Source organism: Lepisosteus oculatus, chromosome 5, assembly GCF_040954835.1.
Source record: "Lepisosteus oculatus isolate fLepOcu1 chromosome 5, fLepOcu1.hap2, whole genome shotgun sequence".
Lineage (NCBI taxonomy): Eukaryota > Metazoa > Chordata > Actinopteri > Semionotiformes > Lepisosteidae > Lepisosteus > Lepisosteus oculatus.
This window is the reverse complement of record NC_090700.1, coordinates 33,046,419-33,147,374: the sequence shown is the minus strand read 5'-3', so window position 1 is coordinate 33,147,374 and position 100,956 is coordinate 33,046,419. Positions and strand designations below refer to the sequence as shown.

General features: G+C 36.8%; 1 protein-coding gene across 2 annotated transcripts; it reads right to left on the bottom strand.

The window, feature by feature from the left end:
* Positions 1-18,823: 18,823 nt before the first annotated feature.
* ngfb (nerve growth factor b (beta polypeptide)) lies at positions 18,824-59,620 on the bottom strand. 2 transcript variants are annotated; one of them, XM_015342140.2, is made up of 3 exons: positions 59,461-59,620; positions 23,574-23,697; positions 18,824-19,845 (listed from the first exon to the last, which is right to left on the bottom strand). In XM_015342140.2, the coding sequence occupies exon 3, from the start codon at positions 19,832-19,834 to the stop codon at positions 19,133-19,135; it is 702 nt and encodes a 233-aa protein (XP_015197626.1). In that variant the 5' UTR covers positions 19,835-19,845; positions 23,574-23,697; positions 59,461-59,620; the 3' UTR covers positions 18,824-19,132. The 2 variants fall into 2 exon arrangements, with proteins under 2 accessions (XP_015197626.1, XP_015197627.1); XM_015342141.2 differs by lacking the exon at positions 23,574-23,697.
* Positions 59,621-100,956: the final 41,336 nt, after the last annotated feature.

The window sequence follows — 100,956 nt, the reverse complement described above, 5'->3', positions numbered from 1 at the left end:
CTCCTGTGATTGGCATGTTTCAATGCCTCACTGCACAAGCTGTATTGCTGGTCAGAGGGCTTTAAACAAATTGACAACTTTTTGTGAAAGTAAATAAGCTATGACTATAGTATTCTCATTCCAGAAAATGTTGCGTTTCTTTTTCTGTCAGTATAAATGCAAACAAATTCTTGTGAACCACCTACTTACAGTATGTAGGATTTGGCTTGATTATGCCTGCAGATTCATATTGTTGTTTTTTGAGGCGTCATTTTGTGTTTTCTACACACAAAACCTTTTTTTTTTTACAGGATTAATGGGAAATATTGGCATGCTTATTTTTCAGAAAGGAAAGACTGAGCTGATGGTCAGGATCTGAATTAAACAAACCACAGTTTATATGCAAAATAATGGTTTTCATATGCAAACCTACATTTGGTCAACCACACTAGCACAAATGATTCAAATGCAAAAAGAATGATTCATATGGAAAAAAGGATGATCAGTAAAGAATCAGACTGCAGAATGTGCAGCGAAGAGCAACATGTGCAGAAACCTTGTGCCCCTTCACTTGCAAAAGGTTTCTTTTCACGTGAAAAGCAGAGGGGGAAACCCTGATGTCTTTTTTTCTCTTAAAAGAATAATTGATATATTAAAATGTATAACTTTGCCATCTTTTCTGATGCATTCTTAATCTTGGCTAAATGCCATGTGTTACTATAAATCAGGATGCCAGCTGAAACTTATAAACTGTGTGGCTACTTAGGGACAGAAAGATCAGTAATACACAAAATCAATTCTAGACATTAAGATTATGGTTAGAAGGCTATTAGACTGGGCCCTGAGCAGATTGGTTTTGATGGGCGGAATTTGGTCTAGAAATCCTTAATAACTTGCTAAGCTGAAAATACTTAATGGAAAATGTAATACAAATCATGGTATAATCGCTATTTTTCTGTTGGACAGAGGAGAGTGCCATCTGGTGGATTGACAGAATTCTTACAGTTCTTGTTTTATCACAGATCTGTTTGTTGCCTTCTGGATCTTAATTAAAATACACTGCAGGATCATATGAATGCAAGCACTTTCAGTGACTAGGTGTGGAGAGTACTACCATTGAGAGATGGCTGTATAGTTCTTATGGCTATCAATAATAAAATGTAGATGTGTATTTCACATTGTACATTGTCTGTTCTATGGTCATATTACAATAGGTTTTTGTATTACTGTAGCAAAGAATTCTTTAGATCGATGTTATGTCCACAGTAGGAGACTAAATGACCGCTGATGCCGAAAAATCATCACCATCCCACTAAACATTCAGATCTCAACTTGGGTGTCGCTGATTAATGTGGTGAATTTGCTTGCATTCTATGCTTTATATTTTGCTCTTTGGTTTGTAGCTGTTAGATGCTGATTTCATGACTTCCTATGATTTCCTATCCATGCCAACTGGATTTTAAAATTGTATCTGTTCAAACTTCAGGCTTTTCTCCTTTTATCTTCTTGGAACTGCCTTGCACTGTTTCTTTGAGGTGGTTCCACCTATCCACTATCCACTAGATAAGGTAAAGATGTTTTTACCTTATCTAGTTCCCCCTAAGTGGGACCTGTTTAATTAGCTCGAGTTTTAAAATAATCGAGTAGATCTCACATCATGTAAATGAAGCTGAACTTAAATGGTGTATTAAAATGTTTATTGAAACACCTTGTACTTTGGATGTTTGGTGTGGAAGGTCACGGGTTAACGTTTAATCCACACCTTTCTCTGTTCTTCTGCATATTATTGAGTTTACATTTAATGGCAACGTCAGCTCAAAGATTTGGTTCAAAACACCAAATGGAGACGGGCGTGCCGACAAGCGGACCCTTCTGTTGCGGGATTAATGCTAGGATGAGAGAGATTCAGCCCAACCTTGAGACAAAAGACAGCTACTTCTGTCCCGGTTTTATCTGATCATACACAGGTCTTCAGTTTTTTAAAATCAGTCCCATGTATTGCAGACCTCTAAGAAACCATGTCCTCTGTTGACATTCTGTGGTGGCAAACTGAACTCCATAGACTGATTTGATGACATTTGTCACATTTTAATCTTTTCGGAGAATTCTACAGTATTCCACAGAACGTTGCCTTCACCCTGTTTTACCTTATGTCTCACTAAAGATGTTATGCACTTTTTAAAAATAGACAAAGAAGAAATTCCTCGCAAAGGTTCCGTCAATAAATTTCAGCACAGGAGACAAGTTTATGTTTCACACTGGCTGCCAGCACTGCCATGTGGTTAGGTATGATGAGCTGTTTCTGGGAGAAGTAAATGATACAGTACTTCTTTGTGTTTGATTATGGCTTAGCTGAATTCACTGAATTAGCTGTGATTTATATTTGTATTTGGCCTGCAGGGGTCCAGAGATTTGGGTGGGTGACAGATGTAAGGCAAAAGAATAAGAGGGTGGGTACCAAGATAAGGTTTCGAGTTAGAGGGTGAAACAAAACAGAAAAGAAAATGTTCAAATAAGTTGAAAACAAAACGGTACAAGTACTAGTGGAGCTGGTTGTGAAGTGAGGGGGTAAAAGCGTTGTAGCATATGACAACTCAACTCCTCCACACAAAACACAGACACACACAGATAGTCTCATATACACAAAGTCATGCATGTACAGTATACATACACACTTGTACATGTAAACACATTGGAACAGACAGGTCAGAATGAAATTAAAAATCAGTTTTAATTTAGCTCCATTTGGCTGCATGAAACATACTGTAAGCCATTTACTCTGTTTATAATTGCGGTTATGTTTTTAGAATAATTGCAATATTTTGGACATAAAAGAATTATCAACAAAACTGAGTGCATGAAGAATTGTGTGTTTGTGATAGGTAAGGAATTGTATATAATCAGGAAATACTTTAAATAAGTGTTCAAAAGAATGCCTATTTCTCCACTTAATATCTAAAGATTAGAGACATTTGAAATAGGACACATTTATATGTGATTCATTAAAAGGAGGCATTGCACTATAAATATTGTTTTTCCTGCTTTTAAGCTTAGAATTGACCTACGTTGTTCCTAGCTTTGATGCTGATACAAGTTCTTATTCTAAATTTAAGTTAAAAAAATCAGCAGATGCTGGTAATAAACAAAAAAAAAACATTTAAAGAGATCTGGTAATTTGCAAACCATCATGACTAAAATCTCTGAAAATTGCAGAGTACTGGAAAGGTAATAATACAATACAAATATGCATAAAAGAAGATCATTCTGATGTTATAGAATATTTAGTTTGATGTGCATATCATATAAGCTAAGGGTGTCCATATATTTGAACAATTATTACCCTCACCTAGAGATGGAAAGTCCTTGATTTTTTGAAGATGTAAAAAAGTTTTGATATATTTAGTTTTGTGTATCGTGATTTTGTAGCTGGATTTTCAGAAGCACTTTTATAAAGTCTTTCATGAGAGTGTTATTCTTAAATGTAAAGGTGTGAGAATTATTTGTGCTCCATAAAGGATTCAAAGCTGACTTCAGTTCAGGACATGGTGAGGAGTCTTAAGTGGAGCAATATGGGGATACCCGAAAGGTGTTGCATGCTAGAGACAGGCACATGACATATCAGAAGGAAGACTTTGAACTGGAGGAGTCAGTGTACAGTATAAATAAGTTGTAGGAGTTTACATAGACTCATCATTCTCTTTAATTCAACTGTATGACAAAACATGAAAAAATGTTTGAATATGTTGTTAAATATATACTGATAATGCAGACTTTGAAATGAAGGTAGTCAAAATATAATAATAAAATGCATTATGTAGTGGTTTGTGTTTAGTCACCACGCACCAAGAAAGATAATGGATTTTTTAATGAAAGTTCGGGAGGAATGAAGGCAGCCGCGCTCATTCGACACAGCTGTCGCAATTCTCACTAATCCTGACGTAAGCAACCGGTCTCCATAAATATCAAACATCACCCTCTCCTCTTCCTTGTTCGTTTTCTGCATCCCTCCTCCACCCCCTCTCCACCTTTGCAGCTACCCAATTGGTCGCATGGGGGTCCTATCCTCCCCGTCCAACGGCCGGGAGGTTGGCCCTCAGCCAAGCGGATTATGCCAAATCTCCACATCACAATAAACAATTCTAATTTCTCCCAAGCTTTCGGCTGCTGTCATTCCTGGTGAATTGCTACTTAAGGGGCTTTGCAAAGGAGAGCACCTAGACTTCCCAACCTGAAAGTAAAATCCTTAGGCTTAGGTTGATTTCTTTTTTCAGTGTGAAACAAATATCTTTCATTCTCAATAATACTATCTATTATTTGGTACATGCAGATCTAATATCTCCATGTAAGAAAGCATCATTGTAAGTATCCAGGTTGGTGCCTGTCATTAAGCCCCTGGAAGTTTCATGCTGATGTTTGATACAGAAATATTCAGAAGCATTAATATTGTGTTTTAAACTACTCTGCCTCTTCTAGTTCACATGGGCTGCTGCTCCTTTCCTGCATTTGGTCTTACGTTCTTCTGGCACATTACAACACTGCTCTGGGAAATGCAATTGTAACTGTCAAATGATAGAGCACTTTCAGTTCCTTTTTTCTTTGTCCTCAGAGAACCTTATACTTTATGTGTACTGAAGATAAGGAGCCCCCCTCTGAACGCAAGATGTAGGAAGGTAGGTCCTTTTTCAGGCCATAAAGACCCATGGGGAATGGGCCACCATTTTTCTTGACCATCCAGCACTAGAAGTGATCAGCATCACACTCCAACCAGCCTATTACCCCCGGAAGGATTAACCACCAGTTCTTATTTGGAAAGCAGACTGAGTGGACCTGGGAGCCATCTGGAAGGAATTAGAGCAAGCTACATCACTTGCCCCTACCTGGGATTGAACCCAGGACCTCCCACTTAGGAGCTAGACACCCTTGCTGTTTGAGCTACCGTGGCTCCAAACACAAAATGTAGCTTCTTAAAATTAATTGAACATATCATCATTATGTTTATGCAGAACTATGTCACAGGTATCTAATGGAAGATTTTACTACAGAATATATTTTTGTAAATCTGCAATCACGCTACTATAATTTTTGTCTTGCAGTCATAAAATAATTAAAGTAATTTAATGTTAGTTGATATGCTATTATCTCCAGCTGCTGTCATTTGACAGCAGGCTTGACAGCATGTCTCATTTCACATTTCAAATGAGTACTTTCTCAAGTATGATCTGTTCCATCTTGCTTTTTGTCTGTCTTTGCAATATCGTTCTGGTTCAACAGTCAGTTGTCAGTTTCCTTACCAAGAAAAAGCATTTCACAGTTCTTCATCCTTACATTCATTACATGCTTCTTTGGTGTTAATACATTTTTTACATTCACACTCATGAATTTTCATTAATGTAGAATTATTTCGATATTCACACATTAATTGCCAGATACTGTATTTTCATTGGTATGTTTTTGTGTTTGCTCCAGTTTCCTCCCAGAATCCAAAGACAATACTGGTTGGTTTATTGGCTTCTGGGAGAACTGGACCTAGCTGTGAGTGAGTTTGTGTTTGCCCTACAAAAGACTGGTGTCCTGTCCAGAGCCTATTCTGCCTTGTGCCTATTGCTTGCTGGGATAGGCTCAGGCTCCTTCATGTTCCTGATTTAGTAGAAGCGGTTAGAAAATGGATTGATGTTTTTGTATTATTGTATTGTACTACCTGCAACATTTCTACAATTATGTTCCATTCTGATGTATATTTTATTAATATCTGTTATTACTTCAAGGTTGTGCACAACTAAGATGCTTATTGTCTACAAAAACAAAAAAAAGCCAAAATGGTAAAGCGGCCAAATTCAGAAAGCCATTCTATTTCCATTACTTCACCATTACAAGACTTTCTTTTCTGGACAGTCCACTCAAAGCGCTTAACATGTAATGGGGATTCCCCTCCACCACCACCAATGTGCAGCCCCACCTGGATGATGCGACAGCCAGAACGCTTACCATACACCAGCTATCACTGGGAAGAAGAACAGAGTAATGGAGCCAATTCATAGATGGGGATTATTAGGAGACCATGACTGGTAAAGGCCAATGGGAAATTTGGCCAGGATGTCGGGGTTACACCCATACTCTTTTCGAGAGACTCCCTGAGATTTTTAATGACCACTTGTTTCAAACCTTTACCTTGTACTCTATGTCCTTAGATTGTCTGAGCTACCAGGAAGTGAATTATTGTTGGTCACCTATCATTCACCATTACACGACTTACTGGTGGCAACAGGTTGTAGCTCATCCCCAGAGGCTTCTGGGTACTGCAATTTTGCAAGATATGCCACCATCCTTCCACTTATATACAGTATATATGAAATCTAATGTAAAACAGCTCACAAATTAGGAACTATTAAGTAGTCTGTAGTTGCACAATAGATATACTGGGACAGAATTAAGTAAATATTTTATTGGATACAAAAACTGAAACACGATAGCAATTGCAAAATGAGTATCAGTCTTCTAGATTGCTTTCAATTAAAAGAAGTAATCGTAGTCATACAATTTTATTATAGAGACATTGCAAAGTTCTTAGTTCTGTGAAATTAAAACTGCTGTTGTATTGGAAGAACACATTTTAATGAAACTAATGAGCCATTGTAAATAAACAATATCTCAAGCACAAAACAATAACACTGTACCAACTGTGTTTCTCTCACACATCTCTTTTTCTGTCACTGTAATAGTAGGTTTTGTCATTTGACTTTTTCATTTTATCTTGATGTCTGGTTCAGTTAGGCAGAGACACTGTCAAACCTTGAACATTACTGTATATGTGGACATATTTATTCTATTGCTGGACTGGACTTTATTCTATTCTATTGCTGGACTAAGTGATTTAATTTAGGACCCACAAACAGAACATGAACAATACATCATACTGTATGTCTGAGGTTTTGATTTTCTGGTCTAGACTTTATCTTGCAAATTACATCCCCTGTTTTATCTGGCAGCAAGTCAGGTTGCTAGGTTACTCCTGTTCAGTTGCTAAGTAACCTCTCTGCCATGATGTGGGTGGGAAAATCTTAACTCCCTCCATTCACTAGACCCCACATTGGACCTTCATGAATGGAAGACCTGCATATGCCCAGGTAATCTAAGTTTTCTAAGTAGAACCTAAGTAGAAATAAATAAAAAAAAACATAACTGGTTATATCGATAATTGATGGACAGTTTTGTGCTATCAGAGGTGAAACTTTAAATTCTGATCTGACCTTTTGATGCGTTTTTCATGTGCTCCAGAGGAGACTGATTCCATCAAATGACATTGCCACTAATGCTGCTCGTCTTTACAAAATGTAGTCAATAGGCATAATTTAGGGCTTCTCCACTGTGTCATTATAACCCACTAATACTGGAGGTAACGAAATGGTCAAGTTGTAATTTAGATAGATGGATTAAAAGCTCCTTGTATATTTTTTTTCTTACAATCTACACAATTGCATAGTAGACCCATTACTTTTAATACTGCCTCTTGTTCTGAAGTTCTCACAACGCAATCGATCAGTCTTCATTGCACCGAGGAGTTTAAATATTTAATGGATTTAATGGATCCATTAGCAGTGAGGGCTATAATGGATGCAGACTGGTAGGGGTAAACAGATAAATTCCAATATAAAAATTGGCATTGTGCCCAGGTGAGAAAGTTTGTGATACAGAGACACTGGGACTGGAAGGGCTGTGTGGCTGTACAGGGGGTGCTTCTTTAAAAAAATTAAATGCTTGGTCTCAACAGGAGACTTTGGTCTTGATGACAGGAAACTCGGTATCCAGTACACATAAGAAAAAACACCTCCTGTATCATGTTTTCTCTCTCAAATTAAATCAAATCAAAGTTTATTTATCAAATGCACAACAATACAGCATGCAACAGTAGTTGCTGGCAATGAAATGTCTGTTCCGCGAGTTCATGAAAATCACAACAATCACAGAAATCATAAAAATCACAAAAACACAAAAATCACAAAATTGAGGTTATGAAAATAAGGTTACATAATAATAGATGTAATAGTAATTGAATAAAACTCAATATGAGTAGAACTGCTATGTTTCCGTGGTGTATGCAATATATACAGGTAGTCTGGTTATGCTGAATACAGTGAAAACTGTGTGTCCATGTAGCCATTACAGGTGATTTGCTAAAGGAGCTGCAGGTTGGCTATTTAGCAATCTTATTGCCTGGAGGTAGAAGCTGTTCCGTAGTCTGTTGGACTTGGACTGAATGCTTTGGTACCATTTACCGGATGGTAGGAGGGAAAACAGTTTGTGACTGGCTACTCATTGTAATACAATTAATGAAATATGTAATGTGTACGGTACAAAAGTGACTAAAGAAATTGTTTGTGGGAGTGTAGTGCATGCCATTGTCTGAGTTGTTCTCTCGGTACCAGTCTGTTTACAGTTATCTCTCTATAATTAAGTTACTGTACATCTAATTTTGCCTAAGGTGCTCTGGTTTCCTCCCATATTTTAAAGAGTAGTTAATTGGATTCTGGGAAAATTGGCATTTGTGTCTGTGTGTGTCATGCAATGGACTGGTGTCTCATCCAGGGAGTATCCCGCCTTGCACCTGTTGCTTGCTGGGATAGACTCTGGCTCCTCCACAACCCTGTTTTGGATAAAGTGGTTGAAAATGGATGGATGGGTTTCACTTTTTGAACATGAAAATATAAAGCTACATGTGTAAGAGGAATGGTTTCAAATATTTCCTAGAATTCATACTTACTTTAATAGTTTATTAGTAGGATTAATTAAGAATGAATTCATTTATCCTGCTTTTAGGGATGCAGTTAAAACAAATATTGTAGTATCTGACTATGCAAAATTTAACATTTATGGTTTTAATTTCCATTCTGTGGAACCTAACAAAACTCAGTCATATGGTTAGCAGTTCAACGTTGCTTCTATTGGAAGAATATATTCACAGTCATCATTACCTGCATTGTGTCATTTCCTAATTGGATTCAGTGTTGAAAGAAAAATAAAACAATGTGTTGTCTGAAAATCAATCCTTGATTTTTTGTTTTTCAAACGAATACTTAAAGCTTCTAAGAACATCATGCATATGCAACCAACAGAATCATGTTTACAAATCGAAGGTGAGTGCTCTACATGAAGGAAATCATATTTACCTTGTAAAAACACAAATAGGGCATGCAGAAAATTGCTTTTGTTTTCCTATCTGAAACATAATATATAGATGGCAAAAGCATTTTACTGCTCAAACATCAATAGTAGTTAGCATTCTACTAGAAATAATGGGAGCCCAATCTGATTATGAAGAAAATGCTTGTGACCTCAGTTTGCCACGGTAGTGCTGAGTGAGTCACTCATTAGAGAACATGCTCTAATTAAGTTGCTTCTGTAACTCCCAAGGCACAGCTCTTTCTGTTGAGGTTCAGGATAATATTTCAAAAACCAAACCTGTGCCAGTGCTATGGCACTGGTGCATATGCAACACTATATCACTATTTCTAATTCCAGGAATTGTACATTTTCAAAAAAATCTGTGTTAAGATGGAAGTACTAAGTAAAATTTAGCTCTTTGAAATTTATGTTCTTCTTATGTTGTTTATTTGCTACCATGCACTACTTTTGTCTATTCATTCTTTGGGAATGGATGATGTTTGGTGTCTTCGTTAGAACCAAGAACTTAGAACTTTGTTGTCCACTGGTTGCACCAATTTCTTATTAGTTATGAGTAGCCAGACTTTTTTTCTTTAATGTTAGTCTTAGTCAGTCTGAGGCTGTATTGTAGACTTAATATGTTTGGCTGAGAAATAGCACTTTGGTCTGGTGTACCTTAACAGAGATATTGGCATACAGACACAGACAAATGCATTCACTAATGTTTCCACCTGTTCTGGTTTTTAAAGGACATTTCTCTTTCTAAGACAGTTGTCCCAGGAAATCTGTAATTCTATCCCATATCACATCAGGTGTCATTTTTTAGCATTCAATTTACAAGCATGTAAAATGCAATCATCCCTATTTGGGATCTTCTGCTCTCTTAGACAAAACTGCATACAATGATATGTGAGACTCAATTCTTTAAACTGGACTCACAACAATGGTGGTAACAAAGATAAATCCAAGGCTTTAAAAGTATTGTTTTTTGTCAGTTGCATTTATAATGAAGCAGTTAATAATGGGCGTTTGCCTTTACAATATATCTTCCTAATTCTGCCGTTGTAAGATTTTAGTGGTAAAACACCTGTAGAAGACGATATATACTGTAAGCAGAATTTAAGTAAGGAAGCTACTGGTAAAAATATATAGAATGCAAATTTGGGGGTTTTGGAATAGTTGTTGAAAAGTGCAGCTGCATCTGACGCAGTAGACAAAGTTTTCATTTCTTCACACCTCAGATGTAAGAGGGGTCCAGGGTAGCTGCCTCTAGGCAGGTTAGATCAAATTGTTTCCTTTTTTTGTTAGGTTTGCAATGTCATTTTAAAAGTTTAAAAAGAACAAAAAGCGGTATTTATTAACAATAGTTTAAAGTTAGACGAAGTCAGACAAAAACAAAAATAAATTCTTATTTTACATTTAAATAGGGATCTTAAACACTTCACGTCTTTCTGCAAAGAAATCACGCAAGACAGAGATAACACTTCAGTTCTGCTCTGATGCCTCTCTGTTCTTCATCCACTTTTTAAATTCAATCATAGACAGCCCTGACACACAAATATAATTCAAACCTTGTTAAAAGCTAATTATCCACCAGAAAACATTTTTTTACATAGAGAATTTAATGCAGAAAAGAGAGTGACAGGCAGTACAACCAGAGACACTGGCAACTTTTATGTCTAGGCCTGATACTGAAATGTAATTACAAAAGAAATTATGATGGGCTAATGGGGGTGTATGGCCTGTTCTTGATTTTTAATCAACATTTTTTTTTATTTTGAAGGGGTTCAAAACCTCGCAAAATAGTGGCAGGTGTGTAGAAGCATAAGGGACCTACGCTGAAAAATAGTATTAACAGTGTGCAATGTGTTGTTCCGATTACATCACCAGCCTTTTGTGAAAGAATCTATGTTTTTTCATGAAAGGTAGTGGGCCACACATAGTGTCCATATGACACCACTGAAATAAAGGGGGCAGAACTAGTTACAGTATGTAATAGTTTAACTATTACAGCTAAGCCTCTTATCCCTACAAGTTGTCTAATTATTACTAATCTTAAGTTCTTTTGAGAAGATGCCTGGGATTTTTAGGTGACACATCTAGTTTATATCATGTAGCATTCTAAATTAGGCTGTAACTATTCAAAATATATGACATTTGTTAATTAAAAATGCAGTAAATGAGTAATGGAACCAGTAGCTGTTTTAATGCTGGTAATGCTTCATTTTTTATATATCAGAAAATATACATATATTATTTGCAAACAAAACACAAAAACAAAAAAGCTGTCCCTAATTTCACAAAATTCCCCTCATACAATCTCACCATCGATACAGGGGCAGCCTGAAGCAGAGGAGATACATTAACTCTCAGGAATATGGGTAATCTTCGTCTTTTTTTACTGCAGTTGTTGTAGAGACAGCAGAGACAGTTTGACTGGCTTGCACTCTCCAGGCTTCAATTGCAGAATATAATACCCTGAAAAATGCCTCCAAACCTGTCATTTTACAACACATTGGAGTTACCACAGCATAATAGCTACTGTACATAACACAATGTTTCTGCAGTTTATATACATTACTTGTTTACCTGTATTTGTGCTAAAGCTGTATTTCATGAGTCTGAGTCATGAGGGCCATATTTGGTAATATTCTAGCTTCTCTGACCTGACTCCTGACTGTTTCTGGCCAATGTTTTGACATTCTGGAAACACATTAATACTGTACATCCAGTTTCAAATTAAGGATGGACAATAATCAGTTCTAACAGAAGCCTCGTACAATACAACCTGGACAGTGCCAGTAGAAGCATAAAACTCCTCAAACTAACATCAAAACCCAAGCAAAATATGAGAATATTCTTAAACTATTGTTTTTAATATCGTTAGAACTGTTTGATATAATGATTATGTACAGTATGTGATTATGTTATGTATCATGAACCTGTTTTCCTCTTTACTGCTCTTTACAATCTAATTGCATGGATCAACAGAATTGCAGTCTGTGCAGTCAAGAAATCTACACTTGTTATGACTATGTGTATTTATGACTGTGTATAAGTGTGTATTCTGAGCACAAGAGGGCAGCCTTTAACTGCAGCAAAAACAACTGCAGTTAACATAAGGGCTTCAATCAATCAGTACCTTGTCTTTCTCATTTTTAGTTTTCTATGTGTTAAAAAGTCTTAAACCTTGAAAATTATTGTTTCCTATGTTTTTTATACTTCATTCATCTGCTGCTCCATTCAACTTATGACTCTGACCAAGATGCAACTACACAAATTATTAACACTTTGTTTTGGACTTTGCTGTGCACACCACTTATAGTAGAATTTTTTTAAGTTACTTAACATCAATATGCATTACATTACTTGAATTCTTTGTACAGCTGGCTGTCATTGGGAGAATTTAAATCTATACTTTTTTCACACAGGGCTTTGTGTGTCTTGAATATGAACAATCCGGCCATGTTTCTGAGATTTCCTGTGATTCTTCAAGAAGATGTCTACATCATACCCTGAGATCTATTTGTTCCTACCAACCAAATTACCCTTTTCTCCTTATTGTCATGTATGTTAATTATTACTCCTATGATTATAATGGATATACAGTAGGCATGAAAACTATAATTATATTACTTTTTAGATAACACGTTAAATCCATCTTCAGTTTTTATGCACATCTGCATTTTATATCTGCTAAATCTGCATTTAAAAACATGTTCAAATATGGAATTTTGTCCAAAATATGGAGTTATATAATTTTCTTGAGCACTACAGTACAATATGTACAGTATATAAAAATCAAATAGACTGATATAACAATGTTTAAAGGTTTGCATGCCTTTGATAGTTTACTATCATCAAAAGAATTGGTTAATACAATATAATTTGATTGATTGAGCTTTTTCACAGCTCTTGATTCTTATTAACATGAGCAAGATTCAGCTGTAGCTGAATATTCATGTAGCACAAATTATTTCTTTATTGATATTTCTTGCAGATTGTCTAAGACTACAGTCCAGGACTGCAAATACGGGAATCAGACTGCCCTCTTTATGGGACCAGTAGTTCTCTTATCTGTCCCTTATTTTGAAAGAGCATGTCAGACCTGTCCATTGGGTTCTCTTCTGAGGGCAGGCAGTAGATACTGTATCTAGGAGCTTGTTGTGCTAGCAGAATTAAAGTTCTGTTGAAACAAGCACATTCAATTGCCTTTGGGAATTTTTATTCTCTTACATACTGACACGTACGCTCCGGGAATTCAGAAGCACATTGTCACATGGCATAAAAGAGCTGCCCTACTTTTTTCCACACAGCTTTGAAAAAAGAAAATAATTCCATGCTCCTTTATCCTTTGTTTCTGCCTTGAATACCACCTCCTTTGATGCCTTTGTCAAACTAACACAGTCCTTTTTTTAATTGTGAAATCTAATTAAAAATAATAGGCTTCTCCTCCTGCATATTCCTGATTCTAGCCTCATGACAATACTAAAAAGAAAAGGAACTAATTATGCTCTAGACAGATACATCCCAACTAAATCTGCAGGAAATTCCAGGCTTTTAACAAACGTCCAAGAAATACACAAAAATGTTGCCCAGGAAATACGGTTCAATAACTAAGTAAGGCTGAATAGTGTGTTCTCTATTACTGCTTTTCTAATACAAAGTCTATTAGCAGGGATTTATCAATAGAGTGAATGATGACCCCCAAAAATGATTGCTTTTACTGTGTGAATACCCTACTAACAGCCAAACAATAGTGCTGTTATAGTCTTAGGTTTATTAGACCATACTTAATTACTTAAGATCTTTAATTCATATATTCAACAACCTTAATTTCCCATGCAATAATTTTGATAGTGATTTAATTGTTTAGCACCCATAAAAACAAAATAGAACTTACGTATAGCTAAGTTGTATTTTGTTAATTGCTGTTTTACATAAATATTAAAATGCTATATTTATTATTAAGATGTAGCATCTGATAATAAAATATCATATATTTTTTTCATTTTAAATAGAGACAAAATGCTCCATGTTTAGCTGGGAAGTATATAAAATGCTGCCATCTTAAAAACATCTATACAGCCCTTTCCCAAGGGAATTTGTCTAAGAATATACTGTATACAGTATATTTAGCATCAAAATAACTAATAATTTAGGAATGCAACAAATTCAAAAAGGTGTAATTAAAAAAATGACTAAATCTATTTTTATTGTACTGACATTGGATTGAATAGATAAGGCAAATTCCTTATCCTAATTAACACTTGTCATAAACATATTGCATTTGATAAGCAGCCGGTCTGCTGTGAAAGTCACAGTTTAGAAAGGATGTGCAGCGACTGTGAGAACCAATACAAGCTGAACATCTGTGATATGCTTTGCATCAGGCTACAGATACTACATTGTGGAATATTGTCTTTTTTCTCTCTTAGAGCCTGGACAAGCATAGGTCTATATTTACTGGTCTCTGAGTCCATAATGCCACATGTCATCCTAGCTCATCCAACAAATGTTCAGTGAAGCTCAAGTCCAGCAAACAGGATATCTATAGAATACCTGCCACAGTCTGATCTCACAAGAAAGTTTGATTACGTGAGCAGTATGAGGATGTAAAATGTTATAACATAATTAGCCCTCAGGAAAGGCAGCAAGTGAGGGCCCCTGACTTCATCACTGTAGTGCAAGGCGTCAATCACTGGAGGTGGAGATTTGAAGCAGCTAGACACACCTGCCTAGACTATCATACTGTACATGGACATCTTTATTGACTGGGCTGTCAATGAAGAAGTCCATGCAACAGTTAGAGTATCATTCTGCATGTCTCTACCATACAGGCTTATGTCCTTCAGGGTGGTCTATACTAGTGCCTGGCAAAGAGGTGCTCACCCAGTTGTGTGTTACCACAGCAAGTCCTTTTTCCAGTCATGTAACAACATAGCTCAAACTTGAATTGAAGATGTCTGGACTATAGGGTTCAGTGTGTGCAACTGTTAAGCTCAGTGATTGAGCCTCTTAGGACATTTTCTCCAAGTATTCTTACAATGTTTCCATAATCCCTTTTATTAAGAGCATGTGTAAAGCATGTCAGTGTGTTTCAGACCTAAATCTGCAGACTTTGATCAGCAAAGTAAGCTTGCAAATAAGTATTTCAAAACCAAGACAGACTGTAGCATGTTTTAGGCATGTACAAGCAGCTGAAGTGAAATAACAAAGTTACAGTAAGCCAGTAAGCTGTCAGCAGAGTGAAGATCAAACTTTGGAAAGCTTCAAGCTTAGAGCAGGATAAATAAACAGTCTGAAACAAAGAGAAAGTTTTAACAAGTATCCTGGTTCCCGAAAAATGTTAAATACTTGCCCTAACAAAGATGAAGCTAGGAGCATAGTGCTTTTAGACCATTTTTATGATTATTATTGATTGCCGGCCTACCCCAGTACAAACACACTGACAGCCTCTTGATGCTCAGGGGTCAAAATTAGAACAGATTGCTCACAATCTTGATAAAAAATAGTGACTTAAACAAAAGCATTACATAGCTACTGTACATTGCATCATAGAGATTTAAGTATGAACTCTAAGTATTATTTTTCATTATTGCAATAATAGTTCATTTGTTTTGTTTTAGCATGCTCTGGGGCATGATCTCAGGGTATTCTTCCAGCCTCTCCCATCTTTCCCCACATAAACCTCCTTTTTCGACTTTGAATTATTTTCATTACAGCATTTTGCATTGCTTTTCATCACCTTAGATGGAAGTGACCTTACAGGGTACTTTTAGTTGCAAGTGCAGCTCAAGATATTTTGTGCCTCACTTTCCTGATCTTTTTCTTCTCTGCTCCATTGAATTTTGGGGAAGTAGATGGGAGGAGGTGGCAGGTGAAGAAAGAGGGACTAGGTACCATGTGAAAACACAAGGACTCTTTTCCATGGTTACCGCTACAAATGTGTTTTCTAGACTTTTCTTCTCCTTTTACTCTTTAAACAATCACACATTGTTCTTTTGAAAAATAATAAAGATAAACTAAGGCACATGATTCTAATTAGGAAGGAGGGATTAGAAGTATTTTTTTTAATTTAATATTTAAGTATTTTGAAGAATATGTATAGCCAGAGTTCTCAATTGTATACAGACTTACTACTGTGTGTTTGCATACTGTATTTATGTTTACAGTAGTTCTCAGGAAGGACGTTCATGTTTGTTTTACCCTGATAACTGCACATGGATTTTCAGGTGAGAACACTCTTTGACAACATGTTGCAGTGTGTTACGAATCACTGGTGCCCATCCTTCTCCTTTCAAAGAATCCTGATTAAACCTAACCACCATAAAGGCCCTATTAACCTTTTTCACTTAACTGTGTAAAATGAAACATTTCAATTCATACCTCTGCTGGAAGGGTGTTGTGTTATGCCTTATATTAGAAGGAATCTAAGGAATGAGTGAAACAAGTGGTAGCTGTCTAAATTGCGCAAATAAGTGTCCCTTTTTTCTCCTTTAAATACCAGGTTCATACCTTAAAGCTATCATAACCAGGTTTAAGAGAAAGCTCTATACTCTAAACCTTATAAAATCTCAATGTGTCATGTCTTTCATTTTTAAACATACTGCATCTTTAACATTTGATATTTTCTAAGTTCTTTTGAGATGTGCTGTAGAAATACCTTGGAAAACATGTTACTATTAATTAGTTGAAGATTTTTTTTACACATTTCTCAATGTCAGAAGTCAAATTTGTACCATACTATGCACATTTGACCACATTGGAACAAGTAAAAGTTAATTCCATGCCAAATCAAAGAAAGGAGAAACACTATGTTTCGGTTGCTGAGCCTATTTCAGGTGTGAGAGAGAGAGTCTAAGATGGAGATAAGTTCCAATACAGGTGAGTAAAGGGCAGAGCAGGCGAGAAATACTGTAGCAAGCACAGGCAGACAGGCAGAGGGATCAGGGATCAGGGATAGAGGTGTGAAAAGCTAAAATCTGAAAATGAAAATGGAGAGGATTTTAAAAAAGAAACCAGTCAGTTGTTGAGAGAAGGAGGGAATATGATCCATATTTCAGGATATTATTGGTCTCTGTTTTAGTTGATTTTCTTGAATAGGAATCCTGAAATCCCTGTAAAAGGATTTTTAAAAAGAAAGGTCAGTATAATCTTGGCCAGGAGAGGTGAAATGGAGAACTATCGGCTTAGAGCCTTCTTCACTGCTCTAACAAGTTCCCTGACATGGTAAGCAAATCTTAAAATATGGATTTCTGGTGTCTTTCACAAGTCACCTTGGAGCTCAATGTTCTGGTCTGCACATCAAGGGAAGTGTGGATCATGTATTTATCCTAATATGTTCCCTATCTAATGGTAAGTTAAATGAACCATGAAATCATTTTTACTTGTAATAATAATTGTATTTTGCTTATGAGCAAAACTAATGCTACAGGCAGATTCAAAGATTCAATGACAGGATCTTCTTGTCAAAGCAGAAATGAGCACACCTGTCAGATATTCACCATATACTGTATGAATAGCCTGACCACAGCTGACATACCAAATAAAACACTCGCAGACGTTGTCTCATCGTTGAAATATGTGCAGGACAGGTTGACATAAAACACTTTCTCTGTTCTAATCCGCTGCTTGTCACATAAAAACACTTGGTGAAACATTTGCCTTTCTGCTTTTAGGTTGTTTCTGTCTTCTCTCTGTTCTTTTAATCATTTATTTTATTAAATTATATAATTAACTCTTTATCAGTTGTGCCCATTTTTAACCTTGATAATAAATTGAGCATTTCCTGGTATGTTATAACTCTTGATCAAACCAGATGGAGGAACAATAATACAAAAGAGCCCAACTTTTTGAGACCTGAAGATGCCAGTACGAGTAAGCCTAGCGAAAGTGTTGAAAAGAGCTCACCAAGACCAGACTGAGCAGTACTGTATGTGATCTGATATCTCCCCACATACTGTACCTCCTGCTCATCCTGCACACAACACAGAATGTGCAGATCTCATATCGGTCTTATCAGTTTCCTTCATGTTCATGGAAGACAATTATCCTTGTTGACAAGAGATGAGCGGGGTATAATAGACTAGCTTGTTTCATTTCTTGTTCTCACAGTCCTTGCTACCTTCTGTGCATGACAATATCATGAAGAATGGTAACATATGTGTGGTTCAGAATGTGTGTTTGCGAAATGGTATATGCAATCGTGATGTGTGTTTGTGCAAACAGCACGCAGGGCTGATGATAGTTCATGTGCAAACAGCATGCAAGGCTGATGACGCAACAAGATCAAGAGAGGCTAAATGTACTGTCAGAAGTGCTACAACTTAAAAAAAAACCTCTTATGAACCATCTGTGAACTACACACCAGCACATCACCGAGCGATGAAAACTGCCAGGAAGCATTGGTGAAAAATCCAGTTCTGGTTAACTGTGCATAATTACCCAGTGACAGGATCATCACATTGGGTAGGACCACCATTACGACTGCTTCTGTATTGTAGTAACTGTGGTTTCCATTACATTCAGGCAACCTATAAAGGCACACAGACTCTTCTAAAGTCATCAGTCATGGTAAAGCAAATCTGTTTAATTCCTTTTGTTGGCTGAATATCAAAGAATTACCCTTCTGACAAACTGTCAAGGGCTCTGCGGCTGTTTGAGGAAAGACAGGGGCACGGTAGGCATGTATAGAAGTGTTTAATAAATAACAACAACAACAGCAACAAAAAGCTCCTTTCTGTTCGTTTTGGTAATTTTTTGTTTTTTTGACCATATAAACTATAAATATAACATGCAGTCCTCATAACTTAAAACAACTTAACATAATAATTTACAGAGTGAGGTAGGGCAGGGAGTGGAAGAGGGAGCAGCTGAGGGCGGAGAGGGGGTTGGAGGGTCAGTTTGTTGGAGTTAAGGTTGTTGTCGCTGTTTGGGTGGGGTGAGAGAAGGCAGGGGGAGGCCTCAGTGGGAGTAGGCAGTCAAGTCAGGGTCAGTGTCTCCAGGACTTCCGGCTGAGCACGCACACGCAGGCTGTGTTGATGCGGATGTACCGCCAGGCCACCAGTTTCTTGTCCACAGTCAGTGCCCTCACAAAGGTGTGGGTGTTGGTGCAGTAGGAGTTCCAGCGGCGGCTGTCGATACCTAGGCAGCCTGAGGAACCTGAGTCATTGCCAGCACAAGTGGTCTCGAAAAAGTACTGCTTCTTAACCACATTGTTGATATTGAACTCTGCTAACACACTCACTTCCTGCCCCTTGATATCCGTGGCTTTTGTCTTGTTGCCCACCCAAGTGCTAATACTCTTGCACACTGAGTACTCCCCACGACGCAGGGCCTGACTGTCAGGATTAGCACGCCGTCTGACCCTTGACCCAGGTCCCTCGAGTGTCCCATGCACCCCATTGGCCTCGACGTCCTCTTCTCCCACTTCTTCATCTGGTGGCAGGTAACTGAAAAGCACCCTGGATGATCGGTAATGGCGTTTGCTGAAGAGTTTAGGGTCCACTGTGGTGATAGAGTCTGGGATGTTGGGGTTGCGGTGCTGGCTGGAGGAGAAGGCGCTCGGCTCCTGTTGCATCTCTGATTGCTTGGCATTGTGCTGAGTTGTATCCCCGGCATGGGCATCCCCTCCCATGTTCGCCACAGCCTGGACGCTGATCAGAAAAAGCAGGACCAGCGTCGACGACCTCATGGGCACCCGTCCTGCCAACACAGGCAAGAAGATCATTTAGGTGTTTCATACATTACAGATGGTTGTGAATGGCATGGCACTAGCAAATAGGTTTCAAAAGAAAATATGGCAAAGGACATCACGTGATAAGCTCTGTTAAAAGGAAAATGATCACATTGGAAAAGGAAAGTCATGTAATTTTTACTTACAGTATTAATATTAATAATCCTGTAAACACTAGCTTTTTTACTGCTTACTTTTGCAGTGTGTAATTGTTTTAAAGAAGAGAAATCTGTTTTGAGGCCCTGACTCTCCATGGTTCTTAAAAGTTTCTCAAAAAGAGTAGGGGTTTTACCCTAGTCTCCTTGCCAAAATTTCCAAATGGCTTTTACCAATCATGGCCTCCTAATAATCCCCATCTATGAAGTAGCTTCATTAGTCTGTTCTCCTCCCCACTGATAACTAATAATTATCCTCTAATGGCCATACCACTGAACTAATGCATTCAGTATGGATCGGTTGCTATCATTTCATATCATATTCATATCAGATTATTGACTAAACTTTCAAGCTCTCATATTATGTCTAAGTCTGTTACTTTGATGTGAAACATTGTAAATGATATTTTAGGGGTAATACCATGTTACTGAGGAGGTTCATCAGTTAAATAACCTTTAATACTACAGATTTGAGAGTCGACATCTACAGTGTTGAAGTTTTCAACAGAAAATGTCACTCTGTAGGATTAAGGCTGATAATTACAGAAATCCTAGACTCATCTCTATTGTTTCCCCCTGTGAGAAACACACTCTTGTGTGAGGCAGTGCATTGTAAGAGATAGAGCTGTCGATCAAAAGCATAAATTAAATGGCTACTCAAAGTCAGATCAGTAGTACTATGAAATGTATTGAAATCACGCAGAAAGGACACATACAAATGTGGCAATTTATTTTAGGAAAATGAGGATAAAGGTGGAGGTTATTTTCAGACCCCACACTGTGGTCAAAACAAGTTTCTAGTTAGTGACTTTATGAAAGTCACTAATGTAGGTAAAACTACCCTGGGAGTAAGAGCCTGAAGCAATGAAATGTAGCCTGGAAGATTTGTTAATCCCCTATCTAGGGGAACATGAAGAAACTTGCTGATTTGGGCTAGCTTGCTAGCTAGCAATGGCAGTTCACACATAAGACACATCCCTTAAATACCATATTTACATCTTCTGGCTGCCTAAGTGCAATGGCGTTCCGGTCATGTGGCCATAAATTAATGCAAGAAAAAAAAAGAAGTAATTTGGCAATGGTTTGCACTGGGACACAAAATGAACGTTTACAGTATGGAATGTTCATGCTGAAGCACAAACAAAAAAAGTTCTAATGACAATAATTTGTTCATCTGTATGGAATGAGGATATTTTTCACAGTTTCTTAATGCCAACGCATTGGCGGCAACATTTGTTGATATATTGTATGTTATGTCTCCATGGTAGAGTTTCCTGTATTTTAAATAAAACTAATTTAACGAATATGTTTGTCAGGTGTGTTTATGTTGAAAATATGCAATGCATTAATTAGACCATGGTTTGAGTGCTGCATAGAGTTCTAGTCACCACTTTACAAAAGACAACTGGGAAAAGTCCAAAAAACACCAATAAGACCCATTCTAGAGTTAAAGGAGGTACAGTATAAGGTAAAATGAGTTATAAAAAGAGGCAGAAAGAATTTAATCATTGTAGTGTCAGTACAAGCAATCTGAGAAGGAGTCTAATGTAGATCTTCAAATACTTTAAAAATGAATAAAGCAGTTCCCAGACTGAGCAAAATATGGGGATATAAGTGGAAACGTCTGAAAAGCAGATTCACACCAATATTAAAAAATTCTTTTTTACATAGAAAGGCATTTATGTGTGGAATGCACAACCGTAGATGTAGAAGAAGGCCGAGACGCTGGGAATTTTCAAGTCTAGGCTTGATACTGTGATGGTTATGTGGGAAAATGACAAGCTGATGGGCTGACGGGCTTGTTCTCATCATCATCCTTTCCTAATCTCTTACATTCTACTGAGGCTGCCAACATGCACCCTAAAACAATCCCATGGGACCAATGAAGGAACACATGCCCTTGAGCTATTCCCCTGCTTGTACCATAATCCTATTGAGAACACAGCTGCTGCAGTGAAGTGTAAGAGGAGGCAAAATCAACCACTCAGACAAATATATCCTACACATCAGCCCCTTCATCCACTTTTAGGATAACTTACAGTACATATCTTTGCATGGATCATTGTATTATCCAACCTGTGCTATTAATTGTTTTTGGAACATGTAAAGGTTCATTCCATGAAAGGAAATGATAAAGATAAAGGAAAGAAACAAAAGACACTTGACCAATATCTTGAACTTCAACAAAAAACTTGAACTTTATTGAATTGCAATATGGATTGCATTTGAATCTGAGATTCTATGAACTCACTATTTTAACAGCTGTTCTGATGTCTTAGAGAGTCTCAGCTGAGCACAGGCTGGAGGTTTTTTTTAATACAATGCAATTAAACAACATATACTGTGGGCTCTCTCTTCATTTTTAATCCCAGTCTCCCCAGTAATTGCAGTACAGGCAGGTACAGGCATCATTGCCTGATCGTGGCTTTAAAATATGTAATTGTAAAATATGGATGTTTTGAAAGAAAACACACAAGTCATCATTGCACATACAAATGTCTAATTTAAAGCCAATTGTTTTATTTCTTCTTGTACTTTGCTATGCTGGGTCAATTTTTATAATAGAATGGACATGTACTTGGCGTTGGTAACATTAAAATCCAGTTCTTTATAAAATGTCATTTTTGTAACAAAAGATAGCACTAAAAAGTAAAATAATATTTTTATTGACAAAGCATATGCCAGTGAAGCCTTTGGCAAAAAGGTGTCATGTAACAAGGCTTGTTAGCTTAAGTGAGCAGATTAAAGACAATCAAAAAAAGATTAAAAACAATCAAGAAAGTAACAAGGTCTTCTGTAATTACCCCGTTCTCATTTTAAATGCAAAATAAATGGTATTTAAATGCTATTTAATTTTATTTGTGTAATTTAGATAAAAAGCAAACACCATTGTATTCTTTATGTACAAATAAGGTTGTGTTCGTATATAAAGCTTTAAATGTCACCTTCTGTGTCTAATATTCTTTTACTTTTAGTGAATATAAGAGATATTTTCAGCCCTTTATTTAACCAGATTTGTCCCCTGGTCACATGTATTGCATTATTGTTGCAGAGAAAACAAAGCAATGAAAGAAAAACTGGAACAAACTATAAAGTATATAGAATGCCAGAAAGTAATATTTCTTGTGTGTTTTCTAGCTGAAAACACTCTTCACATATACTGTACAAAGAATTTATGCTTTCACCGCAGTCTGCAGTTCACTAGGGTCACTTGAACAAGAAGAGCGAGTGAAATGAAGTTGAAGGCTTCTACAAAAGCGAAAGTGTTTCTGTTGAAAGTCCTTATGTTTTTACATACAGTGCCTTGGAAAAGTATTCAGGCCCTTGCCCAATTCTTTCTCATTTTACTGAATTATAAACCCTACATTGAAATTTAGTTATCTGTGATATTTTTATTTCTAAGCACTGAAATTCAAAATTAATTATTTTAATTTGACTTGTTTTATGTTAGAAAATATTCTTTAAAAATGAAAAACTGAAATATGTTGTTTGTATAAGTTTCATTTAAAACTGCAACCCATGATGATAAAGTTGCCTCTCACCTGTGCACTGTCTGCAGGTGAACTGTGGCCCGTTGGGCTCCTAGAGTGAGCATCCAGGGCAGGCAAGACCCCAGCTGCCTGCCATCCGGACTGCTCTCACCTCACTGTTGCCCTCTGCTGTCACCTGTGGAACAATAGAAATGTCACTGACAGCAGGGCTTGGGCCACACCGCAATCCTGATGCACGAGAGAGCTGCACACACAGACACCCTCCTACTAATATAAATGCAGCTAAAATAATACCAATATACAGCATATAAGAAGGGAATGGACTGACACCACTAATTGTAGACCTATGATCTTAAAGAGCGTATATGGTAAAGTATTTTATTGGTAATTTTAGACTTACATCTGCTCAATAGCGTGTTATTATCGGGGATAGTCAGTATGGTTCCTGTTTCTGAATTTATTTGAAGAAGCCAACAAAAATGTACTGTAGGTCAATATAAGGTAATTTAGATAGTATTCAGAAGTGGGCATGTACAGTAAATGGGCAATTAAATTGAATCTTACTACTGTAACATTTTACAGGTCAGACACAATTGTGACATTGGAGGCACAGGAAAAAGAAGAATGCGATGGGAAAAGACTCTCAGTAATTGGGGAATCTACAGAAGCAAGAAAAAAAGCAAATAAAGTACATGAGGCAACAGATTATGCTTAAACTGTTTAATGTATTGAACACCTGTGACTTGTTCATTTTCTTCCCCTACATTTTTAATTTAACAACATTCTTTTGATGCAAATGCATACAGTAGTTAGGTCTGGCACTTATTTCTTTGTTCATTACTGTATTATAGTGTATATCACTAGTACAGATAACAAAAGTTTATGTTTTCAAAAAAGGATGTTTGCTTTACTGTTATTTACTGTATTTTATTTATTTGATGTGTCTATGAGAATATTTTTGCTGTAACCCATTTATTTTTTGGTTTAGTCTTGATTTAGGACTAACATTAAACATCATGTCTGTTCTAGGCTGCAGCAAGGTTGACAACAGAGTGCCCTAGGTTGTTAAAGAACACAAAATACAGAGGTCTATCCAGACAGCTCCCACAACACTGCTTCAACTTGTGGTGGATGGTCAAGGCCGCAGGTCCAGGACACCCTGAACATAGGCACTGTAGACATACCAGTCACATCACCTTCAATCAATAACAATAATGCCAAGCTACACCCAAAAATAGAGGAATAATCATTGCCGGAGACAAATGTGAATCTTGAAACACTCCAACTGAATCTTGAAATCAAATGTTTTCTCTGGCATCTTACCTAAACCAAGCTGTTCAAACAAATACAAACTGTCAGCACAACATATGGCTGAGAACACAATGTTCAGAAGAAGGCCACTGGAAATCCCTCAACAGCAAAGGCTATCTACAGTAAGAGGACATGATTGACTGAACAAGAAGGGAACCAGTCAGCTAAAGGTAAGGATCCACAAAGGAATTCTAAAATATTTAAACCAGAATGGAAGAGGAAGAGGCTTAAGAAACAATTAATCATTAAAATGAGAACCTCACCAATAAATCAAAGTCAGGAAAGGAGTATAAAATTATTAAGTGAATCAATAAATAATAGTATAAGGTGAAAGAAAAAGGTTTATAAACCATGTTCAAAAACAAGATCCACTCAAGATCCACTCAAGAATACAAAAGTATTATGGGTGGTAAGCATGGTTAAAAAGGATCTTAGAGAGAGATAGAAAGGTCAAACATAGATATTTGAAGTAATAGAATATTAAAAAACAAAATTAAAAGATGAAGTATCTCATAGGTAAAGACCATAAATTGTAAAATTATAATACACTCAGCTTATAAATGAAATAATAGACATAGGCTCAGTTTTAGGAAAGACAAAACTCTATATTAAATAATATTAACATAGACAAAGAAGACATATTACAGATACTAGAAGCACTTAAGATAGACCTCCATGGCTTGAAGTATTCAGTCAAAATGTAAGGAACAAATTGTTTTTCATAGTCAATTAACAAAACTCCCAGAGATACCCGCCACCTGAAAAAATTATGAACCACGTTATCTTACTTTTATCATGTGTAAGGTTATAGAAACAATACTGTAAATGGAACTAAACCATCATATCAGTATTAGGATTATTCTATTTGAGCATTCAATAAAAGAGGATGAGGGAGGAGAGGAGTGTGTGTAACAGTATCTATTTAATTGCATTGTATTAATTTTATATAACATGTTATATGACATAAATAACTTGTGTATATGTTTAACATATACCTGTATGCTTTATATAACAATATATTTTGTTTTACCACAGAGATATAAGACCAGATCTACATACAAAGCACTCAGCTTCCCAATCTTCTATACCTCTTTGAAAACACAGGAATTTTAGTTCTTTAGTTCTGCAGTGAATTGGGACTTTTATTTTGGATTTGTGTTCAGGGATAGCCAAATAAAATATCAAATAAAGATCTCTTGATGAAACGAAATTGTTCAGAGTATGGGATCAGATAAGACTGAAATAAGTGCCTTAGCTGAGCCAGGGGTGGAGGCTATGAAAAAATATTTTGGACGAATTCTGAATGGGGCAGAGAGCTAGACTAGTCCACGACTATAATCAAAACACATTTTCTCTTTGAAATGATCAACACTCTCTTAATCACAAGAACCATTTCACATTGAAAACCTCTGGCAGAAAAAATAAGGGGAAAATCACAGACTGCAATTTAAGGACCAGCAAAGAAGACACGTCTGGGAAAAAAGGAACACAATACGATTCTAAGATATAGTCAACAAGGATTTTGAATTAGTAGGACTTGCTTAACAAACATGTTAGCACTTTGAGATCTTCGAACAGGCAACAGCAGCAATGGCTACAAATAGATTATATTGTAATGAATACGCCCCTGCACATAACAAGGAATTTGGTCCCTGGGCTGAGGAAGGTCTTCTTTAGCTCAGCCAGCAAGACCCATCTTGAGTGATGCTGGAGACCCAGGTTCACACCCATGTAATGGAGGGACGAACTGGGGTGGGAGTGGTGAGGGCACATGCCTGAGAACCAAAATCTGTTACATTGGTGTTAGCAGTAGGATGGGATTGCCCTTCGCTGAGGATGGCGAATTGAGCAGGGGAGAGTGTAACGAATACGCCCCTGTGCATAACAGGGATCTTGGCCACCTGGCCTGAGGAAGGTCTTCTTCAGCTCAGCTGGCAAAACCCCTGTTGAGTGACGCCGGAGACCCGGGTTCAAGCCCATGTGGTGGAGAGATGAACTGGGGAGGAGCAGCAAGGGCACAAGCTGTAGGACCTGAATCTGTTACAATATAATATAGTAGATTTTGATTTTTAGAAAAGTTTTTCTAAAGTTCCTCTCAAATGATTAACTGTCAAATTGAAGCAGTAGCTATTCAAGGTAATGCACATACTTGGAATACGGTACAAGACAGAGATTATACAGGGGCTAGGATAGCTTAAAACTAATAAATCGGCTGATGCTAAAGAAATGAGGGATGTTATTGGTGGATTCATATAAGGAAAAATAAGATATTTAAATTTTCACTCAGACTGGAATGCTAAATGCCATGCTCTCATTTCTGTTCGCGCTAATTCACAACTTCTTCTTCAGACTTGAAGATTGCTCAAATCTTCGTACAATTAAATAAAGCTCCCCATTTTCCCCACTTAAACCTCTAGGGGAGACGTAGCTAAGTTAAACTGAGAGTAAGAAAGTTAAAATGATTTTGAAAACCCTACCTGGACATATTTCCATTTTTCTCACTTTTTTCATACTTAACATTGTAGACAGCAGCAGAGAGCAGAGAGTTCATTCATTATGTGATGAATTCAAAATAAATCAATCTCTACTTCACAAAATACATCCTGAAATGTATTTATTATAGTCATCCTGCTATTAAATGAAAACAAGACAGTGGTCATGACAGGCAGGTCTGACAGAGGTTTGTCAATGTATGTTTGAAGTAAAATTAAAACTTTAACTTTATTATTAATGCGAGACCGTAGAATTTAACTCCAAAGTCTTTTCCCTAACTCTTTCCAGTAAGCCGTGGTCCACCAGGACCTATAGCAAAAGAACAGAAGAATTTGAGTTTTATAGAACATTCAGGTTTCAGGTTCCATGAAGCTGACAAACTACAGATGAAGCACTCAATACAAAGAGCTTCAGAATTCCAGTGTTTACAGGAAGCTTATACATTCTGAAGAGGCAAAAAAAATATTCGAAGAGCTCTAAAATTAAACAAAAAGACGCACAGGGGAGCTTATGAAGAGAAATCACCACTGTAAAGAGACAGATATAGAACAGATAGTCAAGTTTGAAACGAAGGAAAATGTGTGTGTTGGAGTTGGGGGGGGGTGGGGGGGGGGGGCGGGGGGTATGTTATTAAATCACTTGGAGATATCAATGTATTTTACCGCCAGGTCCCTGACTTTTGTCAGAGACTCATGGGAGAGCATGTAGGCAGCAGGCCAGCTTGACAGAGCTGGAAAGCCTGTCAGTGAGGCCATTGTAATGGGAGATTAAATAACTGAAACACCAAAAAGCTTAATTGTTTTTGAATAAACAATAAGGCTCAAATGCCCACTTCCAAACAAATATTGGGAGTCCAAACAGCCTTAGGTTTTAAAGCAGTTGTTTTGAATTTAAAAAATACAGATGCTCCAGAAAGTACTGTTCCTTAATATTAAACTATATAAACAATGTATTAATTATAGTCTATTATGACAGCTGGATTAAATACTTGTAATTAGACCAAGTTTCTTTCACTACAGTTTCCTAGTTCCTTGTTGACCATTCTTTTATGAAGCATTCTTAAAGCTTGTTGACTTTATTGTAGTAGAAAGGCTCTTCTAGTTGGCAGAAAACAACAGCCCTGGACCACTGAGTAGTTTCATTGTGTAATTAGCTCTAGGAGATTACTTTATAATAATTACTTTATAATTTAAAACTTATTTAAAAAACAGAGTCATAAGAACAAAGCAGTAACTTTCAACTTAATGGAGGTTGGAAAGCAATAACTCTGCAGCTGCAACCAAAGAATGCTTAATCTATATTGTAAATAGAAGATAATTTGCAATTTATCTTAGATCTAATGACCCTCACTGTAGCCTTTATCACAAGAGACATGACAGAAGATTCTTAATTACACAGTATATCACGTTTCGAGGACATTCCATTTCTCTGAATATCTGCTTTTATTAATTGATGCCATTTAAAACCTTTTCCACTTCTTATCATTTGCTTTCATCATATACTTTCTTATCATATTTGCTTTCTGAAGGCTCCGTTTATCAAATCATTCCAACCAGAACGCTGAAAAAATTCTGATGGCACTTTTGTTTTGCTATTAAGCTTCTTATCTATATACAACTCTACAGATATACTGCATGTTAGAGCCTTGATCTGTTTTTAGGTTTATAAATCCTGACCCAGAACTTATTTCTGTATATGGTTTTGTGCTGTGTTACACTCTGTTATCAGCATGTGGATTCTAGGGGTGTAATACTATTACATCATGGTGTTGACGATTTCTCCGTGGAACTGCATTCCAGTTATCTCCTGGAACAGCTTGTAAATTGCACAAAGCACAGATATTTTTCCACAATATGTTTAATTTGAGAAAACGTGGTAACACTGTGTATGAAGGGACATCTTACAGGAAATAATGATACTATTTATGGAACTTCAGCTTCTCTGTGGATACGAGGAGACACACTTGCAAGGAGTTGATGAAGTGTGAAGTGAAAGATAATCCATCCATCTAGTTTGTATCCAATTCAGTGTCAAGGGACAGCATAGCAGGGAAATCATAGTACCTGGAGTAAACTCACACAAACAAAGGGAGAGCATATGAACTCCACACAGAGAGTACCCCAGGACCAGAATTGAACCCAGGGCAACAGTACTCTGAGGCAGCAAAGCTAACCACTGTGCCATATAAATGTGCACATATAAAGCCTACATCAGTGCAAGCAAATACACTCAGAGAAGTCACAAACTCCTCCAAGCATCAGCTGGAAGTTAGAGAAAGTTGTTCTATTACAGCTTAATAGCCCTTCATTACAAATACATCCTATTAAATAATATAGCGTTTAAAACAATTCTAAACGGAAAAAAAACAGCCTTCAATGTTGACATTTATTACTGATTAACCTTTTTAATCAAAAGGAACATTTTTAAAAATTGTATTAATTAAAGTTTTTAGTCTTAGAAATCATTATATTTCTTAACCTTACACCCTGTTTCACAATCTCACCATCACAACCCTCTACACAGTGGTTGATGCCATCACTTCAGGGACTGCAATTATAAAAGTAGTCAAAGACATTGCCCGAAGGTTAGTATGGATAATATTGTTTTTTTTTCCCTCTGTCTTCATGCTGTTAATGAAGGCTTTAAAATCTTTTTTACAGCTCATTTCATTTGAGGCCAATTCCAAACCAACACATCTCTTCAAACTAATAAAGTATAATTACCTTTTTAAGCAATATGATTAGAAATGAATAAGTAATAATCAACTACATAAGACATGCACGATTCAAAGCAAGGAGAGGAGGTGTTTATTGACTTAGAATTGCATCAGCTCCTGAGGAGGTCAGTTGTCTTTATTTACATACCTGAGAGATGAGTCTGTTCCTTTTGTTAATCCACCAGCAGAAGTAAATTGTAAAGTGCTTAATCATTAAAGGATATGTCTGATTTGTTTCTAGTTTAAATAAGCACTCTTAAATTGATTATGTGCAAGGGTGTGTATTTCTCTACCTTTCCATCCCAGTTTACAATTCATCTTAGTCTGGAATGAGACAGGGACTTGTTTCATGGCCATTAATACACTTGGGATTATCATCAAACGTATTCTTCAAAACCTCTGCTGCATTTCCATTTTCCTACAGGTTTCATCTGCTCCAGAGAACTAGTTCTGAACTCTGAAGATGATTTTCTGAAGATGATTTATTATAAGTTGATAAATACTTAGTTGTCTATGTTTATTACTGAATGTGACTGTGAAATAAAGACATTTTCTAATTTGATTCTGATATAAATTGGTACTTTTACTTTTTTCTATAGAATGTTTGACTTCAGTGAATTTATATCCTGGAATGTTATCTTCTTAAAATATGAATATCAAAACAGGCTCCTCGACCCCTGATGTTTTAATGCAGTTATTTTTATAACAATACCTCCCTAACATCTATCCATTCATTTTCTAACTGATCCAATTCAGCGTCTTGGGGGATCCGAAGCCTATCCATGCAAAGGGAAGCCTTCCTACCCCTTATGTGTTCATACTCTGTGATCACTCTGACTTTATCTCTTGGTCCTCTAGGGGGTCTGAATGACAGGACATGTACCATTGGTCTCATTGATGTCCTTCATTATGCACATTAATCCATGTTTGGAAAAATCCTGGAATTGAACTAGATCTAGAACACAGACACACAAATGCTAGGAAGAGTTGCATGATATTATTAGGATTATAGGAGAAATGTTTTAAGAATATTCTCATAACATTGGATGTGTGCATGGCAATAGTGAACAGTTTCATGCTTTTTATCCCCCTTAACTTTCACCTTAACTTTCATAGCTCTTCCCTGACCTGGCAATATCTTTATTAAGTAAATTGAGGGATTCTGTGTTAGTTCAATGTTGTGCCTTAGCTTAAAAAATGTTAGAATGAACTAGCTTGTGTTTTTGAGTTTTTTTTAAAGGCAGTAGTTCTTAGAGCCTTTTGTTTATTACCATGCAACTGTCAAGCAAGGGCTCCTTACACAGAGCCTACAAAAAAGCCCACAGTTTTCAAACTTGGAAATATACAAAGTCTGGTTTAATTCTGGGCTTTCTGAACTTTTCAGAGTTTTTTAATTGAGATGCACACATTCAAAGTCAATAGCCCCAAAACATCATGCTGCCATATTTTGATTTTTTCACATATGCATATTGCACATATTCTGTAACATATTACTCACAGTTATATTTTAGATTACAATTAAAAAAATGTCCATTGAGTTGGACATGCAAGCATTATTAAGCATTATTAAACATTATCTCCCATTGAAAGAGAAAGGGTTGCTTATTATCATTTTTTAATTTTAATTAATAGATAATTATTAATTATGGTAGCTAATAGAAAGTCAAGTTGAGCAGACATGCATGGAAATAACAATCACATCAAAATGAAGGTTTTGTCCTTCCATTTGCTCTACAGACTTAATGGAGGAATATCTCTGTGATCTGTGCCCCTAGTTCATGTCCTAGTGTTTATCTACTACTCCAAACACACCTTTTCTCATCAGAAACATATCCAAGAACAATGAAATGATGTCGCAAGCAAAGCTTTGAGAGTACACTTACTGTTACTCCATCTAATGTTTATGTTAAATCTCAGGGTGTCTGTGTATTATAAGAATGTAAGGAAGTCTACAAATGAGAGGAAGATGCTCAGCACATTTAGCCTGTTTGGTAGTTAATAGTTCATATTAATTATGCTGAATGTCCTCTTCATCCTGATTAATTAACTACGAAACAGGCTAAAGCGCTGGATATACTCTTGATATTCCATTCTTCTGATGAGATGAGGATCCAATCCAGTCATTTCTTAAAAGAAAAAGGGTATCGGCATTAACAACACAGCTAGCTAACTTGTTCCATACTCCTTGTATAATGTCTGTGTAATGTAGGGGTCCATGTGTTTTTTCCATTCTCCTTATTTCTATGTGACTTTGATTTTGTCTAAATTCACACTGCATTCTCAGTTGATCTCTTTTTCTTTATGAGACCTCCATTCTGGAACTCTTTCCTTTATTTGGTGGTGTGTTGTGCCATGAGGCACTGGCACAGGTGATGGGAATGAAAGATGAAGTCAACAATAGTTTGCTTGAGAACACACTAGAATCACAGACCACTTCTCTATATTAAGCTAATAGCAAGATAATATTTCCTGAAGACAAATTATGATAACAGAAGATATACACTTATACAGTATGCAATCCAAGATGATAGATGGGACACAATTGGTATACTGGTTATAGCATCTTTCTTAAGGTGTGAGAAATATCCCTCCCCATATAGCAAAATGTCTTGTCCATCATTGTAGGAGGAAATTATGCAAATTCCTAAAACTGACCATAATGTGCCTTGTGAAAGGCACATAGAAACACAGATCTCTTTTTGAATAAACTAGATGAATGCATTTCATACCTGAAACAATAACATCTTACAGTATATGAATTTGGTTTCTGAAATGAAACACAAAAGTTAAATTAAAAAAAAAAGGTTAATCTTTTTTTTTATTTTGGATTTCCTCCAGGCAATGCCTAGGGCCAAAATATTTCTCACAATACACAGGAATCATGGCCAGAAGAGGGCAACATAGTCTGTATGTTCATTTTCATGAGGAAGATTGGCTGATGAAGGGTATTGATGTAATGAGTAAGGTGCTCTCCATGCATATTGCCTAAAACCCTTTTTGCCCTTTCAGAATTCCTTCAAATAATTGAATTCATGTTAAAGATTAGCATGCAGTACCATGAATATAATGATTTTTTGATTTTGCCCAAAGTATTTTTTTCATTACAGTGAATATTATTTTAGAAAAAAAAACATATGTTTTTTGTAACAAGAACACCTGTATTATATTGAGCAAACGTGTTTTATTCTGTTGAGACTTTTTTTCCGTTATCTGGGTTGATCAATAGAGGTTTAAAAGTTATGGTTACTGGTAAAGGTTACAGGCCAGCAGTGTACATACAGTATATGGCCAATGTTGAAAGCAATACAAGCTATATATCAAGCAAAGCATTTTTACACCAGGTGACAAATGTCATGTCATGCAGTCAGGTTGCCTTCAGGTTGTCTAGACATGACATTGATTCATCACTAAAGAAGACTTGGCTCCAATGCTGGAGAGTCCACCTGAGGTCACCCCACTCTCAATCTATTCAGTCATTGAGTATCGGTCAGCTCTGGCCTGCACGCAGCGAATATTTAGCCACCCTCACAATGATCCAATGATTGTGGATATGGAGATTGTGATCTATCGTTGATAGACTGGATTTGGCTGTAACATCCTGCCAGGATAAAAACTGCAAGGCTGGGAACACATCAGACAGTAACACTGTGTGCTGACTAAGCCAGTGTATGAATGACCTAGTTTTCCACTAATTTTCTTTTGATAAGCTTGGCATATTGCTTCAGTTCTGTAGATTTCTTTCTTGATTTTCACCAGAATTAAGTCCTCACCTTGTGCCCAATCAGCTCTCTCTCTAATGAGTGCATTGAATGCTTATATAACAGTCACTTGATTGGATCAAGGTAAATCATGAATAACCAACAAATAAGAATAATGATAACATATTAAATCAATAGCAATATTTCTAAAACGGAGTGATAAGCCTCTTTGAACGTTCAATATTTTTTTTTCTCGACAGTTGTGATGCTGCAGCATACAGGAAAATTGCAAAAAAATGAGAACAGGTTTGGAAATTACACATATTGTGTCAAAATCAAGCACATCAGTTCCCTGGCTTCAGAGATTTAATTTAATCATTTCACTGTATTACAGACACATGCGGAAGTATTCAAATGTTTGTGTTGCATATGGGACATATATATACACACACATGCTTGATTAATACTGTCTGAGTCAAGGGGACCAATATTTATATAAAATTCAAAACAGTCTGTCCTGTTAACGCTAGAACTATGCAGCATATGTGAAGTAGAAGATAGGCAACATAAACACTGCATGTTATAAGCATGAGAAAGTACAATACATTCTTGGGCCATAGAAACCTATGATTGACACTTAAAACTTAAAACTTGCTTAACTTGCTTAAAAGAAACATTTAAGTAAAGGTGCAGTGGTATTATTCAAAATACTGGAGCCATGACTACACTGTCCTGTGCCTAAGTTCACATTATTAAAACCACCTTTTAAAGCAGGAGTGCTTTAACCTTACAGTTATACGAGAAGCTTAACTTCTTTTTTTCTTTTTTCTTTCTTAGGCCCTGGTGTAAAGTCCTTGTTCTCCAGGTGGCTTTTCACTGGTGGCTCCAGTTTCCTTCCATTTTTTTACAGAGATGTTGGCTAGATTAATTGGGGTCTCTTATTTGTTTTAATGTCCCTTTCTTTGTAGTGTGTCTGCCCTGAGATGCACTATCACCCCGTGCACGGTGTAGTCTTTCCTTATGCCCAATTCAGGCTCCCTTTTGCCTCGGTTCCAAGGTATTCCTGGTAACAGATGGATGGATATTGTATTGTCCTGATGGTCAAAGCATTGTCCTTGTCTACAGAGCTAACTTAGGAAAGGGAATTCCTGTAGACATGGGTACAGTATGTATCAAAATTCCGAACTCATTTAATTTCAAGCACTTTAAACCAACTTCCTTCGAAACGGCAGCCTCTCACTGTAATCACTGGGCTTCAAGGCTTCAATGCATGTTATGGAGCACACCGTTTTTGCATTTTGCAGAAATTGAAGATCATTAAGTTTCTTTCTCAAAAATAAGTACTTCAGCTATATTTGTAGTTTCATTAATAATTGCTCAGAACAAGCACATAGACCTTTTGTCCTGGGAAATGATGGAATGGGGTAGGCATGTGGTTACTGATCCTAGAAACATTTTTAAAAGCGCTAGAAAAAGCTTTTTTCAGAGGGATAAAACAATGTTTACATTTACAGCAAAACTGATGTTTGACCTGGAGCAACTGATGGCAGCTAAAACTCTTTTCATTCCTTTCAGGCAGTAAAGATTAATTTAAGTCATTTGTAAACAATATATTACATTCTCCTTTAAACAATAAAAGTGGAATTACTGTATAACAAATGTTAAAATAGCAATTCAGGAAGAAGGTTAGATCCGAATCTTACACTTGGGAATTCCTTTCAGGTATCTCTATCGCATCCTCCCCACCTCCCTATTTCCATTCTTGAAACAGCTCCCTAGCTCAATCCTAACAATAGTGAGGGGGGATTGGGCAACGTATCCAGCCTCAGGTTTGTTCCATTCCAAGCCATGCCAAATACTTACACACATTCATGTTTCTCTCTCATTCATTAGAAACTACTGTAATAATAATAATAATAATAATAATAATAATAATAATAATAACAATAGTTCTTAGAAATGTAGAAAAGTACATTCCTTTAGGGAATGTACAGTGATTGCTTCAGAGAAAATCAAAATATTCAAGTTTTGTTACTGTGACATAAAAGATGACCACAACAATTTAGTGCTATGAGGACAACCCCTGGCTTACTGTGCTACAGACCATTTAGTGTTTATGTGAACTCAGAGGAAATCCACATCGGCAGAACATGGCCAGAACATATAAACTCCATGCAGATACTGTATCACCCCAGGAATTGAGTCCAGGTTCTTATAACAGCAAGGAGTGGGACATCCTGTCTTCACCACCACTCACTTGAATATAGAACTCCAAAGTCTATGTCTGCCTGTCTCTTTCTTTCTCACGCTGGTAAATGCTGAGCTGAGTAAGTCAGTCTCATCCCCATAGTCATCCACTATAGTTTGGTCTAATGCCACTTTCCCATGTGTCTGTTATTCTAGGGATTTAAAAGACACATTTTTTTCTCATTGTTCATTTTTTACATTGAGTTGTTAAGATACAAGCAAGCCTCATTTCCCACTGTCTTATTTTTCTTATCTTCACTTCTTTTAATAGTGTGTTCTATTGCTTCAACTCTTCCTCTCCATGTTATTGTTTAAAACTGAGAGACCTTCCTTTCTTCCAGTACTTTTTTTCTGAAGACTTCTCTATTGAGTGTTATCTTTGTACTCTGCCTGTTTCCACTGCGATTTTTCTAGTTCCTGCTGTTTTACTTTTAGGCTTTCCACAGTTGTAGAATGACAACACAGAACACGAAGGAGAAGAACAAGGAGGGGAGTCAAGTCAAGTATGTGTGCCTTATTTCCATTTGCAATCACCACTATTGTCTGGCCTGTTTGCTGCTTTTCACTTACTGTACACTACATTTGATGTCTCTGCACACCCTTCCTCTGTGTCGTGTCCACTCCTCCCTTGCTCATAGACCTGCTTGAGCATTTTATATTGTCAGCTCTTTGTGACAGTCTGATATATGTTATTGTCCTCAGTATTCAGGCCACTGATATACTCCCAAAAACCCCAACAAATACTTAATAACAATAACATGTCTGTCTGTCAATTCATTATGTTAATTGTGCAACTTTTCAACATTGTGTGCACAGGGCACATCACGTAACATGCCAGCCACCAGCTTCACACCAAAGTTAGCTCCTTATAGGTTTCTTGATCTCAGTGCTGCCTTTGACACTGTTGACCATAACATCTTGCTTTCTCGTCTCGAGACTGTGTTTGGAGTCTCTGACACTGCCCTCAAATGGTTTAAGTCTTACCTCACTGATCGCTGTCACTTTGTCTCTCTCAATGGGTACAGGTCTGAAATTGGTCTTGTCAAGTCTGGTGTCCCTCAGGGCTCAATACTGGGCCCCTTGCTCTTCAGCATTTACATGTTCCCACTTGGTCAGCTTTTAAGATCACATGGCCTCAGCTTTCATTTTTACGCTGACGATACTCAAATATACATCCATACCAAACCCGACACTGATGTGGCTGTCTCTATTCTATCTAATTGCATCTCTGACATAAAAATTTGGATGACTCAAAACTTCCTTCATCTTAACTGTGACAAGACTGAAGTCATGCTTATTGGTACCCCCCATCAACTTCGTAAAGCCAGTCCTGTAACCCTGTCTGTAGATGGCTCTGTACTTGAGCTCCAATCAAAATTGAAAAACCTTGGGGTTATATTCGATTCTGGCTTAACATTCGACCCACATGTACAGCATACTGTCAAAACATCTTTTTTTCACCTTAGAAATATCGCAAGACTACGCCCTATGCTATCATTAACTGTGGCTGAAAAGCTGATCAACATATTTGTATTCTCTCGAATTGACTACTGCAATGCTCTGCTCCCTGGGGTATCTAAATCTACTCTGAACAAGCTGCAGTATGTCCAAAATTCAGCAGCCAGAATCCTGACCAGATCTAGTGCAAGTGTTCACATTACTCCTATCCTGGAGTCCTTGCACTGGCTTCCGGTCAAATTCCGCGTAGACTTTAAAATCCTCATGCTCACCTACAAGGCTTTACATGGCTTGGCACCTCAATACCTGTCTGAACTTTTATCGCCCTACTCCCCACCTCGCAACCTCCGCTCTTCAAATTCTGCCCTCCTTACTGTCCCCCAAGCCCGTCTACATTGTATGGGCGACAGGGCCTTCTCCTGCTATGCCCCCAAGCTCTGGAACTCCTTGCCCAAGGATATTAGAGAGTCACCTTCTCTAAACTCCTTCAAATCCAGACTCAAAACCCTCCTTTTCAGAAAAGCCTTTACTTAACTGCTTCCATTCTTCACCCCTCTGCTCTTCTTAATACCATCTTCCACGGTCTCCTCTATTGTTATTGGTGTATTGTTGTAATTATAATTGTGTCCTGTCTTGTGAAATTTTCTTATTTATTGTTGTAGTCTTCTTATTTATTGTTATTGTCATCCTGTAAAGCGCTTTGAGAAGCCACCTTTAAAGGCGCTATATAAAATAAAGTTTATTATTATTATTATTATTACCCTGCACTGGTCTCTCAAATATGCCCCCACCTATGGAGAGTTGTGGGCCTGCTCTTTGCTCTTTGCATCGCCAACACCACACAACATTTTCCCAGTCAGAGTTGGACCCCAGTCCTGTAGCTATGTGACCACTGGAATCACAGCAGAGGGTGACTCACCTGAATCTATTGCAATGGTAGCTTTCCATCTTAATAAGATCACTAAGGAGATTGCAAGACAGCAGAAGGCTTTGATACTTCTATTAGAACACCAGTGCTGGAGGCTTCACAACCTCTTTCTTTGGAGAAGGACTGTAATAACACTTAGCCCTTTCTTGGGAGGTCTGTGTGGAGGTCTTTGAAGTCCTATAGTGCTGTCTCTGACATGAGCCCATTCCTGATGTGCTCCATCTCCTCTTCCAGCCCAAGGACATCTGAGTATTGACAGAAAGACATTTGTGCTAAGATTTCTTTTTCTTTGTTTGAAAGGGACGAAAGAAATTGGGCTTACTGGTTTTCCAGCTGTGGATGTTGTGGTCGCATAGTTTTGGTCTCAAACCACTACCCCCCTGTCTGTTATTCAGGGAATTCAAAAGAGGCCTTTTGATTCTCCTTGTTCACTTTAACAACTCTTCTGATGCCTCCCTCCTTAGAAGGCCTGTCTAAGGATTGTGTTTGTCTTGCCGAGTTCTTCCTGAAGAAGACCTTTGTTGCTGGAGCACCAACTATTAAGGCATTAAAACCATGAGTCTACTTCATACATCCTTGCATTCTATGATTCATGAACACCATATAATTACCAACAGAACTCAGATTAAAAAAACAGTTCTAATTCATATGTGCTTGCAATTGAAAAACATCTCTAAGTTTTGGAACTGGTACCGAAAATTCACTCAACAAGACTACTGAACTGGGACTGCCAAATTCTGAAGGACAGTATTGTCAGTGTAACCTTATTCAGTGTTGACCAATCCTTTAGACCGGACTTGCGCTTCAGGAAACACAATACAGTTTGTAGTACTTGCAATACTTGCTATATACAGTACTTGTCACGGATGTCGGAAAGGACAAACCGTAGGATGGTGGGAGAGCATAAGAGACATTATGTGTAGCGGCAAGACGGGGGTTAGCCCGGGCTCAGCTGTTCAGGAAATGCCGAATAGAAACCTATGCCCTCAGGTAGCGGACGTGGGGCGACCTGGTGCTAGGCAGGTTTCAGGACATTCGAACGTCAATGCTGAGCGAAGGCAAATGAAAGACCCGGAAATATATAGCCCCAGAGAGAGAGACACCGGAAGGACAGCAAAGAACCGGAAACAAGAGACAGGACAGAGTAGGAGTGCCCTCAGGCTGTAGAGGGCGTGACAATACTGATTCCCAGTGTTGCTCCGTCATCCCAACCCATCTGGAAACCCAGACATCCTCTCACCTCCGACATAGCATGTTGCCTATTAGCAGCTTTGCATCCTGTCCACCTAAGTGTTGAAGAACATCCATTCTGTCTATGCACTGAAATTCAATCTGATGCCATGTCCCTTTATGGAGGCTGTGGTCATGATACCTCACATTCTGTGAAAATAGGACAACTGGACAAACACTCTCTCTTCTCCAATACATGTCAATGCTTCAGCAGACACAAGATATCATCAGCAAAACATCTATGTCTTATATATAACGTTGTTATATACTGTAGGCATGGGATCCTTAATTGTTGGCATTCCATGAGAGAGCAAGCCTTCTTTTTTACAGGTTAGTCATGAAATAAACAGATCCTTCTGGCTATAAATACATTCATTTTAAAATAATTTGTTAACGGTATCAAAAGACCCAGTAAATGCAAATCGATACATTTTCAAGGAGGTTGGGCTGAAGAGGCTTGCTTGGAAAAAAAAGCACATGGAAACATGTAGGGTCTTGGCAAAGACACGTGTCTGTAGAAAAGTTTGAAAAATTGCTAGAAACGTTGGGCAGCTGTTGCAGCTGAACCGGAATAGGTTGAGGTTGGCATGGTGAGAACACTTGTGAGAAATCAGCACTTTCGGTTTCCTTTTTCAAATCAGCTAGGGTTTCCTGGCTTACTGAAATCGTGGAAGTGTTTGGTTTTCTTCCAGCAGACAGAGGAGCCACAGAGAGTAACACAGTAGAGTGAGATTGTGTCTGATGCAACTAATTGACAAATGCAAAAATGAAATGTGTAAGCAAAAAATTTGATATTTAGATAAAGTTTGGCAAACGTGAGCATGATTACATTAGGTTTTCCCCTGAACTATTTTTAGAAGATCCATCAATATTAAGAAATAAAACTATAATTATTGGTTTGGATAATTTTCTTTAACATTGGATGGCAAAGGTTTTCCCACAGGATTTTTGCCTATAATAGTATAGTTCACAAGCATGTGGTGTGATAGCACACTGAGCCGGACGTATGGGCGAAGTCATGTCATGGGCCATATTTCTACGAGAAATCTTCCACAAGAGGAAGAGCTGTGGGCTCAACATATCCATACAAAGAAAGGGCATAGACTGTGACCCACTTATTTTGGGTCTCCCTGCCCTCCAGATGGAAATATCCAAATTGATTGTTTGGTTAATGGCTACACTTGTTTCAGTAAACCAGGATTAAAGGAATAACAGTTTCCTCAGTTCCTTTCAGTGGAAATATAGATAACATACATACTGTATCTGACACAAAGGTGATGTTGATAACGTGGTCATGTTAATGAGGCCTTATTGATACTTGAACCTTGCCACACAGCTATAGCAAATGCTAAAGCAAATGTTTTATTTTAGAGAAAAACATTTATGAAAGGTATTTTGTTGTACAATTGTTCTTTAAATATCTGTAACTAATATAAGAATGTAACTGTAAATGGTATTATAAAGTAGACCATCCAAAGAAATGTGACACACACAATAATGAAGTAGGCACGCTACAGTTATGTGTTACAGATGTGGTGCTTAGTCACATTTAAACACCAGCAGGAATATAGTTAATCAGAAGAAATCCCCACAGAGGAAGCTGAAGGACCTTTTGAGCAATTTTTGGCAGCAGTTGGTCATTAATCTTGGGTAATTTATGACGTGAAAGAAAAAGGCATTCCTGTGAATAAATGCTACCAAAAGATTAGAAAAGGCACTTGGGATTTTAAGTCTTTTATTGTTGCAATGCATTTTGCTTTCTTTACATGACATTTGTTTTCAGCCTCCTGCTCCTGACCATTTGCAGTTCAACCTAATCACCAGCTGGCCAAACAGAGCCCTAGACTCTCTGAGACATTGGAGATCAGGCCACTTACTTCATTCAGAGCTGCCTTCCTTCATTTTTACTATTTAAACTGATACAGTACAACACTGTGCTGCTCCTTTTTGTACTAATCTTTTGCTAAAGGATTTCAACCGCAATGTACTCTGTACCCCTCTCAAAATGAGGATTTCTTTCCACAGCTCATGAATTACACAATTTGAACTCAGGATAGGAATACGTATGCTTTAGGACTCAGCAATCATGTGGTCTTGGTATACTTTTTTAGGTGTTGTTTTCTTTCATGGTCTTACAGTCAACTGAAGCCTTGAGGTGCTTGCTTTTATTTAAGGATGTTCTAACCTTATGAAGAAAATATATATTTTTTAAAATTATTTGGAGAAAAAGAAAAGAAGTACTCATATTTCTTTTTCTCCAAATAATTTTTCAGCTTTTACCCATAAGCTTTAAATGTATACCTCCTGAATGTTTTTTTTTTAATAGTTTGAGAGTTTCTGTAGAAAAAGAATTAGTTAATACTCCATAAAAGCACATAAATAAGTGTCAAGCTAGAGCTATAACTTTTGTAAATTCTGTTCATGCCCCATACATATCACGTATAAACATGGAAAATGGATGTGAAATTTCAAAAACACTATAAACATTTATCCTCATAAATTTTAGCATAGGCAGTTTTATTAGAAGCCAATGACAGTGTTTATTATTTCTGAGCATCATGTCACCTTTTATTGGAAAATCCTGGCAGTGCAGGGAATTCTGGGAAAATGGCTAGGACAGTTTTTTTATTGAATAGATCCAAAGACATAAATAAAAAAAAAAAACTTTTAGCCTTTGTACTTCTCTATTCATGACAGCCATCCTAAAGTATTTATGGAAGTGTTCTTTATTTCTTTCTTGTAACATTATTGGGATCAGCTGTAAAATATACAGGGTTAGATATTGGGAAATGGTGGTTTGAACTACAGTCCAGTAAGCCTTATGATTAATTAAACCATATATAGCTGACTGCCACATGTACCTGTCATGATCGCAACCCCTCGTCTTAAGGGCGCTCCAGCCCTCCCTTGTTTGTTTCAACTCCCACACCTGTTCCCTGTTCCAGCCCCTTTTCAGTTCCCCCTTAAAGCCAGATGCTGACACTAATCCGGGCTCTGCATTGGTTTCCGCACCAAGCGAGTCCGGGACTTGGATGTGCCTGGCCCCATTAAGGTTTTAGTTTCTGTTCCTGCTCCCCTCGCCGGTCCCGACCCGGTTCTGGTTTTAATTGTCTGTCATGGATGGAACGCCTGGCTTTGGACTTTTGCCCTGTTTTGGATTTCCCTTGTTGACTCCTCTCTGGATTGTTTGCCTCGGCCACACCTCCCCCAACCACCAGCACTCCATGGACACGCCTCCCTGTTTTCATTCCCGTCTCCTGCCTTTTTCCCCGTGATTTCTTCACTTTCCCTGGATAGTGTCATCTGCATTGGGTACGAAAAGAATTCTCCCCTGACCGTACCGGCATCACAATTTTGTCCAGAATCAATCGGCAGCTTTACAAACTCTTCATCATATCAATAGTCAAACTATCTCCATTTGTTTGAAAAGTAATCTACTGACTTCATAGCAGGTGAAGGCTATGAAGGCTGGCTATTCTCCTGATTTTGACCAAATCTAGTCCAATTTATCTCTTTTTTATTATTTTGTAAAGATAGAACTGCTTTTCCATTATTACTTTCTGAAACACGTTTGTCTTGCCACTTTTTCAAGCTCGGAAATCCCCCAGAAAGGCTGACCATATAGTACCTTTCATTACTGCCTGTCATAATTTAACAGTATGGAAAAGTGAAGAATTGCCTGGTACTTGGAAAAAGATATGTGTTTCATTTACGCTTACTCAGTCTTGAGCTACTTAGTTTTTAAATTGCAGTGTTTGTTTGAAAGGAATAGAAATACCATTCTGATTTCACAGTGGTTCTGTTCCAAGTTGTGTAGACTAATGGACACATGCACTACTGGTACACCAAAAGAATACCAGGCTATAAGATTCTTTAAATAACGTCCATTGCACTACCACAAATTAAAATAAGCACAGCAGAGTTTAGGATATTTATATTAACTCTCATTGTGCCATTTTGGTCATTCTGGTCATTTACCATCCCTTCATAACATTTGACAGAAGAAAATGAACCTCATATTTCTCATTTACTCCTGTATTTATTCATGCACACATTACAACAGATGTTCAAATTTATAATACATCCTACAACACTATACACAAGTGTCTTTGGTGCTTCTAGATGTTTGACATTGGATATATTCTAAGATAAGATACTAAGCCTTTTTGGTGGAGTACATCATGGTTGTATGATAACAGAGATGACTAATCTTCCTGGATGCAAATAAACTCCATTTAGGGTATTCATCTGCCCTTTTCTATCATTTCATATTGCATTACCAATTCACCCTTTCTTGCTATCAGATGTTAAATTACTGTGCCCTTTTAAAATGTCTCCCATTGGCCTTCAGGATCATTGACTCAAAACATGTATTCAGAGCTAAAACTGCCTAGTAATCTTTCAGAGACAAGTATGAGATCGTCTGTGACTCCAAACCTTTAGTCTTAAGCCACAGCCACAGGAGGATCAGGGAAATACTGAAGCAGGGATGTGGAAGAAAATGGGAAGCAGCGTTTTTAGGCTATTTCTATTCTTCCTAGATTGACAGAGGACTTAATGCGATCTGCACATGGTCACGCCCAGGAAGAAATGGCAATCCTAACCCTAACCTTAAACTTATTCTGGCACATCAAGGGCCACACACATGGACACTTTATAGACACCAATTAACCTATCCAGCATGTCTTTGCGAGGTGGCACAAAACTGGAGAATACAGGGAAAATATGCAAATTCAATACAGAAGGCATCCCAAGCCAGATCTGTGAGGCAGCGGTCCTATCCACTCCCTATCCGCTGTCCATGATTTAATATTTTACTTATTCAAAATAAATATATAAAAAACATATTCTGTCTCTTTTAGAGCTTCCATACATGATCGGCTAAGTAACTCAGATTTCCCATAACGGCCATACCCCCTAGAATATTCATTATAAGAAAAAATAATAAGAAAAAAATCCCCCAGATTATTAATTAATCACCCCAAGTATTTGGTGATTATTTATCAAGACATTGTATTATAAAAAGCTGACACCCTAAATGCTCTGATCATAATTAAGCAACATATTTATAAACTGAACTTTTTTCATGTGAGCACTGTGCACAAGTAAAGTCTGGAAAGTGTGGAATTTAAAGTAATCTGTGATACTCTATAAGACATCTGTCCCAATGGTTGCAGGAGGCAGAAGACTTCCCTGAACCTCAAGGGACTGTCATGTCATGTAACATGCAATGAAACAGCAGAAGATTTTTTCTTTTTCTTATGAGAGAATTTTGTGAAGATTGCACAAAATCATCATTTTAAAATCATGATTATGGCCTTTCATTGTATCCAGATTTATTTAGCATATCTTTATTTATTCAATAAATTAATTCCTCCCTGACAGTCTTTTTTATGTACAAAACAAACAGTTGGATTTTGTGGTGAACATACAGTATGTAGGCTAAATGCTCCCACGAAAAGTACTAGCCATTTGGATTTGCTGCAAGAAGACATATACTGTAGCTATTGCCATTACACAAGTCTCATTTGAAGCAACAAGATTTTTGAAGATTTGCTTACAGATTTCTGTTCTGTTCTATAGGAGCTACAGTATGATTTTTTTGTATACTTCCTGATAAATCTGATAATCCTTGTGTGAACTTTGATGACATTACCGCACTCCTACAGAATGAGCTTTCAAGATTCAATTCTTCTGCTGTGACAACCTGCAATTAGTTACGGTACAAATGATAAGCTTGAAAGGTCACAATATTAGTGTAATGTTTTCTGTCTAGGTGTGTAATCAAACTGGTTTCATTTGATTTGTGAGTAAATGAATCTGCTTTGTAAGACCCTAAAGTTATTTGCTGAATTTCAAGCCACAACACATAAAGTAACATGACAAATCAAGCATGAACATCAAGGAGGTTTCTATGATAAATCAGGGAAAAAGAGAAAAGGAAAAGTTCGTAAAAAACTTTTTAAAATTGTGGATCATTAAGAAATGGAATGTGAGTCGTACCATCCAGACACTACCCAGATCTAGGCCATTCTTAAGTAAGGTATGCCACTGTGAAGGCGACTATGACTTTAAAAGATCTACAAAGCATTTGTTGTATAACCTGGTGCCTACCCACAGATGTCTTGTATGTTTGAGCAGTGAGAAAGAAACCATTATTGAAAAGGTTGCAACAAAGCATGTAAATGATACTGCAGATGTGGCAGGAGGTTTTGTGGTTACACAAGACACAAGACAGGGCCTTTTTTTCTACATGCAAAGTGGTATGTTTTTCATTGCTGCTGATCAAAAATACGTACTGTACAGTACCTTTGTGTATGGTAAAGTCCATCATTAAAAAGTGACACTACACAAATCAGGCTGCCATTCCAATTGAGCTATATGAGCAAGTGGCAAGAAAGAAGCCATTACTTAAAAAAAGTTTACAACAAATCATGTAAATGATACTGCAGACATGTGGCAGAAGGTTTTGTGGTCGGACAAGCCAGCAATTTAAATTTTTTGGGCTAAATGCAGTGTTATTTTTGGTGCAGGACCAAAATTGTGCTACAGGGATGTTTTTCATCAGTATAGACTGGGAAGATAGCTGCAATTGAGAGGAAAATTGATGGTGTAAAATATCGAAGAATCCTAGAGGAAACCTACTTTAGTCAAATAACACTCTAAAACCTAGACAAAATTTCAGATTTCAGCAGGCAATGACCTGAAGCCAAAGCCACACTAAAGTGGTGGATTTCAGTGTCTCATGACCTTGAGTAAAGTAAATGGGCAAAAATGATACCACGCCATTGTGCAAAATGATGGGACCTATCCAAGGAGACTCAGAGCAGTAATTGCTGTCAAAAAAGTTTCCACCAAGGAGGCTTAATACTTTTACAATTAGTAAATTCATTTCAGAACATTTTATCCTCATATTTGTTTTATTTTACAACTTCATTCCCATATAAGTGTTCAGTTTGATCATCACAGCTTTAAATAAAAAGCTGATTTTAATGTATACTGTATATATGTATAATTTGTAATTCTTCAAAATGTGACAAAATTGGTAGGGGATGAAAACGTTTGCAAGGCACCTTACTGCTCTGGTCTGCAATGCATGCTTATAATGTCCCCTGGGGGATATCTGTTTGACTTAAGCAGTAAATCAAAGGGATTAGCTTCCTCTATTTATATTTTTTATTGCACTAAATACTTACAGTACATATTACATATAAGCATCATGCAAACATGTATCAGTCTGGACCTGACACAATTTCACTTGCCCAAACAAAACCTGAGCAAACACATTTTTTTCATATCTCATACTTGCACTGTTATTTAATGCAAAGTGTGATAAATAGAATCCATTATTTGTTATTCAGAAACAAAAATCAAATGAACCAGACAACAGAGAAGCCAAACTGAACCTGCTTTAAAGAAATGGAAATTGAGAAAATATAACAGCTGTGTTAGTGAACCTGTGAAAAACCAGTACCTCCAGTTGTAATATGTGAGAAATGTCTGACAACAAGGCAAAGAGACAGCAGCTTGCAGAATATTCAAGAAACCTGATGACTTTGAAAAATCAGTGAAAAGAAGAGAGACTTCTTGCTAAACAAAAGGCTGGCAAAACTAGGTTAATGAGGAAAAAACACTCAAAAGATGCTACAATTTTACTAATCACAAACACAAAAAGCAACATACAGCTGCAGCACATTTATTGATAGCAGGGCAAATGATGTCTGCCATAAAGTCATAAACAGAAGAACGTACTGTAATGTAACAGTATCAGATGATACAGTTCAAAGCAGATTGGTAATAGAGCTGCTTGATGGATATATTAGTTAAAAAAAGATCCAATATCTGCAGTAATAGAAGAATTTTAGCTTTGCAATCCACTACTGATGTACTGTATACTGTACAACAACAATGATACTTTAAGTGAATGGGTAATTTGCGATGAGCCGCCACCTGGACTGGAGCAATGTTACGGTATGTGCTCATTGAATGGCGTGGTATTGACAGGGAAACACAATGGGATTGCAAAAAAAAATTACAGGTGTAACACTTTTTGCAAATGCCATGTTTTGCAAGCTGCACAGAGTAAACACTAATCATGAAAACATTCTAGACATCCAGATATGGATGGTACACGATGAGACCATAAAAATGGTAAAAAAAAACACCTATTATACATGTATTTTATTGTCAAAGTATACAAAAGAATCAGTGTAGTTGACAGTGATTCATTTTTTAATTTTTATTTCCTTGATCAATTCAAATGAACTACTTGTAGAATATTTTTGTCTATTCAGATTAACTAGAAGCATATTATGGTTGTTTCCATCAGGTAGAGAAAATGATTTAAAAATCTCAGAAAGGTTACAAGTGAGAGGTTGTTACTTTCATCCAGCCATTTCTTGAAAAATCTGTTAAGATAACAACATATTTGAGCAGTTTAAGACTCCTGCTAATGTAATAGAATAGAATGTGCTTCCGATTTTCACTTCTAAAAGCTCTTCACTATTATTCTATTTCCCTGGGACCTTATTCATTGCTGATCTGAACTTATATTAAATGTGTGCTCTCCTCATAAATCTCCTGTTAATCTGTCTTTAGAAGCTTTTACAGTACCTGTATGTGTGTAACATGTAATGTGTGTTATAATCTACAAATTAATCTACTAATCTTTATTGCTTCCTTTAAAGATAAGTAATGGCCCTTCCACAATGTGGTTACCAGAACGGTGTTCTGCATTCTACACGAGGTTTGACTAGTAAAAGGAAAAATATAATAAAATTCTGTCTTGGACTGCCCTTTTGGAAATTATATAGACACTCCATGACAGAAGGGATGTTGTGGTATCAACTGATAACTAGTAGAGGAAAACCATTAAATGACACAGCAGTAAAGTTTTCTCTAAGGGCTGTCACACAAAAGTGTTTATTTTGTCAGCTCCTTCTTTTATTTAACAATGATTATCTGAGAGTTATTTTCACTGATGAACAAGGTATACAGATTAAGATGACACACTACACTTGATGTGTGAGTAAATGATAACATATAATTATGATGTAGAATGTAATTCTTTCATGTGGTTTGAAAACAATGTCTGTTTTGCTTGCATTCATATCTGAAAGATCAGCAGCAGAAATTGTGTGTTTCTCTACAGTCTGCAATAAAAGAGAGTAATGATTGTGCACACAGTGAAGATAAGAACACTTTTTCCCTTTAACCTGAACATTAAATAAAGTAGTGTTTCAAGTAGTAGAGGGTGTTGACCTGACCGAATCTGTTGAACATTCCCATCTGAGTAATGTACATCAGCTGTATCGGAGTTGTTTTTCTGTCTTTTGCTGTCTTTGTGCTGTGATCATTTCCACTAGTCTGGCATATTAAAGAATGGTTACAGAAGTCTCTGGAGGGAATAAGCTGAAAGGCATCTAGATGAGTCCAGGATGAAACAAACAATTACCTTTCAAGTTGGTCCGACAGAACAGTACAGCAGCAATGTGCTCACTTGCAGTGTTGAGAGCTGAATGTTAGCGCCATTGACACTGGATAATTATGCCACAGCCACAATCTGAGCATTGCAAAGAACAAGTTTTAAATGCATTGTGCCAAATTGCCCCCCAAAAATGAAATTGGCATAGCATTTCACTCGTTAGAGGTGTGTAAGCCAGGTAAGCCATCCATTTTTTTTCTGCTTTAAATTATATATCTAAATTATCCACATTTACCACAAAGTTTTAGTGCTGCTACCTCACAGCTCTTAGGTCCTGAGTTTGAATCCAGATTGGGATGACTTAATGTGCAGGACATGCACATGCCCTTCCTTTGTCTGCCTGAGTTTTCTATGGGCGCACATAAAGACATTAGCTGGTGTCTATAAGTGTCCCCTAGGTACTATTGCCTAACACACCAGGATAGGATTCAGGTTCTGTCTATCTTTACCAGGAATAAGTGGCTTGCTCATAGTGGGTGGACAGATGTTATTCAGGTGTCACACTCTGTAAAGGACACCATTGCATTAGTATTAAACTTTTCTAATATGTAAAGGAAAAACATTATTAAAAAAACAGTAAATAATACTATGAGAGAGTGTAGCAAACAAGCAACACTGTGTTTTGCACAATTCCACCATTTACTCCACTGCGATATCTAAAATGTTAAATGAAACTACTGTAGGGTAGTCATTTCTAATTGGATCTTAGTTTAAAAGTTCACATTTCCAAAACTGATCTTCTTTGTACCTCTACTCTCTTCTGTCTTAGAAACTCATCTCAAGAAGCCAAAGATACTGTAATCAGAGGCGTTTGTACTGGAACTTAAAGTGAGTGATCTTCTCATGGATTTACACATCTCTTGCTGCACCTTAGCTCTAACATTGGACACTTTGAACGCTGACCAATATGTTACATTTTAGTTCCTCTATAAATACTTCTTCTTAGGTTTCAGTATTAATGCATAATTTGTTTTTTTCATAAGCAGTACATTTCATGGAACTTTTATTGTGCTTATGCCCAGATATTAACAATTCATGTTGTAATTGTAACGTTCATTACAATGTATTTTTACAATGTATCCAAGAAGTAGGAAAAAAATAATATTTTTTTATAATTTAACAGATAATAGTTTAAAATGTGTTTTATAATGATCCTGCATAAAGTCATTCAGATTGTAACTTGCAGTTCAAAGATAAACCTTAAAAGATAAAACTTATTTTTTTCCATTTTAAGTGCCCCCCCAGTTTCTTTGAGACTGCCCATCTGTCTTTTGATGGTAAGGCTTAGAGAGTACTCAGGACCCATACTGTTACATACTGTTAGTGTTACAGTATCTAGACACCTTTTTGAGCTGAAGGGAGAAAGTAGGCAGCTACCTTGCCACATGATGTTCCACTCTTGCAGGAGCAGTCAGCCCTGTTTCAGTTGACCAACCCTGAGAACAGCAGTGCATTTCAGGCCCATTGAGTGTAGCAAACTAATATGTAGCCCTCCCACACACCCTTCGTTACATCCTAAGATGGATTTTGTCAAGCATCCATAGGTCACTCGACCCACATACTAGCCCAATCTGTCTCTACTGAGACCTCTCCCTCCTTCCAGGCTGGAGTATAGATGCAGACTGAAACCCTGATATCATGTTTTGGTGTTTTTATAATCCTCTTCATTAACCCATAGGAGTGGTTAATTCCACATAGAGCCTATGCAATCAGCTCCATTGCCTTATTTGGAATTCCATCCCTTCTGAGTGATAATTACTCAGTCAGACCAGCAATGTCTCTTTCTGTAGGTTTTTACAATTAAAGGTAAGCTCTCTCAAAAATGCCTTTCTCACTACCTCACAAGGCTACACTTTTTATAATTCATTTGTAAGAGATGTTGTGTCCTGCAATTCACTAGTGAAGTGAAAAGAATGAATAAAATAATAAGACCTATACAACTTCAAATCAGAATGAAATTTAAATTAACATATTAGTTTAATGAAAGTGAATCCATACTTTGCATCATTAAGTTACATCCACCAAAAAGACCGATTTAACTTCATGCATCAGATGCAAAAAACAAAATGTAACTTTCAAATTAAAAAAAGGAATAATCAGGACATCTTCAGGGTAATCAGTTTTGTGAAAAGGTGTATGTAGAACAATTTATTTAACCCAGAAAGTTTCAAGTAGGTTTCTTTAAAAATATTTATTTTGTAACCTGTGTTCTCCTTCATATAATATCTGGATTCATTTTGTGTGTAGATTATAGTATCTGTTGCTCCAGTATTGAATTTTATTCAGTTTCTCTCTTTCATAACTACTTGGCACCAACCCATTATCCCACAGAGTGTAATAGAGCTATTCAGCTTTCATAGCAAGTGGCAGAACGCTGTCTCTGAGTCATGGAGAGGTTAGATGTGGTGTTATACAAAAGAGCGTGCTCTTGTTAGAGCTAATCATTTCCTTTGGCAATGAAAGACTGCTGAATGACTTGAATCAGCATCAAGTGCCACGCTCAGCTGCTCATGTAGGACTGGGTGTTTACTTGCAGATGAAGGAGTAATTGAATGTTACTCACACTTATCTAGTGCCTTTCATCACACTAAGTTCTGCAAGAGCTTTTCAGAAGGACGCTCCAGTCATGGTCATACTGTAGGTCACAAGTCAAGATCACACAAACACTGTGAGCCCTTACAGATTACACAGAAGCCTAATGATGGGAACAATAAAAAAAAAGGTAATTCTTTTCCAGGAAACCCCTGAAGCCTTTTCATATCTTTGTGTTTTTATTTTTGACATCTTTACAAAAGCACTGTTTGCGGCTTGTACATTGTAATGCTATGTAGTGCCTGTACTGTGTTTACTTAAGAGTTTATGCTTACAGTATGTCTCATACTCATGTTGTGTTTTTCCTTGTTTAATTGTGAAATGGTTACCCAAAACCGATTAATCAATTATATCATATATTTTTTTCTTCTAACAAATTGGATCTTGCCAATACCCTGCCTTCATACCTCATACAGTCCTTTGCAAAAGTAATCTACATTTTACATCAGTAGTGCATCCTGAAAGTTGTGTAGACAGTACAAAAGATAGAGAAGAACAAAGTATGTTATTGACAAGAAGTACCCGACAATGTGTCAATTAGATCTAATTGATTAATTGATTAACAGAATGGATGACCAATTACAGCAATTTGTATAGCCTGTTCTTGCATAGTTTACTGTGAGTTGTGATCAGATTTTTGAAAGTTTTGAAAGTTATAAACAATATATATATTAAAGATGAAATATAAATATTTCTTACACAAGAAGTTAATTTATTTTTAATAACTCAACTATTCATAAAAAACAATTATTAACAGTGCCTAACTAATCTTAACATCATGACATTGTTAATTTACACATATTAGTTTTTAAAAAATCTAAGAGAAACTTTTATCAGTAGATGTGTATGGGTTTGTTCTTAACTTAATGGAAATGCATCAATGTTCATTGTGTTCAATGTGTCTCCCATTCCTGATTTAAAGACCAAGACCAAATTACAGGGTTAATTTCTATGTAGAGTTTTTTTAAGTATTAAACATTTTGTTTTGTTATATTGTGTTGAAATCATTGCTTAAATATTAACCCCAATATGAGAATAAATTTAATTTTCGTGACCCATCACACATTTGTTTCTATGAAAGAATGCATTGTGCACAGAATAAAGAAGGTCGTACTGTAATATACAATTTGAGTCCAGCATTAATGAAGTGTCCTAATGTTCATCTGCTTTAGTAAGAGACGTACTGTACACCCTTATAGAGACAAATGGATAAGGATCGATTTTGTTTACAGTATAAGATCATGTATTAAGATTCATGATAAACACATCATCCTTTAAGTCACCTTAGATTTTGACATCATGAACAGTATATGAATATGTATATATATATACATCAGAAAATGACGTGAAACCTTCAGAAACGTCGTTCCCACCAACGTTTAGCGTTTCTGAAATTAAAAATAAACAACGCAGGCACTTCATGTTTCTAAAATTTAAGATGGAAAAAAGAAAGGAAAAGTTAGCTTGTGTGTGCATTATAAAAAAATTATAGAATTTAAGAAACATTAAAAATAACTTGGAATATACAGATAAACACGGTTATGGATGTTGTTATGGATGATTACAGTATACAGTAGGTTGCTCTTATACTTGTGTCATAGTATTTTTAAATTTAACATATTGCTCCTTATTCTACAGTATGTAATGCATTTACTTAAAACACTTTTATGTGCCTTTCAGAGACCAGATGAGAATGTTGTGTGATTTTTTTTATCATGATATTTTATGATTATGATATTTACAAGCTTGAAGAGAGGTCTGTGCATGCAAACACTTCCTGTTACATTTACTGTAGAAAACAGATAATCTTTTCACAGGTGCAGCTCAGAATGTCCAGGGAATCTGACACAGACTTAATCCACACCAAAACCTAAGGGCTGACAATGAATAACAAGATGATAATGCATAGACATATACCATAAGCATGGTAATAAAACAGCAAAATTATAATGTATCAAATCCCACTGAAGAAGTACACCATCTGGATTTAAAAGATTTAATTGCTTGTGTCATGTAAAGACAAGCCATATTAAGGCAGGCATGTTGTAGTATTTAACACAACTCTTAGGAATGAAGATGCTATGAATTTGAGCACTAAATTCAAGCACAGTGTTTGCTCCTTATTATAGTAGCAAAGAAGTCACAAGCAGATAAATAGTGCAAGTCTGGACATCCTTGCCAGTGGCAAGGCTCAATGTTTTATACCCTCCCATGTGCCAGGCATCAAGTATAATGTGGGCTCCCAAGCCAACAGGGGTACCTACAGTTTGATAACTCCTGCTGATGCCAGTGCTCTGCTTAGTTGATTCCTCCTGGTGAAGGAGCCCATACTGTCTTGTCTCAATAGTCCTCAATAAAATTAGAGGGCAACACCAGGGTCTTGTGTCTCAAACTACCTCCTCTTAGCATGTGGCTGCTGCAGTATCAAAGCGGAGAAAAAAACAAAATGTGAATCCTCTATGTAATTTCTAAGTGAGTCAGACTTTGGAGGAATACAGTTTTCTGAACACTCTGTACACACCGTGACACACAATATTATGTGTTCCAAACCAATTCACCAGAATGATTTATCTCATTCATGAATGTCAGAAGCAGGTTTTAACCCATTCTTTATCAAAACCTCTCATAAAGGCGATTTAAATTACTGTAGCTCAACATGCTTTTGTATACCAACAGAGGTGCTTCTTCCAAACTTGCCTCTAAACTATCTAAAGAACAGGAAATAGAGTTGATATGATATTAGTAATAATAAATGTGAAACTTCAAAAAAATCTTTTGGTCTCTGTAATATGCTAAAATGGAACAACTGTATATTGTGAGGGGTTAAAAACTATAAGAATCCCATAATTCTCATTAAAAATAACCACTTAACCATAGTATTTAAATCCTATGGACAAATGAGATTACATGTACAGATTTCAAAGATCTTCCAGGTTTTTAAACTTTAGTCTTTAATTTTCCACTGTGATGGACAGCAGCAATGAACTAACATCTTTGAAATGAACAAAAAGCAAAATGTTACAGAGTGGAGTTTTTTTCATGGTCACCTGACAAGGAAACTTAGTGCATGAAAGATACTGGGCTTGGCAGTAGGTGGCACAAAGCCTAATAATCAAAAGGTAAAAGATTTAACTTGGATTTGTCATAACCAATTTAGTAACCGTGAAACCAGCGAGGTCAAACTGGATTGGGTCTGTATTAAACCAGATTACTCCAGAAGTTATGACAATGTGTTGCAATAAGCCTTACTTGTTTTGTAAACCATCAATCATTTCACAAATGTGAAAGTCTTTGAAGCACTGTTCCACTTCTTCCCTCTTGTGATATTCCAAATTGAATCTATTGCAGAATAAAAGTGCTCATTTTCTAATACATGTCCAGACTTTTTTTGCTTGTAGACAAACACATTTTTAATCAAACTATTCTTCTGAAGAAAAGGGGCAGTTTAGGATTTGCTGCAGGAGATGGATAGAGAATATGGTATTAAGGTTTCACCAAGAGAAGAAAGAACACAGGGGAAGAGACAGTAGTGAATATTTGGGTTAAAAAAAAAGGAACATGAACAAGAAGCTGCTTTTTAGCAATGTCATTTGGTCAGCTGAATGTAAACTTATTTTTTATTTGGCTCAAACAGGAGAGCGGTAGAAAAAAACCTGATTTCAATATCAGGTGCCTCTGAAGCCCACTCTGTAACATGGAAGTACAGTGGTTTATTTTTCGTGTTAATGGCAGTTTTAGATCTTGCTTTCCAAAGAGTGCATGAAGACAAACTAAACACGGGTTTCCTAAACATTAGGTTTCTTTAATAGGCTCCTAATAGGCACCGTAATACTACAGTTATAATTTACTTTATAAACCACATAAAATAAATTAGACATGGAACTAAACTGAATGATAACAGTGGTTAATCATGTTAAATATAGTAGTAAGACACTGAAAAGGAAAGGATATTTTTGCATTTACTATCATAACTGACCCAAGGCTGTAGAATGTGCTCACTAAAATAACATAAAAGCGCCAAACAACACAAGTATTCACTGAAATATGCATTTCTTGGATCACAAGAAAAGACAAACAAGATAAAAACAATGGATACAAGAGCAAAATAAAAACCTTTAGTGACTTCATCAGAAGGTTAAAAAAACTTAAAACAGTAACGCCAAGCACCTTACAAGAAAATCAGATCTTGACATGTTCAGAAGTCTTTTGGGAAGCTTTTGAACAGTGGCAAAACACTACATATATCTGGATTTTCAGAAAGCATTTGCAACGAGCACATGAAAAGACATGAATTCTCAAACACCAGGCTGCACAAATACAAGTTAACATTTGTATATTGTTAAAAAACAGAAAATAAAAAAGTACAGAAAAGTTGCCCTACGGCTACAGCATGTCATTAGTGGGGGACCAGAGGAATCAGCTGGTGGTACCCTAGAACTGTTGCTCTTCCTTATCTTTTTTATAGTGTTCTGCTGCCCCTCCCAGTGTTTGACTGCATTGCTGCACCCTTATCCTTGACCTTGACTGCATGTGTTTCCTCCTGCAGTACCCCAGAGAAGGGGATCCCCTCACCTTTCTATTTCTTCATGTGCCTTGGTACAGGCGACTGCAGTCGCTCTCTCTGTCTCTATCCCCTCTCTCTCTTTCCCAGTGACTAGCACGCCCACTGTAAACTAAAGGGCAATAAACCCCCTTTCTGTTGGAACTGACTCCTCTCTCCAACCTACTCTGTCCTGCTGAACCAGAGTGTAGGGATGTTCGCTGCAATAACAATGATCTAGACTCTTACATGGAGTAGTGAGTAGACTTGTCAAAGCTGCACATGTGATACAAAACTAAGCTGAGTCTTACATCACAAGTAACTCAAGAGGACTCAGAAAACATTCAGAGCTGGGTGGACACCTGGGGAGTTGGATTTAACACACATAAGTTCAATGAAGCATTTCAATTGACATTAAATTGAGCAATTAAACAGGGCCAACACAATGCTTGAATATATTATTAAACGTGTAGAATTTACATCAAGGGGAGCCATGATAAAATTATATGTTCCTGTAGTTATTCTTCATTTGGAAAATGTCTTTGATTTTGGTCTTAAGCCAAAGACAGAAATTGCTGCACTAGCGGCAACACAAAGAGTAGAACTCAGTCTTACTCCTGGCCTGAAGTTACTAAGGCAGACTAAAGGGAACTGAATCTTTTTAGACTGAAGAGCATGGTAGGAGTTGATTTACTGTATGTACTTAAATTCCTGAGAGTCAAAAAGCCAACTTGGGAACCACCTTCAAGGCCACCAACAAGAGGACTTGGGGACACAAGTGGAAAATAAGATTAGTGGGATTTTAGAGCAAGATGATTATGGGAGTCTGGGACCAATGTCCAGGACACACTGGAAGATTACACCTTAGGTATCTTTGGGACAAAGTTGAATTGATTTTCTAAAAAATTAAAGCCAATAACAATTAAATCAGGGAGAAAGTAAAAAAAAAACCTCTCATATGCATCCTAAAAAAAAAGGCTAATCATGATGCATGTATTTAAAATTAATACAGGGAATTGCTGTAAAGTAAATTATTTGAAAAATGTGGTAAAGCAAAGACATTTTGTTCTAATTATTTTTATTTAGATATACATTACATTAAATGTATGACAGAATTATAGCTCTGTAAAGAAAACAAATCAGTCCTGTTATTTAGTACATCTGCCATAACTGTATGATGTTTATACAGTTATTTTCCAACTGTACGAAAAGAAGACTTGAATACTTGTCCATTGAGCTCGGTTTGAGGTTTTTCACCCTTTTTCTTTTTCACACTACAACACCTCCATGCTCAACTAGCAACTTTTATGTGCTTTATGCTTTTCAAACGCTAATCCAGGGATCAGCCGGAGGAAGCCTTGAGGCTGTGACTGCAGAAAAAAGGGGAACGTTTATTTAAGCTGCCTGCAGCCAAGACCCCAGTCCTTTCCCCTGGCAAGCAGAGGTATCTGTCAACAGGGTTTGGCTTTTGACCCTATCTCTAAAATGGTTTGTGGAGGAAAGACGTACAAAAACAAAGATCAATCCCAACAATCGAAGAGTAGGTGTTCTGCAACCATATCTTTTCAAAGAGTGTGCAGCCTATGTCAACTGTTAAGTCATTAGTAAAAATCAGCTTCAATAACACCTTGGCTGCCCTTTGATCAATGAAGACAGAAAAGCCATAGAAAAATAAGAAGGTGCTTAACAAAACACAGATTAAAAGGGCAAGTACCTTTGCCACACTTTTTCTGTGCTTTTAGAGAGCTCATTAATGCTGGTAAGTGGCTTTATACTGTATGAATACTTACGGAATGTTTGTGGAGTGAGTAAATGTGTGCGTCACAAGTATTTAATTGAAAGGGAAATTACACCTCACTCACAAATAACTGTGTGCACATGTACGGGGAAGAAAACTGCTGTGTTTCTTGTTCACTGAAGAATAACATTACTGAAGAATTAAACAGTTATCTGTATGTTGTTTAAATGCAGCCTGAGAAAAAAAGAACTTTTCTCTAAATCCATTTGTAAAACATTTTTTTTTAAGAACACTGAATTAATTTCTACTTTAATGTACCTTCTTCATTTAGATTCGTATAAGAGTATATAATATGTAATACAGTATATACAAATGGAGTATTAAAGGCTTTTATGCTCTGTAATACCGTATGTACTATTCAAAGTGTATACTGTATAAAGTAAACACACTGAGAGGCAGTAAGAAAGCAACAAGTGCTGTTGATTCTTGCTCTTTTTTCCTTTAAGTATATTTACTAGCAATGCTACAATGCTTCATGTTTATAATAATGACTGTACAATAAAATAGATTATTTCTGAAGGTTTTCTTTTTTAACATCTGAGTTTTTATAAACATTTGAGTTTTTGTAGTTCATTCCTTGAAAATCTTCAGTACAGCAGGAATTTGGTTTATTTTAAATTCACTAAGGTTACAGTTGGTTTCACTTATGGATTCTTTTCCTGAAGTTGCAATCAATCTAGCTTCTTTCTAGTGCTTTCTATGCCTGTACATTTGTGAAATTCTTTCTTATTTCTGTCCGAGCTAATACTTTTATTATTTCTTAGTAACACACACCAAATTATTATATATAATAATAGTAATAGATTTAGTGTTTTACAAGTCCATGCAACATTGAAAAAGCCATCATTTAACTGTGGTTTACATTTAAGTTGTTTTACTAGTTGTGTAACATGAGGTGTGTATATATTATCTTCAAAAGAAAGAATGAAAAAAGTCAATGATGATTGCTGTAACCTGATGACTTTAAACCAGGGGGGCTATCCCACAGGGTATCAATGAGTGGCTATTTCCCACTGAAGACTTGTCCATGCAGCTCAGGTAGGTACTGTGGCTCTTAGAGAGGAAATTGGGCAGCTGTAAACTGCAACTATTCATTTAGGACCTGGCAAGTTGGGACAAATAAACATCTGAAAAGGAACATGTTCACTTCTGTCTTTAGGGGGGTTTGGCATTAAATATGACTGACAGACAAATAATTCCCTGGAGGGGCTGCTGAACTTTTGTTTTTAAGTGGACTGCAAAAAAAAAATATTATTTGCTTTACTTCATATGCCTTGCTTTTTATGTAATTACAGTACTACAGTACAGCTACAGACGTTCTGTGATGACATAATCTATACTTTCCTTTCCGACAGGTACAGTATCAACACAACTGTCTCTTTCACCAGACTTCTAAGCACGCGACAGAAGAATGAGAAAACAGCAGAAAAAAAAGTTTCCTACCTCAGACTGTTCTTTCCCTGGCCAAGTGTAAAGTCCACAAAAGCTTAATTCCACCTTGCACACAAGTCCACAGGATTATTCCCAAAAGTCACTCCAAGTTCCTCTTCTTTAGATTTAAAAGCCAGGTTCTGCCATTTACACTAGCCTAACTCCTACACTCTTTGAGAAATTGATTGTACTGAAACTTAGTCAGAAAGCTCCCAGTATCTTTCCTCTTAGCAGACAAAACCTGTGGGTCCTAGTGCCTGCCTAGCTGTCTCCAAAACATCACAGAGAGGGAAGTGAAGGAAGAGAGCCACTTGTTTTCTCCTTCTTGCTAATGTAACAAAATTCAGAGTCTTTATTGAATGTCAGAAGTTTGCTTCTTTTGCATTGCTCATTCAAGTGCAGACTTCTTATAAAAGTCATGCCTTAGTGTGAGACAACTAACAATAAGTCACTGGTCACTTTGAGTCACTTCAAATGAAACACTAATTTCCATCTTCAGCCTATATCCAGGATAAAAAAATCACAACAAATCTATCCTGTACACAGATATATAAACTAATGCATTAAACGGGGTGATACAGTATGTAAGGTCACATCTTTTACGTTTCCACAGAAGGAGAAGCACAGGTTGGAGAAAATTATTATCAACCCAAGGGAGGAAAGGATACTGTATTAACCTAAACAATGTCTTTAAATCACTACTGAGGGATGGTGACCAGCATTTGAAAACTCAACATTTTTAAATGCCGAAGCATTTACAGTATCACTGGTCCACTAAAGGTTATATTTTTATACTAGGTAGAAGAAAGGTTATAAGCATTTCCTATCCTTCTGTTTGCCAAGGAAATATTTGTCTGCAATTTCCGTTCTTGCGATAAATTTTTTTTCAGATCTTATTAAGTTAGAGAATTTAATTAGAATCTTTTAGTAGCAATCCTTTTAAGGCTTTTAAGCTTTTTTTTCCTGCAGCTTTCTGAGAAACATACAATTCTAAAACTGCATAGGTGCTCCCAAGACTAATTTCAGATTTGCTGTTCTTTGCAGAGTAAATTACTTTTATTGCTTCACATAATGACTAAGTATCTTTTCCTAGTGTACTTTCATTGAATAATTTACATATATATGGCAGATTTATTTTGTTGTGATATACAGTATAGACTTAAAGACTTATACTAATATTTATGTATAAAAGATTTCCCCCTTGTTTCCTAAGAAATCCCATAAACTTTGCACTAGTAATGTTAAAGTGAAGTTCTCTCAAGTATACCTAGTGAAGGTTCCTGGCTTTTTTTTATGTTATCAGGATGCATACTGAAGTTGAGGGATGGGGTGGCAGCAATTTTACACAGATTTTAGAGTTTTTCTCTGAAATTATAAATTATTCTGCTGTGCCAGCAGCTATATCACCCTGCAACTCACATCTGGCAACCCACTGAAGCTCAGCAGGTGTGAGACTGGTCAGTACCTGGATGGGAGACCTCCTGGGAAAAACTAAGGTTGCTGCTGGAAGAGGTGTTAGTGGGGCCAGCAGGGGGTGCTCACCCTGCGGCTCATGTGGGTCCTAATGCCCCAGTATAGTGACGGGGACACTATACTGTAAACAGGCGTCGTCCTTCGGATGAGACGTAAAACCGAGGTCCTGACTCTGTGGTCATTAAAAATCCCAGGGCGTTTCTCGAAAAGAGTAGGGGTGTAACCCCGGTGTCCTGGCCAAATTTCCCATCGGCCTTTATCAATCATGGCTTCCTAACAATCCCCCTCTATGAATTAGCTTCATTACTCTGCTCTCCTCCCCACTGATAGCTGGTGTGTGGTGAGTGTTCTGGCACACTATGGCTGCCGTCGAATCATCCAGGTGGATGCTGCACATTGGTGGTGGTGGAGGGGAGTCCCCATTACCTGTAAAGCGCTTTGAGTGGAGTGTCCAGAAAAGTGCTATATAAGTGTAAGCTATTATTATTATTATTCTGAAGGCTAGAAGTAAACATTTAATGATTCCACATTCTGACCTTAATGAATGTAATCTTTTCACAGAACAGGCCTTTAGCATTTGCTTTTGTGTCATAAACAAGTTAGAAATTAGTAGGGTACTCTTCTGAGCTGAAGAATGGCACCATGCCCCCGCTGATCAAATTCAGCACTAGCAGTACAGCCACCTGTAGAGCAGTAAATGCTGAGAGCTGCAGTGCTCATCTTGACCACACCTGCCTTTCAGAGAGCAACACTTGTCTCACGTAACACAACAAGCACACTCAGGGGAAACACCCTGCCACTGTGAACGCTTACCAGCCCGATCCAAGGGATATCACTTTCAATGCCTTCAGCAGTGCATGTATCCAATTCTTTGTTGTTGTTATTATTTTAAAATTACACAATAAATATGTATTACATACAGTAATTGTATTATAAAATCCAACATAATCTGATTATATATTAGGGGCATTACTTATAGGAGAAATAAAAAAAAAACCTCTCCCTATAAACATTTTCACTAAGTGCACTTTCACTAAGAAGGAAGGGTCTGCATCTGGCAGATAATATTTCTGTTGTCACATCAATTAAATATTTGCTTTGAAAATGACTTCTCAATACATAGAGGATTTGCCTCCCACTCCCTGACTGTTCCTCCTCCCATTCTTTACATGAGATTTGCAGTTTGTTCAGCTTTTGGAAAGTTTTCTTTGCAAGCAGTGGTGCTAAATGTTTGCACTGCGTGATATCCCTCTCTAATAGGTTTTCCGCTGAGTGCTTCTATCTGCATTCTTCTAAGATACAATGGTATGTTTCCTCACATGGAAACAGTTCTTTTCAATCTGTTCAATAAATATATTTGGTTTCGTTTTATTTTAATCTTTTAGGTTAGGGCCGGCTTGTATCGGGCTTATCTTTAATATATCTATTTCAAATGTTTTTACTAGAAGCACGGACAACAATATAAACTGGAGGATGTTTAATGACAGCAGTGTCCCAGGTGTTCTGTACATTATGTACACAGGTGAACATAAATGTGCCTTAATACATTCGTCCACCTGTCTAAATGCATCCCCCATACTGTCCACTGTTTTAGTCATCAGCTCTTGTGTGTTTCATGCTGTTTATTTTACAAGCATTAAACATATGAAATTTGGAACACAGTTTTAAATACATTAATATTATAAAGCTTATGATGTATCATTGTCATATAGTTAAGATGTAAAAGAACCTTTCTTATGACAGTATAAATTATAACACTCAAATCATTTCTAAGGGATCTAAGGGATTTAGTTTTTTTTTCTTTTCATTATTTATTGTGATATTAGTGGTTTTTAAAGTTGTGTTTGATATTTTTTGTACTTCTATTCATTTTCTCCTTCTACACAACATGGGAGAATCCAATGTGCCATTTTAACACACACAAAAAAAATCCCTATTCTGCAAGATTTGTGGTTTTTCCCAAATTTTTTCGTGAACAAATGTGAAAACATTTTTTTAACCCACTTTTTGGGTGTGAGTGGCCTCGTCAGTCACTTGCCATTGTTGACAAGCCACTTGGCTGAGAATCTGAAGGACAACACCTAACCCCAAGGGCACTCTCACCTGTCGCCCTGGTCTGAGAGGCGCTGGAAGTAAGGAAGGCCAAAAAAAGAGTAAGTTTTGTAAAGAATTCCGAATATTTGAGGTGTTTTGTCATCAGTGATGCTACGTGGCCAGAAACAGATATTTAGAGTGCTATGGACAAGCATGGGATTTTGTCTTAAGGTGGGGAGCTGCGTCAATGAACCACAAGAAAAAGGCTTGGCTAATTCTAAATATGGACTCTTTAACACGCACACAGGGTAGAAGATGTTCATGAGGTTTCTTGGACTTTCGAAGCCTGCCTATGCAGGCACAGTGTACGGCAGTAAAACCCCAAAACTACTTCAGTGTTTTACGATGAGCATCTGAAAAAAAATTATCTTGTTTGGCAGCCCTTTCTGTATTTGTTGGATATTAATGTTGTCCCAACACTCTATTTACAGTACTGTAGAGCTGTACACATACAGTATACAGTGATGCATTGCCTTCACGATCTTTGTATTTCGAATTGGAACCCTTCTGAATGAGCATACTTTATAGTGGGTGGTTTTCTCTTTCTTTGATTCCTACATTCTTATTAGTTTTTATCACTTTGAGATTCTGGCTCTGTCCTTTGTTTCATAAGTCACTTCTCAAAAAACAAAACGGAAACAATTTTCCACAGAAATAATTACTTGAAAGCAACAATTATGTACCACTTAAAGTTGATATAAATGAGTATTGGTCTTGTACTATAAGTGAAGAGCTGTTTGTGAAATATAGATTATAGTACAGCTGAACTTGTTAACAACAGAAATCAAAAAACAGTTTTAAAGGAAATTCAGAGTTTAGTGAAGGAATCATAGTATTCATGTATGCACTGAATTGCATAAAAAAGCTAAGACTGTTTAGATGATTTGGCCATTCCATCCCATTTGGTCATGAGTAGATTAGTGAACTCCTTTGAGATCCATCAAAGTGCTTCATACACGTGATGTTGAGTTTGTGTTTAATCTCTTGCGTTGCTGCAACCGCCTGGATTTATTGTTATAACAGCGTTTAAGACCCTGATAAAGCAGATGCACTGGTTCACTCCCTACTTCCTAGGCAGTCTCAAATTTCAGTCCCACCTTTGGAACCTGGAGTTATCATTACTGTATCCCATTGAGAGTGCATCTGGCTTCCATTTGGCAGACCTCCTAAGGTCACAATAGTATGTGAGTCAAATGTATTAACGGTTTCCTGGAGGACTAAGAATCTTTGAGAGGAAAAATCAAAGCATGCACCTCTGCTATTTTTCTATTATGTAACGCTATCTGTTTGGAAATTTAGCACATGTAGAATAAGAAATAGGTCTGGTGCCTGAAAAATATGGTTCTATGGTCTGTTTGAAATTAAAGTAAAATACTGTGGTATTTCAGTTAATCCCCACCAAATTTACTGAATTGCCTTCTATTGTCAATTTCGAACATTGCAGACACAATAGACTCTAATAGGCAATTTGATCAATTTTGGGAGTATAGCAGAATTGAACTTCTTAAATCACTCAAATCTGTAACAAATGTAATTCAGCATTCAGTATGAGATAAGTTTAATAAACACTCAGACAATAAGTAGTTCAGATGGGTAGCTGCGTCAGCATGCGTAGGCTACAAAGGAATTTTTTTCAGCATGGAGTAAACCTGTTACTTGTTTCACTCAGACAATAATCTTGACTATTGTCACTGGACCTGAGACCTGAGAAATTAATGAGGTGAGAGTACAAGATGGTCCTTTTACTATGGAATTTGTACAGTATCTTCTTCAGCATGCAGCTTACTGAAACTTCAATTCAAATTTTGTGCTCCACGGCAGCTTTTAAATGTTCCTCAGTGCCCACTTCAAAAAAGGACTCCACATTCTGCTCTCTGAGTTTCATTTTTTACCCTTCAACTGAAGTTATTCTTCTTTAATGATATCTATGTTTTTCAAGGCATTGACCTAATCAATTAAGTAAACTGGGAACACTAAGATAACTAAAACGTGAGAGACTGTATGTGTACATTAGAAAAGTAAACAAAAAATATATGAAATAATTTCAATCTGCAGAACAGACTAGTGTGTTGACTTACCACAATGTTACATTCTTACTGTATATAGAAAATAAAAAAAACACAGACACTAATGAATAAAATGTAATCTCAATTTTGTTAAGTGCTTTTTGTTTTAATATACAGCATGTCTTATATTGTTCTGCTACCTTACTCTAGTTTTACCTGGCTGATGTATTCACTTATTCAGACTTTATGAGGTGGTACAGTATCAGGCTAATTCAAGCCTCCAAAACTCACCACACTTTCTGAAAACACAGGCCTCAAGACATGAAAGGTCATTAAGCCGCACAAACACCAATGAAGCGCAAATCAAAGTTTGTTGGAATTATAATATCCGTTGCACAGCACTGGAGAACACAACACCAGAATGACTCCAGGGGAGGACTAGGGGGCAGTGTTTCACAGGTTTCTCTGGGTTGTCCTCCATTGATTCTTTAGCATCTTTCTGATGCTTACTGATTTTTTGAGAGGACACTGCTACAGTACTTTCAACTGAAAATATTAACCCAAAACAGAGATGCTTCTTTCCTCTGCCCACTACTGTATGTCTGCATGGCAAGTTATTTTTTTTTTCTTTTTGTGGGACTCAGAGAAACGCTGTCTGGAAGGGGATTAGTGTGAGCTTTTATTTGGCCTTTGTTGTAACTCTAAGTAGCAAAATGGTTCTTGAATTAGTCATTTTGAGAAACCACCAGGAATGTGACATGTCAGTAACCTGTCCACTAAAATAGGGCTCCAGAAAAGTTCTCTTTATCCCCAGGATTTTAAGATCTCATACAGTTACTCAATAATATCTGCTTGCATTCTAAACAGAATGATGTCAGTTGATGAACTGTTTAACCTGGTCACGTTCAAGCACTTTTCTAAAAATAATATTCTATTTGTCTTTGTATAATGCAGCATTTTATTCATAGATTACTTTAAAAATGTTAAGGTGGTTTGGTGACAGAATTTGTTGTCCAATTGAGATTCTTTGTATAAAATTTGATTTTAGGATTAAAATTGACTACATTTTAATTATCTTAGTGATCAACTAAAATTTAGATTTTAGTTCAAAGTAGAATATCTCTGGAAAAATTAAGACAAAACAAATGGATCCTCAAATGCATTTGAATCACTAAAGCCATTTACATTTTTTTCCTGCAAACCAAGGAATATTTCCTTTGTTGTTTAGAAGGTCAGTTTAAATTGACTTCAGATCTACAGTACCTTTAGTTCATATACCCTTAAATTGGGAGAAACTTCAAATGCAAAAATGTAAAAAAACACATGGCAAAAAGGTTAACATGCTTGGAAGTTGACTGATTTTTTATGAATAAAAAAAACTTCAAGAACATAATCCTAGATTTAATAAAAACAATAGCAGACCAAACAATGTTTAATATCCAGGTACAGTATAGCTAGAAAAACATATAATTAAAACTCAGGTATAAATGTAAAAAAGTTATTTCAGTTATTTCTGGTGCAGACTGGGAACCAGAAGATATGACTGAGAACCTGATTCAATGATGACTAAAAGAAAGTTATTGTATCAGCTTTATTAACTTTAATGAAACAGCAGCCTCCATATACAGTAACCTTTCCATCCCCTAATTAGTGCTGTTGTGTCACCTTAGAGGCACAATGAGGCCTGTCCATTGCTTTGTTTCGTGACTGTGGCAGGCCTCCCACTTCCCACAGCTTATGCCAGGTGACTCGTCCCTGCCACTTCCTCATGCAATGACTCAATGACGTTTTTGACTCCCACGGATGAAAGTCCCAGAATCCTCCCTTTTGTGTACCCAAGGCCAGGGATTCTGAGTAAACAAGCAAAGACACAGCCCTGGTAAGGGGGCAAGCATGACTAGAAGTACTGCAGTCAGAGAGGAGCATGACTGAATAGGAAAATGTAACAGTCCACCACCACAACCTCACCTTCCCTGCCACCTCTCCGCCACTGCCTGCAGAAGAAATAAGTAGAGCCAGTTGTAAAAGAAATGAAAAATGAAAAGAAAGTGAAGAAAATATTCTGCTGTACTATAAAATACTACAGAACGTACAAGTAATGATATGTTGATTTTAACAGTAGAAACAGCAATAAAAACAAGCACCCTAATTTTTGCAAAAATTGAGTTCTTTTATAGTAGTTATAATTCATGATTTAAGTAAAATTAAAAGGATGGAATAGGCCACATACATTGATTCTTTAAAATAGAGTTAGCAGATTGGGTAAGTTTTCTGAAAAAATAGTTGGGATATTCTTTGACATATTTAAAATTATTAAAAGATAAGCCCTGATGTCAGTGCAATGTCAGGTGGGGTAGGTATTTTTGGAATTTTTCTGTTAGTAAATGAGCAGAGCAATAGGAAATGGCAGGAATGCTCGTAAATGAATGACAGCTGCCTACCATATGAATGAGTAGCTAAAGCGGTCTATTTCTGCTTCCTGATTGGAGCACACAAACAGGGTAGAAGCAAAACTATTAATTACAGTGGCGAACAGACTTGTAAGGCTTAAACAATAACAATTAGCTGCATTCTTCACATACCTCCACTACCCACAAGAGTTGCTTGGCAGCTTTGTAACCTAGCCTTAGTCAAAGAAGAGTGATGAAGGTTCAGTTTTGCTTTGATTCACAACAATTTATACCAACACAATGGTGTCATTAATAATCTGTGTTACCTAATTAGTCAAACAATTATTTTAATCTGGGAAGAATATCCCTCCAATTTCTAACCCCTTTACCCAATACAGGTTGGTGGGGGAGGCAGAGCCTGTCCTGACAAGCAATGGATGCAAGGCAGGGTACACTCTGGGCAAGACGCCAGTCCATCACACTGACACAAACACGCAAATACTCATTTAAGAGCCAATATGACCAGAAGCCAATTAATTTATCAGTATGACTTTGGAGTGTGGGAGGAAACCGGAGCATCCAGAGGAAACCCACATAAACAGGGGGAGAACATACAAATTGTCACGATCGCTAACCCCTCCTCTTAAGGGAGCTCCAGCCCTTCCTCGTTCCCTCCCATTGTCTGCACCTGTTCCCTATTCCCGTTCCCCCTTAAAAGCCAGACGCGGGCCTCACTCCTGGTTCCTCATTGATTTCCACATCATGAGAGCCCGGGGTCTGGCTCCGTTATGCTTTTAACTTTCTGTTCCTAGTTCCTGGTTCCCCTCGCCGGTTCCGACCCGGTTCGTGTTTTAACTCCCTGGATGGATCCCCTGGCCTTGGACTCTACCCTTTGTCTCAGATTACTCTTTTGGATTACCTATATGGATTGTTCTCCTGGACTCCCCGTCTCCAGACCCTTTTCCTGCATGACTATTTTTCCCCTTGTGTCTTCACTATTCCGGATCGTGTCGTCCGCATAGGGCCCGGAAAGAACTGCTCGTTACACAAATTCTATGTACTGTAGATAGAATTGAACCCAGAGCCTCAGTGCTGCATGGCAACACTGGTAACCACTGTGCCACCATGCCACCCTGGGAAGAATATTAAAATGTCGAAACCTAATAAATTACTTTTGGTCCCATGTGATAAATAGTGTTTGGTCCCATAAATTTCTAATTATTTGGACATGAAAAATCCTAACAATGTACTGTACATTACACACCAGAGGGTCTAAGGATCATTTTGACTAAAACCTCATGTTGCACTATTTAGTATGAACCAGTAATGGGGTTGCATTTTGTGTCACTTTGTACATTCTGACATAAAGTGTTCAATTAGCTGTTAGATAATCAAATATTACAATATTATTTGGTCACCAAATATTCCAGGTCATTTTCTGTAAATGTGTATTAGATTGTGTGCTGATGGTACAGTACTTCTCAAGGACTAAATATAAAAAACTCAACCAAGATAGGATTGTACAGTAGTTCCATGTAACTTTCAGTTTTATTTCTACCTTTGTGTTGGGTGTTTCCCCATCAAGGAAATGTGGAATAAATTACTATTTTTATAAAGAAACTATTTTCTTTCCTAGCTGAAATAAGGAACTCCTATTATGTTTATTTTCCACATGTGGCCCAACATTCTTGCTCAGTTGTGGAGTTTAAGAGACTTCCTTAGAATGACATTGTCAGTAACTTTCTGTGTTTCGAATGCTGGATGAAATCACTAAAAATGACATTCATCCGTGTCTAAAGAACTCAGTTTAGTAACCTACCTCTTAGTGTCATTGCTTTGTTAGGATAAATTGGGCAGGATATGTCACAGATTGAGATTAATTGTGACTGCTAGGGAGTTCCTGTAGAAATAGCCACAATTCTGAATAAAATCTCTCTGTGCTACAAACTTTACTTACCCGGTCTCACATCTTCATCTTCATTCTTTGAATAACACACCCCTGTTTATTCAAATACTGTATATTTTATATGTCTGGAGTTGGTGTTCTTATTTCTATTTCTAGAGAGTTTCATTCTGTTAGGTACAGCAATTGGTCATTTTCTGTGTTTTGAAGAATTGATCCAAACTCCAATGAACTGATAGAGAAAATCATCTTTCATAAAATCAAATTACCATTTGTTCCTTTTCAGAAGTAATCATTTCAAGGAATAAAGGTGCCAGAAAAAAAAGTTTCATTCTTGACATGGAATAAACAGTCTTTTTTTAAATGCAGTCAAAAGAGTTAGTGTCCATGTTTTAGACACTCCTGCACTTAACTATAATGAGCCTTATCCGTGAATGTGTGAGTCCTCACACACAGCAGTATTGGACTTCTAAATCATTCAATCACTGACATATTAATGAGCTCATTCTGTGGCTAGAGAGGTTTTGAAAGCAAATTACCGTAACAATCGGAATACAAATGCCCAAATAAGAATTAGTTGTTGAGATGGTGGGACCCTTTTTGATTCGCATGCTTTTTTTACTACCTGGAATTTAGTGCCAAACCACAAATCTCCTCAAGAAACTCTAACTAGGAAGACTGTGGCGAGATGTTATGGGTGAACTAAACTAAAATGTTAGTAAACCATCTTGTGTGCTACATTAACCCTCAGCAATTGCATACCTTACCATTGCCATAAACCAAAAATGGCATTCCTTTCCCTTTTATATACAATATTTAAAATTTTAAATCTAGACCACATCCAATCAAAGAGGAGGGACGTTGAGGAAGTAACAAAGAGGGTAATGGAATTTAAGGTGGAAGGTAACAGGGGAAGAGGCAGGCCTAGAAAGAGATGGATAGATTGTGTGAGAAAAGATATGGAGGTATGTGAAGTGAGTGAGGAAGATGTGCTCGACAGAGACAAGTGGAGAAGAGCAACCAAAGCAGCTGACCTCAGGATAGTCTGGGACTAAGGCTGTGAAAAAGAAAAGAGAGAGAAAAGAGAGAGATCCAGTCAAAGATTTACAGCTCATACATTCTGCTTTGACATCAATAAAATATTTTTCCTATAGATTATACTAAGGTGTGTCCCATTCTCCTGAGTCTATCTATTACAATTAAAAGCCATTTGCTCAGTACTCTACAGCTGTTCACAATGGGAACATAAAAAGATTCTCAGAGCACTCACTCTTCTTAAATTTATGGCACAGATGTTCTGTTGTTTTTTCTGAGGGATGTGGCTTCGCTGTTTCATTTGTTCCTGCTGGTCCCAACGCTTTTCTCTTTTCGTGCCCATTATAATGTCATTTCCAGGAATCCCTGGGAAAAAAAAGCATGCTCCTGCTTTACTTCATAAAGGACAGCTAAGAGGTTTGAGCCACAATCAGAGCCAAGACTCCCTCAATTCCCCAGACTTTTAAGTAGAGTTTTCTCTACTATTTTCTTGTCGTCTGTCAAAAAATAAGTTGACCCTTCCCTTACTTTACTTGTTGGCATAATTCACTGTTTCAATCAATATCAAGGAACCCTGAATTCCCAATGATTAGATAACATTCTGTAAACTAAGGACCTGGTGCTTTGAACTTAAGAATAATTTATTTACCATAGTTTCAAGATCTAGACAAACAGAAGTATTGTTTTCCATTCATCTCTGAGATATTTGTCATGAAGAAATTTTAGTTATTTCCTTTGGCACCATGCATGGCACAAAATAAATATGCTAAAAATGCATTTTCCTATTATCTTTAATTGCTTTGAGGAGCATTTGCTATAGTGTATGCACCAGAGCAACTACATATGAAATGAATGCATTGGACAGTGTAATAAAAAGGACAATCCTCTTCAAAATGGGGAACTGGAGTAATGACATGGCTTTTGCTGGAAGAACATCCTGTTGGAAGTCACAGGTCTGGAGTAATTCCAAATTTCTCCAAGACTGTTTTCCTGTAGCCACTTTGTATTTGCAAAACAAGGCCTGGTGTAAACAAGGGTTAATATTTATATTACTGTATACAGTATGTACATTCCACAATTATGGTGGAAAATGTTTAATATGAGGCTGTGAAATACAATTGACCCTGGCAATATAATAGCTATAGTTCAGACTAGCTGGCACCTAACCAAGATAATTGTGAAACTGAGCTTCTCACACAATAGAGTCTAATTGAGTTAAGCAATACAACAATAGTGGCTGGATCTGGGGCCTCAACACTGGCTTCTCTCATTGTGTCCATTGGCATACATTTAAATTCCTCAGCCCTTATTTAAAACAGGATTCTTCTCCAATTATGTTAATACCTGGGATTTTATCTCAAGAAAGTATGGTCATAAAAACTATTTTGGATGTCAATGTAGACCTGCAGTCTATTATTAGTAATTTGACAGGCCCATATAGACCAGATAATTGTAACATTCCCCACATCCTTATTTCAAGTTGATCCATGCTTTTAAAGTATCACCTAGCCTATGTTTCCTGTTGATGAAGTTTTCTTAGCTGATTTGTCCCAAAGAAGGTACAGTGTTCTTTAAAAGTATTCACACCCTTCCTATGGTGTCCCATTCTATGAAATTACATGATGCATACGCATTTTGTAAACTTAATTTTGTATTTAAGACTAGAATGCTCAAACTGAAGACTTCTAAGATATGTTACAGTAGATGTCAGAAAGACATTTCAACAGCAATTCTTCCTGGATAAACCCATTCTTCTTGGCTGATTTCCTCAAGCTCTCTTAAATTGCTTAGGGATTGCTTATGGGCAGCAGGTTCCAAGTCTTTTTGCAGATTTTCAATCGGTTTAACCCCAGACTTTGACTGGGCCACTCAAGGACTTTCTTATTCTTTAACCACTCCAGATCAATGTCCAGCTGAAAGGTACATTTTTAGCCCAGGTTTAAGTAGCATGTTTTCCCCTAGGATGTCCTAGAGCTTTTCTCAAACTATGGTCCCACCAACCTGGACATGATTCCCAGTCCCTGCTGATGAGAATCAGAACTAGAACTTGATCATGGCAGCTCCATGCTTGATAGTAGAAATAGTTTGTGTTTTTGTGTTAACTGTGTAATGCACTATGCACTAGTTACATTTTTCTTTCAGATTAAAACTTGCTTGTGTTTTTGTGGTTTTTGTTGGGGGGTGACCAAATATTACTTGCAATTTCATGTGTCAATACTGCTAGCTTTAAGACAACAAAATGTGAAAACTGAAAAGGAGCTATTGGAAGGCAGTGTACATATTAAGTTTAACCAATGGAAGTGTTGGAATTTGAAATGTTACTAATTAGTGAAATTAATGTTTTGTAACTGGTTTAACAGCTCTCAGGCACAGCCATGGGCAACTGATCTTTACTATTTAATGTGTAAGAAATATTGAATTCTACAAAATGATCTTTAAGTATCTCATAAAAGGTTTCATTAATGTTGACATGCATGGACAGTACATATTTTGACAAATACAGGGATAGGGAAAATAAAAAGGAAAATGTAAGAAGAAACCTTTGCCTGAAACTGAATTTTAATGATTTCTCTCAACACCTAGCAATCAAAAATATAATCATTAAAACAGCAGCTACTGTCAAGAATTTATTTGATACTCAAAATTAAATATACACAGAAATCTCCAGAGACTTTTATTCTTTCTTCAAGTTAAGTGTGTTTTTCCATAATCAAGAAATTTTCCCAGAAAAGTCTTCCATTGCTGCTTACCCTGAATAGTAATTAAAGGTGATACTTTACAGGTTGCAGCTCAGAGGAGACTCTTTTTAATGCTAGTGACCCTCACATTTGAAAAAATAAACAGTACATTCTGAATCACTTCACAAATCATTAGCTTATCTAATGTGATGAATTGTTGATGTCATGTTTCTTTGTCTTTTCCTGAAGGTGATCCTATGACATTCTTGACTTCAGCACTAGATGTTATCATAACTGTGAATGACCCTGTTCCTCATAGCAAACAAAGCAAAGATTGTCACCCAGTTGACATATTCTGAAGTGTCAATTAAATTTATTGCTGTATCTCCGCCCTCACAAAATCCTCTGGACTTTTTCTGTATTTCCCTTGCATTCTTCCATGAATGGGACTATGATGCAGAAAAAAATGAAAGAAGAGGCCTGTGTCAGTGTTCCATGACTAGGTGTCACAGAAATTCTTGGTAACAATGTGATTTCTTGGAGTTAAGAGATATACATCTTAATGTGTGGCACTAGAGCAAGCAATTACAGTTGAATAACTTTTTATAAAGGTCTCATATTTTCCACAAAGCTTACACATTTATACAAACACAGCTACAGGGTGGAGTGCTTTAGATAAAAACAAAAGATACACTCTAAAGGTTATTTACATTCCTTTGGAAAGAGCTTAAAATCAAATTTCAAACTGATTTTTCAGTGAGACAGCAAAATACTGTAATAGACTGAACAGGCATAAAGTTGTATCCTGCTCTTTTTGTCTTTAATGCAAGTATGTGAGGTACAGTATGTGTTTCTCTTAATGTAGAGTTTTTTATGTCTTGTTTATTCTCATTTAAAATTGTATACAGTAGATAATTAAAATCATTTTCAGGGAAAAGACTTACTTTTGAAATAGATACATTTTTTTTATATAATAAACCAAAATGGTAGTTTGGGTTACTTTGAGTATAATATGTACCAGCAGAAAGCCATCAAAACTAAGCCAAGAAAATCTGTAACAGTTGGCAGAGAAAACCCCCCTTACACAAAACAGGGCTTGAACATAACCATGTACCCATTGCAAACAAAATGGACAGCATAAAACCACAGGGATTATATAATATCACTATCAAAAATGTAATTTTAGAATGTGACTGAAACATGAAAATATATAATTGATTTTTTGGCACACCTTTATTGTTATTGTTACTGTTATTGCTCCTTAGTTATGGCTGACAGGCAATGACTACCTGTAGTTGCAGTTACCAACAATCAGGTCAATGATCATGTGGTCATGTGGTACTAGCTTGTTAATAACCTACAAATTTGATGTTTTAATTTAGTTATTTTGTTTTAAATGAACCAAAACCGAGATTAAATAATCTGATTCCTGTAAGTCACTGACTGTGTCAGTGCCTGTAAACCATAAACATATATGTGATGCCCAGGTGAGCTAGAGATCACAATTGTTCTCCAAAGCAACTGGCCATGTTTCCTGTGGAGTTAGACACCTAATAGTGCTGTGAGAATGTGATCAGTGGCTGTCTGTGCCAGCTGCCCGGACTTACCAGCTCATTATCTCATTAAACCAGATCCTTAAGCCCGTCCTCAGTCAGCAGTTTCATTTTACTCTTACAAATGGAAGTACTGTACTCCTCACAAAAACCATCTTGCCTGCAATGCACCTGCAATTATCAGAGCTTCTGACAGGACCAGTACCTGATCACTAGGCAGATCCCTGCCTTCTTCCCGATTGCTGCATATTCAGCAACCTCTCTGATCTTCCTGGATGCCCAGCACATCTCAAGCTCTGTCTGTCTGCCTGGTGCTTTCTCTACTTCGCCTGACTGCTTGCCTTCACCCGGACCTGGTGATTCCTCAGCTTGTCTTAAAATTGCAACATTCCCCCAGTCAGCGATGCATCGTAACAACGTACTCTATCTTACAAGATTGTAAGTACTTCTGCTATGCAAAATGGATACTTTATACAATCACTTAATTAATTAGTATACATAAATAGCAAGTGCATTATTGATTTAAGACTTTGAACTAAAGTCTATATTTAACGTTTTCTCTCTTCTACTGAAAAATAACACTTTTCACTAGAGAATTGTTTGTGCTTTTGGGTCAAGTTTACATGACTTTTCCAGACTCAGTGTTTTTTTCCAAACATTTCTTGCATGTGAAAATGGCAGGAGAAAAGAATTAATTCTGTCACTTAACCATGGTGGTATAAATGGCATTTCATTGGGACCATGTGAACATGCATACACAGAGACCTGGTACCATGCAGAAACCAAAAATATTTACCACTGAATCACAATGGTATGCATGGGGAGCTCTTTCAGATGTGAACTATGGAGATGAAAGTGCTGGCTACAAGCCAAAAATAAACTATGTTCAGGGTATTCACAAAAGCATATAATTTAAAATTATCAACATATTTCTCTACCACTTTTGAGGCTTTTGCATTCAAAAAATTCAAATATGAGCAAGTCTACAACATATGATGAATAAGCAGTGCAGACAGTTGCTATTTACCTTGATTCTGTGAAATAATCCATCGTGGGAAAATTATGAGGAACATTGACACAAATCAGGAAAGTACAGACAAAAAAAAACTAATCGTGAGTCTTTCATTTACTTTTCATAAGAACAAAAGAAATGTTGCAAATAAAAGGACTTTGGTTTAGATTACTCATTTTGTAGTTTCGTAGCTACAGTAAGTAGATCTAAAATTTTGTCCATCTGTTTCTTGATAGATCCCTGAATATGGGCCTCACACACCTGGCTGGGAAGTCTGTACAAACAAAGGACAAAGTTCTCCACAGAAACTTTCTTTCTGTAAACTACTGTATATGTGATAGTCCATGTTGACTAGATCTAACATCATATTGTTTATCATTCTAGATTAGCTTCCCTCTTTCTGGTTCAATTCTGTCTCCCTTTTCATGATAAGGGTACAGTCCATGGATACAGATTATATCCTTATCTTTGTAGAAATACGTTTATTTCTAAATACATGAAATAATGTTGCTACTGGACTGTGAATGATAACACTCAACATCAAGCCCTGGAGATGTATTTATTACTTTTAAGTCAATCTATCCTATCTATTTTTGATGGTGCACCTTCCTTAAAATATGAATTATTTTCTGTTGTAAAACTCTGTGTAAAATATGGATTAATATGTTTACTGTTCTTTTTTCATCTTCTTTTAATAACACTATTATTACATTGTTATGTCATAAATCATATAAATTACTTCTTTCAGTCTTTTTTTCAGTTTTAATACTAATAAGAAAATGCATTGTATTATTTTTGCCTTGGTCAGATATTGCTTTCTGTTGTCTTCTGTTTTTAAATCTCATTTAATCTATGACCCTTTAACATAGACTGTAAAAATACAAATTTACATGCATGCCTTATAAATTTAATTTCCTTCATATCTCCATTAAACCATTTAAGACATATGTTTCCTGGTTTGATGTTTTTGGGATACAGTGAGACATTAACATCATATTTTTGAAATATTATTACCTTTGGTGTATTGACTCTATGTATTACAGCTGTTCTCATTTCATTCATTTCATTTCTTCATAGTTTTCTAAAATTATAAACCCTAATTGTAGACAGAAGTTTAAGAACCTTAAAGCAGACATCAAAAGCCACGATAATATGGTCACATTTACCTTATGGTTCTATGACAATATTATCTCTTATATATAATTATAGATAATATAGATAAGATATAATTATAGATAATCTCTTAATTGTCAAAAGGAGCATCTTCCCAAGTTGGTACCTTTACAAATTTGGTAAAGAAACTAACCATTTGAATGATATCAATTTCACCATCAGTATTCCTCATTACAATGTCCCAAGGGATGTGTGGACGTTGAAATCTTCCATTAATATAACATCATATCAATGTAACAACATACCATCACAATGCAGTAGCCCTGTTATGAGCTGCCTGCACCTCAGTTCCCTTGTTTGAATACCACTTAAATGTTTTATGAATACTGTGCTTCCACCAAACTCATTGGTGTCCCTGTGATTCCAGAGTAATCTGTTATCTTATCATGCATTTTGTTCCTGTGTTCTTCTCCCTTCCTCCATGTTCTGACCAGATCTGATCCAGGTGTGGCCATTCTTTAAATGGCTTTAGGGGTTTTAAGCATTCCTAACTAACCAGTAAGTCAATTAACTTTAGAACAAGAGAGTGATGATTGATTAAAATAAGACCAAAATATTAGACTAATAATGAACTGTAAATAGACCCAGATTCCTCTAGTGTGTAGTTTACATTATTAAGGAATGCAGATTATATTTATGAAAATGCAATTAAGAAAGAAAAACAATAGGCTCTCACACATCTAGTTCAAATTCCGTCTATCTGCACAGTGCCTAATCAGATTATTACAGAAGCACAGATAAGATTATATCTGTAAGCTTTAGCTTTTAAAGGAAGTTTTAAAGTAATGAAAGAAGCACTAACAGAATTCACTAGCATATCTATCTTATGACTTCATGTTTTTCTACTGTATGGAACACTATGTGAGAGAGATTATTGCCATGATTATCATTAGAACCCTCCACATCAGCATCACATTTAAACACCAAGTACAGTATGGTAAGGTGTTTTAAAAGCAATAATATTGTTAAAATTGCAAAATAAAACCAATGCATCAAGCAATAATAATGAAAGTCTGAAATTCACAATATTAACTTTTTATTTTTTTAATATCTTTTTAAGATTTTTTTTTACGAATAAGAAGATTATGCTTTCACGCCAAGGTACTTTTTAGTTTTAATGTCAAAACAGTGACAGACATGGCTAAGAGCACAGGAGCTAAATACATGACCATTTAGTGATCTGCATTTGTTACCTTAAATAGTAAGAAGGCTTGTATTTTGTCATTTGACAGAGCACGCAGGGGCATACAGAGCCGATTATTCGCACTACCATTTTACTCTTTTTTTCATGATTTGCTTTCTAATGAACTCAAGTGTGAGAGTTAAACTGTGGGAAAACTGTAAATCTCCAGTCATCAGGAGTTTGTGGTACCCCTCGCTGTGAGCATTCCACAGCCCACAGTAAGAAAGATGGAGCTCACAGGCTGCAGAACGAAAGGAAACAAGCTGCAAAATAAAATCCTCTGAGCTGCCAATGTTCCCTGAAACCCCATAAACAACAACTATGAAAGGTCATTAAGGTTTACACACAGAGCTCTTGCACAGCGGTAGTTATCTATATTAAATCAGTATTCATTCTTAAGCTTCTAATAAAACACTGTGCTACTGAAAACTCACTTACTGTATCATGGAAACCGATAAAAACAATTACAACCCAAACAGAAAGAAACAATGCCCGTCCTCTCCCTTTTCATTAAAATATTATGGCCTTAATAAAATCAAAATGAAAAAGCCATTTCTGACACTTAAGTCACGTATCTACTGTATGTGAGTTGTGATGCAAACATCACATTTGGGCATGCAAACTCACTATGCATACATCTTAACACATACAGTACAATATGGGCTGCAACATGTTTTGTTATATGAAATAATGGGGATGAATGAAATAAAAAGGTGGTCTTGATATTTTATAAAAAATATAATTTAAACTTTTAAAAACTATTTAAAAAGTAATTATTTTATCATATTTAATATAAGAGCAATATACAATCCGTAAAGAACCACTGTGTAAGGTCATTTTTTTCAATTCTTTTAGAATATACAGTATTTGGAGTCTTTGTAGAACATTGTTCTATATGTTTGCTGAATACCTAATATTATACCAGCATTCAAATTATAATGAAAGTGTTTTTTATCTTTTCTGCTGTATATACAATCCAATTCCCATACAGAGGTACTTGTCTTGAGGAAAGGAAAATAAAATTCTTAAATCCAGAAGCAAGAGGAAAACTTCTAAATTTGAAATTGTTTCTTGGTGTGCTCATTTTTGGAACACCTGACAAGTGCTGAATAGACCTAGGAGAAACGCCAGTGAATTGTGAAATGCGTACGCTCATTTATATTCTCGGAATCAATGGGTATTTTTTAAATCTTGCAAACCCCATTATACTTCAAAAACGATTATCTCACAAGTGCTAAACATACAGTAGTTCTGCTTGTGGTCTAACAGAAGCATTATCCTTGTGAAATGCCTGATTGACATTATCAGCATGATATCCAGCGCTCCAGAGAACAAGGCATTCCCCATTTAACAATTCCTGGTGTTGCCTGGGGAATCCTTGTAACTTGTACAGAACACGCTCAATGACTGAGGAAAAAATCCTCTAGCTGAGGGAAAGGTAATCAACAAACAATCCGCTGTGTGGTTTTCATTGTGATCAGTAAGAAGTACTGCCAGATCAGATATTGTTATGAGAAAGGACTAACAGCAAAGGAAAAAACAGTAAAAGTGAAAAGAGTAAGAGAAAAATCAGACAGATAAAGACAAGTTGGATAAAGTTGTTTTAAGTGAATGAAGAAAGCAGGAATTGATTTAATTCCAAACAAACATATAGTAGCAAAAGCAGAAGAAGGAGGAGTGGAAGTTGACAAATTGTGCAAAAAGACCAACAACAGTGTAATGGGAGCTGGTCCTGACTCCCGTGTAGTGCATATTGGGGACCCTATGCAGATGGTATAATCCAGAAGTGACTGGATAAGGGCTACAGGGAAAACACGATGAGGAATAGAAGGAATGGTGAACAAGGAGCGGTGCCAACAGTCATCAGGTACAACGGGGAAGCGCAGGCAAACAAGTCCAAAACTGTCCAAGGGGGAAATCCGGGCACAGTCAAAATTCCAAAACCGGGTGATCCATCCAAGACGAGACAAGGTTAAAATCCGGAACAGGATCAGGAACAGGAACAGGGGGTTAAAAACAGAATGACGAGGCCAGGCGCTCCGAGGCCCGGACTCAGCTAGGTAAGGACACCAATCGGAAGCCTAAACCTTCAAGCCACGGACATACTTAAGGACAACCTGATGCTAGGCGGGCCTCTGGGTGTCCGTCTTCCAATGCAGAGCCCTGAGCTTCTGGAACACCGGGTTTAAATAATATGGTGAATCCAGGGACAGGTGTCCGTCATAATGAAACTAAAACACAAAAGGGTCGGAGTACCCTCTAGAGGAGGATGACAAAGAGAGGATGAAATCAGTAAATTACATGGAAACTGTTAGTGTGCCTGTTCAGAAGACACCAGAAATTCAATTGTAAATACCACTAATCAATAGGTTTATACAGATATGCAAAATCATTCAAAAAAAAGCTGAGCTCAGAAATACAGAACAATCAAATATATTAATTGCTAAAGATCAGTTTGGAGGCAATGATGTTGAACAAGGGAGCAGTACTGATATAGCTTTTTAATATGATCAACATGTCTTTAACATGATCACGTGGTGTGTGATCAACAGTGTGTTTTGCGCACTGTTTTAGAAAAGCATACGATCGCGTATGAAGACCATGGCTGATGGAGACTGAAGGATGAGGCTGCTTGTAACCCCCCCCCTCCCTTCATGGTTGTGAGGTGTGAGCTAGGGAGCTGTTACAAGGAGTGCAGATGGAGTGGTTTTGAGAGATACAAGAAAGGTGTGCAAAGGGAAGTTTCAGTTGCGAAATATGGACATGTAAGAGAGCAGCACTGGGTGAGATTACTGTAGGATCTATCCTTCTTCCTGACTTTCCGTTAGAAACTCCAGCAACTAGAGCAGTCAGAGTGGTGGATGAGTTGGCTCCTACTATTAAACACTGATGTAGAAATAATGCTACAGGAGCTACATTCAAGACATTTGGATGATGTAATTATTGTGTGTGGTCAGTTTATAAAATGTCTCTATTTAGCAGATTATAAAGTGTATGAAGATGAATCACAAGAAGATGAAGAAGGTTAACAACAGCTTGCCAACAGTTTAGTGGAAAGAGAAAAGAATAAATAGAGCGCAGATAATGGAATTCTCCAGAAATGAAGAGACATCAAGATGAAAGTCAAAGGCTTACAGCCTGAATAGGTGGAACAGATCAGATACCTTGGAAATCTGTTTGCAGAGGATGGTGCAGTTCTAAATGAGATTAAATCAAGAAGATTAATGAGAAAAGTAACACTTCAACGGGAAGATGATTTTTAGCCTGACTCAGAATTCAGCAAAAAATGTAAACTGTAAGAACGGAGGATGTTCATATATAGATTTAAAAAGTGGATCAATTGTGGATTTTGAGGAGTTTCTCAAAAAAGCTAGAGACGGGAGCTCCACTGGTGAAACCAATACTGAGCATTGTGGTGATGGTAGTAAGCCCTTAAGTATACTGGGAAGCAGAAGGTGTGGTGAAGAGGGAGAAGTACGATTGGAGGATTAGTTAATGCATCAGCATTTGCGGGAAATGGGAAAACTGGTGTTCTGATTATCTGTGAGAATGCATCAGTGTTTGCGGGAAAGGTCTGGTGTTTGACTATGTGTGGTCATGACATCTATGGAAGAATGGGAGCTCAGTGCGGTGGAACAGACATAAACACAAATGTGGAAGTATAGCTTAATGTATAGCATAAAAAACAGCAAGCATACTGGACTGATTACATTCCGCGTAGCATAGGGATACTCAAAAATATCCCAAAAATAAGATAAAGGAGAATAATACCAGACCACTTGCAGAGTCAATAAACATCTATGATTGCCCATGCTTCTTCTAACACCATGCTCAGTGTTAAAGACTACATTGTACTTCTTCTGTAAATGGAATCCTATTAAAACATATTATAACCACAGGCTTATTTAAACACTGAAGTTCATTTTGTGTTAACTAAGCGACACTTGTATAGAAAATCTCCAAAGCAAGTTAGTAAGATTGGGATATCTAGAACCTGATATTATGTACTGTATGAGATCCTTCTGTCAGGTAGCGTGATTTTGGTCATGAAGGATAGTTTCTTTAATATAAGGAAAATATTGATGAAGTCCAGGTTAGACCATCCTAGTGTTCAACCCTATCCATCTAAGTTTCGTCCTTTACCTTTGCTGTTTCCTCTCTCCTTTTTTGCCCCTTAAATTACTTCTTTAAATGACTGGAGGATCCTGTTTGGCCCGAGGTCGAGGCTTATTCCTCCTATATACTCCTATATATTCCTGTATATAGGAGTCTATATACAATCGGATACAGAAACTATTGGGAAGTTATTTCCCTGATTTTGCTGATCTCTTTGAGAAACCATTGTATCGTGTTACCCAAGATTTTCATCTTGATAGTAAATCAAGTCACTGGTAGATCCTATTTGACCAGAGGTTGAGACTGAAATATGAGTCTGCAGACAATTGGACAGAGAGGCTGTCAGTGTATTTAACGTTTCGTATTTAGAGCAACAAAAACTTAAACAAGACAGTTTAAACAAGACAGACTCTTGTTACACACACACACACACAATCTTTTGAGGGCTGGAGTTTTGGAGCAAGGGGTGTTGAATTCCTCCAGCATGAGAGCTTACACAATCAAATGGCAGAACTGCAATTTTTCTGCTTGCATCATGAAATAATTTGGAATATAGAATAAAATCTGTTCTGGGGCTGACTGAAACTTTTTCTCCACATGTGTAGCACAAAATCTCAAAGGAATACATGGAAAACAAAAAGAAAATCCTTAACCTGTGTAACAGCTGAATGATTATTAGGAAAAGATGTACAGTAAAACTGTCTCCACTCTCCCTGTTTTCCCTTTATGCCATCTGAGCAAGTCTATAGTTAGTGAGTTATACTATGGCCACAGTTTATTACTATTAAGATGCTACACTGTCTGTAAATTCTTTGGATGCTTGTTACAGATCTCCCTACATGGTAGCCAAGCATGGGGGTAAACTGCCACATTAACTTCTGTTTGAACCTGACTTAGGTGGCACCAGGAGTGATTTTGTTAACCGGGTTTTAACCTCAGTCCATAACGGCATGCCTTCTTAACCTTGTTTTTACCTTCAGTTCTGAGTAGCAGTGGCCAGTACCTCTTCCAAGTCATTGCTGTTTGACTGTTCTCATGCCTCTCCTGTGTCTTTTTTTGTGCAGCGAGCAGACACAGAAACAACTGAGGCTGCTACTCTATTGAGTTTCCCTGCTCTCAATAACCATAACCGTCTGTGTCTAGTAGTTCCCTAGACACAGGGTAGTCACTTCTTAATCTGGGACTATTTGACATTCCACTATAGACCGATTGTTACACTATGAGACTGAGCTTCCCCTGAAAATTACTTATCATTTTTACCTTCTATGCAATGTGGAGACATTGCAAAATATATTAAAAGAAACAGAATATTAATGTGTAATGTTAAAATAATAGAATTTAAAGGTTGAACTCACTTCACTTGCCATTCAAAGCAACATTCAAAGAAGAAAAGAACAGGCAACCCCATTGATAAAGAACATATGGGAGTACGGGAAAGCCTACAAGGGCCTAGTAGGAAAACACCCAGCCAGAGCAAGTGCTTTTGTGAAGTTCTCCTAATTCCTCTTGAGAAGACTTTTGTGAAGTTCTCCTACCTCCAAATTCAATGGCACCTCACAGGGATTCTGTCAGTGGGTGGGGGGAGAGAAGGAACCCCCGGGAGGTGCCCCCCTGACTCACTCCTCAGGAATCCCTTGCCCATCCTCCCAGCTCCCTTCACAGGGGAAGCTGCAGAGTCACATTCTGCTGTAGGAGGCTGAGGAATTAGCCACAGTTGGCGGATTGCCTAGGGGGTGAACCTATTGCTTTATTACACTTAATCCTGCCACTCAACCCACACCTTGCATCACCACACCCAGCCTCTCACTCAACCAACTGGGGGAGGAACCCCGGCGAGCTCAATCCTGTTTTCTCAGGAGTTGACAAAACATGGATGGTTTTTACCTTTTGAATTACAGTATTTGCCATGTGTGAATTTCCAGTCTGCCCAACATTTCCTTGTGCTAACGTGTTTTAGTAGGCAAAGAGTCACTCAGAAGAACTTCACTAAATTTTGAAATGTAAGACTGACTTAGGTTATTCTAATAGGCTCACGAAATCATAAAGAAAGGTATTCATTAGTCTCTTTTGTCTATACAATCTGTCAGATGCAAGGGCTGTAGAGGACTGAAAACATTTACACCCTATTATGTTTTCTACCATTTTCTACATGTTCTATATTAGAAGTCTTGAAGATGATGATCTACCCATGGAAACAATTCCCACAACTAACAAAAGAGACAGTTTGGCTCTAGTGCTATTTCTTTTTGATTTCTGGCATTCGGGTCCTGCAGCATTGAAGGGGATTTCTATTTACTTGAGCCAAATCCACTTAAGAACATAAGAATTTAAAAAACGAGAGGAAGCCATTTGGCTCATTTTTCCAATTTTTAGCAGTTCATTGACCAGTGAATCTCATTAAGAACTTCTTGAGCAAAGTTGGTAATGACATCAGAAATATGTTAGGGTTTCTTGGGCCAAACTCCCATTCTCATATGTAAAGAGCCTCTTGTATCTTAAGAACAAATTCTCTTACTTTATGCAGTAAAAGTTAGTTTGTGTCCTCAAATTCATGTTTCAAAGCTCATTCTGGAGATCCAGTATTTATAGGGCTTACTTTGATCACTTTTCAGGATGTTGAAAACTTTAATCATGTAACTGTGTAACCTTATTGTTTAAGACTAAAAATTAAGAAAATTAATCTCTTTAGTCCTTTATTTATTACTCCGCACATTTAGACATCATTTGTCTCACGTTCCATCAGTTTACCTAGTCTTGAGCTCTAGCTAAACCCCTTTGAGCTTCTTTTATGACTTGTACAGTATTTTCTAATCCTCCTATTTTGCTTTCATCTGTGAAATCGATTTAGTTTACTGACTGTACCAGAATATACTATAGTCCATTGATGTACAGTAAATGAGGAAGAGCACAGTGGCTCTTGATACAGATCATGTGGTAATCTGTTAATTTATTCATTTCAGATTGAGCATGCACCCAAAATGTACTCTTTTTTATCCATCAACCAAGTAATCTACAGTACATATATGCATTTTCTTAAATTACATAATGAGTTTAAGGCAAGCAGAGGAGTGTTTTTAAGAGTGTTTGGAAGAGTGGAAAACCATCACTTTTAGACTTGATGAAGCAGAATTGCTAGATATAAAATACATAATACCCATTATATGCATTATGCAAAGATACATTTTCAGATAAAAAATGATGCAAAGGCAAATATTTTATATAAAATAATAATGCAAATGCAAATCATTTACATTGTTTGACACAGTAAGGGATCATATCAAGGATTATTATACAGTAACATGATGCTTAATACAGGGAGATCAAATTTAGGGATCAAAAAGAAAACCTAATGTGTTCTTCTCAAAAATGCTGCTACTTGTAATTGTACAGTATTTCTTAAAACTTGCTTTTCTACTGTTTATGTCAATTGTATACAGTATATCAATGCTATAGTTTCCAGTGAGCTCTTGTGGAAAGGGAGACTAGGTTCTTTAAATTCGTGTGAAACATAATGAAGCTGGGAGTATAAGATCTGCAAGCATACTGTAGCATCTGGTTTAGCTATTGAGGCCACCTTGGGAGCACACTTCAAATAAAGTACAACAGGAGAATGACAGGAAGAAAACACATCTGACTTGGGGTGTGTGTGTTTTATGGTGATTAGGTTGGGGTGGACACAAATTCCTTCTGTCTCTTAAAGAAATGTGTAGAATTTATTTTTTAGGTCATAAACTATCCTTAAATCTTCTTTTTGGTGTAGCTGCTACATCATGGTGTAGCTAGTGCATCGTGGAAAACAACTATTCAAAGCAAGTGCTTAGTGCAACTATTTGATAAAAAACCAGAGGAGGCTATTTTTTATCCTTCTCAATTTAATACATTTTGCTCAAACTCTGAAAAGGAAATCCAGGATCATTTGTACCATGTGCATAAAAATGTAAAGGTCAGTTTATTAACTTCATACCAATGTCTTTCCTTAATTCAGTCTCTGTAGGCTTAATGTCATCTGTATCTCTCTTTCTCTCCACAAAAAAAGTTATTTTAAAAATTGAGCACATGAAACAATAGACAGAAAACTAACAGAACAAGTCTAAAAAGGAAAAAGCATTTTGCTTCAGTAAACAATTTATTCCACAGTTTATCTCATCAAACAGGCTCTGTTTGGTACATGATAGCTGAGAGTTTACTAGACTCACTCTCTTTAACCAAAGTAATACTCTTTTCTTACACAGTAAGAGTCAGATGATTTTATTTTCTTCAAAGAGGCAAATATCACTGTCATTATTTCCTTTGTTAACATAAATGACAAATAGGAAATAAACTGCATTCTCACGCAGCTAGTATGCTTTTGTAAGAAATGTGCATGTAAAAATTCAGCCTTACCCAATCACAAAGGTACAGTTACTGAACTGCATTTAATTACAAACCAGAAAAGGAGTTAGTCTTGTCAGCCAATACATAACTTCCAATCCCATCAGACACGCTTGCATGCATAAAATACTTTTGTGAAAACTTGCTAAAATATTTTTCTTATTTACTGGCACTGCTAACAGCATTAACAAAAATGGAATTACTCCAATTTCATTCTGAAAAGTCATTATCACATCTCAATCTCTTAAAGGCTCAAACTATTTTTACATGAAAACTCAATACATTGTATTTTTGCCTTTCACACATTGCTCTTAGCTTTCAGTGAGCAGGTATCAATTCTCCTTTGGAAATCTAATCTTTTTTTTTTTCTTATAGAATTTCTACAGTCCACATTTCTAAATAAGATGATTAAGAAAGTGTCAGAAGGAAGCGGGGGCTCTACATACAATGTAAATAATTAAATTGAATTTCAAGAGGGAGACACAAAAATGCAACAGAGATAAAATATAATGTAAAATATTTTTATTCTGATGTTATAGAACAGCTTCAGCAATATTAGTACTAGCAGTTAGGGATGCTAAAATCAATAAAGTTCTGGTGCACCATGATATTTTCCCAGTCATTATTTCTCCTCTCCTAGTTATTTCACCTCATCCAATACATTAGGGATGGAACTCAACGAATGGAGTTCCCCAAAAAATGGGGAAAAGCAGAAAAAGAAAACTATACACTGATCAGGTTTACATATGTAACTGATCAACCCTTTCAAGACTGTTGGGGATAGAAAGGAAAGATATTTTTTAATTAACACTCGGGAATTATTTTATGGACAGTTGATAACATTAAAGAAACTGATATGACATTGTAATATATTTAAGGTGGTAATGATGCTGGGATATACTGATATATACAGACTATAACCAGTTGTAATAAAATAAGCTGTGGTGAGCTTGGAGGATTCCTATAATAATATTTCCCACACTGGCAACAGCTGTTGTATACTGTATTAATGCATGTTTGTGACAATGCCAATTGTTATACATTAGGCTATCGATTGTAACAAATTAGGAAGCATTTTATAAATGTTAGGGTAAAAATACAGAAACCGATTTAAAGTACAGGATTAAAAGACCCCTAAGTCAGGAATGAAAACTAACCAAGTGTATCTCATTTCCTTTTTGTTTTATCTGGCAGTGTGATGGCAGTGTAATAAAGAGACAGACTAAAAATCCAACCAAATATTTATTTTCATTAATTATAAATAAACTACTAACCTAATAAGTTATTTACAATTAGTAAAAGTCCCCAAGTTACACAGTGAGTGCAAAGCCAGACTTACTTATCTCCGTAAAGATTAACCAATGTAAATGTACTGTACACTGATTTAGGCGGAACAGTTTACTGCAGTAATCTTGGTTTCTATTCAACAAAAGACCCTCCATGGGGTAGTTTGCTCTCTACAGAAGGTGTTAATACAGTATATGTTTCTGCATTCCACTTCAGAGATAAATCTCAGCTTGGGGGATTCTAAAAGGAAATTCGGAAATTCGAAATGCCTGTTAGTTTTCTGTTCTGAAAGAGCAGGCTCAAATTGCTAGATTTTTGGTCTGTAAAAGGTGGATCTCACTCACGGTGTCTTGTTTCTTGACTACTAATGCAGTCTCCCTGGACCATCCATTCGCATTCATAGACCATCCCATGTTCCATTTGTGTCTTGGTGACATACTGTAGTTCCAATTGGTGGCTTATTGCAGAGAAATTGAACAGCTCCCATTCTGGAGCTACCCAGCAGATAAACAGTCTGTCTATGTACAGTAGGTGAATACAATGCGCTTCCTTTATTTGACCCTGATTACTTTTCTGTATTTAATAAACTGAACGCAATGTTCCAGAGTTACGTACTGTATGCCCCAGTTCCTGCTAGTAACTGCTGCTTGGACAGCAAATAACATAATTGTTATTGTAACACCCTTGCCTGGTGGTGAGGAGGAAGCGCCCCTAGGCGCTCGTGGTACCGCTGGGCATGCTGGGAGTGGTAGCCGGGAAGAGTCTGAGGGTCAGCACGATGACCAGCAGCTGACCCTACCTGTGTAAATAATGTCCTAGTAGTTCTAGTGCCCTGCGTAGTCTTATTAGAGTATAGCTTGTTAAGTAATTACTACCCTAAAGATGTGTATGTGTTCCGTCAGTCTCCTCATGTGCGTGTATATCCTGTGTTTGGTTTTGTGTGGTTGTTAAAGAATAAAGCTAGTGCTTGGTTTGTTAATCGCGTCTCCACTGGTCCTTTGTTCTGAAAAGAACCTGTATATGCTACATTGGTGTTAGGAGTGGGATGGGATAGCCCTTCGCCGGGGACGGCGAGTTAAGCGGGGGAGAGTGTAATGCTTACAGCCAACAGGTACTGTGTAAGAGCCGGCTTACCAGAGCAGGTGACGTCACTGCCCTTCCCTGTGATAGCAGGACTACAGCTACTGGGCTGTAGAGAGGCCTCTCTTCAGCACACTGGGCTGGGTCCCTGCTGAATTGTGCGGGAGTCCTGGGTTTGAGCCCCCGACGGTGGGGGGCCGACCTAATGCGGCAAGGGCCCCCACCTGAACCCCCATTGTGTTACATTATTCTTTTTATACTGTAAAGTAAATCCTATGTGTGATTGTGAGGATAAACATACATAATAAGTGCAATATAATATCAGTTTATTTTTTAGTAATCCTATGCGTACATTTGATGGTATTTCAAGACAAAAAATTGCATGTTTGGACCAATTATTTCAAATGATCTTGTGTATCGGGACGCATACATTTTAAATTTCAGAATGTAAAGTCAATATTTGGTTGTTTATATTTTCAAGGCAACAAAAACATTGTCAGTGACTCATTAAGCTTTATTACAGATGCCTCAGACATTTTGAGTTCGTGCCTGCTCTTGGTGTGTTTTGAAATTATTATTTTTTCTTAGACAGACATGGCCAAGACTTCAAATTTGAGGAAAATCTTCAGTTGGTCATGCTGCATGGTGAAGTGCTGCCCAATAAGTTTAGAAGCATTTTCTTCTCCATTAGCAGACAAAATATTTCGGTAAACTTCACAATCCATTTTACTGCTGTCATCATTAGTTAAATCATCTATAAAGATTGACTGACCTAGTTTCAGAGATAGCTCTGTATGCCCAGGCAATGAGATTACTTCAACCATACTTCAAAGATGAGGTAGGTTGTGTTTCTTGGCAAATTAACAGTTCCTTTTTTTCTGTAGATACAAACTTTAAACTTTCCATTACTTTGATTAATGTTTATTGTAGTCTCTTCTGTCTATAAAACCTTGTTCCATACCTATCCTGGCTTATCTTTGATGTTCTGATCAAATCCTAAATGCTCATTTTATGTTTGTGGTGCTAATGAGATATTTACTTCTTGCAGAGCTACTGTATATCAGTTTATTGTGAATTTGAGATTTTGACACCTTCTCCCCTACACTATGGAAATTGTTAATGAATTCACTGACTGTTGTCTTAGAGATTTCCTTGACAGCTCTCATACAGTATTTTTTCTGTCATCATTTACAGATGTTGTTCTTGGCTGATTGGTAATAGTACCTGTGGCTTCTTTCTTCATCAGTACATTCCAAATTGCTGATTTTGGTATGCTCAGTTTCTGTGCTTGGTTCTCAGCTTTTCTTATCCTTTAGTTTCAAAATCCCCTTTTCTTTAAGAGAAAACTTTGACTACTGTACATGCTCAAAACACCGAAGTTAAAGCTAAATGGGTTGATAAAATGTCCGTAGCTCTTTTATGAGTATCAAATTACTCAAGAAGAAACACCACACCAGTAAAAGACACTTCTTAGCAAAATACTATTAATGTGTTTAATTTACCCAAGATAATAGAACTGAATTGACTTTATTTAAAATAAAATACTTTTGAGATGTACTTATTAGTTATTTTCATAAGACATCCTTGTTATTATAGTCATAGTGAAAATACCAGCTTAGACTTCCTAGTATAAATCAGAACTTGAAATGTACAGTATATGGTAAACACAACTTTCTTCAGACTTTTAGATGTGCACAAAGCTGTTTGCAAAAAAGATCTTGTATCACAGTGAATCACTAATGTTTCAACCAGCAAAGGTGCATGTGTGAGAACAGCATGAGTTCTTACAGTGCTTACACTGCTGACTGTGGTCAGAGATACTGTCCACAGGTGTCCCCAGCTGGTGTATATGAAGTATATGTCCATATGCCACAATGGTTGGCTTGAGTCAATCAGGGCCTGCAGTACAAAATGACCCCTAGGACTTGGTGGGAAGCTGGGAGTTTACAGTGTTGTTTGTCAGAGTCGACTCACATCACTGCTTCAATTGATGCTAACTTTCCTTTTCAGGCACTGTTGGGCTTGTAAGGTGAAAAATGGTACAGTAGGTTACTCTGGCATGTAAAGGTATTAGAGGAAAGCATGCCTAATTGTATGAGGGCTGATCAATATTCCGTGAGGGATCTGAAGCCTATCCAGACAAGCAAAAGGCCCAGGGCAGGGTACACCCTGCATGGAACACAAGTCCATCACAGAGCAGATGCAGACGCGTACACACAGACACGCACTAGGGGCAACTTTCCCAGAAGACAATTAAACCATCAGTATGTGTTTGGAATGTGGGAGGAAACTGAAGCACTTGCAGGAAATTCACATGAACACGGGGAGGACATAAAAATTACATGCAGATATCAATCCAGGTGTTACGTTCTAGTGTGGCTCGTGTCTTTGTTTTGATGTTATGTTCCACACTTCCTGACTTTGGTTGTTCTCCCTATTTAACTTGGAGGTTTTCAGAATAAAGGGGCCTTTCGCTCTGCTCAGCTTCGTTTCACTGTCGTTTTGCTTCGGTTTCCCTTCTTCATTTTCATTCGTTCCCCTTCGTGTGTGTGTTGTCGTATAGCTTTGGCTTCATTGGTTTGTGTTCGTCTCCTTGCACTTTCGTTTGTTTATGTTTATCCTTTATTTTGCCATTACCTTGCCCTATTGTTTTGTATCAACCTCTGTGCTCTTTTGTACCCTATTCCTTGTGTCTACATTTTCCCTTATTTGTATTCGTAGTTCACTTGTGTATTTGTGTAAACTTTTGTGTATAGGGTTAGTTAAGGTTGTTGGGTACATTGTGCACACGTAGTTGTTCTTTGTATTAGTTACGGAAGGTTAGCTAGGGCGTTAGAAGACGCCGAAGGCCAAGTGTTTCGGGTTTTGTTTTGGTAGATACAGTAGGTCAGCTTTCCCTCACTTTATTAGCCAGCTCCATTTTGTTTGTTATTTTCTTTTCTTTGGCACTGCTCTAGTTCCCTTTCCCTGTGTGTTATTGTGTCCTGCATTAACGTACCAGTCACTTTATTCACTTCAAAATAAATCCCTTTTGCACCAAACTTGTTGTCACGCTTCCTAAGTCCCTAGCCAGAAACCCACCTGCATCCAAAACCATCCTAAATGTTACACCCTTTTACCCCTAGACAGGGACGTAACAACAGGTCTGGAATTGAACCCAGGGCCGCAATGTTGTGTGGCAGGAAAACACTGTCCTCCATACCACCCAGTTGATGATTCTGAACTGAGGAATATAAAATAATGGATCTAACCCTAACTCTGAATTAGAAAAAATAATTGAATTTTGGGAAAAACAAAAAGATCATTCTGGTTTCTTAAAAATCATTAAGAAACAATAGATTAAAAATGGTCAAGCAGGCTTTCAGTGAATTATGAACATAGTTTAATACAATAATTTGCTCCATGTAATTATCAAAACTTACATCTATGCGTATGTTTAGGAATGCATGCAGTCTTTGCTGAGTTTAGAATAATATTTAGATTTAAATCACTAATACTCTGCACATTTGCAAGAGCTCAGTCCAACAAGTTTCATGTAGACTTCTACACTTTAGCTGGAAATACACTATTCTCAAAAATAATCTTAACATGTTATTTTCCAGTGGCAAGATTTGGTGATCTGATTATATGTTTTAGGTTTTGTAAATGATTTGGGGTAGTGTCTTAACACATTAAGTACAAGCAATGTTTTTTTGTTACATAATTTTGTTAGATTTTGTCATTTGAGATTAACAGATATCTGTACTTCAATATTTCTGCCAAATGTCATTGTGATTTGCTGCACCTTTTTTAAATTCTGTAAATACCATTTGTTTTTCCCAAAGCATTACGTTTAGGTAGCTACAGTATATATACAGTATTCCTAGCTATATATATTCCTGTCTTCATGGACATTCAGCTTTCCTAGTCGTTTTTGTTGCTAATAGCTAATTAATCCAAGGATCCCATCCATTTGCGTCTTTGATAGAAACCAGGGTATAGGTTTCATCATGACTGGCTGGATTATTCCAGACTCTGACAACCCTTTGAGGTGAAAAGTGGAAAATGTACTTTCTAGTTGGGTCAAGCTTTAACATATGGCTTGAATGATAAGGATATGCAAAACTACACTTTATGTCCGTGCTCATTAAATTCAGTAAATATTTTTTGGGAAAGAACCTAAAGAGGTCACTGTTAAAATTGATCCCTTGCCTCTCTATTTCAACCTTTGCTCATGTATTTTGTTTCACGGATGCCCCCCCCTTTTCTGCTAAGTTATTAAGTTATTTCTGCTAATATTCTGCATTGTTTTTACGAAATGCCATTGATAAAACTTGTAATAGATACCCTCTGTGCTCCATCAAGTAATAAAAATACTTAATGGGTGTCCACTGAATTCAAGGCAGCTTTAAAGGGGGTCAGATATCTCTAAATTTCCCAAACCAGAAAATTCTATTTTAGTATCATAATGGTATTAAACAATGCAATTTAAAAAAAAAAAAATGTTAGGAACCCTAGGAACAAACAGCTTTGCAAATTTGCTTGTCAGTGTGAAGTAAATATCACCGAATTTTACAATTTCAATGTGATTTTTAATTTACAGTATGTCACATTGTGATCCAGGTTGTAGAGTTTTTTTGTCAGATTATTATAATAAGGAGAATTTTAAAAGAGTACATAATTATATGGGTTTATGACAATCATTCTAAATGAGATTGGCAGCCCACTTTGATTTTAAATCTCTTTTACTTTTTACACACCTTTTTTTCCTCTTTCCATACATTGTTGGATGTCTGTGACATTCTGCGGCTTATTTACAATTTTTTGTGCTTAAAACTGAGAAGCATTAAAATGTTTCAAGTGAGTTTCAAGTGTTGGAACCCATAGCATTTCAGAAGGAGCAACACCCAAATTAATTGAAAAGTGGTTATGGAGTGTCAAGTCATAGTAAGATTTGGCTCAAGTTGCTTGGTTGTGAGTTGGCCCTTGGCAGTAGGACAAGGTGGCCAGGACCCCAATGCAGAGAGATGACTGAACCAAGGGTAGCTGCAAAAGTGGAGATGGGGTTGAGAGAGTCAAAAGACAATGGTGAAGGAGGAAAGGTTTACCTACAGTATTTAAAGTGTATATTTTTAAATTAAAAAATAATGTCTGTGCAGCTGAAGTGAGTTTGAACTTCTGTCATCCCTCTGAAATGTTTGTTGTAAACACCATTTGTTTGTTTTAATGCTTCTCAATACATCTGGGGAAATTTACTGCTGGAAATCGCTATGACATTTTGTTTATAATACTAGCATTGAACTTCCTATGGTACTGTACATGTGAAAATAAAGGTGTTAAGGACACAGCATTTATTAAATGGAAAGTAATTTAGTGGTAACAAGGGACTTATTTGCTTTGAAAAGTGACATTATTATTTTTTCCTTTTAAAATATTTTTGAGACTTCTGACACATGGGACATCAAATCGGGAAGCTTCAAGGAGAGATCATTCCCGCTAGCATGTCAGTTAGGTTTTCAAATGGCTCAGATTGTTGTGAGAAGTTAAAGGGCATTTGTAAATTTGTAAGGTATTCCAAAGACACTGAGAATGCAAACTAGCATGGTATTGTAATACAGAATTTCATAATTCATAATGTAATATAGTACTTTGGTTAGACCCTATTGAAAACGACAGAGGGATGAAATATTAAGATTCCCTTAGCTGAGGGAATGGCAGTCAAGCCTCCTACTTGAGTCACAGGAATGAGATACTGCAAGGGTATAGATGGTATGGCAGGAGGGATTCAAGAAAAATACACAAAGATGAGTCCTGGGTGGGAGATTTACAGTATAAAGGTAGGTGAGCAGAAGTGTGCAAGATTAGAATCTAACCTTCCTCCCAGATGTCTGATATAAAATCTATCTAATATTACTGCCTGAAAGTTTTTGAATGCTGCATTTCAAAACATTTCTGCATAAAAAAGGATGTAGTCATGAAACTCAGAATGGAGGTAGTGGAGCAGCCAGGACTGTCAAACAAAAGAGGAAGCCTTCCATTGTAATAACACTACAAATCCAAAGTACAATTTGATTTAGTGCTGCTTAATATTACTTGGAATAGTATTATATGCACAAAAAAAGCAGTGTGTTTTCAGCAGAGAAAAGCAAAGTTCTATTATTATTGATTTTCTTTCTTGCTTGATGTGATAGAAACTGTGTGACAAAGGACCAATGAAAACTCTGGTCACACAACCTCTGTTCAGAAGGAGTAGTGTCACTAACTATAAGTCCACCAACCCTACTCACACCAACAACTAGGTTTTTGCTGGGGATCTTTCATCACAATATTCATCAGGCCTAGCCTTACTTGAAATATGATGAGAGAGTATTGAAAGTAGTAATGAGAAAATGAGCCTGAACCAGCATAGTACCCGTCCACTTTTAGACAGCATTCTTCACATTCCAGACTGTCCATTCCATTCCAGATGTTTGAGAAGCCAAGAAGACCTGGTGTGCCAAGTATAAATGAGGATGATAAAACCAAGAAATAAAAGGTGGTACACTCATGACAAGCAACAGAATTTTCAAGGCAAAACCATTTATTGATCACATGTTCGTTATCCTGAATTGTATTTAGGTACTTATGCTATCCATTGCCGGTCTTTCAAGAGGGAGATTTTGAGGGATGAGACCCAGGATGTCAATCTCTTTCTTCTTTGACTGTTTGCTCTCGCCTTGTGCACCCAAGGTCAGCTCTGATTGAAATGAGAAGCAGCTGACAAGTCCGCTCAGCGCACATTGTGTACCTCAAACAAGCACACTGCCTCCTTTGGTGTTGCACTGTACGTGGGCTGTCATCGCCCAGGCTATTAGGCCCAGTGTCAACACGTCTTCCTTCCTGTTCTGAGGGCCTGTTTACCCTGAAGTCTTCAGGGTTTCATAATCTTTAGTCACTTGTCTTTGTCAACCCGTGTGTTATCCGTTCTCTACTATTATTGACCTTACTATAATTTCATATACAGTACAGTATAGATTTTCATAAGCTATAGCCTTGAGACCAAAGAACTCAACACATTGAACACAGACTGTGGTCAAATATTTGGCGAAACATGTTCTGATTCAGACTGTGGAAGTATGAAATGAGCTTCATAAAAATCAACAGCCAACAAACGGAAAACATTTTTATGGAGGCATATTGTACAATGTCAGATTCCACATAAGATGTTTACATTTGGTGTCCTATAAAAGGCATGCTGATCTGTTCAAGACTAAAAATGTTCTGTTCTTTTAGCCTGTCAGTACAGGGCATTCCTTTAAGCCCAGGACTGATTCCAGAGCAGGAAAATCTTTTTTGTAACATGGTGATAAAAAATGTACACAATATTATTTATTTGGGATTACTACTGCATTGTGCCATTTTAACATAACATTCCTTGAATGCAATTCAACACTTTTAACTGCATATCCTAACATTTTGGTGCATTTTTATTGCTTTCTCCATATTTTGTAGAATACAGTATGTAAGCAATATGTGTGCATACACACCGAAGTCTTTTTCATACATACAGTACCTCTTCAAGTTCAACCTTTAGCCTCTTCAAGTTCAACCTTTTCCCTTTTTTATCTACTGCATGTTCATGTTTTTCCTAACTGCATAGAGCACCCTTCACTTATCTACATTAAGGATAATCTTCCAGGTCAGTTTTCTCAGTGAATTGTGTCTAAATCATTTTGAATTTCATTTGCTGGATCTGCAGCATTTCCTAATCATTTCAATTTGGCATTTTCCACAAACATAGCTAATTTATTAATTGTACCAGAATCAAGGTAGTTCATAAAAATTAGAAAGAGTAATGGACCTAATATATATCCCTGTGGTACTCCACTAATTGCATCATTCCAATTTGATCATTGACCCATTCTGTACTCTCCATAAAATATACCTAGAACCTGTAGTTTAAGAATTAATCTTCATCAATTGCCTTCTGAAAACCATATTGTATGTTCTGTGTGTTGTCACTACTGTTTTTCTTGTTAAAATAATAGGAACGGGTTAGTTATTTATTATAATAAATAACTAATATTTTATTATAATTTATAACAAATTATAAAGAAAATATTTTAAAACAGGCACTTAGAAATAAAATAAACAAAAAATGAGCAAGACTTGGAACACTTAATAAGAAATAATTAATCCTTCAATTATATTCCACGTTTTAAAATAAAAAAATCAACCCACAAGACAATCATTAATTACTAACACTTGAATGATGGCAGATTTCCATTAGACAAAAGCAAGACTGACTCTATTAAACAACAAACACCATCAAAATGCAGGAATTACAGTCTATTTACAACTAGGGACTGAGAACATAAACATAACAAAAAATATTATTTTTTAATTCAGTCAGGCAAAAAAATGTTTTCCAACATTGAATGAAAGTGTCTAAATTCTGCTGATTAGGTATTTGACCCTGCAATGTTTTCTAAAATTTGTATTTAATTACAAGTACAATTGCACATTTTCTCAGCAGTGTTGGATTTGATTGTTTTTCAGGAGTTGTGTGATGTTGTTTGATTAACCTACTCTATGTATTTCTTTTTTTCTTACATTTTTCCTTATTTTGCATTACTTGTAATATTTACAGATAATATGTAGAGCTAAGAACATAAGAACATAATTATGAATGGAAAACATTTGCAAATACATTGGAAATAATATGTGCCACAGTAGCTATAGTATTAATTGACTAAGACTATGTAGTTTCATAGCACAGTGCCAAAAGTATTCAACTCTCCTGCAAAGATCACATTTCTTCTTGAGCTTGCATTCACAACTCTTTCAAATAGGACTTTTCAGATAGGACTCAAATATTTACAAATTACATAATTTAATATAAACTAATGTAGTTACAAATTGCTAATAACATACAAATACAGTAAGTTAATTTGTTAGAGAATCATTAGAATCCCAAATGCAAAAGTACTGTATTCACTTATTTTGATAATAGAACCTTAAAATAGTTTAAAGTGCCAAACTCACAAAAGTTTAGACTACAAAAGGTCATACAATCAGTGTAATGGTGTCTATATGTTTTGAATGAAAATAGTTTAGCTTGACCTTAGACATACATCTACCCATTTAGGTTTTCCAAGTTAGACATTGAAATTCAAGCAACAACACACATTCCAAAGTCACAGATTTTGAAGTCCTTCATTAAGAAATAACATTGCCTATATCAAATTTCTACCAAGTTGAGATCTGGGTACTTACATAATCAGTATGTTTCATTTTGTATATTTTATTTGCAAGTTTCATAATTACAGCTTTGAAAAAAAAAGTTCATTTAAAATAATGTGTATTAATTATCTGTAATCATTACTTTTAAGTAGAGGAAGAAATTGTTAATATTGTCTGCAATATTATTGGTGGTAGTTTATGTGAATTAGAATCTGCAAAGTTCTGTAAACATAGACTGTGGTAAGAGTAGCAATGGATGAGTAAATTTAAATTGCATTTAAATTTGTGCTTAAAACAGTATTTTTTCAACTTTCCTTTAGTCAATTGTGAAGGTGAACATTTTACTGAATTCTTACTCCAGCCTGTCTCTGTCATTGAATAGTACACTCTACTACACTACAAATTAATTATTGCTCCTTTTAACTTCATACCTGTAGTGAATATATTATACTATAATAACTGAAAAACAGACAGAATAGAATGACAGGAATGATTTACTGAAGTATGCAAAACTATGTGGCTGTAAAATTACTTTCATCTGTTCTTTTTTATACGGTACAGATGAACTATGGAATTCAAATCAAGTAACTCAGTGTTTCAAATGTGAAGTGAATTAAGACAAAGGAACAAATCATGTGTCCTCTGATGACAATGCCTTTATCTTTTTATTCATGTGAAGTATAATTTATTTTAGGAAGTTAATTAATTGATTTATAATGCGCAAGGGGATGTATACCATTTTAGAACTCAAAACGTTGCAGGTGAGGTATGTATAAACACTATAACTATTTCTCAGCTTTATTTCTCAATGTTGGCATCCTTCATTTCAATGTGTTTAGCCCTTTTATCATTTAATTCCCTTAACTAGTGTTTATCTAGCAAGAACATTTTGACTGCTCCTTTAAACACTTAACCATGGCATTCCTGAATGACTCATTGCCTTGAATCTATATAACACACATTACTGACGTCAGATGTCAGAAGATATACTCTAATAGTCACTCTAGTCTGTGGATGTTTCAATTGCTCAGACTCACACTAGCACATGGTGGGATTGTCAACTGGCACAATTATATTAGTGCACAATGTGACACATATTTCTGTCTCCTTTTTCTGTGTTAAACATGTAGGACAGAGGTCAGAATTATGATGATTAGTGATTGATCCTTTTTGATTCCACATATGTTTAAACTATGACTAGTAAATCTCTTGAGGTTAGCACATGCTTACACAGTACATCTGTTCTTAAGGGTGAGAAGGGAAAACAGGGGCTGGCTGTAAATGGGAGATAATGCTCTTATAAGGTGTATTAAAGCTTGAAACTAAGCAAAGCTGGGGGTTATTCTGCTGGAGGCTCTCAGTGATTTTTGCTTTGTGTTTTTGTGCATTGTGTGAGTTGGTATCTGTTATTATTGTTGAATAACTTGTTTTATACCATGATTCCTTCTGTGAGTTAATGTCTTCTTACTTACTTAACCCTCACATGGATTTGAAGAGTAATGCTACAGGACTAATACCACACCAAAAAAAGTTTATTCACCATGGCCTCAGCTCACATAGAGTTCAAAAGGTCACAAGAAGCAATAAAAAACAATCACTCATCAGTGTTCCACATGGCAGCCTGTATAAAGCTATCCATGGAAAATGTCGCCTGGCGCTATTTGGACATGTGGCACGACTAGACGAGTCAACCCCTGCACATGGAGTACTCCGGTGCACCATTGATCTAACCCACTTGTGTCTGCTGCCAGGCTGGAAAAGGCCGCAGGGCTGTCTGAGACATACTTGGGCGCAGCAAATTGGTAATGGCTATATACAGTATCCAGCATGAGTGGACTCAGGCCACAGAGCATGGACATGGCCGATCGTCGCTATGGACCTTAGCTGTCTCAGAGTAATGATGATGATGGAAAATGTCAGTTTACCATGACAGGGCTGACACTCACAATGTGTGCATGAACAATCAAATCGGTGTCTTTTCCGCAGTCTTATAACTTCGCACCAAGTATTAAATGTGCTATCCTTTTATATTAGGTGGGTTGTTTCATCATAAATATAATGTCAACAAAAAGTTGTCTTCAGCGATATATTGTACAAACACAAAAACATTTTGTAATAACCATAACACCTGTACTACTAAGCTGCTCCTGATCATAGAGGAGAATAATCCTATTAGATCCTCTGGCCCCTGGGTCAAGAATATAGGACATAAACTTCTTGACTTGAATGGTGAATCCACCCTCTGGTCAGATTCTCAGCATCATGGGGTAAATCAGGACATTTTCCAAAGAAATATAGAGAAAAGAAGAAAAAAAAGAATTCTGGGTCTAATTGCATTAAAGGGCTTTGTGTATGGCTCTTGAATGACACTAACCAGCTAAGAAACTCAGGAGATGCAAATCAGTATAAGGGGTTTGTCAGATGCAGCTAGGAGCAAGCTTAAATGTGATGAAATCTGCCAATCTCCTTTTTAATGACTTTCATCATGTCGACCTGAGTGGTGAATTCCTGTCTGAGAGAGTGAAGCACTGCTCTGTCCCTTTGCATTGATCAGGCTTAGAGTCTCTGCCAGCATCTGTGTTTATCATGCTGCTGATTGTGTCACTTGGGCAACCTGCTCAATCACTAAGCTCCTCTTCAATGAACATCAATTTTAATTGTTTCCCAATCTGGTGTAGAATAATAGAAAGACATATCCTTCTTTCTATTTGCCATTTTTAGCCAGGAGTACGAATAGAAAGGCAACATAGGCACAGTGGAAGAAGTCTTGCTATTGTGGAAATGAAAGAGAAGGTAAAGAAATTAGATGTGACCATCATTTGGTCTTTCTCAGTAATATGAAGTCAACCAGGGGGGATGGTCAATGCAAGTGTAAACATTATTTATTGACAAAGTGTTGACATAACTTATCCAATTAATTTCATTCTATAGAAAGACGTTCATAACAGTTTAA

Excerpts from the sequence above, each read along its gene's own strand:
- ngfb (XM_015342140.2), bottom strand. The coding sequence starts at position 19,834 with ATGAGGTCGTCGACGCTGGTCCTGCTTTTTCTGATCAGCGTCCAGGCT.